General features: G+C 40.3%; 1 protein-coding gene across 1 annotated transcript; it reads left to right on the forward strand.

Moving 5' to 3' along the window:
- Positions 1-24,411: 24,411 nt before the first annotated feature.
- Positions 24,412-86,802, forward strand: LOC309387369 (uncharacterized protein; the record flags this gene model as incomplete). Its single annotated transcript, XM_081943842.1, has 6 exons — positions 24,412-24,475; positions 24,690-24,818; positions 25,101-25,196; positions 25,318-25,386; positions 25,747-25,878; positions 86,765-86,802. The coding sequence occupies exons 2-6, from the start codon at positions 24,815-24,817 to the stop codon at positions 86,800-86,802; spliced, it is 339 nt and encodes a 112-aa protein (XP_081799968.1). The 5' UTR covers positions 24,412-24,475; positions 24,690-24,814.
- Positions 86,803-144,179: the final 57,377 nt, after the last annotated feature.

Below are 144,179 nucleotides of genomic sequence, written 5' to 3' on the forward strand. Positions count from 1 at the left end.
AATTCAGTCACCCCGACACCACCCTAAAGCAAGGTATTTGCAGGGTCATTAAAAGAAAAGAAAAACCCATATCAATTAATGGATCAATGCCATACCTCCATTCAAAGGTCTGTATAATAATTTCAGGTTCATCAACTTCCTCTAACTTCCTAAAAAAGGAATTGCCTTTGGGGCCATAAGTAATTCCTTCAATATTTCATCATGATCAATAATGAATGGTAGCAGCTGTAATTCATTAACAACTGGAGGGCCATAGTTTTCACACCCCTGCTATCCATAAAACATTGAAAATAAAAATGTTTTTTCCATTTTTTAATTAAGCAAGGATTGTGGTAACCCTTCAATGAACTATGATATAATTACACGGAAGTGTAAAGAAATGCAGAAAATGACATTTCAAAGACCAAATGGGAAAAGTCATTTTACATCATTGGTTTGCTTAAATTCTTTACATTGCTTATAATAGCATCCACACCAGAGTCAAATAAATGGTATACTGTGATTGTTGTTGTGAACCACAATTAACAGTTTATAGAAAATCTAAGCATTTAGCTTTAGAAACTTCCCAGTGCTTGGGTGTATATGCTCAAAATACTTGTCCAAAGAATCCATAATTTTCTCGGCTTTGCAGAATTACTTGGGGATTTTAAAATCCTTTGTTTGGTGGGTGGCTTGGGAGTGGGAGTTTAGGATAAAATACTCTATATTTTTATCATATCTCTGTCTCTATCTTCAGAGCTAGGCAACTATTTTGAATTATTAATATTGTTACGATGCATCAGCCTTAAAGGTTAGCATTAAGCAAATTTATATCTCAAATCCAGTAATTATATAGTTCAGTGACATCCACAACTCACAAGAAATGTATGCCATAGAAGAAAAATTACCTGTTGAAGGTTGAGGAATTCAACATCTAAAGATGGGGAAACTTCTCTAATTGATATTGGTATCAGTACTGAAATTCAACTGTGTTGAATTTTCAGAACAGGAAATCCTTAAGTGCTGGCTCCCCTCCCCTCCCCTCCCCAAAGACCTAGTGATAATTTCACACAATACAGGCAAAACACTTCCCTGATTTTGATTTGATGGGCTCCATTTGCATAGAACAAGCCATTACTCTGCTGAACACCTAATTCCCACAGTCTTATGTCTAGGTATATTTACCTGTTGTATGACTGCAGTATTATTATCCTTCTTCACATCTTCTCTACTATCCCCTTATTGGTATCATTATCATGATTATTATTACACTGTTGCTTTGCATGTACATTGAGAGTTTCTGCACCAGATATAAATTCCTTGTGTGTCTAATCATACTTGATCAATAGAGTATTCTATTCTATTCTACTCTATTCTACTCTATCCTACCCTACCTACCCTATTCCCGAAGGACATCTGAGGTTCCCACCCAGGAAATATCTGAGAGAGAGAAAAATAATCATATGTGGCATACTATATCATAAATCTCCACATGGATTTCACACAAGTATTACCGTAATCTGTTGGATAATAATCATTGTCTACCTCCTTGTTGCAATAGACCTTGTCTAGAGACTTTATCTGGAAATAAATGACCACAGCAAGTTGGAGGACTAGAATTACCACTAAACAGATGACTCTTGCATTAGAAAAATAATAATAATAAATCTTACAGGAAAGAAAGGAGCAAATTTCTGAAAGTTACACTAAATTCCTGCTGAAACATATGAGCAATGGTGAAAGAACTGAAGAAAAACAATTCAATAAGAAAAAAGAAAGAAAGAAATCAGAAATGATTCTATCTCAGCTTGAAAGGTCTATCTCTTAAAGAAAGCATACTGTAGATATAAGTCATGCAACAGTGCTTCACACATGACGTTCCCAATACTGATGGGGTTTTTTTAGTTTTTGATTTAGTGTACTTTGGGTTTAAACTATTGATTTATGGTTCCAAACAAGAGATAGAGAAAATATCAGCAAGTAAAATGTAAGACAGAATACCTTTTCCATGCATCACTTTGAAATATACCAGCTAAGAGCTTGGGATACATTCAGTAGCTCAGAAGATTGGCAACAAAGACAGGGCAATTCCACTTATGTCCTTATTGCTCTAAATGTGTACCCCTGGACAAGCTTCTGGAGAACTACATTTCTCTCTTTTAGTTATGAGTGTTCCTACCATTTCCAATACTTCAGTATTTTCTCCAATCATAATTATTGTCAGATTTTACATCTTTTCTATCCTGCTCTATGGAGCAGAGAGTTGGTCTCTGACAGAAAGTCACTTGAAGAGACTAGAAGCATTTGAAATGTGGATTTACAGGCTGCTATCATGTAAAAGCTGGGTTGACAAAATCAGAAATGAGGAGGTGATAAGCTGTCTGTGAAAGCCAAGGGAAATCATCAAAACCATAAAAAAGTTAAACTTAGAATATTTTGGACATGTGATGTGACACCTGGAAAATTATGGCTTACTTCACTTAATCCTCCAGGAAAGATTGAAGGCAAATAAGGTCCAGGCAGAAGAACAACATCATGGCTTCAAAATCTAAGGGACTGGTTTGGATAAAACTCAGCAGCACTTTTTTGTGCGGCTGTTGATAAAAATAGGATCGCCAACATGATCGCCAACTTCTGATGGCAGATATGGCACAAGAAGAAGACTTGACACTCTCTTCATTGAGTGTGTCACCATGTTCCCTTTCAGAACTGTTGGATTGTAACCCCAGTCACCAAGAACTGCGCTTTCCAAATGTATTGGACTTCAGTTCCTATCATTCCCAGCCACATGAACTATTAGTGATGGAAGTTCTGGTCTAATACATTTGAAGACTAGGATTGCCAACATGATTGCCAACATCCGATGATGGATATGGCACAAGAAGAAGAAGAATCATAATCATTGCAGAGAGACTCCCCCCCCCCCCATTCTTGGTAGCCAGCCTGAGTTCTGATTCTACGTTACATATAATGCTGCTTAGGAATATGCATCTCTTGCGTTGTTTTTACTCTGTGTTAGATTTTTATCTGTGTGATTCTGTTGAACGCTGTTGCTGTTGGTATTTTCAGTTGAATTATGCAATTATGTGGGGAAATCTTCAAAGAAAGCTTCAAGGAAATTTGGATTCCAAGGGATACGTTGGACAGAACCATGACTTTTCTTGACAACATAAAAATGAATCATCTGCTCTCATAGATCTTTTTCGACTTCCCAATGTTATTTGGAGCCATAGCACTTCTTGATGGATTCCCATTCAAGTTCTAACCAGACCCAACTTTACTTTGCTTCCAAGCCCTGACAATATTGGCCAGCTTCTTCCAGCTGCTGAGAATTAGAAAAATATTGGTAAGCTGCACCATACAGAGTAAACCTTATTTCAGAACAAGGTAAAACAAAGGATGGGTTGCTAAAACAAACAGGACCTATTCTAATGTTCCTTCAATATTTATGGATACAAAGATGGATCCAGATCCAGAAGCTGGTTATCATGACCTAAAGTGCAGGGTAACTATGAATAAAGTTAGAATATTAACTTCTTTCCAATTGGGTTTTTTTTTTTTTTTTTTGCTCATGGGAAGGATCTCAACTCAATTACTTTCAACCAATTAAATTTTAAAAGGTGTTTATTAGGTTACATGTATGTACCCTTCCCTTGCAAACCTATTCTAATATGCTCACATTTGAATAATTTGTCTCAAGTATTGGCATGAATAATAGTGTATCTCATAACACGTATACTTTTTAAAAGTTTTGCTGGATGTAAAAAAAGCCCTAATTGATTTTCCACTAAATCTTCATCAGTATTTAAGTTAACTGATATAGAACCATGGCCAATTTCTCTATGCAAGTTGGCTTTTTATCAAAAGTAGTTTAAGAGATTCTTCCCTTGGGCATAAAGAATACGACAAGAACAGTTCTTTCTGTTCTTTATTGTTTTATTTATCTTTGCCAGGAGGCCTGTTACTGAATTCTCTAGCGATGCCAACTCCGAAGACTGAGTCAAGTACATGGCCTGGTTCACACACTCATTTCTGAATTATCTTTTTCCCCTGCAGGCAAATAGTGGGCTACATCCAAGATCACAGTGGCAGAGTTGCATTCAAGCAATGAGAATTTCTCTTAGTTTGCTTCCTCCTGCATGTTCCCTCAAATCTCATTTCTGGATGGTTTTCCAAAGCAGACGTGAATGGGAGAGAGAAGAAGGAGAATTTGATGTACTAATAATATCCGTACTGATGCAGGTTTTTAAATTTTATTTTAAACCCTGGGTGTAAGGTCTGATTGAGCATAGGAGGCTTCAAAGGGAGATATACTGTATACATATCTTTTCTTGTGGAAAAACATTTTAAATGAAAAAGAATAAAATTGGCATACATAATTAATTTTTTTTAAGATATGAAGGGCATTGAACTGAGGATCTATTTCACCGAAGTCTAGCATCCTTGCACCAGAGATGGTAATCAGCAGCTTCTGACCAGTTCTGGAGAACCAGTAGTGGACATTTTGAGTAGTTCGGAGAACCTGTAAATACCACCTCTGACTGGCCCCACCCCATCTATTCTCTGCCTCCCGAGTCCCAGCTGATTGAGAGGGAATGGGGATTTTGCAGTAACCTTCCCTTGGAGTGGGAATGGAGATTTTATCATATCCTTCCCCTGCCACACGCACCAAGCCATTTCCACCAAGCCATGCCATGCCCACCAAATCATAGCCACAGAACCGGTAGTACAAAAAAATAATCCCACCACTACCTTGCACTAATTCCAAGCCATCAATTCAAACATCTGCAAAAAGATTGTTTGAATTGCAATACTGTGTCTACCACCTTGCCTGTTTCAATCCACACATTCTCAGCCACCTCACAGACACTGCAGCAGGTACAGTATGAGATCTCCGCTTATTTTGGATATGGTTTTCATTTATTTAATTTGAAGTGATAGAACAATTCACTTCACAATCCTAATTTTGTAATATACTTGTGTTTGTGTGTGTTGAAACAGGCAAGGTAGCATATGCACACACACTTACACACACAGGCTAGAAAGCAGGAGTTCATGCCTTCTCTTAGCTATGAAAGCCAGCTGAGTGACTTTGGGCCACTCATTCTGTCAGGCCAATCCATCTCACAGAGTTGTTGTTGTGGAGAAAAAAGGAAAAGGAAGGTGTGTTGGAAATCTTCACCATCTTGAATCATTTGTAAAAATAATAAAGGCTGGATTCAAGTTAAATAAATAAATATATCCCACAAATACATTGTCTCTATGTTCTAATATCCGCTACAGTTCTGTAGTAATACCTGAAAAAGAAACATTCTGCAAGATCCATAACTGAAGATGAAACTTCTGGAAAATGTCCTGCAACAATTGCTAATCACACAATAATACTTCTGTTCATTTGCAAACTCTGGACCACAGCCCACTAGAGAAGGTTCATCCTCGTTATCAACGTATCAGTCTGTGAATATGCTGAGGAAACTGTGAATCTGAAGAATAATTGTAAATACTTTCGAGAGATACCTAAATACCTCAGATAGACACCAATTTACAAAAAAAAACAAAAAAAAAAACTGTTGAATTTGCTCCCTACCACTCATTCCCTGCCAGCCCTTTTCCCACATATAGAAACAGACATAAGAAGCCTCCTTCCTTTCAACTTTTATTCTGGGAAGATAGGCAAACTTCCAAAAAAAAAAAAGTTCATGGTGCAATCATCCATCCTATCTTTTTGCTAAGAACAATTATGTGTTATCTAGTGTTATTCTTATAGGTAAAAACAGTGTTAGAACTTGACTCTGCATTTTCAGCAAACCAGCCTTGCAATTATTATTAATTAAAACAAACAAACACAGTACTAAGATCATACCAAATGGGACAATAATCGTAGTAGACACCAAATAAGATGTTCATAGGCTCACCATCCATTTTACTTTACTTTACAAACTTTACAATCAAGATAGGTGATGGATGGATGGATGGATGGATGGATGGATAGATGATAGATAGATAGATAGATAGATAGATAGATAGATAGATAGATAGATAGATAGATAGATGCAGGTAGGTAGGTAGAGATCAGAAACCATTTGTGATCGAGCTTCCGGTTCCGGTGGCTGATGGCGACGGGCAAGCTTTGCTCGCCCCGCGCTTCCCCAGTGGGCTCCCCACTCCTTGGGGGGCACAGGACGCCCCATAGAGGCTCCTGCCGGAGGGGCGGCACCGCGGGGGATCCCTGGGATTGGCAGCGGCCGGTGGGGGCCCCCCGCCTCGCTCCAGGCACTGGGGAGCATGATGGGGAGACGCTCCGACGTCTTCGCTGTGAGGCTGTGCGGAGAATGAGCAAGTAGAAGGACGCGGCTGCGGTGCGGTGAGGCGTAGTCTCCTTTTCATTCCTTTTACCAATGTGGAGAAACTGTCAGCAGCTTAAATCTTTTCCTTTCGGCGGATTTGGAGAGGCGTGGCTGGAGGGAGGGGGATTTCCCCCCCCTCAGACAGGCGGCTTGGAACAATTCTGCTCTCAGCCCCAGGGGAAGGAGGAGGGGGGAGAGCCAACCAATGATGTCACGCCCCTACTAAAAGTGAATTTTGGGACTTAACCCCATAATAGATTGATGATCTGGGAACTTTTGGAACTTTGAACTTTGAAAACTTTGTTATGCCTCTAAACCCAAAGCTGACAGGGCAAGAAGGCATACTTCCGTTGTCTTTATGAACTGTGAAACCTGACTCCACCTTTAAAACTTCAGGCTTCCGGTCTTTGTCTTCGTGCTACTCAGATAAATCTATTGTTGATTGCTACCTTTTGAACTCCCTGGCGTGAAAAACTTTGCTCTATTGCCAGGGTGATTAGAAAAACTCTCCTCTGCCTGGACCCTCTGTCCCCCGGGCTCTTCTGGCTGTTCTGCCGCTCTGACTGACCATTCCCTACACTGACTGAACTCTTTAATCCATAAACAATGTCTCCTAAAAGACCACCTCCTGGAAAGCCTGGCTTTGCTACCTCTGCCCCGACATCTGCAACCTCCAGTCCCAGTACACAATCAACGATAACAGCTTTGATGCAATCTAAAAGTACAGAGACAAAGTTTCAACAAATGTTCCAGCAACTTTTACAGGGACAAGAGGAAATAAAGAAACAACTAAAGGAGATGAAAGAAGAAATTAAAGAGAATCAGGCTCAAATTAATAAGAACTCACAGAGACTGGATCTTTTGGAGGGTGGGACAGCTGAGATGAGGGAAGGGGTGGAAGGGGTGCAGAAGGGAAACAAAGAACTTGATACCCAACAGATGAAAATAGAGTTTGAGAGAATGTCCTTTTACCTTAGATTCCAAAATGTGATGGAGGCAGATGATGAAAACATAAGGGACATCATGACAAGTATTTTGGCTGAATACATCCAGAAAGAAAAACAACAGATGGGGTGGGAGATAGACCTGGTTTATAGAGTAAATTCAGCCTATGCTAGAACACACAACGTACCCAGGGAGGTACACATTAAATTTCTCAGAAAAAGTACAAGAGATGAAATTCTGAGTGCACAAAGGGGGCAAGCCTTGACATACCAAGATAGGGAAATAACCATTCTGAAGCAGATCCCCAAGAAAGTGAGGGAAAAAAGAAAAAGTTATTCACAATTAGCGAATAAATTATACCAGAAGGGGGTGTGGTTCAGATGGTTGATGCCTGAAGGTATGCCGATATTCTGGGAAGAGACAAGAGTTAGAATCAACACACCCATAGAGGCGCAGGCCTTTATGGAAAAAAACAAAGCACACCTAGAAAAATCAGATGACCCTACAACAGACACACAGGACACGGGAGGGGCCGGAGCTCGGTTGGCGGGGGGAGATGGGGCAATACCAAGAAAGCTCAGATCACAAAAATGAACAAGAAAATCCTTTTGACATAAACTGATCGAAATTACCAATTGAATTAATATGCTGACTATATACTACTATGTACCAATGATTTTTGTTTAGATGTATATTATGAGTATGGAGGGAGGGGGCACCTACCGCACTTTGCAACTGCCAAAATTTGTATTCTTTTTCCACTACCTTTTTCCCTGTAAATTTCTAAAAAAAACCAATAAAACTTTGTTCAAAAAAAAAAAAAAGAAACCACTTGTGACCAAGAATAAGTCCATTTCAGCAATGATTGCCACTGCACAAACATTTTCAGCTTTTCATAGAAATTATACTTAACTAACATCTTAATAATAAGCACAAAAACTCTAATTGAGAATATCCTAATCATTTGCTGTTAAGGGTGGAGATTAATTCTAAGCATCAGATATGATAGAAATGTCATTCTATAGTACAAAATATTCACTCTTTTAACCTATGTTTCAGCACATATATTCTCGAAATGGGTTATGTGATATTGTTGAATTTCTTATACAAATTTGATGAGAAGGTGTCACTTCTTGCAATTAATGTTGTATGAAGACAAGCACAAGTTCCAATTGGAGAAATGAACTTGCTTCTGACTGAACAACATGGAGTATAATTGTCTAGACTGGACCACATTTAGGGCAGTTGTATCTTTTAAAGTCCAAAGCTGGGCAACCTATAGCAAAAGGCTTCATTGCTGCAGGAGTGTATACTCATTGGTTTTATAAATGGCAAATGTGATTACTATGTTGGTAGACTCTGGTGCATGTTTAAAGATTTCCAATTTCATGTTTCCAAATACATGGATATTAAAAGGTCTTAGTTGCTGAATTTTGTCAAACATTGGTTTTTACAATAGTGGAAATAATTGATATGGCAGTTATGACAACTCTGTGCTTTTGAGCGGTTTTAGCTTTATGTTATAGGAATATCATTCAAAGTGCATCATTTGTCTACCATAGATTAAGAATTTAGAATGGAATAACAGAGCTGGAGGGGACCTTGGAGGTCTTCTAGTCCAACCTCCTGCTCAGGCAGTAAACCCTATACCATTTCAGTCAAGCGGATGTCCAATCTCTTTATAAAAACTCCCAGTTTTTTTAAGAGCATTTACAACTTCTGGAGGCAAGTCGTTCCACTGATCAATTATTCTAACTATGAGGAAATTTCTTCTTAATTCTCAGTTTTGGGAGCAATTTGGGAGCAAATCTTGTAGAATCTCAAACAAAGCTAAAAAGGAATCACAGATGTGTTTTTAAAAACATATTTTGTGGGTAAAAGGACAAACTGTTCAAGGTGTGTGCATGTTCACTAGCAATTTTATCTTTATATTTAATGAAGAATAAAGAAATGTTTTGAACTTCCTGGGAGCAAAAGATTAAAGAGCTCTAATTATGAATAAAATGAGAATGTTCTAACTTTAACACACAGTTGTTTTATTGCATAGATGTCTGACATGCAAACTCCCCCCCCCGAAATAAACCCAAACAGACATACATACAACGGCTTTGCTTTGGGGGATTTTCCCCAATATAATATATATTTCAGTTAACATCTATTTGCCAATCAACCCAGTATGCCAAATAAATTACAGAATGGGACCTCTATCAACTATGAACCTGATATGGAATATTTTTCCTCTGGGTAAAGGTAGAATGTAAAAAAAAAATATGGTGTTTGTTTTTAAGTAGGAAAAGCCTCAAGGGAGGGGAGCAAAAGCTTTAAAATATGTGAGTTGTGGCTGTGATCCAGCAGCCCCAAGAATAACGCAAGAACCTTTCAATTGCCTCCTATAAATATTCCATGCACACAAATGGGAACGTTTAATACATTTAGGCACATATAAGTTCCACTGCAAATATAAATGCAATGCTTGCACATCCCATTGCACATAGTTTGCATATTTCCTTGCATGTATTTTGTATATTATCAAATTGAGTAGAATTTGGGTGGGAATCTGGAACTGGGGGTCCCACAGATTTGGAGACCACACATTTGTCTCTCTTTCAGAGACTTCCCAGAGATCACACTAAGACTGTATTTTGAAGGTTTTGACATTTTGGTCTACAATTGCCTCACACATGTTCTGTCCCTTCTTTGTACTTTGTACTGATGGCCATATCCGAAGCTATGGAGAGCTATCGATACAGATCTTCCTCTATATGACAGAACTTAGGCAGATCTATAGGCAGATCTATAGATAAACAGAGAAGTCTTAGACCACAGTGTGTGTGTGTGTGTGTGTGTGTGTGTGTGTGTGTGTGTGTGTAATACTTGAGTATTTGAGAGACGCCTGTGTTGCTCAAAGAGTGCTGATTATCATACACACAGAGAGACACATATATAGAGAGAGGGAGGGCACGCAGTGGCTCAGTGGCTAAGATGCTGAGCTTGTCGATCAGAAAGGGTGGCGATTCAGCGGTTCGAATCCCTTGTGTCGCGTAACGGAGTGAGCTCCCATTACTTTCCCAGCTTCTGCCAACCCCTAGCAGTTCAAAAGCATGTAAAAATGCTAGTAGAAAAATAGGAAGGTAACAGCATTCCGTGTGCCTTTGGCATTTAGTCATATTGGCCACATGACCACGGAGACGTCTTCAGACAGGGCTGGCTCTTCGGCTTTGAAACGGAGATGAGCACCACCCCCTAGTGTCAGGAATGACTGGCACATGTGTGCGAGGGGAATATTTACCTTTACATACATACAAACATACACACACACACACACACACACACACATTTTCATGTCTTCTATTTTGCTTCTGTTGCTTGTGGAGTTATATCATGCACAGTTGTATCACTAGATGTCACTGTTTCCAGGTTAGGAAGTAGTAAACATTCTGGCAGAACTTGTACTTTTATAGTAATTTAAGGAGAATTAAAAGAACGTGAATTTTCCTGAAAATAGATAAATGTGAAAGGTTTGCCTATTCGGACGCCCAAATATCTTTCTTTCAAAACAAACTTTTTAAATCCCCAACTTACTTTCAAAACCAGTAATTGGAACAGATACCAGCATTTAAACCTCTCTGCAATTTACATTAAAACAATAAGCCTGTGTGTGCATGTGTGGCTAATGAGAGAAGGTGAATGGGAATTCATAGAAACTTTTAGTTATTAAGACTAACTAGAGCACTATAATTACAGCCTTGCTCCAAACGTAAACCTGATTTACAGCCTGCTAGAGTTCCATATGAGATATTCCACATAATTCATTGTGCGCTGCTCCAGTAACATATGCACTGAACAAAGGTTACAAAGAATTCTTGTCTGGTTCCTTTGGGAATTGATTTTTAAAAGGTAGGGTTGACGTGGAGTAGAACCAGGCTGTTGGCAAAGTAGAAAAGTCAAATGGGTAGGGAGTCCAGGAAATGCTGGGGAAAAGTCATATCATACAGTCAAACAGGCTCTGTTTGACCTTGGGAGGGCCAGGGTGGGTGTGGCCAGGATGGGCGTGGCCAGCTCATCATCATAGTGTTGGGGGTGCCTGTGATGGCCTAAGCGCTTTGCCAGTGAAAATGGGCTCCTGGCCTGTTTTCCCTAGCAGAGGCACTGAGGGGCGGTCCTTTGCTGTTGCCATGGCGGCCCTACGGGCCAAATCTAAGCACCCTGTGGGCCAGATCCAGCCCCTGGGCCTTGAGTTTGACACCCTCTGGTTTAGAAAGTAGATGAAACCTTTGACCATCCACCAAATGAGGTCAACGTATGATTTTCATAACACCAAACTTTTCCCTTCTCTTTCACCTTCCTTTTTTTTTTTTTTTTTGGTTTTGAAATGTTTGTTTGGACTTTTAATCTGAAAAAAAAGTCATTGATCTCTAGAAGTGCATCAGATTAATTATTTTCATAGATAAAATAATTGGAACAATGGCCTGTTACTTGATACAGGGTCTTAAAAGGTGTTAGCCATATCTGGCTTCCTAAACTAAACCAGTTTATATCCAGTTAGAAATAATGGGATGGAAAGGTCTCCATAAAGGTTCAAGAGCCATGAGCCATCCTGAACAGCCAGAAAATCATAATTAAAAAGGCACTTCCAAATTGTTGCTTTTCCAAAAAAAAAAAAAAAGCAAGAAAAGGGGGGGGCACTCCACATGAATTTATCCATCAAATCGCCAGGAATTAGAGGATTTAGTACAGCATCTATTCATACAATTTAATAGCAAAAGTCAGGTTGTTATTAAATAATCACTCTACCATTAGCCAAGTTAATAGCACACTTCAAATTAATAAGAACTGATCAGAATTTATGTCATATCTCCATTTCATATTATGAAGGCTTTTATGTGGATCCTGTGTCTTACCAGATTTTTACACTGTAATATAACATTTTGTATTATCTGAAATACTTCAAGCAGAAATATATTTCTTGTGTCTCATCTACTGCTCTTCTTTTCTTAAGTTCCTGCTCCTATTTCTCCATTTGCTAGATGCCCAAATAACCTGAAATACTATACCACGTAAGACTTTTCTGACTGACATTATCTGACATTGACTAAGAATAATGATGTATAATATTGAAATAAAAAACAGTTGCATTTGACCCACTCCCCCCATATATTATGAACCAGATATATACTTTTAATATCAAGTACAGGAAAACATGTTATATCTGCATGTGAGCTGACTTTCTAAAGTTTTTTTTGATAAACTGATCACATTGAGAACTGAGATTCTCTGTAGCTGCTTTTTTAAACAATGGCGGCAGCAGCAACAAAGTCAATCACATCCAGCATCTGTGCAGTTTGTGAATTATGCATAATGCTTTGATTTTGGGGGGTTTATGACTATGATTTATTGAATTGCTTTCCCACTCTGAGATTATGCATGCATGCATGAACATTTCATTGCTCTATGAAACCATAATAGGTTTGGCTGAACCCCGGAAGTTCTGAGTTTTAATTCATTTAATTAACTTAACAAAGATTAATTAATTCAATAAGGCTCCCTCATTTGCAGCTGTGAATAAGTCAAACAAAATCAAGTCTTATACCTCCAGCTTTATTTCCTTCCTCATATAAACAAAGACCGAGTCATAGCTGACAAAACAGAGAAAACCAAGAAAGCAACAAAAGAACTGGTTTAATAAGCAACTAATAAATATAAACATAATTAATAACATTAGTTCTCCTTTACTTCAAAGTCAAAGCATTTGTTTTAGGAAACAGCTCAGGCAATACAATCTGCAAACACTTCTTAAAATGAGAGTAATATTTATAGTTCTTTAGTATTATCATGTGCTCTATATAAAGCAACCCACAAAGAAAATCCAGACCTTTGAAAATGGTTGAAATCCAACAGCTGGATGGGTCACTGGTACAAGAAATGGAAGCTGCATGAACCTTTGCCCTGGTTGTTAGTTGATTACTGGACACAATTTAAGATTAAGGGGATGAAAGAGGAGGAAAGGGACAAAATATATGTCATGGTGCCATGAAGGAAACACCATAATGTTCATGTTTGCCAGAGGTTAGGTTACACGTTAATAAGGATAGGATTTGCATCATTGCTCTACACTAGTTGTGTTTGTCTTCATGTCAATGCTGTTTGTGATGTTAGAATAGGCATTTATATCCTTTGATGATTTAGGACTTTGCTATTGGAAGGATTATCATTTTCACTATGAACTTGTCCAGTCATCAAGTTCTGAGGAAGAATTCCAGCAAAAGTGGCTCTTCCTATCAAAACTTCCTTTAATTAGTATTTAGCAGAGGGTTTTCCACTATTGTAATGGTATGTATATTTGAGGAATGGGGTGGCTCAGTGGCTAAGATGCTGAACTTGTCAATCAGAAAGGTCGGCAATTCAAATCCCTAGCACTGCGTAACAGAGTGAGCTCCCATTACTTGTCCCAGCTTGTGCCAACCTAGCAGTTCGAAAGCTAGGTTCAATGCGCCTTCAGCGTTTAGTCATGCTGGCCATATGACCTTGGAGACATCTTTGGGCAGCGCTGGCTCTTTGGCTTTGAAATGGAGATGAGCACCTCCCCCTAGAGTCGAGAACAACTAACACATATGTGCGAGGAGAATCTTTACCTTTATCTAACGGTATGTAGGACTAGCCCTCAGAGACAGGAGGAAGAGCCACATACTAATCAACCATCCTTTAAATCGGGGATCTCCAACATTTGGCAATTTTAAGAATTGTGGACTTCAAGTCCCAGAATTCACCAGCCAGCATGGAGGATTAGGAATTCTGGGAGTTGAAGTCCACAAGTCTTAAAATTGCCACAGTTTGGAGACCTTTGCTGTAAATGACAGCTCAGTCCACAGAAGCAGAGGAAGCATCTCAAAAGGGCCCTGCCTAGTTTTCTGGAGAGTAAAGGGAAAGGAAGGGAGGAATACTTTCAGACTTGTAAGATTCTATTAATGTAATCTTATAATAAAGATAGACATAATATTCGTTGATTGGCTACTTCAGAGTGCTGACACCTATCCTATTTCAGGGCTATGGAATATAGACTCAACTCCAGCAGCTGTTAGAAAATCTGTAAAGGCTGGTTTGCCTTCTCCCCCCCACCCCCCTTTCCTGGCTTGTTCATCCGTAAATTTTAGCATTAATTTTGTGTTTTCAGTTTGGGTCAGGAACTTATTTTCTTTTATTAGTCAAGCTAGAAGAACCACTTGAGTAAAAAGGCTGGATATAAATCAAATCAATAAATGCTTAAACAATCCATCAGTCATCATATCTGATGTGACCATTAAAAAAAAAATCTGGAGTTGCAATTTTATTTTTACTGTGAAGCCCTTTATACCCCTGAGAGTAAGGTTTTTGGAGTTATTTATAACTAGTATTTCCCCACCAGGAAGAATAGTGAAAGGTCAAAATGACCCTGTTAAATCATTCTGTATTTGCACAGAGAAGATGATTATTTGCTGTTTGGTACAGTAATTCAGTTTTATCTCCTGATCTGCGCAAGCAAATTAAAATGGGATTAAATAGATCCCAAGCTACCCCTTAAAAGGAAACAAGAGAAAGAAAGAAAAACTGGCTATTCCTGAAGGAGAATCAAAGTGGGAAAAGATCCAGCAAGGAATGTTGTCGAGTTTGTTGCTGTGGCAATTACTGACTTAGTTCATAATGAACTAAGCAGAACTGATGTTTCAATAGGTTTGCACAGTATTGTGCTGCTACGATACCAAAATAAATAAATTGCCCCATACTTAAATTTGTCATTCAACGTCTTCCCCTCTGAGATGCAGTTCTGGTTTTTTAATCTCATTCTTGGGGCATTTTAACTGCCCTCTCTTTTGGAAAAAAAAATGGCAGTTTGTTTGTTTGTTTGTTATGATTTTCCTCCATTTACATTTCTTTTGTTCCAAACAAATGAAATGCAATACTGGACAGTCCGAATATTTCCTAAGAACAGCACACTGAATCTCTCCTGGGGGACAGGAGGGGAATGTGTGTTTGTGACTGACCATCCTGTTCCAAAAATCTATGCAAAGAATATTTTTATTGGAATATTCTTTATTGGCCAAGTATTTATTGGACACATAGGGAAGTCTCTGGTACATAAGCTCTCAGTGTATATACAAACAGCAAAGTGGTAAGTCAGAGATCATAAATCATAAGATACAATCATAGATCATAAGAGACAAACAACAGTGATAAATCATAAGATAACAATAGGAAAAGGTAGTAGGAAAGATGAGGGGATGAGAAGGATAATACTACTACTACATGGTTAGATATCCTTAGGCATAAGACAGTGCTGTGAGAATTAAATGTTTAGCAGAGGGATGGCATGGGGAAAAAAAAAACATGTCTTCGTGTTAAGTTGTTTTGGTATGCAATGCCCTATAGCCACATCCTGAAGGGAGAAATTGAAACGGTTTATGCCCAGGATGTGAAGACTCTCTAGACATTTTCTCAGCCCATTTTCTGGCTCGTGCAGTATGCAGGTCCTCAATGGAACAACTACATCTTTATTCTAAGGAAGGAATAAAGATGCAATCAACAAGCAAACACGCAAAAGAATCACACAACGATAGGTTTCCCCCAACTAGGAAGTTGCAGGAAAAGCCACCAAATCACAACAGAAACGTACACACTTCCCAGATTTGTGCCCCACTGCTCCTCAACATGAACTTTTTGGATTTCAAAGGCAAAAAAAGCTTTTCTCTATCCACTGCCTAGGGAAGATTTGATATTTGACAACTTTACAGTAGTAGCAGTCAACACTGGACAGCTCACACGCAGCGGCAGCCAACATTTTGAAAGTATCTGGCATACAGCAGCTTGTATTTAACTATACTTGACAGCTGACATGGCAGCAGCTGTCGGAAGCAACTGAGCGCTCACAGACAAAAAGGAAAGGAGAAAAGTAAGCAAATTTTCTACACAGGGATGAGGTGGTGTCAGGAAAAAAAAGAACGCTGGCTTAGCTATCTTCTTGATCGGTTAGGGTTTGTTTTGTTTTTTTAAATCAGAAGAGAACAGTTTTGGGAAGAGATTATCAAAATAAGGGATTATCCTCCTGAATTTGGTGTGATGCTGGGGCCTGGGTTTTTTTTGTTTGTTTGTTTGTTTGCTTGTTTTTAAAAAGCTAAAGCATATTGAGTCAGATATTAGGCTGCTGTCTGTCTTAGGCTGTGAATTTAATTCTGACCATCAAACTTGATGAATGTGAAAGCCAACACCAGCTAAAGAATTGCCAGCTGTGAAACCACCACAACTCCAGATATAAGCATAGAAGAGAAGGCATGCTTTGTTCCCAGCCCTTCCCGACAAACCTAATAGAGCCTCAAAAACTGCTCATTGAACCGAAAGAAAACCTAGAGCCTCTATCCAAAAAGACTCCATAGGGAATTTTGATCTAGACTAGCATTTTCAGAAAAGATGTTAAAGAGTTATCTTTCTTCCAGACCTACCAACCTGATTTCATTTAGGGATAGTCAATAGTACTAGTTTATAATCAATAGTTGTATAGAGTAACACGACTGCTTTCTCAAAGATGTCTGAGCACATGAAACAACAGGCCTGCTCAAGTATAACTCCTGGTATTTTCCAAAAAAATGTCCTGTAGGCCAATGCACAAAGCTATTATATTGATTGAAAGAAGTAATGGTTAGGTTTCCCGAAACACCTTCTGCTGTGCCACATCTCTGACTGCTGCTTATCAGCCAAGTTAGGCTTGGAGAAGAATTCCATGCAAAGAAAGTGTTGTAGGTTCCAAGTCAGATCCCAGAAGGAATGGGGCGTGATATGATAGAAGTGTTCCAATATTTAAGTGGTTATCACAAAGAAGAGGGAGTCAACCTATTCTGCAAAGCACCTGAAGGCAGGACAAAAACCAAGGAATGGAAATCAATCAAGGAGAGAAACAACCTAGAACTAAGGTGAAATTTCCTGACAGAACAATCAAACAGTGGAACAACTTCCCTCCAGAAGTTGTGAGTGATCCAACACTGGAGGTTTTAAAAAAGAGATTGGGCAATCATTTGTTTGAAATGGTATAGGGTCTTCTGCTTGAGTAGGGGGTTGGACTAGAAGATCTCCACAGTCCAGTGGTGGGTATCAACATTTTTTAGAACCTATTCTGTAAGTGTGGCCTGTTTGTGGGAGTGACTTGGCGGTCATGTGACCGGGTGGGCGTTGCTTGGCAGTTGTGTGACCAGGTGGGTGTGGCAAACTTGGAAAATGTGGTGAAACTCACTTAACAACGCTCTTGCTTTGAAACCAAGGGCCTCCAGAAGAACAGATGCCGGGGAGGCACGCTAAATTTCACAAAGGGGTATGGGCGTACCAATGCGTACCTGCTGAAACCCACCCCTGTGTTTTACCATACTATCTTGCAAAACAGAGAAAGACACAATAAAAAGGAAAGTCTACGAGGTTATTTAATATAATAAGATACCGGTAATTAAATGAAGTGCTAATGTCTTTAGCTCTTTCTCGCCTTCATTAAGCTGTTCTTTTAGTAGAGTGTATTGAGAGCAGACTAAAAACATAGCAAAATTATACTGCAGTGATGGCGAACCTATGGCACGTGTGCCACAGCTGGCACGCGGAGCCATTTGACAGGGCATGTGAGGCGCTGCCCTGTCAGCTGGCCAGCGCGCATGCCATTTAAAGCCATTTTTTCGCCCTCCCCAGGCTCCAGAGGCTTTATAGGAGCCTGGGGAGGGCGAAAAGAGCTTTCCCCCCCCCCCGGAGGCCCTCCGGAGGTTTCAGGGACCGTCCGGAGGCTTTCCTAAAGCCTTTGGAACGCTTAAAACAACCCTCCGAACAAACCGGAAGTGACTTCCGGTTTGCTCGGAGGGTCATTTTAAGCGCTCCAAATGCGTCAGGGAAGCCTCCGGACGGTCCCTGAAGCCTTCGGAACTCTTAAAACAACCCTCCGAGCAATCTGGAAGTGACTTCTGGTTTGCTCGGAGGATCATTTTAAGCATTCCGAAGGCTTTAGGGAAGCCTCCGGACAGTCCCTAAAGCCTCCGGAGGGCCTCCAGGGGGGCGTGGGAGGCTCTTTTTGCCCTCCCCAGGCTCCTATAAAGCCTCTGGAGCCTGGGGAGGGCGAAAAAAGCATATAAAAATGAGGGGGATCGCACCTGTTGTGCGCGCATGCACATTGGGGGGGTCGTGCATTGCATTATGGGTGCGGCACGCCCGCACACAACCCCCCTGCGCTCCACCCACTTGTGGCACGCGAGCCAAAAAAGGTTCGCCATCGCTGTTATACTGTGTGTTATCCAGCGTCAGTACAATTGGTAGACCACTTAGCACTCTCTCTGTCTCTGTCTCTCTCTGTGTATTGATATAGATATGTAGATGTAGATTTATAGAGTTAGATATAAATTTCTGCATTAGAACTGCCAGTTCTCAAGCATCCTCTGTACCAAGATAGTTTGCAAAAGATGAGATGGGATGCAGAGGGGGGGGGGTGAAGGGAACTGCAGTGCAGCTTGGAGAAACTGCTATTTCCTCTTATCATCAAAACCTGCCTTTTCTATCACTTGACAGAGGAAACTGTGCTAAGAAGCGAGACCAGCAACGTCAACAGGATCAATAAAAACAGGCACCAGAATAAAAGTATCTTAAAAGCATATTTCCATGTCTACCAGGGATGAAGGCACTCTGCTGTTCCACAGGTCTTCTCTAAGAACACATGCAATACTTGAAAAAGTTATGAAGTTGGTGTTACATTAAGCAACCCAATTAATGACCACAGTGACTTACAACTGCATTATGATTATAAATGAAGGAAAACCTACAGTTAAGAATAGGACAAATGCAATTTTAGTCTATCTGGAATGCAACAGGTAGGGTAGAAGATGCTTAGTGCTCAGGCAAAAAAGCTTCAGAGCTGCTCATCTTGTCAGAGGTTATTTCTTAATTACTATTCTTTATAATCTACTGCTAGCGAACAATTTTTTTTTTTTGAATAACCAGTTGTTTGGAAGTCAGAAATATTTGAACGTTTTCCCGCATTTAGAAGCACATACTGCTCTAGCTCAATCCTGATTTAACTTTAAGCAGTAAATGTCTGCCTATCAAGATGGGGTGGAACAGTAGCTTTCGTGGTGTGGAGATATTAACTTCACCCTTAACACAAATAAGACCAAGGAGCTTATAGTGGACTATAGAAGGAATAGATGAGAAACCCAGCCCTTGCTTATCAATGGAGACCAAGTGGAGCAGGTGGCCAGTTTTAACTTTCTGGGTGTTATCTTAAAAGAGGACCTGACCAGGGTTGCTCACATTGTAGACCAAGCAGAGTATATACTACCTGAGACTTCTCAGGACTGCCTTCCCCTTTTAATCAATTAAAAAAAATAGATGTTGATGTTTCTTATTTTGTACATAAATGACTGATCCAGATTGTGGGGCTGTCATGGACTCTTTTACAAATCAACTGGAAAATAGTAATAAACGCTATATTTAACTTTCATCATAAGAGCTGGGTAGAAAGGAGCTTAGCAAAACACTTGCATTAATACTCTGTTTATTAATTTCCTAGTTTGCAGCATGCTCAGAATGCTAAACTTGATGGCCTTTTAGGGCAACTGAACAAGATATTACCAATAATGTCTGTTTGGTTTTTCTCGTTACTCTAAAGCCAATGGTTTGATCTCAATGGTCTGAGATGATATAAATGGGGAGTCAGACCAATTTCCTCAATGTAGCAACTTAAATATGGAAGCCTGCAATTTATAGTATCTGCATCGTTGAAATACAGTAGGAGTTTTGTAGCCATATAGAGATCCCGAAAGGACTGAATCCCGAACCATCCTGGGTTTTTTAGTTAGGAACAACACCTTGAATTGTACCTGGATACCTACTACTAAGCAATGAAATTCCCACAACCAAAATATATGTCAATGCATTCTGTACCAACTGAATTTTAGGTAATAACACCATGTAGAGTAGGACGCATTAATCTGATCTAGAGATGAAAAGCAGAAGCTGGGCATAATATCTCCCTGAGTGCCAGAACAGAACAGAGATTAAATTAAACAGCCTTTAAAAATAGACTATTGAACAAAATGTAAATTGTTTCATTGGTATTACCAGTTGGGGTGTCCTAATCCATTTTCAGAGTGTACTTTATTTGAAACATAACTTCATGGGCATAAAAAAACAAAATGGCGGCACCTAGCAGCAGCGAGGGAATCGGTTCGGGTGTGTGGCAGGCCTAGGTCACTGCTGGTTCTGTGACCGAGGCCTGAATTCCACTACCGGTTCAGCCAAACTGGGCCAAACCGGCAGCAATCCACCTCTGGAATGGGGATTTCTCCAACTCCAGAGATGCATCCAGCAACAGACAGATTGTTGTGGTCCAACATCCCCAATCAATAGGCCCTCTTTTAGGAATCCTGAATCTCTTTTGCCCTGATAGATTCAAGAGTTTCCTTGGCCAACTATTTTGCTGAAGGCCAAAGGCTCCTCCAACTCCTTGGGATTCTCCTGGCCTTTGTCAGTATGGGGACTTTCCAAAGGGCCATAGCCTCAGGTTGAGTTTTCACATCTAGCAGAAATTTCCCATCCCTGCCTTGCACCAAAGACACTCCTCTCCCATCTAATAGTGAGACTGCTGAAATGAAGAACTTGGAGGTAGTCAGGAAGAGGTTTTTTAATTTTGGAGGGGCTTTGATAGAATGTACAGTAGATGGGAGTTTCCTTTGACTTCCAATGTAGCAATAGATAAAAAATATTAATTCATAAAAATGCAATGTGAAACTGTAGGAAGAGGAAAAACATCATATGGTTCAATATTAAAATTAATTAGGAATTTGATAAAAATGACTAATGTGTAACCAGGTGGGGACGGAATCTTCATTTAATGAATTGAAAATGGAGCTGACTTTCAATATAGCAATATACATTATACATATGTGTATGGATGGATGGATGGATGGATGGATGGATGGATAGGTGTGATGATGGTGTGTGTGCATGTGTGTGTGTGTATGTGTGCGTGTAGCTCATCAGAGAGAGATCCAACCCTGGAAATAAGGAAGAATTTCCTCACTGTGAGAATCGTTAAGCAATGGAACAGTTTGTTTCCAAGACTTGTTTGTGTTCCATTCTTGAGATTTTCAGGAAAAGATTGGCCAATCGTTTGCCTGAGATGGTAGGAGGAGCCCTTCCTTGGGCAGGGAGTTGGGCTAAAAGTCGCTTCAGCCCTAGGATGCCATGATTCCCTCTGTGCTTTGTGCCACAATGATGGTGCTTCTCTGTTGTTCATGAACTGACAACTTCCCACATGAAACACACAGGCTAAAAGGCCATCGGTCACCCCTAGACCCAGGTGAGCTGCCCTCCTTGGGTGGGTATAGAATATGGCCATTGTTTACTTGGTTGCCAAGGGAACGAGATTGTCAGTTTCCCTGAAAAGCCACTAGCCAATGCCCAGCTGCCCATTCTCCCTTCATGCAGTGACAGGACGTGCATCTAGTTGGTCATGGCTCTCAGAAGGCTCTTCAGAGTAAGTGTGGCCATCTCAGCTGTCAAGAAACTGGCAGCAGGGGAGAAAGTCCTGCTTCTCAACTCTTCTGACTGACTCATGACTATTTGTCTTCTCTTCACAGAACGTCTGGAAAAGGTGTTCGCACCATTTCTGTTGTCTGAAGAGCAATGTTGAAGACCTTCCTGTGCCTCCTGTGAGGTACCACCCCCTTTTCCTTAAACCCTGGGCATGGTGGGGCACCATTGATGGACTGTGGAGTCTGTAAGAGCCTCTCCCCAAATGGCTTTCTGTCCAGAAGGGGCTTCAGGGCTAAAAAGATGGGCAGGCTGACTGGCTGGCCTGAGAAAGGAGAGGTTGAGCTAGATGGATGTTTTTTGACATGTTACCTTCTTCTTTTGCTCAGGACGGCACAGGAACTGGAAGACCAGCGGGGAGAATGGGAGACACATCATGTGTCTGATGGAGGCACATCTTCCTCTCCTGGGGTAAGGACGCTTCTTCAAGAAGCCCAGTTCATACTTCAAAACCGGGTGGGGTAAGGGAGGAATTCCCACTTGGGGGGAACCTGGCCAGCCTAGAAAGCGGAAGAAGATCTCCTTGTATTAATGGGATGATCTTGATGGCTCAGAAGGGAAGATCCTGGGAAATACTAAAGAGGAGCCATTTTGAGGCTCTTCTTATTAGCCAAATTTCCCATGATCTTCTGTCTCTTTGCCCTCTGTAATGTAGCCCTTCCTTCCCGGGGAAGCTAAACATGCAGAGGACTTTAAATTTATGACAATGAACAATTGTTTCTTGCAGGTTGTGATGGGTGCTCCTGCCAGCACCCGGAGTCCCAGGAATAATAATAATAATAATAATAATAATAATAATAATAATAATAATAATAATAATAATAATAATAATAATAATAATAATAATAAAAATTTTATTTGTTAGCCGCACCCTCTCCCGAAGGACTCGGGGCGGCGTACAATAAAAACACATAAGTACAAATATGGACAATACATACACAAAATGTAGACATATACGTGGAGGAGGTAGACAGATGAATAAAAACAATTAAAATCACAATTTAAAGTCCCCTAAATAAATTACAAAATTAAAACCCGTCAGGAGCGATATGATCAAACTATGGTTGAGCCAGGCCAGCTACTTGGAATAGGTGGGTCTTGAGCTTTACATGGAAGGAGCGGAGGTCAGAGGTAGTCCTAATATCCGGGGGGAGGTCATTCCACAGGGCTGGGCCCGCCACAGAGAAGGCTCTGCTCCTAGGCGCCGCCCCTCGGCACTTTCTGGTGGACGGCACCTGGAGAAGTCCCTCTCTGTGCGAGCGAATTGGTCGCAGGGATGTATGGGGCAGGATACGATCCCGCAAGTAGCTAGGTCCTGAGCCATGGAGCGCTTTAAAGATCGTTATCAGAACCTTGAAATGCACCCGATAGACCACAGGAAGCCAGTGCAGCTCACGCAGGAAAGGTGTCACATGGGAGTACCTTGTACTCCCCATAATTACCCGCGCGGCCGCATTCTGGACCAACTGTAATCTCCGAGTGCATTTCAAGGGAAGCCCCATGTAGAGAGCGTTACAGTAGTCCAGGCGAGACGTCACCAGCGCATGAGTGACTGTGCGTAAGGCGTCCCGGTCCAGTAGGGGGCGCAATTGGCGCACCAGGCGAACCTGGTGGAACGCCCCCCTTGCCACGGCTGTCACATGGTCATCCATGGACAGCCGGGCATCCAGGAGGACGCCCAAATTGCGCGCCCACTCCACGGGGGCAAGTTGTACGCCACCGATGGCCAGAGATGGAATTAATTGGCTAAACCGGGGGGCCGGAACCCACAGCCACTCCGTCTTGGAGGGGTTGAGCTTGAGTCGGTTGTCATCCATCCTTCCAGGAAGGAAGATGTCAGGCCAGCTCTCATTTCTTTGAGGTTAGTGTTCTTAGCTGAGGGATTCTGAAGCCCCCAAGAGAAGGGCTAGAAGAAAGGATGGCAGAGGGCAGGAATTTCTACCCTCTGCCTCTTACTCTGCTAACAGAAGAATAACTCGGGCCCTTCATTCTCTCCCCAGAAATGAGAGCTCGTTGAGGTGGACACCACGGCTTGCTACAATTTGGGAGTCCTGCACTGAGTCGGTAAGGCCAGACCAGCTCCTCTCCTTTTAGTGGCAGAATCCCTGACTCTGTGCCTTGGTTAAAATGCCAAGAGACAGAACATTTGCATTCTTATTGCAGGATCCTCTGAGCCCAGGGGTTCTGCAGGAGGGAAGCGGTGACTGCCTTTCAGGGTAAGTATCACTTTGGAGGGTGAAACACTTGCAGAGGGGAGGCATCTCAGGGGAATCCCACTGGAAGGCCAAGCCCCTTGGCAGGGCAGCCAGAAGGGTTCCTAGAGCTTCAACATGACCATTCTTACAAAAGGGCCCATGGCTTCTTTTGATCTTTGACCCTTTTGTTTTCTACCCCCAGAGAGGAAAGGCAGGAGCCCTGCAGGCCGTGGCTGTCCACCGTTTTGGAGACCTCCACTGAGTTGGTAAGGACTGGAGAATTCCTCCACATGCGAAAAGAAGAAGCTTTGTCTCTGGGTATTTCTTAATATACCCACAGACAAAATCTTGTTTTTTTTATTCCAGGAACCACAGGACCAACCAGTGGAGGTGGATACCTCTCCCAGGCAGGACTTGTCTTCCCCAGAGGTAAGAAAGTTTTGGCAATGGGGCCGATGGCTAGGGTTAGGGTTAGGGCTATGCCACGACTCCCGATGGGAGAGGGAGAAATTGTGGCATATATTTTTCTACGCTTAAGGCTTACAAAGGCTCTCTTGCTGTTGGCCCATAGGGCCTGAATGCACCCTATCTACCAGCAATCCAATGGGGATGCAGAAAGCTTAGGATTTATTGTCATTTGCAGGATTCGCTGACTGTCCTGATGGGCTCCAGGACCAGCAGCCTCTGGGATGAAGACTCCCTTGCTGACCTTCTGGAAGAGGAATCTGAGGATACCTGGGACCAGGATGCAGAGGCTTCTTCCAGTCCATGGGTAAGAAGGACACATTGTTTTCAGTTGGGCAGGGATAGAGTCCCTCTAACCTGAGGGAATTGTGCTGGAGCGCTCTGGGCAGTGGAGCAAGGGGACACCCGGCCCATGGGACAAGATATTTAGTGTAACTATATGCACCCAAGCTCTGGTGCGACTGGCTCCTTTGCTGGAACACATCAGGTGTTCTAAATGGGAAATGTGATCCCCATTCAGTAGACCCTCTTTTAGAAATTCTGAGTTTCCTTTCCCTGATTGCTAAAGAGGAATCATTGTTGTTCACAGGATTCTCCAGAGGAAGGAGAAGACACTCTGGAGGATCTCAACAGCCTGGAACAGAACATCCTGGACTCCCTGGACCGTCTTCTTCGGTGAGAAGAGGTATGAATGCCACAGATAGGAAGGTGTCCAATATGCTTACCTGGGAAGAGCGGAGGGCAAGTACATGTAGCTCCAGAAAGAGCAACATGGTACTAATAATAGTCTTTGATTCCTTCCCCAGATGCTTCCTCAGATTCCCCTCCAGAGGTCAGCTTGGAGGAGGAGGAACCAGCCCCAGGCACCTTGGGAGGTGAGTTGATCAATGGTCCCAAGCTGCCTGTCAAGAGTGATTTGGCTGAAACAACATGGCAGCCCTGAGACTTCAGGTGGGGAAAGCAGGCAGCTGCCAGCTTGTTAGTGATGAGGAGGAGGAATTGCCTTCTGCACCTCAACCAAGAACTTTTAGGGGAGAGAAAAGCCAGGAGTAGTGAAGGTCAGCTGCATTACTTGCGAGGAGCCAGTCTCCCCCTTCTTGATGGGCTGCACCAGAAGCTGTCTCTTTAGCCCAGCAGGCAGACAGATGTGATGCTGGGAATGTCTTCATGAGGAGCGGGTTGGACTAGAAGACCTCTTAGATCCCTTCTAATTCTGTTATTCTGTCTGCCTACAGGACGCCTTCAGCAATGGAGGATATTCAGCTGGAGGACAGAATCCCCCCACCTACAAAGCCCTGCTTGGGACAACAATGTTGTTGTAATTGTTATTGTTGTTGTTGTGGTGGTGGTGGTTATTGTTATTGTTTGTAATTTAATTTATATTAAGTGTAAAAAAAATAATAAAAGCAATTGTTACATAAAGTTTAAAGGACTCAAATTTCTGTACACCAATGCACAGAGTATGAGGAATAAACAGGGTGAATTAGAAATTCAAGTAAATGAGGGCAGATATGATATTGTTGCCATTATAGAAACTTGGTGGGGATGAAACCCACAAATGGAACATACAGCTAGAAGGATTTAAATTATTTAAAAGAAATAGACTAAATAAAAGAGGAGGCAGAGTTGCACTATGTATAGAATATATATACAGAAATATATACAGAAATAACTACATCGCTACAGAAATAGAGCACAACAATGATGAGAACTATCTTGAATGCATTTGGGTCAATATTAAATGTTGGGGGGAAATTACATTGCCATAGGTCTATACTACAGGCCACCCAACCAAGCAGAGGAAGTAGATGAACTTTTTGCTAGTCAGCTAACTAAGGTATGTAGGAATCACATCACAATAGTAATGGGGGATTTTAACTACCCTGACATTAACTGGGAAACAAACTCTGCACCAAGTGGAAGATCCAACAGGTTCTTAACAAACCTAGCAGACAACTTTGTTTCCCAAAAAGTAGATAAGGGAACAAGGGGATCAGCCATATTGGACTTAATTCTCACTAACAGAGAGGAAATGATAGAAGGTGTTGAAGCCACAGGAACCCTGGGGGCAAGTGACCATGCAATATTGGAATTCAACATTATGCAAACACAAGTAGTAGAACAAAGCGAAACTAGAGTCTTGGACTTTAAGAGAGCTAATTTCACTAAACTCAGAGAGCTTGGGAAGAATTCCATGGATGAAAATCCTCAAGGGGAAAACAACTCAAGAAGCTTGGGAAATTTGAAAAATGAGATTGCAAAAGCCAATATAGCACAATAGCAATGAAGAAGAAGAATAACAGCTCTCAGAAGAAACCAGCATGGCTGCATGAAGAACTCTCTGACAAATTGAAAGACAAAAAAGATAATTATAAAAAGTGGAAAGAGGGGGACATAAGTATGGCAGAATATCAGCAAATAGCCCGAGCCTATAAAGATGAAGTGAGGAAAGCTAAGGCTCACGATGAAGAAAGGCTTGCCACAAAAGTAAAAAGCAACAAAAAAAGCTTGCAGCATGTTAAAAACAATAAAAAAACTGGTCCATTGCTGGGAGAAAGTGGTAAGAAGGCAGGGGTGGGTTCCTGCCAGTTCTAACCTCTTCTATAGAATAGGTTCCACAAATCTACAGTGCCGTTTAGAACCAGTTCGAGCTCCCTCCCCCCGCCCATCCGCACATCATCAAGATGACGAGCGAGAGGAGGAGTTCTGGGAGTTGAAGTCCACAAGTCTTAAATCTGTCAAGTTTGAACACCCCTGGGTTTTTTTTCTAAAGGGTTAGGGTGCAAGGGTCTTGTAACTTGACAGCTTTAAGATTTGCACACTTCAATGCCAGAGTTTCTGAGCCAACATTTTGGTTGCTAAGCAAGAGCTTTGTTAAGTGAATTTCACCACATTTTACAAGTTGGCCATGCCCACCCAGTCATATGACTGACAAGCCACTCCCACCTGGTCACATGGCCAGCAAGCCACTCCCACCTGGTCACATGGCTGGCAAGCCACCCCCACAAAGCAGACCACACCTACAGAAGAGGTTCTAAAAAAATTTGAAACCCACCACTGCAAGAAGATGACAAGCAACAGGGAAAATAGAGTTAAACTATTTAACTCATTTTTTGCATCTGTCTTTACACAAAGAGTCCAACCTATCAAAGCAGCACCACAAAAATCAGATTAGGAACACAAGTTGAAATAGGGAAGCAAATGGTAAGTGAGCACCTGTCTACCCTAGACGAGCTCAAATCACCAGGACCAGATGAATTACATCCTAGGGTTCTGAAGGAACTGGCAGACGAGATCTCAGAACCACTGAACTATATCTTTCAGAGATCCTGGAGCACCAGGGAACTACCAGAGGACTGGAAAAGAGCTAATGTGGTTCCCATCTTCAAAAAAGGAAAAAATATAGATCCGGGAACCAACAGATCTATCAGCCTGACCTCAATACCAGGAAAGAGTCTGGAAAAGATAATCAAGCAACGAATTAATGAACACCTAGAAGTAAACAAAGTAATAGCCAAAAGCCAACATGGGTTTGTCACAAAAAGGTCATGCCAGACTAATCTTATTGCATTTTTTGACAAAGTGACAAAATTAATGGACCAGAGGAATGCCGTCGATATAGTTTACTTGACCTTCGGTAAGGCATTTAATAAGGTAGACCATAACCTACTACTAGATAAAGTAGAAGAATGTGGGTTAGACAGCATCACCATCAGATGGATTCATAACTGGCTGACCAACCTAACTCAATATGTAGTCCTCAATGGAACTGCATCTACATGGAGGGAAGTATACACTGGAGCACCCCAAGGCTCTGTTTTAGGCCCAGTACTCTTCAACATCTTCATCAAAGATTTGGATGAGGGAATAAATGGGGAACCCCATTAAATTTGCAGATAACACCAAGCTGGCAGGAATAGGCAACACTCCAGAAGATAGGCTTAAGATACAGAAGGATCTTGACAAACTTGAACATTGGGCGCTATCTAATAAAATGAAATTCAATGGTGAAAAGAGTAAGGTTGTACATTTAGGCAAGAAAAATGAAATTCACAGGTACAGTATAGGTGGTACCTTGCTCAACAGTAGTAACTGTGAAAGGGATCTTGGAGTCCTAGTGGACAACCATTTAAATATGAGCCAGTAGTGTGCAGCAGCTGCCAAAAAAGCCAACACAGTTCTTGGCTACATAAACAGGGATAGAATCAAGATCATGTGAAGTGTTAATACCACTTTATAATGCCTTGGTAAGGCCACACTTGGAATACTGCATTCAATTTTGGTCGCCACAATGTAGAAAAGACATGGAGACTCTCGAAAGAGTGCAGAGAAGAGCAACAAAGATGATTAGGGGACTGGAGGCTAAAACATATGAGGAACGGTTGCAGGAACAGGGTATGGCTAGTTTAGAAAAGAAGGAATAGGGGAGACATGATTTCAGTGTTCCAAGATCTCAGGGGTTGCGACAAAGGAGATGGAGTCAAACTATTCTCCAAGGCATCTGAGGGTAGAACAAGAAGCAGTGGGTGGAAACTAATCAAGGAGAGAAGCAACTTAGAACTGAGGAGAAATTGCCTGACAGTTAGAACAATTAATCAGTGGAACAGCTTGCCTCCAGAAGTTGTGAATGCCCCAACACTGGAAGTCTTTAAGAAGATGTTGGATAGCCATTTGTCTGAAACGGTATAGGATTTCCTGCCTAGGCAGGGGGTTGGACTAGAAGACCTCCAAGGTCCCTTCCAACTCTGCTTTTGTATTGTATTGTATTGTAAGTTGTTATGTCTAGGGAAATTTTTTTTCGCTGCTGTATGGGAGACAATTTATTCTATAGTAAGGATGTGTTGTCAAAACCAAATACAATAATGCAAAAATGAATCCTTTTTCTGGAGGCTGAACAGACTTCTTCTTGTGCCATATCTGTCATCGGACGTTGGCGATCATAATGGTGATTCCATTTTTATCAACAGCCACACGGAAAAGTGCTGTTGAGTTTTGTCCAAACCAGATCCTCAGATTTTGAAGCCATTATGTTCTTTTCTGCCTGGACCTCGTTTCCCTTCAATCTTTTCTTGGAGGATTAAGTGAAGTATGACATATTTTTCTCGGTGTCACATCACATGTCCAAATTTTTCTAATTTTCGCTTTTTTTATGGTTTTGATGAATTTTATAGTAATTACATGAGGTAGGTGTGGCGAGGGATTCAACAAATTACCAACCAACAACTGACCAATGTCATTCCTGCTGAGGGGGATGCTTCATTGGCCGAAGAGCTGAATCATTTCTTTTCCCACTTTAAAGTGGAGATATCAGAGACAGCTATAATACAGCCACCAGCCCATTGTTACCCCCACTCCATTGTGGAGGAAGAGGAGGTGAGGAGCATTCTGAGGGCTCTGGACCCTAGAAAGTCTGCCGGTCCTGATGGTATCTCTCGCCAAGTACTTAAAGACTGTGCTGATCAGTTGGCTGGAGTCTTTACCAAAATCTTCAACCGGTCTGTATTCCAGTCCAATATTCCATCTTGTTTGAAGACTTCCACCATTAAAATAGATCTACAGAAGATGCTATAGCCATGACTCTTCACACTGATCTGATTCATTTGGAACAGCGGGGCGGCTACATGAGGATGCTTTTTTTTTTTTTTTGTAGATTTTAGCTCTGCATTTAACACAATAATTCCAAATAGACTAGTGTCTAAACTTATGAATCTTGGGCTTTCTTATTCAATCTGTCTTTGGATTATGGATTTCCTGTAAGGCTCTCTCAGAGAGTCAGATTAGGTAATCAAATCTCTTCAGCCCTTATTCTTAACACTGATACACTACAGGGTTGCGTGTTGAGTCCCTTACTCTATAGTCTTTATGTGCATGACTGCATTTCCACTCACGCGAATAGTACTATTACTAAACTTGCAGATGATATAATCGTGGTGGGACTAATCTCCGGGTGGGATGAATCTGCCTATTGAGATGAGGTGGAATGGTTGCTTTCATGGTGTGGAGATATTAACTTGATCCTTAACACCAGTAAGACCAAGGAACGTATAGTGGACTATAGAAGGAATAGATCAGAAACTCAGCTCTTGCTTATCAATGGAGACTGAGTGGAGCAATTAGTCTGTTTTAACTTTCTGGGTGTTAACTTAAAAGAGAACCTGACCAGGGGTGCTCACATTGCAACACTGGTCAAAAGGACCCAGCAGAGAATATACTACCTGAGACTTCTCAGGGAACAAGAACTGAATGAAAAACTGCTGGTGACCTTCCACCGCTGTACCATAGAGAGTATTTTAACTTACTGCATCCGTGTATGGTTTGCCAATTGCACAGTGGCAGATAGAACAGCACTTCAGAGGGTCAACATCATTGCCCAGAGGATCATTGGTTTCCCTCTCCCCACTTTGGAAGAGCTTTATAGCTCTCGCTGCCTTAAGAAAGTTCAAAACATTCTCAAAGATCCATCTCATCCTGGGCACCTTTTTAAAAAAACTATTACCATCTGGCAGACGGTACAGGATAATAAAAACAAGGACAAACAGGCTGAAAAACAGCTTCTATCCCAGGGAAATAACCATATTGAATTCTACAATACAGTGCAATATTGGGTTTTCAATTTCAATTATATAGAATGTAAAGGAAGTATGTTTGTGCTTTCCTTTTTATAATGGTAATTTACACTGAAGACGACATTTAATTTTGTTGTACCATGTGCAATGACAATAAACTAAACTAAACTAATCTTCCCTTGGCTTTCCCAGGCAGCTGAACAGAAAAGAAAATGCATAACTACAGAAGAGATGTTAGATTTTTAACAGACACCAGTCCTATTATTTTAATCAGCATAATCTGCTGTTGCTATTGCCATATGATCAGAACAAGAAGAGCAAGAGTTCAATAGGTCTCTCACTAACCAATTATGGAAAACATGCTACTTGTCATTTCCATGATTCTTCTCAAAAAGTCCAGTTATTATGTAAGTCCGCCGCATCTGAAGACTGAGCTGCAACTTTTACCAAAATATCTTGCAAAACAGAGAGAGACACAACAAAAAGGAAAGTCTGTTATTTAACATAATAAGATAACTAAATGAAGTGCTAATGTCTTTAGCTCTTTCCCGCCTTCATTAAGCTGTTCTTTTAGTAGAGTGTATTGAGAACAGACTAAAAACATAGCAAAATTATACTGTGTGTTATCCAGCGTCAGTACAATTGGTATACTACTTAGCACTCTCTCTGTCTCTGTCTCTCTGTGTATTGATATAGATATGTAGATGTAGATTTATAGAGTTAGATATAAGTTTCTGCATTAGAACTGCTAGTTCTCAAGCATTCTCTCATTCTCTGGCCTCTGTACCAAGATAGTTTGCAAAAGATAAGATGGGATGCAGGGGGGGGGGGGGCAGCTTGGAGAAACTGCTATTTCCTCTTATCATCAAAACCTGCCTTCTCTATCACTTGACAGAGGAAACTGTGCTGAGAAGCAGGATCAGCAACGTCAACAGGATCAATAAAAACAGGCACCAGAATAAAAGTATCTTAAAAGCATATTTCCATGTCTACCAGGGATGAAGGCACTCTGCTGTTCCACAGGTCTTCCCTAAGAACACATGCAATACTTGAAAAAGTATGAAGTTGGTGTTATATTAAGCAACCCAATTAATGACCACAGTGACTTACAACTGCATTATGATTATAAATGAAGGAAAACCTACAGTTAATAATAGGAGAAATGCAATTTTAGTCTATCTGGAATGCAATAGGTAGGGTAGAACATGCTTAGTGCTCAGGCAAAAAAGCTTCAGGGCTGCTCATCTTGTCAGAGGTTATTTCTTAATTACTATTCTTTATAATCTACTGCTAGTGAACAATGTTTTTTTCTAATAACCAGTGGTTTGGAAGTGAGAAATAGTTGAATGTTTCCCGCATTTAGAAGCACATACTCTAGCTCTAGCTCAATGCTCTAGCTCAATCCTGATTTAACTTTAAGCAGTAAATGTAAATGGTTGACCTGTCAGCGGAACAAAATATAATGCTATTACTCAGCAGCAAAGCAGAAAAGAAAGGGAAACTAAACAGGATGAGGAAAAATTCTGTGCCAGGGCAATTTAGGCAGGGATTAGCATTAGAATTTAAGAACAGAGAATAGGATGTGTTTCTGGAGCTACGATCCCAAGTACAGAACGATCGGCAGGAAAAGGGGGTGGATATTCCTGCAGCATGTCCTTTCTCCTTTCTCTTTGACAGCCACCTAGTTTCTAATTGGGGGGGGGAGGAATCCATGAGTTTTTCCTCCCTCTCTAATGCATGGATTCCTTCCCCCCACCCCCATTGGAAACTCGGCGGCTGTCAAAGAGAAGGGAGCACACGCCACGTGGGCTTTTCCAACAGCCAAATCCTCGCCTCCTGTTCCTTCTTCGGCTGTTGGAAAAGCCCATGTGGTGTGCACTCCCTTGTCTTTGACAGCCGCTGAGTTTCCAATTGGGGGGGGGGAATCTATGCGTGGGGAGGAAAAATATGGATTCCTTCCCCCCACCCACATTGGAAACCAGGCGGATGTCAAAGAGAAGGGAGTGCATGCCATGTGGGCTTTTCCAACAGCCGAAGAAGGAATAGGAGGCGAAGATTCAGCTGTTGGAAAAGCCCACGTGGGCGCGCACTCCCTTCTCTTTGACAGCCGCCTTGTTTCCAATTAGGGGGGGGGAATCTATGCAGGAGGAGGAAAAACATGGATTTCTCCCCCCCCATTGAAAACCAGGCGGCTGTCAAAGAGAAGGAAGCGCGCGCCATGTGAGCTTCTCCCAATCCTCCGCTCCAGCAAAGGAAGTGGGTGGGCGGGGCAAGCCTGATGCGGACAGGCAGGGCAAGCAGGTGAGCGAGCAGTGACTGTGCGGGCAGGGGGGAGTGAGGGGCAGACCAGGGGAGGGAGCGTTCTGGTACGGGTCCTCTGTAAGAACAGGTACAGGGACTAAATTTCACAAAGACGTACGGGTGTACCGGTGCGTACCTGCTGAAAACCACCCCGCCATAGTCCCTTCCAATTCTTGTCATTTTTTAAAATTCTGTTATGTGGTAGCCAAGTCTGATTCGTTCAAGCAAAGAAGAATACTTTGTGTCTAGCCATTCACTTCCTCAGATATGTCTAGTCTCCCAAAGATCTGTCATTATGAAGTGAACAACAAAACCTGAATAACATTCTAGCTTGCCTCATGGAATAAAATAGGTTCCTCTAACTCCTAAAAGGGACAGATTGGCAGTATATATTAAGATATATCCAGTGTCCTCCTATATTGAATTGACTCAGATAAATGTGAATAATAGTAGTAGCTGCCCATAAAAAAGTTAAAAACATGTTCCTTTGCCAATTCCTGCACTGTCTTATCTTTCTCCCTTTTCTCCCCTTTCACCCTTTTAACATGTGCCAGCTTAACAAGCAGTTTATAATCTTTTATCTAAGAAGAAGATACTTCATATCTTTATTAATGCCCATGGCACTTGCCAACAACAAAAACAGCACAATGAATAACTTCAGTGTAACCATAACAATTCCAAGACATATATTTTTAAAAAGGAAAATAATTAATCGACATTCCTATCCAGCCTTGAATCATCTGGATTAATTATAGTGACAATTTTGATTCACCTTTAATGTAGGCACAACGGTTTCAAAGAAACCAGTTTTCTTGTTTTGCAGCTTTCTTCCACTTAAGCTCACCATGCTTTAAAATATTGCATTGATTCATTCTCTGGGCAGTTACACACACACACCAACAACAAGCACATGTTTAATGAAAGGGTTAAGCACAGAAATGGATTGGAATAGAAGCCCTAAAGCGTAGCCCAAACTTCTAGCCCAGAATGCAAAACAGCAGACAGAAGCTTCAAAGAGAAAATGCCTTCCCTTAAGGGTTAAGGTAAAATTGGAGTTGGGCAAACCTCAAAGGAATTTCCCAACTTCCAAACATTGCTTATGTTTGGATTTGGAATTGAATTTGGCTCTCTTGATAGGCATTCGTGCCACATGGTGTGAATTGCATTAGCCACAAAAGGGGTTCAAAAAGGGGGGAATAGAGAGACCAAAGGGAGCTAAAGTACATAAAATATATAAATGTATGTGATTAGACTCTTATTTCCTATTCGTTTACTATAAGCATTCTTTTTTCTAATAATTACCGCTGCTGCTAAAAATCCATCATTCTATTGTTTTACTCTATGTAAAAGTAAAGGGTTTTGTTTTTCTTTTATGATGAGATTTCAGTCCCAATGGGAATGCTGCTGGCTGTAGCAGAAGGTAAGCAGCAACAGAAGGAGAGAGATAGTTAAGCAGTCATGAAAATTGCACAGAAAACTCAAAATGTCTTCACAAGGCCCATTTAGGTTTCCTCAGTGGCCTTGAGCAAGCCAACTAATCTCTGAGGATGATTTCTGCAAGGAGATAAAATCTAAGTTTGTTAGCTGTAATTTTGTTTATTGGATGTTTTTTATCCCATCTTTATTATTTTCATAGATAACTCAAGGCAGTGAACTTATCTAAAAACTCAAAAGTGTTCTAGATATTTAATGCCAGTGTTTCCAGTGGAACATTTTTTCAGTCAAAAGCCGAGAGTTATTTTATTGTATTAGCTAAATAAGATAACAGTAGAACCTGTTTAAAGTTTCAGTCTTTTTCTCCGTCTGCAAAGAAGCATTTCTTGGTAACATTATTTCAGTTTGCATATTTTGTCTGTTCAACAACTTTAAGTCTTTCTGTTTGCTTCTCTATTTACATTGTTTAATTCCACATGCATTCATGTGTCTTTAAAAAAAAAATAACTTGACCAAATAAGTTTCCTGAAAAAATTATAATTAATCTATAAAAATTAAAAGTTCCTTATAAATGCCCTGAATGTAAGGAAATTGGTTGTTACACCAGTTGGCAGGCTGAGTTTTGTTTGGTCCTGTCCTGGTGCTGTTTGGCTTGGTAACCACTTGGTAACTAGTGGTTAATATTATCTATATTGATTATCAATGGAGGGTCGGAGACCTCTGAAGAATGTGGATCTACCACAGAAGCATCCCTGGTAAACCCTAGAGATACGTAATCTGTCTCAATAGTTTGGGTTTGGATACTCCAATATCTGTGTTTCTTCTTCAGAACCTGTCCCTCTGGATTTATCATTTCACATGGTCATTTGTCATCCAAGTTCTTCTGTCTTCTACTATTTGTTTAAGTTTCTTTTTGGACTGAATATTCATTGACTTTCTTGCTTGTGGGTGTAGAAGAGTTTTAACTAACCTATTGATTTGCTCATAGTTTGTCATGAATGTGTTATTCAGGCTGTAAACGATTATGGGCAGACCTCTCTGCCCTCACTCATCAGCCCATGAACTGGACTCTGATTCAGTCTCTATGAGAGGTGTTCTGATGAACTAAGATGCAGTCAAATTCAGCTTTTGGGATCCTCTGCTAGACTGGAAGTTCCACCTTTCCCTTATTCTGGAGATAAGAAGTTGAAGATGTCTGATGCTGAAGCTTCCATTGCTTTTGGGAAGCTACACGTTCTTCTACAGTAGTATGAATTGTGATCCATTATTCAAGAATGTTATCATATATTCAGTAGCATGCCAAATCATTATTAAATTTCCTTGTAACTGTTTCAGATTTGTGTCTGGCAATGAGTGTGTCTCCCCAACATTAGAATAATTATGTGTCTCCCCAACATTAGAATAATTATGTGTCTCTTCAAAATTAGAATAATTATAAGATACACTTTCTCCTTGCCATTTAAACAAATCTACTTCTACCTTTTCCCAAGATGGACATGGTACTTCATGAGAATGCAAGATCTCCTTTTAAAGCTTGTCTTGTAATCAGTTATAAGTATCAGAATGTATTATGCATGACTTCAGGTGCCCATTTATACTAAACCAATGCACACTTTCAAGTATTTCCTGTAGAAATCTGTCAATTCCACATGGGAAGAATGTACTTGTTTCATCAAATCCTGCTACAATGCCTTAATTAAATTATTCATGTGGTCCCTGAATACTAAGCTCTTTTCTCATTGAGTTATAGGATACAGTCTCCCCTGATTCTCTCAGGTCAATCTTCAATGATATTATTCCTAAACATCTATGAGGCTTTTGAGCAATGGCTTCTTGCATTAACCATATGTGAATATAATTGTAGACATTGTACTCTGCCTGTGTGAAATGCTTACCTGGATGATGTTCAGTGCGTATACCATAATATTATAACCTCATTTACATCATCTAAAGTCTCTTTGGGACACTTAAAAATCATCACATTCTCCAGAAGCTTATGGTGCAAATGAGCCTGTACTGTCTGGCCAAATATAAGCTGATGGAAATGTTCCAGGTATATGCAATTACCCTAAACGCTCTTAACACAAGTTGTTTCCCACAAGCATCACACAGAAATATTGAGTATTATGACCTTAGTCTTGCCAAATGTCTGTTGATGGCTTTCTGAGAGCTTCCTAGAATTGCCTTTTGTGTCATCTATTGTAGTAGTTCAATAGCAATAGCACTTAGACTTGTATACCGCTTCACAGTGCTTTACAGCCCTCTCTAAGCGGTTTACAGAGTCAGCATTTTGCCCCCAATAATCTAGGTTTTCATTTTACCCACCTCAGAAGGATGGAAGGCTGAGTCGACCTTGAGCTAATGTGTGGCAGTCAGCAGAGTTAGCCTGCAATACAGCATTCCAAACCATGCACCACGGCTCATTTTGAAATTTCAAAAGTATCAAGCCACTTGAAAATTATGCCAGATAATTATTCCGAGAATCTTTGTGGAGATTTTTTCACATCTACAAGCCATAGCCCTGCTATATTGAGTTGACTGAGATAAATGTGAATACTATTCGTTGTTAATTAAAAATATGCTCCTTTGCCAGTTCCTGCACAATCTTATCTTTCTGCTTTTTCTCCCCTTTACCCCTTTTAACACGTGCCAGTTCAAAGAGCAGTTCATAATCTTTCATCTAAGAAGAAGAAGAGATTTCAAATTTTTTTTTTGAATAATTTTTTATTGTTTTTGTCTTTTTATCACATATTACACTCTTTATATCAACAGTTTGTACAATGTTACATCGTCGTATCTATGTATGTTTTCCTCTCTTTACCATATATTACAATCCTTATGTCATTTTATCTATACATTTTTATGATATTTAACATATTTACCTATTTTTATATACAGTTCTATGTTTATTTATGTATATTGTTTTCGGCTTAAATGTTTTTCTTATTATCCAACCATTCATACCACTTATTCCAAATTTCGTAGTATTCCGATTCTTCTTTGTCCTGTAATTTTTGAGTTAGTTTGTCCATCTCTGCGCACTCCAAAGTTTTTTTTATCACTAATTCGTCTGGCGGTGTATTGTTTTGCTTCCAGCATTGGGCGAAGGCAATTCTAGCTATAGTTAATATATGTGTTAGTAAATATTTAATTTTTTTTGTATAGTTCCCTTTAATTATTCCTAATAAAAAGGTTTCAGGTTTATACTTTACTTGTTCCCCCGTAATTTCTTGTGCCCACTTCCAGATTCTTTTCCAGTATTTTTGCGATTCCGGGCATGTCCACCACATGTGGTAGTAGGTCCCTTCTTCTTTTTTACATTTCCAGCATATCGATTTCAGTGTTGGGTACATTTTTGCTAATCTTGTTGGTGGTAGGTGCCAATGATAAAACATTTTATATATATTATCTTTCAGTGTCGCTGATCTCGTTAATTTATAATTTATATTCCAAATTTTTTCCCAATCCGCTAGATCTATGTTATAACCAAAATTTTTGGCCCATGCTATCATACATCCTTTAACTATTTCTTCTTCTAAGTTTATTTCTAACAAATATTTATACATTTTCGTTATAAATTTGTTTTCTGGGCCAGTTAAGATTTTGTCTATTTGTTGCAATTCCGTATATATTCCATATTCTTTTATATCTTTTTTATATCTTGATTGTATTTGGAGGTATGGCCACCAATCTATATTGATATTATTCTCTTTTAGTTCTTGGTTCGTTTTCAAATTCCCCTGGTTATCTAATATTTCGCTATATCTAACCATTTTTGATAAATCTAGCGTATTGGGGTGTATCATGGCTTCCATGGTGGAAAGCCATGCCGGTATTTTCATATAGTGTTTTGCTTTAATTTTATTCCAGACTTGAATTAATGCTTCTCTAATGTAATGTCTATGGAAATATTTTTGCTTCTTTTTACTCTCTTCCCATAAGAAAAAATGCCATCCTGTTTGTAGGTCGTGGCCTTCTATTGCTAATATTCTTTTGTTTTTTAGATTTATCCAATCTTTAATCCAAATTAGTGCTGCTGCATTGTAGTAGAGTTCCCAGTCAGGTAGTCCCATACCACCTCTGCTTCTATCGTCCTGTAATGCTTTCAGTTTTATCCTAGCTTTTTTCCCTTGCCAGATGAATTTTAGTATTATTTTATTCAATTCAGTAAAAAAAGTTTTCTCTAGTTTTATGGGAATCGTTTGAAATAGATATAGGACTCTTGGTAGTATGTTCATTTTTATAGTTGCTATTTTCCCTAATAGCGATAGTTGTAGTTTCCCCCATAATTCTAGGTCTTTTTTTATTTGTTGCACTAATTTTGTGTAATTATTTTCTTTTATGGTTGAGCACTTTGCAGTTAGCCATATTCCTAAATATTTGACTTTCTTTACTACCTGGAGTCCTATTGTTTTTTCTAATTCTTTGTTCTGTTTTTCCTTCAAATTTTTGGTTATTATTTTAGTCTTTTCTCTATTAATTTTTAGTCCTGCCACATCTCCATATTTTTCTAGTTCTTGCATTAACCTGTTCCTGTTTCTAATGGATCTTCTATGATAAATACTAGGTCATCCGCAAAGGCCTGTATTTTGTATTCTTCCTTTTTAGTTTTGGTTCCTCTTATTTCCTGGTTTTTTCTAATTAGTATCAGAAGGCTTTCTAGCGTCAGAATAAAAAGCAGAGGTGATAGTGGGCAGCCTTGTCTCACTCCTTTCGTTATTTCAAAAGACTCTGTCTTCTCCCCATTCAATAGTATGCTTGCCTTTTGGGTGGAGTATATTGTTTCTATTAATTTTTCAAATTTATTTCCTAGATTCATATTTTTAATTTGTTGTTTCATGTATTGCCAATTTAAATTATCGAATGCCTTCTGTGCATCCAGGAATACAAGTGCCACTTGTTTCTCTGTATGCACCTCATAGTACTCCAAGATATTAGCAATTATTCTGGTATTATTTCTAATTTGTCTTGTTGGGAGAAATCCATTTTGATCTGGGTGTATGTAATCATTTAGTAATCTTTTTAGTCTCTCCGCTATTATTGTTGCAATTTTGTAGTCCACATTCAGCAACGAGATTGGCCTGTAATTTTGAATTTGGTTGTGGTCTGTACCTTCTTTATATATTAACGTAATGTATGCTTCCCTCCATGCGTTTGGTATTTTTGCTTTCGTCAATGTTTCGTTGTACATCTCCAACATTAGGGGTTCTATTGATTCATTCAGATCGTTTATCGTTTTGTACCATTCTGCTGGGAATCCATCTGGACCTGGTGTTTTATTATTTTTCTGTTTTTGAATTGCCTGTTTCAGTTCAATATTTGTTATTTGTTTCGTTAGCATTTCTTTCATCTCTTCCGGTATTACTGGGGGTTCTTCTTTGTTCAAATATTCTTGTATTTGTTTGTCATCTACTTGTTCCCCCTTGTATAACTTCTCGAAATATTTATGTACAATCTTTTTTTTCCCTTCCATTGTGTGTTGTAATTCACCCATTTCCTCTTGGAGTTGATATATTAGTCTTTTTTCTCTTTCTTTTCTCAATCTATAAGATAACCACCTTCCTGGTTTATTTGCTTGTTCAAAAAAAAAATTGTTTCGTTAGTTTTAAGTGTTTTACTATTTCTTCCTGGACTAGTATGTTTAATTTGTGTTTCGCTAGCATCCAATCTTTTCTAATTTTGTCACTTTGTGGTTTGTTTTGGAGTTCTTTTTCTAGGTTCTCAATTTCCTTCTCTAATGCTTTCTGTTGTGCCCATTTTTCTTTATTTCTTTTTGCTGCATAAGCTATAATGATTCCTCGTATGTAGGCTTTCATGGTATCCCATAGATTTTGTATTGATGTCTGTTCTTTTGTGTTTTCTTTGAGAAATAGTCCCAACTCACTCTTACACTTTTGGATAAATTCTTTTTCTTTTAATATTTGCAGGTTTAATGTCCATCTTCGTCTAGTTTTTTTTCCCCCTTTCCAGATTATTTTAATGGGGTTATGGTCTGCCCAGGTGTTTGGTAGTATTTCAATTTTATATATTTCTGCCCCGATTTCCTTATTCATCCATGCCATGTCGATCCGTGACCAAGATTGGTGTGGATTTGAGTAAAAGGTAAATTGTTTTTTATTTGGTTCCATTTTTCTCCAGATGTCTATTAGATTTAGCTCTTCCATCATCTCCATACATGTTGTTGGTAATACTTTTTTTTTGTTTTTGTTTTTTTTGTCACTTACATAGTCTATTTTGCTATCTACTATGGCATTATAGTCTCCTATTATACAGATGTTTTCCCCTCCAATTTCTCTTATTTTCTCATGTAGTTTTTTATAGAAATTTTTCTGGTCTTCGTTTGGGGCATAAATTGCTACCAGCAATATTGGTTTTTGGTTTATCCATATCTCTAAAATTAATATTCTTCCCCTTGGATCTGCATAGATTAAGCTTGTCTTTATTCTCTCTTTAACATAAATTGCTAATCCTTTTCTTTTTTCTTCTGCCGATGCTGTATATAATTTCCCCAATTTCGGACATTCTAAGTATTTTATGTCTTGTTGTTTGATATGTGTTCCCTGTAGACATATTATGTCTGCTTTTTGTTTTATTAATTTTGCCCAGATGTGTTTTCTTTTTGTTAGTGAATTTAAACCATTGACATTTACAGATAGTAGTTGGATTTCTTCCTCCATTTTCCTAGATCTCTACTTGTCCTTATTTTTATTTGTCTCTAGTTTCTTTTTGACTTCTTGTTTTTGGTCTTACTTCTTCTTCTTTCTGTTGTTCTTCCTCTTCCCTGCTACGTCCTCCCTGTCTTCCCTCCCTTGCCTTTTGTTGTCTTTCTTCCCTTCTTCTATATTCTATTTCCTCTTCTGTGTTTTGTTTCTCTTCTGGATACATTAATTGCTCGTATAATTCCTGTGCTTTTTCAAGGTTGTCAATTTTAATTCTCTTCTCCTGCCATGTTACTAACATCCCTTCTGGTATTAACCATCTAAATAGTATCTCCCTCTTAATTAATTGCGTGGCCAAAAATTGGTAGTCTCTTCTCTGTTCCCTCACTCTTCGAGGGATTTGTTTTAATATTAGTATCTCCTTCCCCTCGTACATCATCGGTTCTTCTCTTGTTATTTTATATAGTATGTCTCTTACTTTTTTCCTCGCGAACCTGATGTGCACTTCTCTGGGTAGTCGATGTTTCCTCGCATAATTGGTGGTAACTCTATAAATGTCGTCGAGTTCATTTATGATCTCTTGCTTGTCTGTGTTTAAAGTTTTTGCAATTAAGCCAGACATTATCGTAGTTAGGTCTTCACCTTTTACCTCTGTCACATTCTGAAAGCAGAGGTAGAAAGCTGCACGGTCCATCTCCATGTGAATAAGTGATTCCTCTAGATTTTTATTTGATGCTTTCATTTGTTGTTCAACCTGGTTTATTTTTGTTTCTGTCTGTTCTGTTCTTTTTTCTACTTCTTTTATTAATTGTTCATTCTTTCCCAGAGCTTGTTGTATAGTTTCCATTTTATCATCTAATTTCTGTATATCTTTCTTGACTTCATTTTTCATTTCACACATCTCTGCTTTCATTTCATTCATATCTATTTTCATTTCATTCATATCTTTTTTCATTTCATCATGGTTTTTTGTTGCTGTTTCTTGGAATTTTAGCATAGTTTCTTGAATGGTTTGCAGCACTGTCTGTATATTTTCAGTATTCGACCCCACATTTGTTTTTTCTGTTTCATTCATTTCTTCTGTTGGCCCTTTGGATGTTGGGGGGGCCGGCGAACCCCTTGTTGTTGGGTTTATTGCAGGGTTGATGTTCATCTTTTTTCCACTTCTAAGTGCTGTTGATGTTATATTTGCCATTTCTCTTATAGTTTTATCTTGTTCTGAAAGTATCTTGTATATATTGTCCCAAACTGGCATTCAATCTTTCCCCCCACCTTCTTCTTTTTTTTTTTGTCTTAGTATATCCGCATTAATCTTAGTATACTATATAAATTTTAAGTAATACAGTATAATAATAATAATAATAATAATAATAATAATAATAATAATAATAATAATAATAATAATAATAATAATACAATAATATCTAGAGGTGTTGGGAGAAGGGGTTATATAGGCAGGGAGGGAGGACTGGGGAGAGTCTCAATGTTTGTTCATTTTAACATTTACAGTGCTATATTTAAGTACTTAAATGCTTAGATTGTTTCTTAATAATGTCAAATTTAAACTTATTTAAATGGTTGTGGCATATATAGCTAGTAATTGCCACCAGGATTCACACTTACTTATTTATGGTTATAGCAATGTAGCAATAAATATATATATAAATAACGCTATTTGTCTTAAATATTGATTAATTTAAATATTTGATTATAAAGATTATAACAATTGTATAAAGTTAATATAGACAGTTCATTCACCACTTTTTCCTCTGTGTTTCTTTAAGTTTAGAGCTTCTTTAAATTCTTTTAAGTTCTTTTCAAGTCCTTTCTTTCAACTTTGCTCAGATACTCCGGCACTTCTAAGTTGTTACAATGTTGCGATTTCGTCGGCTTTCTCTTCCGCCTTGATACTTTGTTGCTCTATAATTAATGGCTGTCTGCTGCTGTTCCCCAGTCTAGCACGATCTTTCAAAGTCTCCTTCTGTCTCCTTTCTCCTGCTACCCGAGTCCACAGTAGCCTCAGCCAGATCGTATTTCTTTCCCCCTCGTTTCTGTTCGGGCTCCTTTTAAACTTTAAAGTGTCGCTCTCACCTCTTTCAATGGCCTTTTTGATGGGGTTTTCACGCCAGATCTCTGGAGTCTCCCTGTTTGCCCGTTCTCCTCTATAGTTTAGGTATGTCTTTTCCCAGCCTGTAACTCTCCGCTGTGTTCACTTGTATCAGGCGTTGCAACAATGTAGCAAAAGTTGATTCAATTCTCTTCCTTCCTTCTTCTATTTGGTGGTTTGCCGAGGCTTCAGGTCCACCATTCAGTGCAGCAAGCGGCGAACGTTTACACACTGGGTTAAAAAGGGTATCCCCAGTTGTAACGGGCGATCGCCTTCCGCCTCGTTCGTTCTGGGGTATCCCTACTTCTCCGCTTCACCCTACAGGCTCAGCGTATCCCCCTGGGGGATCCTCCAGGCGTGTATATCGGGGTTCGAAGAGCAGAGCCCTGCTTTCTTCCCCCCACTCGCCTCCATGTTACCACCGGAAGTCCGAGATTTCAAATTTTATTAATGCCCATGGCATTTGCAATCTTAACTGGCACTTGAGTTCTCTCTTCTCATTTGGTGGCCAAAGTTTATACACTATAGGGTAAATAATATTTAAAAATTGAGCAGTCTAGCATCCCCCCCCCAATAATGGCTAATGATTTCTGGAAAGCTCATAGACAAAGTAATACATCACCCCTTCATCCACTGCTAGACAATTCATATTGGAGCCTAATAAAAACCATATTTATCTGTATTTCCTGATACGCCAATCCTTCTTTAAACCTTCTAAATCAGTGGTCAGCAACCTTTTGGACATCAGGGACCAGTTCCATGGAGACAGATTTTTCCACAGACCAGAGAGAGGCTGGTTACGTGTGCTGTTTGCCTCCCGCAGATGGGGCTTCGTTTGTTTACGGGGCTTGCTTTCTGGAATGCTGCGGCCTGGTGCCAGGCCATAGCCTGGGAGTTGGGAACCCCTGTTCTAAATTGTTCTTGGTCATGACAATACAATAGTCAGCTTCATTGGTGGGACTGCCACTTTCTAAGGGTCCTCCTGTAATTGTCCAAATTAGGCAACTCCCGTGCTGGAGCCAGTATTAAAAATAAATATTACAATAAGGGTATCTTTAAATTACTGTGATTAGCAGTGACAAAGTAAGCCTCAAAAGAAAGTGATGCTATAAAGGACAAACTGAGATTACCAAGGTCTATTAAAGGGAACACAAGCCATAGTGGGTTAGCGAATTCTTCCTAACAGGTGTGTGTGTGGGGGGGGGGGAGAGTGAAGTTTGAGGCTGGAGGGAATTTTTTGTTTTAATCAAAAAGGAACTTCCAGACTGTTTGGAAGTTGAGTCCAGCTGGCTGAGTTAATGAGAGCTCAATTCAACAACCTGTGGAGAACCGCAGCCTGATTTATAGAAAGAAAATTTATTCATCAGCAGTTTCAGTAGCAATCCAGAGCTGTTCTTCTTAACGTTGTGTCAAAGCCTGTCTTTCAATTTTTGGAAAGCTTTCTTCACTTACAAAAAAAGGCATTTGTTTTTCTACTGATTCTCACAATACTTTAGGATTCCTTTGAAGTTTTGGAGGTAGCTTCTCTTCCCCTCCCCTCCCCCGCAATGTACTGGAAGAAATACACAAATGGGCACTTATAGAGTATAGCATTACTTCTTTTTATAGTAACAGAACTAGGAAAGTTGTTTTGCTTTCTAGGGGCCAAGTTATAGCAGTATCCTATGTAATATATGATGTACAGTATATAAATTAAGTATAGTGTATGAAGTACCCAGCATATAAATTCGATAAATGCTGTCCACCCATCCTTAAAATGGGATGAAATGTGCTAACCACCATCTTGCCTCCATAACCTAACTTCCCAATCACTGACAGATACCCATCTTCCCTGCAAGATAATAGGCAATAAAATCTAACAGATTATATGCATTTTGGGATTATCCATTGATTGAAATAAGAACACTATTTCAGCGTCAATACCGCTGTTAAGCCCCTCTTATTTATATACTGGAAATAACATGAAGGCAATTTAATAGGAACATTGTAGGAAATGGGGTGGGCGGGCGAAGGGGATGTTGCCAGTTCATGTTCGTGCTACAATGAAATATAAGTAGGAACTTGGTCTACATCTGGCATTTTCTGGGATATCACACACAGACATCAGAACGACTGACCTTGCAACCAAGATGACTGTGGGCATGGCAAAAGGGGACAATTGTACCGCCACGGCCCAGCTGTTCCAACTGTGACATTGTTTGTGCCATGAAGAGATGCTGCTGCTTACCTGATGTGGTTGAAAGCCTCCAATCCTATGTACCTATGTCTTGTACAACTACATCACGTAGAGCACTTTGATGTTTAATCGCTACATAGTATTCTGAAAGTAGATAGTCAGTTAGATAAGCTGAAAACAACAATCCCCAAGCAAGGTTCCAAGACAACCTCAAGCACAAGCTTATGAATAATATTAAAGGAAAAGGGGAGGGGGGAAGAGAAACAGGTCTAATAAATACAAGGTAAAATTCCAAGCACTTAGAAATACCCTATTTTTAATTAGCTCTCTAACAGAAGTAGCTTCTGGCAAAGCTCAGCACTGCTGGTATTATTTGTCCCAACCATATTGGCAGGTGCAGTCAGATCACCTACGTTCCAATTTTACTTAAAAGATCACTGCATATCCCCAATCAAGCAACTTTCAACACAGGGAGAATTATTTTCTTTAACGTGTGGGCTTGGTGAAATAAAAGATAATCAGTGTTCATAAGCATGAATTCAGAGCAGGCACACTCTCAAATATGATTAAAAGCCAGTGCATGTTATGGCAGCATTCCTCAAGCAAAGTTATATATATATATATATATATATATATATATATATATATATATATATATATATATATATATATATATATATATATATATATATATATATATATATATATATATATATATATATATATATATATATATATATATATATATATATATATATATATATATATATATATATATATATATATATATATATATATATATATATATACAGTGATGCTTTCAGTTACTTCCCATCTTTCAAGAGACATTGGTTTTTTCATGTTCCTCAAACAGAGTTGAGCCTGCTTTTATGAGGATGTCCACCACCTGCCTGTTTTAATTCACTGGGACTATCTCCATACATCTGAAGTATTCTTGCAAGTGAACAAAATTAAGTGAATTATTCTGGGAAGTGAACAAAAAGGTTATTATGAACAGCAGAGAAGATGAATTTTGTGACTTCACCTAAAAAGTCTTAAATCTGAATCTTTGCAATAAGTTGCTGTCTTGTGGAGTGTAGTGGGAAATGCAGGTAGTCCTCAATTTACAACAGTTCATTCAGTAACCAAAGTTACAATGGCACTGAAAAAAGTGACTTATGACCAATTTTCACACATAATCATTGCAGCATTCCTATGGTCGCATGATCAAAATTCAGATATTGGGCAACTGACTCATATCTATGACAGTTGCAATGTCCTGGCCATCATGTGATCACCTTTTGGGACCTTCTGACAATCAAAGTCAATGGGGAATCCAGATTTGCTTAGCAAACCTGTTACTAACTTAACATCTGTGGGGATTCACTTAGGAACTGTGGCAAGCAAAGTTGTAAAATGGGGCACACTTTAACAAATGTCTTCCTTACCAACAGAAATTTTGGGCCCATTTATGATCGTAAGTCAAGGACTGTCAATAAAGTATATTGGATTTTGTGTCACCAGCCAGCTTTGAAAAACTTTTGTTAAAATACTTAGAATATTTTATATGTAAGGAAAAACAAAAGAAAACCGAACAAACATTAGGCTTGTAATGTTTGATTGCTTCTTCTATAAAAAGGGATTTATTTGTAGTAGTACCCCCGTGTAGTATATATAAAAGGAGTTTTAAAGCTAAATATGCTGGAAGTGAGGATTCCTTTTCTTTAATCAGTAGAACAATTAGCTAAGCAGATTTTTGGACTTATAACTCTTCTATTATTGGAGCTTTTATTGGGTAGGCATTTGACTCAGTGGTGAAATTCAAATTTCTTTACTATTGGTTCTCTGGGCGTGGCTTGGTGGGCGTGGTGTGGCTTGGTGGGTGTGGCAGGGGAAGTATACTGTAAAATCTCCATTCCCTTCCCACTCCAAGGGAAGGTTAGTGCAAAATCCCCATTCACTCCCGATCAGCTGGGACTCGGGAGGCAGATAATTTATGGGGGCGGGCCAGTCAGAGGTGGTATTTACCGGTTCTCTGAACTACTCAAAATTTCCACTACTGGTTCTCCAGAACTGGTCAGAACCTGTTGAATACCACCACTGATTTGATTGGTGTGTTATGAAGATTCCTGAGGTGAATAGTTGGTCTAGGATTTCTCAACCTTAAAACCTTTATGAGATGTGTGTACTTCAACTCATCAATCATAATTACTGGTCTTAACATTGCTATGATTGAGACATCCTGGACTAGATGTCCCTTCCAACTCTATCTAGAAGTTAGCTTCTAGAAGCAATCCAGAAGCTAACTTCAGAATTGTAATTCATCAGAAATTTGAATCACTAAAGTCTGAATAATTACTTTGCCCCAATGTGTTCATCCAGTTTTCAGAAAGCTGATTCCTGTTGCAAAAACTATGACCTACTTCTACATCAGTTGCTTCAATATAGGAAATAAAAAAGAATGTTTTCAACTACAAACTGAATAATGTTTTGAAATGGCCTTTGTTAATTCCCAAGCTCATCTCCCTGTGCCTTTAAAACAAACTAAATATTGTTGCAATTATATCCCACAAGATATTCTATTCCCAGACCAGTCTACATCTAGAAACTGAATTTTACAGATAAGCATCATTTTGTGGGGATAAAAGTGTTTCCTGTTTTTTAAATAGTTGTTTAGCTTGTTTTAACAAAAATATTTACTTATTTATTAAATTTTAATCTTCATGTCTGTTTTTTCCCCTTTTTTTCACACAAGAGCCTCGTGAGGAGCAGACGGATGTAATATGACTACCTCAAGGACAACCAGAGAAATATCATGGAGTTATCAATCAAAGAAAGAGATATAAACCTGGAAGAGAAAGCCTTGTTTAACCCTTAGGGGGAGTTACCATATTTTTCGGAGAATAAGAGACACCGGAGTATAAGACACACCAAGATTTTGAAGTTTTTGCACTCTGCAGACCTCCCTAAAATGGCCCAATTTTTGTCAAAAAAAGGGCATGCATAGCCTTTAGGAGGCCTTCTAAAAGGCCTGTTTTTCGCTCAATTTTGCCCTCCCCAGCCCCCAGGAGCACTCTGGAAGCCTCCTAAAGGCTATGCATGGCCATTTTTGCAAAGGGGGCGGGGTTTCAGGAGGCAAAAAATATTGTATTCAGTATATAAGACGCACCCAGATTTACCCTCTTTTTTGAGGGAAAAAGGTGTGTCTTATACTCTGAAAAATACGGTAAGTTGTTTCTTGGAATCAAGATCAAAGTCATTTGTCACTTTCTTCCACAATGTTTTCCCTTTATGGTCCCTAGAATTTCCTCGTCAACATTATCTACATTTTTCTTCCCTTCCTTCCTTCCTAAATTGCTGCTACCTCTTGAGTAGATATAAACTATTCAGTAACATATCTCCAATAGGACTAAGAAAAAGAACTCTTATTTGTTTCCCTTTTATCAGAAATGGGTTTGGGTTTTTTTTTTCACTTCTCAAATGAAGTTGCTCCCTTTGTTCTTGGTTTTAAAGACCATTTATATTATTATCATTCAGCTAAGCACACTGCAGAGATGTCTTCTGCCCAAAAATGAAATATACTTTCTACCTTTTATTCCTTCCCTCTGTAGATATATCCAAACCAAAGAAGTATCCTGTATAACTCAAAAATTCTCATAGCACATAACAAAGGATGTTTTCATTTTTTAAAACTAATTGGGGAAAAATATCTAAAGTTTGTCCCATTGCTATGCTAGTGTCTGCCTGTAACGCTATTCCTTGGTCACATTTTATGCCCAGTTTTTGACAAAAGGAATAAAGAATTCAAACATTAGTTACAAAAGGGCACAAATTGGAACAATTTAGCCCTAAAAAAACACGCAATATATAGAAAAACTACCCGCAGAATTTTAATCACAATCTTTTCATTAGTGACTGGAACAATACAATTTGACCAATAAACCACGAATAGAGAAAGTTTTAGAGCTTTTCTTCATGTTTAGCCACCATCCAAAAACACTGATATTCACACGTTCTTCTATGTGGGCAACATGTTCCACCACTGAAAAAGAAAAAAACTAGGACAGCAACTTGTCTGGAATGGTGTAGGATTTTCTGCTTGAGTAAGGTGTTGGACTAAAACATTTCCAAGTTCCTTTGCAACTTTGTTATTCTGTTATTAAGATCTGAATCCAGTGCCTAAATTTCTGCTGCAAACCACAGAATCAAAGTGACACAATTGAAAGAGGAGAATGGGGAGGAGGTAGCAGGATGAAATTATGATTTTGATCCTTCCAGTGTATCATCGTCACACCTCCGCTCACCTCATGTCCCTAGGAGAGGATCAGAAAGGAAGCTAAACACATATTATCCCAGTCTCTTGAAAAACATTCACATAATTGGGGAATTAATCTTTCCAAATCCCTGCCTGCATAATAGTTGGCCATTAGAATATAAGCAATACAAAGAGCAGAAGGAAATCTTTTTAAAGAATTCCAAGTGAAACTTTTCTTTAATTAATCAGATCCATATTTGCTATGATGTAAAAGGAGGACTTCCTAAAATTAGCCTTCTTGGAAGAAGAAAAGTCTTCAAGCATCAGTTTGTCAAGTGAAGAAAAACTGGAAATATGGAAGGATGCCCAAATGGAGTGGGGTGAGGATTGCATAGAAGACATTTAGATGGGAGAGTGTTTACACTAAGTAGGTTCACATTAAAACCTTGATCGTTGCAGTTAAAGACAAAGCTAGTTAGGCAAATACTCTGATTTGGAATAAGCATCTTTGTTTCTGTAACATGTAACGGACACTTTGCTGTTTGGCTTGAGCACATTCACAACCATTTTCATTTCTATCTATTGTATCTGTCTATCTACCCATCTCTAAAGCTATGGTGATTATATGTTGCTTAGGCAACACTATGCTTTTACTACTTTTCCTCTTTTTTTAGATATGTGACTAAAATAGATGTCCTGGGTAGATAATTCTTGTTCTTGCACCCAAACCTTTACTGAACAGACAGATGTTGTGAATCATCCTTTCTTTGGGTTGGATACATTCTATTCTGAACTCTTTTACTATATCCTTTTCTCATTTCCAAGCAAATAAGAATGTCCCAACCAAATGACTGAATCATACCAATGTGGTTGGAGATGACTCAAAGGATTCTGCGGGTGGTACTGAGAGCTAGAAGAATCCAGTGGGAACACAACATCTGCAGTCAAGGGGAATAGCAAGCTCACTGCCTGCCTGCAAATGGGCATTCATGGCTGCAGAGGTTGAAGTGGAAACAGTGGCTCTGGAAGATCAGGATTTTGTCTATTGGGTCCATGACCATTTTAAACAGACTGCATTACATGCTGAAGTAAGTGAAGTCAAATAGATGGCTATGAAAAGAAGTATTATAGAGTCCAAAATCTTGCCACATGATTGGATGAAAGATATCAAGAGAATAAGAACAGCAAGACAAGAGTGTTTCAGGGGAAAAGCTGCTGAGATTTTTCCACACAGACTTGAGACGTTGGCTGAAGAAGGTGTAGATGAGAGAAAAATCAACACTTGTAGCCTATATCATTGTGCTGTCACAACTACTGGAACTATTCTCTCCTCCCCCACAACATTAAAGTGATTGATAGGTGGTGATCAGGAGGTAGATTTTCAGGAGGGAGGGGTGCATTCCAAAGGAGTAAGCATTGGTTACTACCTGTAAAGATCTGCATGGCATGGGTCCAGGAAGTTTACTTGAGAAACTTCTCATCTCTATGGGACAGGCTGCCCATCCATGCCAGCAGAGGAGGAATCCCCATCAGTGGATTCCATCAGTCAAGGAATTTCAGCAGATGGGGTCCCGAAGAAGAGCCTTCTTTGCTGTGGTTCTGATGGCTTGGAACATCTTGTCTTGTTCTGTCTTGTTTACAGAACTAGACTGTGATGTTTCTCTGTGTAGTATGTGTGTGTATGGGGAGGGGGGATGCATCAGTGATGGGATTCAATTTTTTTTACTACCAGTTCTGTGGATGTGGCTTGGTGGGCATGGCAGGGGAAGGATACTGTAAAATATCCATTCCCATCCCATTCCAGGGAAAGGTTACTGCAAAATCCCCATTCCCTCCCGATCAACTGGGACTCAGGAAGCAGAGGATAGACGATGGTGGGGCCAGTCAGAGGTGGTATTTACCTGTTCTCTGAACTACTCAGAATTTCCACTACCGGTTCTCCAGAACTGGTCATAACCTGCTGAATACCATTTCTGGTATGCATAATGGTTATCTCTTGAGAGTTGAATGCAACAAAATTTCATTTTAATGTATGCTGATTACTGTACATTTAAAGTGACAATAAAGTCCTATTCTATTCTATTCTATTCTATTCCATCCCATCCCACTTCCTTGAGATGAGATTGGCTCACACCCTCCTGACCTTCCATAAGAGCCTGAAGACTGCCAGTTGGCTTGAAGGCCTGATGGGGGAATTGGAGGTGGTTGATCAACTAACAGCAGTTTCCACCTCCCCTTCTGTATATTCTCTTCCCCTTTCTCCATCTTTATTTATTGCTTTTATTTTATTGTCATTTGTTAATGTGATTTAATATATTTATTTATTCATGTATTTATGGTTTTATTTTAATATTGTAAGCTACCCAGAGTCTCTTTGTGGCAAAAAGAGTAGTGAGCAAATGTAATAAATAATAAGATGTCACTAAGTTCAGATATCATGTGTGAGAGAAAGTGAAGACAGTTCACAGAGTAATATTGTTGATGTAGATAGCAGGCTTCTTAGTCTGGCAAGATTGATGGTCCCAAACCAAGAATGGCAACCTCACTATGGCAATTTTCTTTTTTCAAATTGAGCTCTTTATTGTTTCACATCTATAGAAAAAATGTCTCTTACTCCTCTAGAATGCACTCCCTTCCTCCTGGGGATCCACCTCCTCACTACATTCCATCACAAGATAAGAGACAATGTACAGAGATGATAAAATGGCCATGAGGTACAGGAGGAAAAGTAACTACCAAAACAACGGAGAGATGAAAGAGGACTGAGCCCAGGGCAGGAATATAATGTGAGGTTTAGATTTGTTCCTCCTTTATTCTAATGAAGATAAAGCAAGAAATGAAGAAAGCATAAGCTGATCTCTATGGCTTTACAATAGAGGTATAGAGACCTAAATGGCATTGGATTCCTAGTCTGATCCACCTTGAAAGGCTGACAAAGAGCAGCCAAAACCAATTATAAGTTTGTAGCATTGGAAGCAGAAAAGTCAGCATGCATGTCTTTATGACAGCAGCAAACAAAATAAATAATTATCTATTAGCAGACCTGTTGTAACCTGAAGACCATGTACCAATTCTCTCTCAGAATTTCAGAAAAAGGTTTGGACATAGATCTTTACCTATTTAAATGTAGCTGCATGTGGATGTGCTATTGCGGCATATCTGTATGTGTTGGTGTCTGTATAAATTCACAACCCAAGGCCCAAGGATCTCAAGCAGCCCTGGACAGCTAGTAACCTGGCCTCACAAGATAATGAAAAATGCAGTAAAAAAGGAAGCTTGTTTATTTACATACATTAAGTATATTATATATTTTATTTGCAGTCGAAGACAATTCCTCTACACTCAAGGTGGCCCAGGTGAACCAAAAAAGTTGGACAATCATGATCTGGATCTTCAAACTGACATAGAAAGCCCAAATGCTGAGTTTGTGGCATGAAGATAGTTTTTGCTCTTCTGAATCACTTTTTTTTTATTCCCTGGCTTCCTGTGATAATAAATTAGATGCCTTGAGGAATTGTTTCTACGCTGTACCTTCTGAATCCCTGAAGGCTCATCCCTGTGTGTACTGCAATTGCATTATAGGACACCAGTTGTGTTGTTGCCTCCTGTGTAAACTTTACATCCTCTAAGATGCAGAAGTGGAAACAGAATGATTGGGACCTTCCGGTGACTTTCTTCTTATGGTCACACAATATACTCTACAACACTTTTACAACAACAACTCTCTTTTTAGGTATTTAGGTAAACCTTATTCATGAGACATCTGCCCTGGCCCCATTTTCTCAACCCTTCGCTATCATTGTGATAGCGGAAAAATCAGATATTTATTTTATTTTATTTATGTATCAAGTTTATATGGCTGCCCAACTCACAGAATGCAATTCTCCATCAAACTGCAACTGTAATACGTGTAGATAGCTGTAGGATTTTGAGGGATTAGAAACAATGCACAGGCAGGATTCTCAATTAAAGCTGCAGTATATTTACATTTTCACTGCAGATTTTTTTTCCAATGGCCCAAAGGTAGAAGGGTGTGTGTTCCCTCAGATGGTAGGATTTTAGAACAAGCAGACATTTAAAACATGGGAGCCAAAGTGATTACCACCCAGCAGCCAATGGAATTTGCAGAGGCATTGTGTTTTTCTATAGCTAGTCGTGGAATTGAAATGAAAGTTCCACAGACATTTTAATCCATAATTAACTGGCAAAGCCCTCCCCTATGGCCAAGTTCATGCTACAGTTATTTACTCATCTGTAAGTCCTGGTGATCAAAATAATCTTTCATGGATATAATGACAAACTTCCTGTTTGCCGGCTTTACCTGTTGGCCATCTAGTTATTGTCTTTCTTGTTTGCTTTCTAGATCAGTGACAGTTTTTGTTCTCATGGGTTTTAAATTGGGCTTCAGTGCATTTTCAAATCTTTTACTTAAAGTGGCAGAGAGAGGAAATTAATAATGATATCCTACCTTTCAGCAAACCAAAATGAGTATTTCATAATAACAGACTCATCATGAGGTTGTTCTTTTTTATCTCCATCTATTGTCACAAAGTTGGGACCCGGTGGCTCAGTGGCTAAGATGCTGAGCTTGTCGATCAGAAAGGTTGGCAGTTTAGCGGTTTGAATCCCTAGCGCCATGTAACAGAGTGAGCTCCCATCAGTGGTGAAATTATTATTTTTTTACTACCGGTTCTGTGGGCCTGGCATGGTGGGTATGACAGGGGAAGGATACTGTAAAATCCCCATTCCCACCCCATTCTGGGGCCAGCCAGAGGTGGTATTTGCCGGTTCTCTGAACTACTCAAAATTTCCTCTACCGGTTCTCCAGAACCTGTCAGAACCTGCTGAATTTCACCCCTGGATCCCGTTACTTGTCCCAGCTTCTGCCAACCTAGCAGTTCAAAAGTATGTAAAAATGCAAGTAGAAAAATAGGGACCACCTTTGATGGGAAGATGACAGTGTTCCATGCGCTTTCGGCATTTAGTCATGCTGACCATATGACCATGGAGACATCTTCAGACAGCGCTAGCTGTTCGGCTTTGAAACCGAGATGAGCACCGCCTCTTAGAGTTGGGAACGACTAGCACATATGTGTGAGGGGAACCTTTACCTTTATTGTCATAAAGTAGGGATGTATTTACCTCTTACAGGTAAAGAAAGTCCCCCTGTGACATCTGGGCTGCACCCTGTGAAGTACAATGTTTTTTATTATTACCCCAGATCAAATCCTAAATAATAAGGGAGGGAAGAATGGGACACTGGATTGCAGTGTTATGATTGGGTTATCATGAAAACTGGATTCTCTATTTCAAAAAAAATGAGCAAGAATAAACCACTTCTGGGCAAGGGACAGGATTGGGAGCAACTGTGCTCATCTAGTTTAAAATGAAGTGCCTCTTGAAGTTGCTCTTCTAGATGAAAGTGAGCAGCAAAAAGAGTTAGGGTATGAAATCTGTTGAGCTTTCAGACACTAAAGCAAGAATACAGGACAAAGGGAGTCAAAACAAGTAGGAATTCAGAGGAACTGCTGTGCTAGGTTTACTCAATCTGATGTGTTGCTGCTTTAGAAAAGATGTTAAGCTGAACATTTGTAGAACTGTTGCTTTCAGTCTGGATCACCTTTCTTTTCTCTACAGAAACTTCTTCAACTGCAATTTTGGTTTCCCCACTAAGCCCTAGGCCTCCGAAGACTGAAGCCAATCCTCTCATCACAGTGGTATAATCTGCTTCAAGTTAATTCTGAGCTGAAATCTGCCTCACAATACCTCAAAAGCATTTTTTTGTTTCCTCTCTGACAAAAAAGACTTCTATTTTCAAACATGCTTAAGGCATGTGGAAAGGTCTGAGGAACTTCTCTTGATGGGGTTTTGGAGCTTGGAGGTGACAGAAGATGCTGCTGATATTGCTGCATATTTTTCCATGAGTTGGAAACCTCCCTGTCTATCTGAATTTCCTTGTCTGAGATAAAAGAAACACCAGAGAAATGGCCTCAAGATGTTTTCCTTTGAGATAGAATAACATGGAAAGCTAGAGAGACTGCCCACTGAAAACAATATACGATACTTTCATACATTTACCTTTTCGCCTGCTCTGTAAACAAATTAGTACAAAAATACATTCCTCCCCCCCCCCCCAAATTTCCCTTAATTTCTGTGATGTTCTGTAAGATGTTTCCGCTCCTTCTGTAAGAAGCTTAAAACCCACCTGTTCAATTTAGCCGGCTTGGCCTAATCCCAGCTCTCCCACCTCAGTCGGTATTTTTAAATTTTACGGGTTGGTTTTAGGCCGAGTTTTAATTTTTATAATTTGTACAGGGGTTGAGGTTTAATTTGATTTTAATGGTATTTATTCTTATGTGTATGGTTTTTTAATTTGGTGCCTGTACACCGCCCCGAGTCCCTTTGGGGAGAGGGGGCGGTCTAGAAATCAAATAAATTGAATTGAATTGAATTGAATGTTCATGCTGGAAGAAGTAGGGGAGAGTAACAGACATAATGGTAGATATAGCATCTTCCATGTTATCTGTTTTGACAAAGATAGTAATTTAATTTCTCTCATTATACTGAATTAGAAGTAGCAAAAAAAGGAGGATTTTTCTGCCTGTTACTAATGGCAAAAAATGAAGGCAATATGCAAATTCTCCCGCACACATCCCTACGACCAATCCGCTCTCACAGGGAGGGACTACTACTGGTGCCGTCCACTAGGCAGTGCCAGCGGGCGACGCCTAGGGGTAGGACCTTCTCTGTGATGGGCCCAACCCTCTGGAATGACCTCCCCCCCGACATTAGAACTACCACTGACTTCCGTTCCTTCCGTCAAAAATTAAAGACTCACCTGTTTCGATTAGCTGGCCTGGAACATTCTTAGTTTTTACCTCCCGGTGGATATATTTTAATGGGTAATTCTGGGTAATATTTTAACTCCTGGGTTATTAGAGCTTTTAATGTACTATATTTATTATTCTATATACAGTCTTGCAACCTCCTCCACCTACGTATTTAATTATTTAACTGTTTTATGTATGTATTTTATAACGCATTTTAGTGACTGTACACCGCCCCGAGTCCCTTTCGGGAGAGGGGGCGGTCTATAAATACGAATAATAAATAAATAAATAAATAAATTCAATTCAAAAACTTTTAGCAATATGCTGCTAAAAGTCCCCATACATCCTTTATTATAAAGAACAGTCTATTTCAATTTTCAAAAGCTGGCTTTAAATTGGTATGTTTGTTCTATTATAAAAAGAGTTTTTTATCCACTGTTTTTTTTTTAAAAAGTAAGAAAAAATAAGGAAAAGGTAATAAAAACAAATCAAAGAGGAAACTAAAAGTGCAAGAAGGGGAAAAAATGAGGGAAAAGCAGGGAAAAAGAAACGAAGAAGTAGTTTCCAATCTTCTTTACAGCAGTTATAAATATAAATTTACCTCTTACTGTACGATTATAACATACTCTCTTCTTTCTTTAATCTATCCTATTTAATCCTCAAAACCATAAATCATAACTTCATTTTTTTCTGTTTTACACAAATAGTCCATAAGAGGTTTCCAGTCAGCAATAAATGTAGATACTGTCTTTTCTCTCAACAAAAAAAGTAATTTAGCTATCTTAGCACATTCTATCATTTTCACCAACCATTCCTCTATTGTGGGTAGTGCCCAATGTTTCCATCTTTAGGCATATAATAATCATCAAACCCAAAAGAAAAGTATTTGGCCACAATTATATATGAATCTTTAAAATCCTCTGAATCAGTGTATTTTTGAATCAAGAATTTTCTAGCTTCTAGTTATTCCACCAGATGTAATAAAATGTCCCTTCTTGTTAACATTTCCATCATACATTTGAAATGTCTTTATGCATTCTAGACAATTTCTCTGGTAACATAGAACAATGGAGCACCATTTTATAAAACTTCTCTTTCAGATGATAACTTTGTATAAGTGTCAATCCTTTCAATCCATATTTCCTCATTCTTCCATCTTTATATTATAAGCACAATGTTTAGCTCCCATAATTATATATTGCTTCACTTGTTCTTCTTCTGTTTCAAATTTCAATAAACACTTATAAAATTAGGCAATTACATGTTTAACATTTTACACTATTTCACATTCAGTCTTACAATGTTCAAAACCATATTTTGTTTACTTTAAATCTTTCTAATAATTGTAAATAAGAGAATCATTGACAGCTATATAGATATCCCTCTGCCACTAATTCGCTTTATTTTTTTATATATTCACCATTAGCTATTTGTGTTTGCCATTATTTCTCATTTATAGCATGCTTCTTGTGCTAAGATCTACAAAGGTGTTTTTATGTACGAATAAATTTATGTTTGTATCTATTCCATATTCTCAATGCAGCATGCCTAACTGAATGATTTTTAAAATCCACATTAAACTTAAATAGGGACTATCTTTGGTGGGAACGTAACAGTGTTCTGTGCACCTTCTGCATTTAGTCATGACCATGGAGACGTTTTCGGACAGTGCTGGCTCTTCGGCTTTCAAACAGAGATGAACATTGCCCCCTAGAGTCAGGAATGACTAGCACATATGTGAGAGGGGAACCTTTACCTCTACCTTTTAAATGTCCATGCCACCCAAATCTCAGGTCATGCTCTTCAAAATCCAAAAGTCCTGTTTCTCAGCAACACCTATTCTTTCATCCACACCAAACAGCAATCTGCAAAATCCAATTAATTAATACAAATACAAATAATTACATACAATTACTACAAAAAATACAAATAATTAAACCCAATCCTCCTCTTTCCTTTGCACCTTGAAACACCTTATATTTAACTGGTGCTTTTTGCCTTGCCACACAAATTTACATATTTCTTCAGCCACTATTGAAATGGTGCATCAGTTGTTAAAGCAAGTATTGTCTGAAACAAAATACCATTGTATACAAGACATTGTAAACAAGACATTCATTTTTATCTCAGAAATTCTCCCCATCAATGACAATTGAAGTTTTTTCCATCATATCTTTTTTTAACCTCATTTGATGTCTTTACCTTCTCAATCTTTTAACTTGATTTTATTCATCAGTTATGATTGGTTTTTTTAAATTTCATCTTCAGTTTTTGAATCATGTGATTCATTAAATGACTATGGCCTAGCGACTTCTGCAAAATATGTTTTTTAAAAATGGGTCCAGTCATGTGGATGCCCCAATTTATGACTGGAATGACTTATGACTGGAGTTACAATCCTAATTGTAGTCATAACTCAAGGAGTACCTATAGACGGATTTCACTGGAGCTACACTTGAAAGCTTCCTTGAGAATAGGCACCTATGAGTTATAGCACCAGGTGCTTTATGAATGTTTTGAACTTATTCAAGTCCAGCAAGTCAGACAGGAGAATAAACTGAGTAATATAGAGACAGACTAGCTTCCAGGAATTGGAATATGCTAAGAATTAGGGAACAACCTATGGTTTTTTAAGGATTTATGGGGAAGATCAGAATATGAAGGCAAATTGTTTTGTATGAAAATATATTTCAAATTTTCAGCAAGATGATTTGCTAGAGGAAGAATAAGTGTTGCAGCTGTTGTTACCAGTTAATACATCCCAATTTTTGTCTTTTTTATGTGTCAACGTTGCTTCATTTAGGATTATCTACATTAGATAGAATCTACCCATCCCATATTTGCCAATTAAGATGAGTTGTGGTGGTATTAATAGAGCAGGAACCTGAAATCAGGCTTTCCCTATCTTGATTCCTTTCCTCTGGAATAGCCTTCCTCTACCTCAAAATTAGAACAGCCCCTTTCTTATTAATACACAGGAAAGGTGTGTCTTCAACACGGAGAGTTCAAGATAATTAGTGGCAATTATTTGGATGGGGTGATTTGGAAGGTGATATGATTTTGTGTATAGATATTGTATTCTGGTTTTAATTTATAAACCACAGTTATTTATGCAGTTAAGCTTTAGGAGTTGTAAACTAACAAGGCTGTTGGATGAGGTGGTATACAAATAGCTGAATAAAGCAACTAGCAAAATATACCACATAGTCCTAATTCAGCAGCACAAATCAAGTGTAGAACTGACAGAGGGTCTCAGTATTTTGAATAGCAGTGTACTGTATAAACTATAATTGTGGTGCAATGGTAAAGCTGTTGGGTTCAAGCAGAGGTGGTATTCAGCAGGTTTTCACCAGTTCTGGACAACCAGTAGCGGAAATTTTGAGTAGTTCAGAGAACCAGTAAATACTACCTCTGACTCGCCCCGCCCCCATCTATTCTCTGACTCCTGAGTCTCAGCTGTCGGGGAGGGAATGGGGATTTTGCAGGAACCTTCCCTTGCCATGCCCACCAAGCCAAGCCACACCCACCAAGCCATGCCCACATAACATTTGAATCCCACCATTGGTTCAAAGTAGGGAGATCCATATTTTAATCTTCTCAAACTGGATAATTTTGGGTCAGTCAATCTTAACCTATATCACATTGTTGTGGGGGAGACAACTCTAAATATTGTATTCTACCCTGAGCTTCTGAGGGGAAGGAAAGGGATATCTATCCTTGAGATAGATAAAATACAAATTGTGAATCTGTCCTAATAGAACCAAAATGGAGATGGGGCGATATTTTTTTTAAGTGGGGAGAAAACCAGATGTGCTTTAGCTTTACTGTAATACATTTATTTGCATACATCAAATGACTATCAATGTTTCCAGGACACCCATAAACATATTTAATTGAACAGAAATGAATGTTTTTTTTTCCCACACAGAAACCTGAAAGTTTGAAGACAATTCATAATAACATTGTATGAGGAAAACCCTACATTCCCCTATACCTGGTGCTTACCATTTGGCTATAGAAAACCACCAAAACCAAAGGGATTTTCTCTGGTGGTATAGCAATTCTGAACTGGACTATGAAGTGGATATATGCGGTAAATAAACATATACCTGCACAACTGAGAACTGAGGAGAAATTTCCTGACAGTTAGAACAATTGATCAGTGGAACAGCTTGCCTCCAGAAGTTATGAATGCCCCAACACTGGAAGTCTTTAAGAAGATGTTGGATAGCCATTTGTCTGAAACGGTATAAGATTTCCTGCCTAGGCAGGGGGACTAGAAGACCTCCAAGGTCCCTTCCAACTCTGCTATTGTATTGTATTGTAATTATAAAGAAAGAGGGATTTGGAAAGTATGAAGATACATACTGCAGCTTTATGCCCATGTGAACAGTTACAAAATTCTGGGCATTAACTGAACTTTCTTAGAGAATTAGTTCCATAATTGGAGTTTTGCCCTAGAGAAGGCACATTCCCCTCCCCCCGCCAATAGTCAATCACCGCATCTCCTATGGTGGAGCATGTCCAGAGAAAAGACTCTGCTGAAAACCCACATAGACAGACACATGGGGAGAGAAGCAATAAATGACTATTCTCAACACAGTTCTGTGGCCTCCTTTCAGCTAGAGGAATCTCTCATTAAAACTGAATTAAATTAAACTTCAACATTCCCCAACTTTCCAAACCTGATTCACATAGAAGGAAAACGTGGCAGATTGCAAAAATATTTCACATACCTCTTAGTGCCACAGACACTGTTAATTTTCCAAATGCCATCCATGGAGAGTTTAATCATTTTTACAAGTAGTGACACGATTGGTCTCTCTTTATGCCCTGTCAGATAGACCATCAGAAGAGTATCTCCTTGGTATAAGATTACACATTACACAATGATAGTTCAAAAGAGGGAAGCTTGATGGCTGGAAAGGACTCTGTGTGCTTTATAATTTTGTATAAAACAAGTTCCTTAAAGCTAAATTTGTTTTTTTTTCTTGAAAGTACCACCACCAGATCATTCACCATTTTGGAAAATAATTTGCATGTTTTGGTTGATGATCCTGATTTTTTTTTCATTTTTACATAATTTGAATTAGTAAGATACCAAAGAATTGAACATCTAAGAATATAATTCAATGTCAGCAAACAATGTAGTCCATTCCTGTGGCAATTAGATTGTACCTTTTTTTTTGTTTAGCATTGTATCTATTGGCAAAGGAGTTCAGTCCATGACTTCTGATCTGCAAGATTTTGGCATGCTCTGTGAGCTATCAAAAGTTCATGTTCCTTTACTAAAATCACAGGAGGAAGGTGCTTCTTTGTACAGGAACAGTTTGAACTCTTGTTTGAAGGAGAGATGCTGACCAAAACCACTTTGTGTTTCATGAAGACACGGTTGCAACTGTACAACTCAAAGAGCAAATCACAGTCAGTTCCAGTTCATAATATTTGACTTAACAAGTGACTGTTAACTTAGAGGAAATTGAACTGGCCTGTAATTTTCCAAAGCAGCAGAAGACAAGACAAGAAGCTATGGATTGAAACTAATCAAGGAGAGAAGCAATCTAGAACCAAGGAGAAGTTTCCTGACAGGGAAAACAATTAACCAGTGGAACAGCCAGCCTTCAAAACATGTGGATGCTCCATCACTGGAGGCTTTTTTAAAAAAAAGATGGGATAGTCATTTGTCTGAAATGGTATAGAGTCTCCTGCTCAGAAGGGGGTTGAATTAGAAGACCTGCAAGGTTCCTTCCAACACCTGTTATTCAGTTATCAGTGGATTAGCAATAAGGTAGTAAGAACAACAACAACAACAACAACAACAACAACAACAACAACAACAGGAAAGTGCTAGGTTTTGTAGCTAGTTTGCAGCACAGCTCCTGTACCAATGCTTGAGCCACAAGGGCATAGAGAAACCCTCAAGTGGCCTAAATGGCTCTCAGAGAGAGTGCTAATGACCAGATGACTGCAAAGAAATATAATCCTTCCATTTCCCCTTTCCTCCTCCATCCTGTCAGAACCTATCCTTCCATCCAGTCCAGTAGTGGGATTCAAAAAAATTTTTACTACCAGTTCCGTGGGCATGGCTTGGTGGGTGTGGCAGGGGAAGGATACTTTAAAATCTCCATTCCCTCCTCACTCCAGGGCAAGGTTACTACAAAATCACCATTTCCTCCCGATCAGCTGAGACTCGGGAGCCAGAGAATAGATGGGGGCAGGGGCAGTCAGAGGTGGTATTTACCAGCTCTCTGAACTACTCAAAATTTCCGCTACCGGTTCTCCAGAACTAGTCAGAACCTGCTGAATATCACCTCTGATCCAGTCACAACTGATGAAGCTTCTTGGATGAGAAACGAAATGTATTTTTCCTCAAGGAAAAAAGAAATCACATCAGTTGCCTTTGGAAAAAAGCGCCTTTGAGATCTGAATCCCATCTTCCTCTGCCAACTAGAGAGACATGGAGTCCTTAGAACCATGTCCAGACGTGGGCAACAATCATGGAGAACCTGGATGGACCCGTGATTGAACACCCTTTTCTCCAGTGCCTAATGTGGAAGGGCTCAATTCAAACCCTGTAGACTGTTTGTGTGGGTGTTCTAGAATGCTTCAGTTATGGTTCATTCAGTACATAAACGCCCACATAACTCCTTATAAAAAGTTACAGACATTTTTTTTGAGGTTGACATGGAAATCGTCTCTGGTTTGATTTAATGTTAAGCCAAAACATTTCCTGATATTTTTTTTAAAGTTGCCTAATATAGTCCTTGTCTCAAGTATTTCCCTTCTTATAAGAATCTCACACTGCTGGTATCTGTAAATCATCCTTAACCAAAAAGCAGGTTTGTTAATATGAAGAAAGGGAATTATACCAGTTTAAAGTCTTACAATTGCATCATTTTGGAATAATTTCCATTGTTTTGCACAAATAACCTTGTATATTTCCTTGCCAGAGCTAATTATAATCTGACCTTGATTTATACTCATAGTTTTATTTTAGATGGTAAATGAAAGTAATCTATTTTTTTCCCTACCAGTTCTGTGGGTGTGGCTAGGTGGGGGCATGTGACTGGGTGGGTGTGGCTATGTAATCATGAGACTGGGGGGGGGGGTGTCAAAAGACAGAAACTCACTTTAACAATGTCATGCTGGAGCAGGGGGTTGGACTAGATGACCTCCAGGTCCCTTTCAGCCTTTGATTGCTGTGCTCTTTCAAGGTATCCTCTGAAGCTGCATCTAGTGCCATGCTTGTGCTCCTTTCTCCCTCTCCTTTTTCCCTCCCTCCCTCCCTCTCTCGCAGCACTCCCTCACCTCTTCAGGGAACCTTTCATTAACTTTCTCTTCTGAATCCAATTGTAATTTCAGGTTCAGGTGGCTTGTGCTATGCCAGTGTAGGTTTCTTGATTACTTAGACAGTCAGAACCAGGTGTGAAATCCTCCCGGTTCGGCCCAGTTCAGCCGAACCGGTAGGGACGATTGTCCTTGGTAGGGAAAAAAAATGCTTTAAAAAGCGGGGGGGGGGGGGGGAGCTCCTAACGATCGCAAGGCTCACAGCTAAGCCACACGATCCTCGGAAGCTTTTTTTTTTAAACTACCGGTTTGCAGAACCAAGGACAACAATCCTTACAGGTTCGGCTGAACTGGGACAAACTGGGAGGATTTCACCCCTGGTACTGACTGTCTAAGTAGTCAAGAAGCTTCCACTGGCATAGCACAAGCAACCTGCTCAGCCATGTGAATGTCTTCAAGCCAAAAGAGTCTTCAGACATTCAACTCTCTTAGCTAAATCAAGAGAACGCAATGCTGTGTATTGGAGCTGACAGCTAAATTAAGGATTAACCTTAATTACGCATACCAACAACATGCCATTTTAAGAGCGCATTAAGTACATTTTCTCTTGGGAGTTTGTAATAACTGTAAGACTTTTTTTCTCAGAGGGCTCCACTTGCATTGCCAGTTTATTTCTCCTCCAGCACTCTGAAATCTGAAGATAAGCAAGCCAAGTAATTGGCACAACTGTTTGCATTTGCTATTCATCTGCAGCAAGTGGCTTTCATGAAACAATCACAAAAGCAATTCACTCCCACTGATACAATAACTGAAATGAGCCTTGGCAACTTAGCCTTCCTTGCAGAAAATTACAATTGGATTCAGAAGAGAAAGTTAATGAAAGGTTCCCTGAAGACGTTCTTTCAAGCAATTTTCAAACTTTATTAACATAAGAGGCAAGACAATGTAACCTTTACGTATTACTCCTAGGTAAATAGCTTATTGTTGTTTCAGTTCAGATTAGGCATTGGTTTTTGTGATCATCCATGTTCTATGTATCTTTGCCTTTTTTATTGTAAACATAATCCCAAAATCATTGAGGATCTTGAAGACATAGATGAGATACAGGAATAGGCAGAAAACCAGTCTGGCATAGTACTTAAGGCATCAGGTTAGAAACTGGGAGACTGGAAGTTGTCTTCTGACAGTAGGCATGAAACCAGAGTGGTGACCTTGGCCCAGCCATTCTCAATCAGTCCTGAAGTCTTGCCAAGAAAAGTGGTCGAGGTCAATGTTCCCTCTAATTTTTTTTCAGTGTAAGCAGAAAAGTATAGTGTTTGAGTGGCACATTTTCATGCCTGAGCACCTGAATTTTTTTCACAGATGTCACCTAAGAGAACAACGAAATCAGTATTATTTGAAACTCCAAGTTATGTTTATTCAAGGTACCCGCTTAATTAAAGGTGTTATATAATATCAGTATCACTTAACAACGCTCCTGCTTAGCAACCAAAATGTTGGTTCAGAAACTCTCCTATTTGAAGTGCGCAAGTCTTAAAGCTATCAAGTTACAAGACCTTTGCACCCCTAACCCTTTAGAAAAAAAACCCCAGGGGTGTTCAAACTTGACAGCTTTTAAGACTTGTGGACTTCAACTCTCAGAATTCCTCAAGTCATGTTGCTCTTTCGCCTCGGCGCCGCTCTGGCTACCTCCATCCAGACCTGGCAGCTGCGGCGACATCATCAGCCTGGATCTGCTCCATCTTCGGTTTTTTCACCGGGGGCAGGGCCGCTGCTGAAGATGCCGACGAGCCCCCACCACCACCAGAATAACTGCTGCCTCCTCCTCCTCCAACAGCACCACTGCATTTGCTGCCCGGCGCTGCGTTGGTGCTGAGGTGAAGCCGCCAAAGCTCCTGCCGGTGCCCCTGCCTGTGGTAGCAGTGGCAGTGCCTCCCCCTCCGCTCGGAGCACCTAAGCTGGGCCCCATGTTATCCCTGCCGCCTCCTCCTCTGCCGCCATGCTTTTGAGGAGCCATGAAGCCTTATATTTCCTGCTCCTGCCCCCTTCCTACTGGCTCCCGCGATGGCGCTGCCGTCAGGGTCCTCCTCACCACCTCACCTTTGCCAGGGCTCCGGCGCCCTTTTCCCCTCCCATGGTCGGTTCGCACCTGCCATACAGCTCCTGCCCCGCAGGGAAAAAAAAGGCCTCATGGCTCCTCAAAAGCACAGCGGCAGAGGAGGAGGTGGCAGGGATAATGTGGGGCCCAGCTCAGGGGCTCCAAGCGGAGGGGGAGGCATGTCCACCACTGCCATGGGTGGGGGCACCAGCGGGAGCTTTGGCGGCTTCACCTCAGCCACAGCGCTGGGCGGCAAATCCAGCAGTGCTGTTGGAGGAGGAGGAGAAGGTGGCAGCAGTTATTCCGGTGGCGGCGGGGGCTTTGGCGACTTCCCCGCGCTTGCTTTGCTGAATACGGAGCGACTGTCAGTAGTTTGAGTGGCGCAGCCGGCCCCTAGGAGGTCCTAGGAGACTGGCTGTGCCGCATAAGCTCCTGCCACGTCCCCACCCCCGCGCCCGTGCTAACCATAACCAGGACAGAAAATCTGAGGCCCCTCAGCTACCAGAGCCTGTGACATTAGAAATCACTGCGTGGCAGTTGGAAACTGCTGTGCGGTGCTTTCTTGCCACGTGTGCGGCCGCGCAGCTGCGCACCAGTGGTCGAGGTAACCAGCAGGAGTCAAGACTGACTCAAATGCATACACACATATAGAGATGGAGATGGAGATAGAGAGAGGTATGGCATTCTCCAAGGACACATATATATGAGCTGGCCACTGGTGATTTAGAGGATAGTATTTCAGCTGTGTGAATATGGGATATTATTTTCCTGGGCTCCAAGATCACTGCAGATGGAAACTGCATCCAAGAAACTTAAAGACACTTGCTCCTGGGGAGGAAGGCTATGGCAAATCTAGACAGCATACTAAAAAGCAGAGACATCACCCTGTCAACAAAAGTGTGTATAGTCAAGGCTATGGTTTTCCCAGTTGCAATATATGGCTGTGAAGGTTGGACCATAAGGAAGGCTGAGTGCCAAAGAATTGAGGCCTTTGGACTATGATGCTGGAGAAGACTCCTGTGAGTCCTGCAAGGCAATCAAACTGGTCAGTCTTAGATGAGATAAATCCTGGCTGCCCTTTAGAAGGCCAGATCCTGAAGATGAAACTCAAGTATTTTGGCCACCTAATGAGAAGGAAGGACTCACTGGAGAAGAGCCTAATGCTGGGAAAGATTGAGGGCAAAAGACAAAGGGGACGACAGAGAATGAGGTGGCTGGATGGAGTCACTGAAGCAGTAGGCGTGAGCTTAAATGGACTCCAGAGGATGATAGAGGACAGGAAGGCCTGGAGGAACATTGTCCATGGGGTCACGATGGGTCGCACATGACTTCACAACTAACAACAACAAAATTTCAGCCTTATGAATATGGGATATTTTAGAAGAAAGTTAAAGTCATTACACTCCCTGGCGCCTCACACAAAGTCATTTGTAACTTAACAGATTTGTAAAATCAGAGATTTGAACACTAGCCTGAATTGTATTATCACTGCAGTGGACATCCTGGAATGCACATAGTCCAATTTTTATTCTCATCAAGTTTGGTGGAAGAATGTGTCCTCATCTTTAGCTGGTGCCCGCTAACATCTCACATGAGGAGTTTTAGGAGAATTTTAAGAGGTTTTTAGAGGTTGGAAGAGACTCATTTTTGTTATTGTTTCTCAGCAGCAGTGTTGCTTTTAATGGCCGTTTTATTTTTCCCATAATGTGTCTTCCCATAATTATATTGTGTTTTTTTTAGCAGCCATCGTGAAACAACAACAAAAAATTGATATTCTTGTTAAAATGAAATAAAACCATCAACTGGAGAAGTGCAGGTTTTTTTTTTTTTGTCTGTCATGCCTTTCAGAACAAAAAGCTGCGCTGATATGAAAACAATATGTCCTGGCCCACAACAGTTCTTAGCTAAGTTATTAATGGTTTAAAGTGGTAAATTGGCAGAGGCACTCACTGCTGAAATTTTTAAAAAGCGTATTTTGAGTTTGTGGCCAGCAAAAGTTCCTTATGCACAAGTAAGAGTCAGAGAACAAATGAAGTAGACTTTTGTCTTGTTCAAGGGAGAAATTAAGGTTCAAAACCCACCAAATTGGATTGACATAGATCTCATGTTCCAGTACAATACTCAACTCAGGGGCTTATATGCAGAAACCTCCCAAGCACCATCTGAGTATAACTGGGATCAGCCAGATTAGAAAAATCATGAGCTCACAGTTAACCCTTTGTCCCTGGTGCCTCCCAAGGTGAGCTAGATCCTTAGATAGCTGTCTGAATTTCCAGAAATAGATCAGAAGCAGCAATACTCTAATGGTCTGTGGAAATTACCACAGTCTGGACAACAGTTTGATGAACAAAATCAGAGATGCATGGGGACGAAGAGAGCAGCTCAGAAGGGATCCTCCCTAGTTTTGGGGAGGGAAAAATAAGTGAGGGGAGAAGTACTCTCAGACTTACGAGATACTGCAATCAATACAATAAAATACAATAGCAAAGTTGGAAGGGACCTTGGAGGTCTTCTAGTACAACCCCCTGCCTAGGCAGGAAACCCTATACCATTTCAGACAAATGGCTATCCAACATCTTCTTAAAGACTTCCAGTGTTGGGGCATTCACAACTTCTGGAGGCAACTTGTTCCACTGATTAATTGTTCTAACTGTCAGGAAGTTTCTCCTCGGTTCTAAGTTGCTTCTCTCCTTGATTAGTTTCCAACCATTGCTTCTTGTTCTACCCTCGGGTGCCTTGGAGAATAGTTTGACTCCCTCTTCTTTGTGGCAACCCCTGAGATATTGGAACACTGCTATCATGTCTCCCCTAGTCCTTTTTTTCATTAAAGTAGACATACCCAGTTCCTGCAACCGTTCTTCATATGTTTTAGCCTCCAGTCCCCTAATCATTTTTGTTGCTCTTCTCTGCACTCTTTCTAGAGTCTCCACATCTTTTTTTACATCGTGGCGACCAAAACTGAATGCAGTATTCCAAGTGTGGCCTTACCAAGGCATTATAAAGTGGTATTAACACTTCATGTGATCTTGATTCTATCCCTCTGTTTATGTAGAACTGTGTTGGCTTTTTTGGCAGCTGCTACACACTACTGGCTCATATTTAAATGGTTGTCCACTAGGATTCCAAGATCCCTCTCACAGTTACTATTATTGAGCAAGGTACCACCTATACTGTACCTGTGCATTTCGTTTTTGTTGCCTAAATGTAGAACCTTACTCTTTTCACCATTTAATTTCATTTTATTAGATAGTGCCCAATGTTCAAGTTTGTCAAGATCCTTCAGTTCTCCGATGCTCCAGGATCTCTGAAAGATATAGTTCAGCTGTTCTGAGATCTCGTCTGCCAGTTCCTTCAGAACCCTGGGGTGTAATCCATCCGGTCCTGGTGATTTGAACTCAGCTAAGGTAGGCAGGTGCTCACTTACCATTTTCTTTCCTATATCAACTTGTGTTCCTAATCTGATTTTTTTGGTGCTGTTTTTGATAGGTTGGACTGTTTTATCCCTTTGTGTAAAGACAGATGTAAAAAAGAGTTAAATAGTTCTGCTTTCTCCTTCTTGCTTGTCACTTTCTTGCCATTTTCTCCCAGCAATGGGCCAATTGTTTCCTTAACTTTTTTCTTGTTTATAACATGTTGGAAGAAGCTTTTTTTTTGGTTGTTATTTTTTACTTTTGTGGCAAGCCTTTCTTCATTGTGAGCCTTAGCTTTCATCACTTCATCTTTACAGGCTTGGTCTATTTGCTGATATTCTGCCTTAGTTATATCCCCCTCTTTCCACTTTTTATACTTAACTGTTTTGTCTTTCAATTTGTCAGAGAGTTCTTTATGCAGCCATGCTGGTTTCTTTTGGGAGCTGTTATTTTTCTTCTTAATTTGTATTGTGCTAGACTAGGCTTTTGTAATCTCATTTTTCAAAATTTCCCAAGCTTCTTGAGTTGTTTTCCCCTTGAGGATTCACATCCATGGAATTCTTCCCAAGCTCTCTCTAAGTTTATTGAAATTAACTCTCTTAAAGTCCAAGACTCTAGTTTCGCTTTGTTCTACTACTTGTGTTTGCATAATGTTGAATTCCAATATTGCATGGTCACTTGCCCCCAGGGTTCCTGTGGCTTCAACACCTTCTATCATTTCCTCTCTGTTAGTGAGAATTAAGTCCAATATGGCTGATCCCCTTGTTCCCTTATCTACTTTTTGGGAAACAAAGTTGTCTGCTAGGTTTGTTAGGAACCTGTTGGATCTTCCACTTGGTGCAGAGTTTGTTTCCCAGTTAATGTCAGGGTAGTTAAAATCCCCCATTACTATTGTGATGTGATTCCTACATACCTTAGTTAGCTGACTAGCAAAAAGTTCATCTACTTCCTCTGCTTGGTTGGATGGCCTGTAGTGTAGACCTATGGCAATGTCATTCCCCCCCAACCTTTAATATTGACCCAAATGCATTCAAGATAGTTCTCATCATTGTTGTGCTCTATTTCTGTACAGATGTAGTTATTTCTTATATATAGTTCAACTCCGCCTCCTCTTTTATTTGGTCTATTTCTTTTAAATAATTTAAATCCTTCTAGCTGTATGTTCCATTTGTGGGTTTTATCCCACCAAGTTTCTGTAAAGGCAACGATATCTTATCTGCCCTCATTTACTTGAATTTCTAATTCACCCTGTTTATTCCTCATACTCTGTGCATTGTTGTATAGACATTTGAGTCCATTTTGATTGACCCTGTGTTTTCTGTCTACATAACCTCTGTTATGCCTGACTGCCCCTATTTTCTTGCCACTTGTATGATTCATGCACATGGTATGACACTCACTATTAAATACTTGGTTTTGCTTGATAGTAGAAGTGATAATCTTATCCGCACAAACATCTATGTTACATGCACTGATTATCCTATGAATTTTAGATTGCTGGGGACAGAAATGTTCTGTATCAATTAATTCTAATAACCCTACAGCCTATACTACTACATTCATAACCCAAGCTCTGGAAATCATTCTGCACAGAAAATACATCTTTTTGGGACAGATCATTTGTGCCAAGATGTATAATAGCATCAACGTCACAGTCCTTACTTGATTTCTTGACTATCTTAAGAATATCCTTCTTGTCTCTGATGGCAGTAGCACCTGGCAGACACCTGACCTCTTTTAAAACCTCCATTCCTTTTCTAAATTTACATCCCTTATGATTGAATCACCAACCAGAAGGTGACTTCTCTTTTTGCATTCCTTGCTCTTCTTGTGCAACTGATGTGTGATACCTGGTTCCCCATTTCGCCTTTCCAAGTAAGCTCTTCATTTTGCACCATGATTCCCTGCTCATTTGAGTCATCATTATCACAACTACCTTGACAACTACCATTAAGGTCAGCAAGGGCGCTATATCTGTTATGCTGGGTCACAGCAAAAGCTTTGTGTTTATGGTTCACAGTTCTCACCCTGTCAGATCCCACGGTTGTCCAGACTGCTCTTCTCCTACAAGATCTTTGCAGTAGAGGTGGCTGATAGCGTGGCATCTCCATAGAGTGAAATGGCCAAATTGGACACCTAATTGCTGTTTGGAGAGCACAGATTAGAGATTCTAGATAGGTAATCTGTCTATGTAGACTAGTAATTTGTTTACAAAGGGGACAGTATCCAAATTTGAAAAGAGTACTGCGAAAGACAGGTGCAAAACAGCTATTACATTGTTAGTTCATTGTTAATTCCTGTCATTTTGAAATAAAATAAAATTACAATCTCAAGCATCCTAACCCAGAATGTATTATTGTTATTTTGTTTTATATGATAAGGGCCACTACCTTAGTCCTCTTTGTCTCTCTGACTCCCCCCACGTAGCCAGCAGCTCCAATCACCAGCCTCAGAAAAGTTCAAATGAAATGTAGGTAAATGTATTCTACCTTAGTCCTCTTTGTCTCTCTGACTCCCACCTCATAGCCACTAGCTCCAATCACCAGCCTCAGGAAAGTTCAAATGAAATGGAGGCCCTACAATAAAGATCTAATCTTACAATAAAGATCATGTTAGTACTCATTGTTGGTGCTTTTTGTCTGGATTGCCTTGAAGGCTGACAGAACTAATACTGATGATGTTACCTAGTTTGGTAATGAAACATTTCAAAGACAACAATCAAGCTCAGAGAGCATGAAGGCTTTTCCATGTCAGATTTAGAAGGTGCATCATCTTGTTTTCCATTCTCATCTTAAAAATCAAGGGCATGACAGGATAAATATTAGCCTACTTCCAACGGACTCAGGAAGCTCCCCAAAATGACTGGCAAACTTTTTTTGTTTTGAATAAGGGCTGTCTCCCACTTCATTTCTCAGTCTTTATACTAAAGGTGATAATTGCAGAATAATGCTTCCAGAAGATGTACTGTAATTGCTCTCATCTAGATGAAATACACCATACTTTTAGGCAGTGTGTGGAGATGCAATGCTGGCTATAGGAGGATTTTCTGAAGAACAAATTGTTTCTGTTTTCTGACCATTTCTTCTCTTCTGTCATATATTGTCTGGGTGACATGTGTGGCTTGCAGTAAGTGAACAAGAACTAATGAGTCACCAGAAACTCCAGGACAGCACAGCTGAGTTTTCTCTTTTTGAAGAATTACGTAATTGTACTCATGTGGTTATGGACACAACCACATGATTATCTTGGTAATGAGAGCCACACGCCTGGGCTGATCATGAGGAAGCCAATCTTGTAATGTATGAAGGTTTTCAATGACAATCCAACCAACGTTAATAACATAATGAGAAAGATTCATGAGCATGGTCAGTTTAGCACAGCTTTGAAATCTGAGGCAGCATCAGACTTTGTATAGATGTCAATGGTCCCACTTCAAGTGGGCAAGAGCAGCAGCGGCCATTTTAGGATGGGGGTTCAAGAGGTTTAAATGATAACATGGATTCAGAATTTACAAGTCACACAAAATCCAGTCTCAGCAATGCCCCCCCCCCCAAAAAAAAGATAAATGAAAAGTTAACAAAAGTGAACAAGAATCAGCAAATATTGTGGGAGAAAATATTGGCTTTGGGATCCTTCCAAAGAGCAGACCAATAGAGTCTTCTTGACAGAGAATTTAACTGAACAGTAGAAGCCACTGCTATATCTCTAATATTTATGCTCTAAGATAGGCTTCCCCCTGATTGGGGTGAAAAACAAGATAAAGGTCAAGTGATTAATCTCAAGGAATGGGAGGTCATATGTAATGGTATTGATGTTGTTTATATTGGCTTATATGCATTTCATTGGTGCTTACACATATTTTTAACATTATAGCTCTTGCAAACTGCCAAGAGTCTTGAATGGAGAAGTATGAAATGCTTGAGCAAATGTATATGTATGTGTGTATGTATGTATTACATTTTGCTCATAAATAAATGAAGGGAGACTACTATAGATCTAGTTCAAGCTATTTAGCGCTCATCATCTAGCCATACCCTTGCTGGGATTTGAACTTGGGCTGTTTTTACATATTAGGCAGTTGCATTAACCTCTAAGCTGTATGTATGTATGTATGTATGTATGCATGTATGTATGTATGTATGTAAGTATGTATATATGTATGTATACTGTATACACTGGTTTTTCAATTAAGCAGCTGAATGAAATTGGCAAGCTTTTCAATGTTTCCCATACTGAGACTCAATCCAAAAGACAGTGATATTGAAAATGGGAATGGGACTTTGAGACTGAAAATCAAAACCTTGCTGAGGTTCTACTAGATATAAGATATGAACCAGATAATCTGTGGTTCACAGGAACTCTAGCGCATGCGGGCACACACACACACACACACACACACACACACACACACACACACACACATTTATATTTCTTGGTTGGAAGTAAATAAATTAGAAGTTACATATAATAGTAGGTGAGTAATAAAGAAAGCTAATTAATCCTGCAATTTAAAACCTTGTGATGTAGCATATAACTGTTCAGTTGTGTCATACATTCTGGATAGTGAATACCATTTCTGCATCTCCCCCTGTTTTCCATTGGTTTGTTCAACAGTCAACATTTATATCATCAAGAACAACCAGTTCCACTTCTGTTGTTGCTATCTGCAAAGACTTTCAATTTTTACTTCTTATTAAACTTTGGTGTTTTGAATTGTGATGTTGGAGAAGACTCTGGATTATCCCTTGGACTGCAAGGAGATGAAAGCAGTCAATCCTAAAGGAAATCAACCTTGACTGTTCTTTGGAAGGACAGAAAGTGAAGCTGAAACTCAAATACTTTGATCACCTGATGAGAAAAGAGGATGCATTGGAAACTACGATGATGCTGAGCAAGACTGAAGGCAAAAGAAGAAGGGGGTGGCAGAGGATGAGATGATTAGATAGTGTCATCAATACAGTGGGCATGAGTCTGGGCAAAATCCAGGAGACAGTGGAGTGGGGTGTGGTATGCTATATGGTCCATGGGGTTGTGAAGAGTTGAACATGACTTAGCAACTGAACAACAACAACAAAAACAAAACAACAAATTTTGATGCTCTGAAATGAATCTAATATACCTTACACTTGTTTATGCCTCTTCCTTTAGTATAATAAGGATTTTGATTTGATTTAAACCTCCTACTTGGGCGCATGTGGTGGTACAGTGGTTAGAATGCAGTATTGCAGGCTAATTCTGCTGACTGCCAGCAATTCGATTCTCACTGGCTCAAGGTTCACTCAGCCTTCTATGGTCAGTAAAATGAGGAGCCAGATTGTTGGGGGCAATATGCTGATTCTGTAAACCATTTAAAGAGGAGTGTAAAGAGAAATGGTATATAAATCTAAGTGCTATTGCTGTTGCTATTATTACTTTTATGTTAACACTGCTATTTCAATTATGTGAAGATTCACATGTAAACTTTCATACCACTGTTAGTACTCATGTTAATTCCCAACCAAAATCTTTATAGAGTTTCCTACCTCTGAAAATAGTCACATTAAGTTAAAATTACTGTACCATTTCAGGAGAAAACTTCCAGATTCTACCTTATAATTTTGGTAGAAGGAGCCAGGTCTTTTTTTGCTTGTAAATGCTTCTCAACAGGCACATTTCACTTGGCACATCAGGAGGCATGTCAGAACAAATGAAATAAAACTATTGTCAAATGTTATTGTAGTAGGTACATTGCTCCTCCACTGCTTTAATACACTATTTCAGTCTATCAGTTTGTTCAGTACTCACTGGCAGCACAAATCCCTCCCCCCCCCTCTCTCACACACACACAAGAGAAAGAGAGCGCAAGACAAATTTACATTACCCCATCTAAAATATATTTTGGCGCTGAGGGAGAAAAAAAGGGTCAGCTAACTTGTGGTTTTCAGTTCAAAGTTTACATACCTGAAGAGCACTAAAAATTAGCATTTCAACTAAAGCAACAAGCATACCAAGCACTATTACAGGACTGTCAGATGGAAGAAAGCAGATTTCCATTTTATGTGCCCACAATCTCCTATTGATTCTTTTTCCATTGACGGTCCATGGATTGTAATAACATGCTGCACCAGCCAGATTTAGAGTTTCTATTTTACAGGTAGTCCTCGAGTTACCACAGTTTATTTAGTGACCGCATCAAGTTACAGCGGCACTTGAAATAGTGAGTTATGACCATTTTTCAAACTTACAACTGTACAGCATCTCCATGATCAAAAATTAAGATGCTTGGCAACTGACTCATATTTATGACGGTTGCAGGGTCCCAGGGTCATGTAATCACCTTTTGCGACTTTCTGACAAGCAGAGTCACTGGAGAAGCCAGATTCACTTAACAACCATGTCACTAATTTAACAATTGTAATGATTCACTCAACAACTGAGGCAGGAAAGGTCGTAAAATGGGACAAAATTCATTTAACAAATGTCTCACTTAGCAACAAAAAATTTGGGTTCTGTTGGAGTCATAAGTTGAGGACTATCTGTATACTTGATTTTTGCTGAAAAATAAAATAAACTGTTCCACCAGTATCTGAGAGGGTGTGGAGCTTCTATAAGGAATTTTCCTTGTAGAGAAGCGTTTTAGAGGTATTGATAAGATTTCAATAAAGACCATCCAGATAAGACGTGTTTCTTACTGAATATATTTTGTATCTTGCTAGTCATTGTTCCTTCAACGGGGTAGAAATATTGAGAAATGTGGACGTATTGGCCCTGCAAAGGTTTGCTTATAGATAGATGCCTCCGTGATTTATTCTCCATCAAATTATAATTAGTAGCAACAGATTGTAAATTGACATTCTGCCTACCTAGTAATTATCTCCTGGGTTTCGTTAGGTGAGGCCTTCTAGCTTAAACTGAAATTGGGTGGTTCACAGCAGGTTCCGCTTCCATGTTAATCATCTTTTGTTCTTAAAGATCTAAATAAAGCTGTGTATCATTATGGAGAAAGCAATATTTCTACTTTCTGCCCTCTGGCTAGAAAGGCAGGATATAAATCAAACAAATAAACCAATAAAATTCAGGAAGAATTGCCGAGGTCACGATAATGCGCTAATGAAGGTGAAGTCAAGATTAAGATAAATAACTAAGCATTAGGCTAAATGTAATTTTGTGCAATCCTTGCAAAAATTACACAGTCATTACTAATGAACCGGCAGTTCCTGAACTAATTTTATAGCTGTGGTTTTACAGAATTGGATTTGTAGAGTGGTTGTAAGTGAGGTCATATCCACTGCCCCCCCTCTCTGATTCCTTTGTGATGATAGGAAGAAGCTTCCTCAAAACAAAACTTCAAAAAAGAATAAAAGTGGTTTGGGACACATTCTCAGTAAAACAGTAATCTGAGAGAAAAGTGGGGGGAAACTGAGAAGAAATAATAAAAGGAAGCCAGAAAGAAGGGGGGGGGAAGTCTCTACACTTTTTGTCATTGGTCCTATCTAGCAGTCCTATCTCATGTATGTGGCCTCTGAAACAAAGAAGTTTTCATTTGTAAATGAAAAATGTTTGGCCTCCTCAGCCTTAATGATTCATTTTTATTATCAGATGTTAATTCTGATTCCCCAAGACCGCTTCTGAAAACATGCTTACAAACATCTCCTTTGGGATTCTCCATGTTTGGTATTCTACCTTTCTTTTTTCATTTTACAACACTATAATCCCTTACTTCAGAGAGGAGTTGGGGTAACTGAATGGAGGTGAGCATTTATTGGCTGGGTACCCTTCCTGATGCCTTTGCGGAGTTCACAGCAGATTTCTCTTTTCTTTTTGCATGATAGGGAAACATCTGTCACTTCCTAGGATTGAACTCTCAACCCGTCTGAGTGTGAGGTGAGCATTTTTACTTCTAGGCCACTGCATCTCTCATTTGGCATTCCACCTTATTTTCTCTAAGTTAAAAGAAAATAAATGCATGAAACAAATGAGTTATGCAAAGCAAATACCAGACTTCCGAATCACTATTTTTTCCTAGATTGCGTTAGTTTTCTGAGACCACAAAAATAATTGGTGGCAATAACAGGAACAACTGCCCAGTCTTTCATTTGTCTGCTTGCCTAGAAAAAGGATAAGACCATCAGAGCATGCTTGAAACTAAGTATGCTTTAGCTTTAGACGGTAAATAGTACTAAAAAAGAATTTAGTTTGATGAAGCTTCTTCCTATTATCCTAAGGGAATCAGAGAGAAGAGGACAGTGGGTATGACCTCACTCACAACCACTCTACAGAAGGAATGATGGATGGTATCCTGATAAATTGGTGCTTTATAACTTTTTGGCATCTGTGTTATCTGTTCTGTGAAGTAGCAACTCCAATCCATCAACCATTTAGGGTGCATCAAATAAAAACTTGACCTTATAAAGCTGCCTACCTTTTATTTAACAACTGCAGTGAGCAACCTCTTTCTATTTTCATGTGTAATAAACTCTCCCATTGGACTTATGAATCTATCACTTAGGAAATATTTACACCCTACAATTACATTCACCTCATAAGACATTAAGTCATACCTAGGAATGGATTACGTCTATTTCAGGACCCTTAAATTTCTACCAGTTTTCAGCTGAAATTCTATAGTACATCAAGTGATATTTAAAATAATTCAGTTCAAAATACCTGAAAATATCTCTTAAAAGAAGAAATTCTCCTTTGTTCAGCCCTGTGGGACTTGTGCAGACAGAATCTTAGATGACTCAATGGCCTTCATGTCACATTGCTCCGTGTTTCAGAATGCTGTTCAGATCTGCACACTGAGGTAAAATAAGTTAGTATACCAATTGATGAAATCAAATCCTGCAGCCTTTCTAGTCCTATAGTATCTGTCAAAAAGCTTCTCTTAGTAGTCTCTCTCTGTCCCCAAATATATATGTTTTCTTTGAAGTTTCATTCTGGCTGAGAACAGGACTAGGATTTGAAGGAATTAAGAGGACTGTGGTAGTGCAGTAGTTAGAATGCGGTATTGCAGGCTAATTCTGCTGGCTGCCAGCAATTTGATTCTCACCGGCTCAAGGTTGACTCAGCCTTCCATCCTTCTGAGGTCAGTAAAATGAGGACCCAGATTGTTGAGGGCAATAGGCTGACTAAACCGCTTAGAGAGGGCTGTATAGCTCAATGAAGCAGTATATAAGTCCAAGTGCTATTGCTATCAATAATTTCGCTATTGCTATTCCATCGACCAAGAAGTTCACCAAAAATTCCATAGATGCCCAACAATTAGAGATTTGGAATCTCCATATTATTCAACTCTCACATGAAATTTACTATATATTCAGACTGCTCTTACAACATTGCTTTGACAACTTTTGCCGAATGGACTTCTGAAATTACACCGATGCTTTTTCTTGCAAACCTAGTAGTAGTATTTCAGGTTTCGGAAAGATCAGGTATAAATCAAATCATCAGTTTAATTATCGCCAATGCAAATCAGATGGTTGCTCATGCACAGTTTATCTATGAACCTCAAAGACATGTTAATTTAGTTTTAAATCAATGATTTAGGCTTGAGCAACTGTTTTAAGGGGGGAGGGAAGCAAGCAGGTGTTAGTATCCAATGTGCTTTGCAACGTTTTTCCAGGCTTTGTTTTCACAAGAGAATCTTTGACAATACGGCATTCAAATTCCCACATTTCCACTAATACAGAATTAAGGCTTAGTGCCATCTAGTGACTTTCTGTGCACCATTTGTGCTCAGTGAAACTTGAATGGGAATGCACTATATACTTCAGAAACAACAAGTTGAATTTTCATTCTTCAAATGCTCGACCTTGACTTTCTAGAACCTCTGGAAAATAAAGAGAAACTGAAAGAGAAGATGGCTTATAAAATAAGGACATCCAGAACTTTTGTTTTTAAAGAAACAGAGACACAGCACGCTTCAATAGAGCTCAAAAAATTTCTTTCATGTTTTATTTCTCTGCATTTCCCATGTTTATAGTATATTTATGACGGTGACATCATAATCCAACCATTCAGCAGCTGTCAGGGCCCCCAAAGCAGAATAAACACTCCTTTTACAGTCTTTACTAGTACAGGTTAGTTTACTAAAGAGATCAATATTTGGTTTGTATAGACAGAAGGATTAGGAGATGGAAATGCCTATTGAAAAGCTTCCTGATCGTGCCAGGGTCTCAGAGCACCTGAGAATGTTCCAAAGAAAAGCCATTTCATAAATAATAAAAGAGGACATATAAAAACTACTCAAGGCTCTCACAAACAGGTTTACAAGAGAAAGCCTGCTCTAAAAAGCAGACGTTTTATTCTGGAATCAGTAACATATTTAAACATTTATGGCTTTCACACAAAAAACTCCTTTTGTTTGAAGGCTTTTCACCAAGGGCATCCCTCTTTCCCTTTTTATTTAATCTGACTAAATGGATTTATGCCCGCAAGGTAAAAAAGGTGGAGGAGGAGGGGGTCTGAGTATGTATCTATGTATGTGTGTGTATGTGTGTGTGTGAGAGAGAATTAATTCAGCCCTGTTTTTCCAATAGTTGTGAAGAAAGCTGAGTCTTGTTGTATTGTGAAGGTTTTCCCTTTTTCTTTCTTTCTTTCTTTCTTTCTTTCTTTCTTTCTTTCTTTCTTTCTTTCTTTCTTTCTTTCTTTCTCTTTCTTTCTTTCTTTCTTCCTTTCTTTCTTTCTTTCTTCTTTCTGTCTGTCTGTCTGTCTGTCTGTCTGTAATAAATATATTCCACTCTTTTTGATGAGGAAATTATTACAGCTATTAATGTGGAGCATGAAAATGGAGTTTCACCTTCCCGTGGAAATTATTGGAACATCATGGGAGTTTTAATATTAAATTGTTTGCCAACTGTTTGCCAATTGTTTCAGTGTCTTCCCTCAGAGACATGGATACACACTGCTGCATGTATACATCTCCCCTGCCTGTAAAGGATCAGCCATGTGCCTCTTTTCTATGGATCTGATGGGATAGGGTTGCCTCTTGCTTAATGACTGATAGTTCTCATGGGAACATATATTTTTTAAAAATCTGATTGGCTCTCTTGCTGCACACAAGATTACTGTCAATTTGTGGGAGAAGGAGTGGAAGGACCCAGGGATGGAATTGAAAGAAGGATCAGCCTAGAACTCCTATGTAGTCACAGGAGGACTATGTCAACCCCTTCTTATCTAACTCTAAGCAGGTGATAATTATTTGTTGAAAAAATTCCAGTGTATAGGCATGAGTAGCAATACATCACTTTAATTGGTGGACCTGGTCTTTCACACATGTCATTCATGTGTGGCTTTGGTCCAGTGGTGGGATTCAATTTTTTTACTACCGGCTCTGTGGGCGTTGCTTGGTAGGTGTGGCATGGTTTGGTGGGCATGGTTTGGTGGGCATGGCAAGGGAAGGATAATTTTGGGTAATATTTTAACTCCTGGGTTATTAGAGCTCTTAAGGTACTATATTTATTATTCTATATACAGTCTTGCAACCTCCTCCACCTACGTATTTAATTATTTAACTGTTTTATGTATGTATTTTATAACGCATTTTAGTGACTGTACACCGCCCCGAGTCCCTTTCGGGAGAGGGGGCGGTCTATAAATACGAATAATAAATAAATAAATAAAATAAATAAAATCTCCATTCCCTCCCCATTCCAGGGGAAGGTTACTCCATTCCCTTCCGATCAGGTGGGACTGGGGAGGCACAGAATAGATGGGGGTGAGGACAGTCAGAGGTAGTATTTGCCGTTTCTCCGAACTACTCAAAATTTCTGTTACCAGTTCTCCAGAACTGGTAAGAACCTGCTGAATGCCACCTCTGATCTGGTCTTTCACACATGGCACAATTCAAATTTATAAACCAGTCACCAGATAAAGAAAGTGTTTTTATAAAAGGGATACAGTGGGGTAACAGGTGATTTAGTGAAAAATTTGTTGTGGCCAACCAGAAATGAAGGATTCTTCCCTGGATTTTGGAGACAAAATCAGGACCAAACTCTAAACCCCAGAGACAAAATCAGGGTTTTTGTAAATTGCTCAAACTGGTGACCATAGCAAATATTCCTTCCTCCTCCTATTTTCCTCACAACAATAGTCCTGTGAGGTGAGTTGGGATGTGAGCGAATGAGTGGCCCAAAGTCATCCAGCCAGCTTTCATGCCTAAAATGAGACTAGAACTCACAGTTTCCGGGTTTCTAGCCTGGCACCTTAATCACTAGACCAAACTGTCTTTCAGGTCAAAACCAACAAAAGACAATGAAGACTCAGCCTTTGTAATTACCCTAAATAGCAGCCCACTAAAAAAATTACAAGGGTGGAAAATCACAGACTTTTAAGTTCTAAACTGTCTGTGTCAATGTGTAGGTTGCATGAATTGCATCAAGTAATGCACTAAACAATAGTATACATAAATTATAATTACAATTAAACTGTTGAACATTTAGCCATTTATTTCATATTCATTCATTTAGTGTACAATATTTGAATTCTGTTTATTTTTAATGATAAGGAAGCTTAAGGGATTTCTTGTTTAGATGTTTTTCATTGCAAGTCCTTATATTTAGTCTTATGGCTACTCAGGTTAGCATTATGCTGAGACACTCATGCAGATATGATCACATCCTGTACTATGACAGCATAAATTGTTCACAGTTCTAATCCCTTTAAACATATAAAAAGTCACATTATTTTAATAAAACAAAGCTTTAGATTCCTTACCAAGCCCAAACTCTCTAAATGCAGCAAGAATTGTTGAAAGCATCACATTTCTTTAGCAACAACATCTATTCACTCACAATGATCTATGTTATGATAACTCATGAGTTCTTAAAGGATTATTTCCCCATAGAATGCAGAGAAAAGCCAGGCTCTTTTAATTAGTCCTAACCCATAGAGATAAATGACATCAAGTACTGAAATGTTCTTGTAGGTAAAGAGACATTTCTCCCCTTGGTGACAGCTCTAAGATATATAGTCAGTTGTTTGATTAGTGACCTTCTCTCTGGCTAATCTATTTCCGATTGAGTCTCCATAGGAGTGTAAAAAAAATCAAAGTGATTTGTAATGGTGAGTAGGAATAGTACATGAATGGTGCAAACAAATATCATGGCTTGTTTAAAGTCAGTGTTAGCTCCCCATTGTCTATTTGGGATACTTAAATAGTCTATTCTAAATAGGAGAATTTGACTGGTGGCTCAGCGGCCTACAAAAAGCAGATGTTCTAAAAACAATGTAATTAATTTAGCCTCCTTTATAGGCTTATTAGCTGTAAAATCTAGAGCAACCTGAAGCTCAGCCTGGATAAATTCATGAAACCGAATTGAATGCCCTGATCCTCAAAGAGGGGTGGGATTTTATCTCATTGGTTTTCAAATAGGCCTAAGACAGTTCACTTCTTTTCATTGGCTCTATAACCACCTTAATTCCTAAACAACCGAAAGCTGAGCAATTGCAAGAATCCACTGCATCCACATAGCTGTGCATAATGTTCACAGAGAAGACAGGCAAGTGCTTCAATAGATGATTTTGGTCTAAAGGCAAAGATCAAAAGAAACACATCATTTTTGTAAGAATAAGATGTTGTTTTGTAAGAGATTTTATGTATGTGTGGATATTTGTGTACATACATATATGTGTATGTGTATGCATACACACACAGATTAAGAACTCAAAATGTATGTATGTATGTATGTAAGTATGTATGTATGTATGTTATAGTTGTTATAGTTGTTATAGTTATAACTCTAGGCAATTGCTTGGATTAGTCCCGGCAGTTTTCTTGGCAACATTTTCAAAAGTTGTTTCCCATTGCTTCACTGCTAGCTGTCTCCTGATTTCTACCCTGATAACTTAACTCAGCAACCCTCAACATTTTGGGACCAGGGACCAGTTCCCTGGGGAGAGGTGTTTCCATGGACTAGAGGGGGCGTGATTTCGCATGCTGCCTGCATCCCATGGATGGGGCTTTGCTGGTTTCCATGGCCCAGTTTCTGGCATGCCACGGACCGGTGTCAGTCCATAGACTGGGGGTTGGGGACCCCTGTTTTAACTGTGCTCAAGTGATTATTGAACACCAAACTGGCTCTTGAGTGACTATTAAGAACTGTTAGCTAAACAGCCATAGACTAAAGAGATATCTAAAACTGGTGGAAACTATACAATAATAGAGAGGAAAAAAGACATCCAAGCATATGGGTTTTATAGTTGATACATATATCAGAGACTAAATTTGGTACATGTAATCAGTCTACTTATTAATAAGTTTTCTCATATACAGTATCACAATGAATGATCACAGATCAACAATTCCAAGCCCAATTGAAATATTTTGGTAGCAGTGGCTATCAGAAGCTGATGTTGACTCTGATTAGCAATAGCAAAAGCACTTAAGACTTATATACCGCTTCATAGTGCTTTACAGCCCTCTCTAAGCGGTTTACAGAATCAGCCTATTGGCCTCAACAATCCTGGGTCCTCATTTTACCCTCCCCGGAAGGATGGAAGGCTAAGTCAGCCTTGAGCCTAGTGAAATTTGAACTGCCAAATTGCAGTCAGTCAGCAGTTAGTAGAGGTAGCCTGCAGTACTGTATTCTAACCACTATGCCACCAGAGCTCATTAACTGAGTGTTTTTTCTACTTTTTGATATATTCCTTGCTGTACTTATATTTAATAGATAGCATTTTAATTTGATGGTAATATTTAATGGATTTTTTTAAAAACGCAAGCATTTATTTTCATTTTCCCCTAATTTACATAACTATTAAGTAAATTCCCCAAGAAACTTTTTAAAACATGCAAATAATTCTGGTTTTGTTGTTTGATATGTAAATTTCCCCAGTACAATTCTTTTCAAGATGTTTTTTTTCTCATATAAGCACTTTTAAATAAACATCACACTTTATACATAATGCACTTCCACTAATGCATTTTTTTCAGTTACAAAGTTAAATGTGAAATTAGAATTTGTCTGGTCAGAGCAGAATGCCTGAACCTACTCCTAAATCATCATCATACCTTGCTATTCTTTTAAAAATCTCAAATGCCATCCTTTCTCATTCCTTTTTACAGACTAATTATGTTTAAAGATGGGGAAGCTGCTTCCAAAAGAACACAAATAAAACTAAGCCAGTCATTGAAAGATAAAAGAAAAGTTGAATCAGATAATACTGTGGGAATGGGAATGATGAGAATCCTGCTCAGACATTCCCCTCTTTACAAAAGCCAGTTTGGTGTATTAAGGAAACTGTCACGATGTTAAAAAGTTTGCTAGGCCTGAACTGAATGAATTGACACTCAAGAGTTAAACTAAGAAAGAGTTATTGCGCAGGTCATAAAAGTTCTTATCTGAAAGTGATTTATTGCGCATGCGTTACACATTCCAAAAATTCCTTTCTTCTTTGTTCGGCTGCCAACTTGGCAACCGGAGCTTTCATTATCAAAATGTAACAATTAGTTATTTTCTGTTTCATTTACTTTTATTATTTTCGTATTAAAGTTTGTTTATTCATTAGAATATACTTGTCAAAGACTTTTATTTTATTTTTCTTAATATCTCAAAAGATATGCGGAAGGGAATCAGCCCGATCCATTGATCTCAGATCTCAGGTTTTTTTTCCCTGACAGAAACAAACAAACAAAAAAAAAACCTTGAGTTCTAGTCCTGCCTTAGGCATGAAAGCTAACTGTGTGACTTTGGGTCAGTCCCTCTCTCAACAAAACTCACCTCATAGGGATGTTGTTGGGAAAACAGGAGGCGGGCTGTATTAGGTATGTTCGCTGCATTGAATTACCGGTACTTATAAAGTAATAAAGATGGGATAAGGCTCTAATAACCTAATTAATAAACAAAATAATATTGAATTATAAAAACCCAGGCTGTTCCTATAGTTTCTATCCATGCCGCTGCATTTTCTGCTGATTCCAAACTCCGTTGTCCATTAAAGGTCTAAAGAGAAATGTTGATTTTGAACCAGCCTGAAGTTTATTTATTTTATTTAGTTAGTTAGTTTGTCACTCATGTACAAGATAACAGGAATAAGAATAAACATGAATAAGAACACAGGAGATGGGGACAAATAAATGGTGACAGTAGGATAGGAACATTAGGCACGCTGGTGCGCTTATGCATGTCCCTACTGACCTCTTAGGAATGGGATGAGGTCAACAGTAGGCAGTTTAAGGTTAAAGTTATGGGGGCTTGAGGATGTAACAACAGAGTCAGGTAGTGCATTCCAGGCATTGACCACTCTGTTGCTGAAGTTGATTGAGCTCAGCTCTTGCTTGAGAGGTGGTTGGACTAGAAGACCTCCAATGTCCCATCCAGCTCCATTTTGATTGATTGATTGAAACTTAAAAGTTTCAAGACTTTCAAGAGTTCAAGCTTGAGAGTTTCAAGCTTGAAACTCTCAAGCTTCACAAATACATGGGCATTGGACAACAATACCAGCCTCTTGCAAATTCAGATACCAGTCCCAAAAGATCATTGAAGGAATGTGCTTGGACAGAAAGAACGTTGGTCTTACCTGAATGTTTTTTTCTGGAGAGTGGAGGGAGGGGTCACTGAAGGGTTATCACAGCCTGATTGGTCCATTTGACTGAGAGAAAACTTCTTAGCCTTCGGCTTCTCCCGTTGGCTCCCAGTTTCCGCGATGTCACGGTCAGTGTCTGCATGATGTAAGAAACAAGGGAAAGCCGCCCAGGGCCACCCGATCCTACCCCTCCCGGACCCTGTCTATCTAACTAGGGCGGGAAAGTGACCCCTCCCTCCACTCTCCAGAAAAAAACGTTCAGGTAAGACCAACGTTCTTTTTCCAGTAGAGTGGAGGGAGGTGTCACTGAAGGGACATACCCACGCTACGTCCCAGGGAGGGAAGACTGGGTCCCAGGGGGAGGATCGGCCGCCACCCTCTGGAGAACCCTCCGCCCAAAGGACGCCTCGGCCGAGGCGTAAGTATCCAGGCGGTAGTGTCTTATGAAGGGAGTAGGAGAGGCCCAGGTGGCCGCACGACAAATGTCCTCGAAGGGCGCCCTTGTGGCCCAGGCCGCGGAGGAGGCTGCACTACGAGTGGAGTGAGCTGTAATCCCCGACGGGGGGGATTTTCCCGAGGCTCCGTAAGCCTCAACTATGGCCAACCTGATCCACCTCCCAATAGTCGAAGACGAGACCTTTTTACCTAGTGAACCCGGATGAAACGAGACAAACAGCGCCTCGGTCCTACGAATGCCCTCCGTCCGTTTCAGATAAATACGGAGGGCCCTGCGCACATCCAACCGATGCCACGCCTGTTCTCTCTCCCGTGTTGGATTGGGGCAAAAATTTGGTAGGACAATTTCCTGGGCCCTATGGAACAGAGTGTTAACCTTCGGGATGAACGAAGGATCCAAACGCAAGACCACCCTGTCCTGGTGAATCATACAAAGGTCGCTTCGAACTGAAAGGGCCCCCAACTCAGAGATACGTCTGGCCGATGTAATGGCCACTAGGAACACTACCTTAAGCGAGAGGAGACGCATGTGGACCGACCTGAGCGGCTCGAAAGGGGAACCCGTCAGTGCCTTCAGGACGAGGGTAAGATCCCAGGTAGGGAACCTATGAACTGGGGGTGGACGGATGTTAGCTGCCCCCTTGAGGAACCTCTTCACCAATGGGGAGCGCGAGAGGGTAGAGGAGCCCTCCCCTCCTAAAATGGTGGATAGGGCCGCTACCTGTCGCCGGAGTGTATTATGGGACAACCCGTCCTCCAGCCCTTTTTGGAGGAACTCTAAAACGTCCGGAACCGTGGCCCTAGCGGAATTCACCCCCCTAGGGCTACACCACTTAGCAAAGGCCGCCCAGGTGGCGTTATAGATTCTAATTGTGGACAGTCTTCTAGCTGCCTCCAAGGTAGCTATGACCCCTGATGACAACTTCCTCCCCTTCAGCAATCCCCTTTCAAGAGCCACGCGGTCAGATGCAGCCACTGCGGCTCTGGGTGAAATAAGACCCCTTGACACAGTACGAACTCCTCCGGTGGAATCCTCCAGGGGTCCGTGACCGAGAGCTGGACCAGGTCTGCGAACCATGGTCTCCTCGGCCAGTATGGGGCTAATAGAATGACGCGAGCCCTCTCTGTGACTACCTTCCGAATGGTTCTGGGAATGAGGGGAAGGGGAGGGAAGGCATAGAGAAGACCCGGAGGTCACCGGGTTCTGAGGGCATCCGCTCCTTCTGCCGCTGGAGTCTTGAATCGGGCGAAAAATCTCGGCAGTTGTGCGTTGCTGGGAGAGGCAAACAGGTCTACAAGGGGGGTGCCGAATCTGAGGCAAATCTTCCGAAACAACTCTGAGTCCAGCTGCCACTCGCCGTTGTCCAGAGTCGCCCGACTCAACCAGTCTGCCTGGTGGTTGGACACCCCCCATATATGCTCCGCCGAAATCGAGGCCAAGTGTCTCTCTGCCCATAGGCCCAATGTCTGTGCCTCCCACCACAGGGCACGGGAGTGAGTCCCCCCTTGACGGTTGACATGAGCCTTCGTCGCTACATTGTCCGTGAGCAGGAGGACGTGTCGCCCCTGCAGATGACGATGAAAGGTCCGGGGGGCCAGTCTCGCAGCCTTGAGCTCGAGCCAATTGATATTGTGGCTGAGGTCTGAGGCAGTCCAGCGTCCTTGGGCCATGTCGGACCCCATCACGGCCCCCCAGCCGAATAAGCTCGCGTCCGTCGTGACTGTTACTCTCTCCGGCTCCCAAATTGAGGCCCCCTGTCGCAATGCCGGGGACATCCACCACCTGAGCGAGAGTCTCACCTCTGGCGTGAGGCGAAGCGGTCGCAGAGAGTTGCTCAACATCCTCTTCTGGGCTGGTATCAAGGCCCACTGGAGGGGACGCAGATGTAGGCGAGCCCAGGGAACTATCCCTATACACCATCTTCCCCAGGAGTCGGGATAAGGTCAGGGTGGAAACAGACCTTTTTGTCCTGATGGATGTGATCAACTGTCTCAGACTGGTCAGATGGTCTGGGGATAGGCGAACCCTCCCTGACTCGGAATCGATTACTGTCCCTAGATGCAGAATCTGTCTGGAGGGGGACAGGTGGCTCTTGGGAAAATTTACTGAGAAACCTAGTGTCTGGAGCCATTGGATGGTCAGCTGGAGGTCTGCCCTGGCTCTGGGAAGGGACCCTGCCTGCACCAGGACGTCGTCCAAGTAGCACTGGAGCCTCACCGGAATGGATCTCAGGTAAGCCGCCAGTGCCGCCAGGACCTTGGTGAACGTCCGAGGGGCCGAGGCCAGGCCGAATGGAAGGTGTCGGCCTTTGTGGGAGAATCGCAGGAATTGACGGTGAGCCCGGAGAATGGGGATGTGAAGATAGGCCTCCGTCAGATCTACCGAGGCCATGTAATCCCCCTTCCGAATGCCCTGCAAGATTGACTTCAGGGAGGCCATCTTGAAGCGCCTGTAGACTAGGTACTGATTCAGGCGCTTCAGGTCGAGGATCACTCTCCAACGCCCCGAGGTCTTCGGGACTACAAAGAGATTTGAATAGTAGCCCCGTCCCCTCTCCGGCTCCGGAACGACCTCCACCGCTCTGATTTCCAGAAGATGGGAGACGGCGAGGTCCATGAGACTACGGCGTTCCGGATCCCGGGATGGGGGAAACACCTTGAAGCGTCTCGGGGGATAGGAGAGGAACTCTAACCTTAGGCCGTGGCGAATGGTCGCTCGGACCCACCCGTCTGATGTGATCTGGTCCCACTTGTCCGCGTACAGCGCCAGGCGGCCGCCTATGGGATGACTCGGATTTGAGTCATTTCCCTCTGCGGAAAGGTCGGCCGCCCCCCCCCCGCGAAAGGGCCGCTTGGATTGGGGCTGGTACCTGGAGCGTTCCTGAAAGTTCTGCCTGTTGTATTGCCTATCCTGTCTGTACTGCTGGAAACGGGGCTCCTGGTCCCTGTCATAACTCCTGAAGGAAGGCCTGCGATACGGGTGACTGTGTGTTTCGGACTTCTTGGTGGAGGTAGGCATCACCTTTTTCTTGTCTTTATTCTCCACCAAAATTGGGTCTAGAGCAGACCCAAACAGATTGGGACCCGTAAAGGGAACAGCTATTAAATCCCATTTGGCTTTATTATCGATCTGCCAATTTCTAAGCCAAAGGAGCCGGCACGAGGCCACAGAGGTAGCTAAGGCGCTGGAGCCAAATCGCATGGCATCCAGGGTCGCATCGGCCGAATACTGGCAGGCCGCCATAATCTTAGTCAAATCCTGATGGATGCGATCATCCTGGATCGGGATACGATCCTGGAGTTGGCGGAGCCACATCACTGTCGTGCGATTAAAATACGAGGCGGTGGCCGCCGCCCGCATTGCCCAAGCGGAAGCCTTGTAATTTTTCCGCAAGGTGAGCTCCACCCTCTTATCTTCCGGCTTAAGCTTGTCTGCCGCATCCCCCGAGACCACCGGGGAAGATGAGACCAGGGCAGCTATGGGTTGATCTATGGCCGGTAGTTGGATGGCCTGTAAAAAGGCCTTCTCCATGTTATAAGCCCGCCTGTCATTGCTGCCCGGAGGGGAAAAATTTGAAGGCCGGGCCCACTGACTGGTGGCCACCTCCAAGAACAGAGGGGGAGCAGGGATCTCCTCTTTATTGGTGGCCGTGTTTGAGAACATCACCATATCCGGATCTCTGGGTGGGGGCACCGTGGGGTCCCCCGTGCCCACCTTGGTGGTTCTCCTAGCTTTTTTTAGTAGGGGCTTGAACATGGCCTGGATGAATAGGTTGGAGGAGGTGGGCTGTTCAGTGGCCGCATCCTCTTCCTCAGAAAAACCCCAGTCGTCTTGGCGACGAGCTTCCTCCCTAGAGGAGACCTCGCTCATGAGAGAGGGTGAGGAGGCCCTAGATCTGGCTCTGCTGAATGGAGTAATCCTACAATGATGGGAGGGCCTATCCCTTTGAGCTATTCCCCTGGAAATGGCTGCAGAAATTAAACGCTTTAGGTTTTCAGGAAGGTGTTCTAGATCTTCCTCATCATACTCAGGGTCATAGTCACATGAGACTGAGTCCCTGTGAGACCTCCTACCCTTGGAGGGGCCAGAAGAGGGGCCCTCTAATGGATCATTCCTGTCCAATTCCCTTGTCCCAGGGGAAGTTGGTGGAGGAGGTGAAGCCCCCCGCACCTCACTCCTAACTGATCTAGAGGAAGAGGAAGAGGGAGAGGAAGGGCTGAATCCCCTGTTAACAGAAGGGGAATGACAAGAGGCTTCAGGTCTGGGTGATCTAGATCTAGGCCTGGGATCCCTGGCCTTTTTCTTCTCCGCCCTCTCAATGGCTTTTTCAATTGCTCTGGAACGTCTAAGCTCGTCCCTTTGTAGAGCTCTAGAGGGTCGATCCTCTGCAGAAGGCCTAGAAACTCGAGGCCTGGCTGGGGCTGTAGGGTCTGACTTGTCCTCTTGGGCCTGGGCTGTCGCAGTTTGAGCGCCCTCAGATCGCGCTGCCATCGCCCCACTCACGTGTCAGATGATAAGACGAGATGAAAACTGATCTTGAATGTTTTGCAGCTGCTAGGCCCCGTGCTGGTAAGAGACGCTCAGCTTGGGCCTTTGAGTGCCGGTGGCTGTTCAGTAAGGCCCCTGAGTGTGGGCTCGGCCACGTGTCCAAAATGGCCACCGGCTTAATTTAGTGGCTGCTTCTCTTCAGCCGGCCGCTAAAATGGTGCGCGTGCCGCCGCTTGTCTCCCCCCACCGTTCCGATTGCTTGCCGACCCAGAAATAGCGATCGCAACTCGAGGGCGATCTTTGGCCGGTCTTCACGCCCGGCAAGAGCCGCTGGCGCTCCGGTCTTGCGCTCACGCCGCCGCCGAGAGCACCGCCGACCCGGGAGAGGCGGCGCGGCCGATTTAAGGAGATTGCCAGTCTTCACGCACGGCAAAAAGGCCGCCGGCGCTGCGGCTTGATGAAAGGGTCGTCGGGGGAGAAGCTGAGAGCTGCGATCCACCCGGCACGCCCGAGGCCCCAGGAATCAGCCGGGGGAAGAGAAGGCCCAGCACGGAGGAATATTAAGGAAAAGAGGTCGCTCCTCGTTGCTCTCCCTGCCTTTCTGGGACAGCAAAAGGTTGTCCTGTTGGGCACAGCTCTAATTCTCTTATATTAATTTCTTATAATTTCAAAATGTCCAATTAGATCAATTTTATTACTCACAGTCGCACTGGGAACCAAATAATAAGTCTTTGGACCTTCTTGAATGAGAGGAAACTGGGAGCCAACGGGAGAAGCCGAAGGCTAAGAAGTTTTCTCTCAGTCAAATGGACCAATCAGGCTGTGATAACCCTTCAGTGACACCTCCCTCCACTCTACTAGAAAACTGATCCTTTGACAGCTGAGGTCCCCTACATACACTGTTTTCTCTGTTTTCTTTAGTAGTGTAGAAGATAGTCTCCTTGGACATCTATATTTCAATATGAAATATTAGTCAGCCTCCCAAATTTGTAAGGTCCATATTTTACATTACTCTCAATACTTAATATTTCAAAGCTGCCAAGATCCACCCAAACTAATTCAAAACTGCAGATTCCACACATTTTTCATGTGAAAATATTAATTAACGCAGGTGTGTTTGGAAAGTTCATGAACTTTTTTTTTTTTTGCTTTGCAAATCAACACTTCATATCAGGAAGAGCCAGTTTCTAAACCAAGCAACACTCAGGGTTATTTTGTGTTGCCAGCTTGGACAGCTGACACAGTTGTAATTCTGAGATATTTTTTTAAATAAAATTAAATTAAAAAGTCCCTTGATTCCATCCATGCTTCCTGAAAGTCCAGAACATAAATTCACATACAGGCTTCACTCAATATATTTAGTCAAGCCAAGCTAGAGATATGATATTCATATGTTTAGGTTGTATGTAGATGTCTATGTGTGTTTGTTTGTGTGTATTTGTGAAAATAAAGAGCAGGGAAAGACAGTGCACAGAATATGGGGAAGAGGAAGTTTTACTACAGGTCCACTCCTATTTTCTAGTTTGGCTGTTGTGCTATAGGTTTAAGAAGGTTAGTAAGGATTATGGCACAAAGAGGGAGATCCAGATTTCATGCAATTAGAGAGGTTTGTTGAGTATGACGAAGTTCAGGTTAATTTGTATTAAAAATCATGATAACACACATACTATATTGAGAATGTGGGATAGATACAAATCCAGGCTGTGCCTTAAAACACTTTTTTGAGACAACTATGAATGTTATGCAATTTAACGTGATTTCACTTGTCCCCATACACAACCTCCCCCCCAGCAACTTTTGAGTTTCAATGTCAATTCCACAATGGGAAGAAGTTGTGTTTAATAGATTGAAGATCATTTATCTGAGCTTCATCGAAGCAAAGCATTTCTTCTAAGGTCTGCACGGCCCTCTAAGTTGGAAGTCATACTTCCTAGGCTACCACCTGTCTCATCCTTTGTGAATAGAATAGAATAGAATAGAATAGAATAGATCCTGGAGGTCTTCTAGTCCAACCCCCTGCTCAGGCAGGAAACCCTATACCATTTCAGAAAAATGGTTGTCCAATCTCTTCTTAAAAACTTCTAGTGTTGGAGCATTCACAACTTCTGGAGGCAGGTTGTTCCACTGAGTAATTGTTAATTAATTGTTCTCACTTGATATTTCTCTTTTGTTCTAGGTTGCTTCTCTCCTTGAAATTGTTATTTGGAAGTGTTATTTGGAGTTGTTATTTGGAAGACACTTCATCATATAGGTGGGAGTAATGGATGGGAAGCAACATGTCTTTGGCTTCTATTAAGTTTGGTTACAATTACCGCATAGATTAAATCTGAGACATTTATACAGAGAGCATATCTCCAAGTTTGAACGATGGTGTCGCCCTGAAAAGTATGCCATGATAAATTCTCTGTCATTTAATTTTCCGACATTGAACTTGACCTCATGTGTTGGAAATTCTCAGCAGCATCCTTTGAATCACGAAACCTGATGATGGCAATCACTTAATGCTGATGCTGCTGGTAGCATCACATACTTAGTCAGTAGGAAATGTTGTGTAAAGACAAGCTGTACCTTCTCATTAAAGGAGGGATGATGAGAAGAACCTGTATAGGTGGTGGAATGCAAAGTTACCTGTAACGATGTGTGGAACCAAACTAAACAATTATAATGATATTGAAGGATACATGTCAGAAGACTCAAAGATTTATATTGTACCAATGTGTTTCTTCACATTTCAGGTTGCTATGCTTTATTGACTTTGTTGTATTTTGTAGAAAAAAATGATTTTTATCTTCTTCTCTAATTTGTGAGCTGGGTGGGGAAGGAAGGCAGCAACAAAAGCTTCACAGCATTTACCATATTTTTCGGAGTATAAGAAGCACCGGAGTATAAGACGCACCAAGGTTTTGAAGAGGCAATTTTTTAAAAAAAATTGCACTCTGCAGACCTCCCCAAAATGGCCCATTTTTCACAAAAACGGGCCCATTTTTTTCAAAAAAGGGCATTAATAGCCTTTAGGAGGCTTATAGAGTGTTCCAGGGGGGGCAAAAATGACCCCCCAAAAGGTCTGCTTTTTGCAAAAACGAGCCCGTTTTTTGTCAAAGAAAGGGCATGCATAGCCTTTAGGAGGCTTATAGAGTGCTCCTGGGAGCTGATGGGGAGCAAAATTGAGCAAAAAACAGCCCGTTTTTTGTTCATTTCTGCCCTCCCCAGACCCCAGGAGTACTCTGCAAGCCTAAAGGCTATGCATGGCCATTTTGGTGAAGAGGACGGGGTTTCAGGAGGCAGAGAATGCTGTATTCAGTGTAAAAGGTGCTTCTTATACTCCGAAAAATATGGTACTTCTTTAAACAAACAGCTTAAAACTAGTTACTATCAGTTACAGTTACATGGAAATGATATCTGAAAAAAGAGTATGTCACGCACATAAATAGTGTGTTTTTAGGGCTGAGAAAGTAGACCTTTGTCCATGCTAATCTTCTCTGTAGCGTTCCAATTTTAGTATATGTGCTGCCGAAGTGAGCACACGTATTTTAATACAGAAAATTCTGAAAATGGAGATAAAAATGAAACCAGAACTTTTCCCCTTAGGTTTAATGGAAAAAGAACTGGAGAAAAATTTGGAACTTTTTTACTATAGATGTTGATAGCAGCAAGACTATTTTATGCCCTAAACTGGAAGGCCACTTCAATTCCTATCATGGAAGAATGGTTGCAGACGTTGATGGAGTTGGCAGAAATGGCAAAACTGACTACCTTGATTAAAGAAAAGAACATACGTTCTTTTGTTTCCACATGGAAACCGCTTCTGAACTCCATGCTTGATGTGGAAAAGAATGTAACTCTGACTTTGGGTTTTACAGATTAGACTGATAGATCTTTATAGAAATGACTTGTTCATACAATTATGGAAAAGCAAAAAGTTGTGATTTGATGTTAATGCCTTATTTTACTGTAATAGAGTCAGAAGTCAATGATTCTTTTTCTTTCTTTCTCCTATCTTTCCTCACTTCACTTTCCCCTTTCTCCTCCCCCCCCCCCATTGTTCTTCTATTTTATTTGGTATTTTATAATATTCTATAAACTAATAAACAAAAATGAAGAGAGAAAATAGACCATTGTCTGAGATGAAACACACATTTTATCCAGAACTATAACATGAACATATAGTCCCACCAGCAAGGCAGAAAGGAGAATCAACTAAGGAACTTGCTTAAGAAGAGGAATATTTTGTCTCTTAAGTAGAATGCCTCTGCTCTACATTCTTTCTATGTTTCTTATCTAGGAAGATTTGGGGTCATTTGGAAATCTTCTGACTTTGTTCAGGGCTAGACTGAACCTTTTCTGCATCTTGGTAATTCATCAACTACACCAGGCCTAGACAGATCTGAAGTCTCAGTTTGAGCCCTGGTGGCATAGTGGTTAGGAGGCTGATTGGCTCAAGGTTGACTCAGCTTCCATCCTTCTGAGGTTGGTAAAATGAGGACTCAGATTATTGGGGGCAATATGATCACTTAGTAAATTGTTTAGAGAGGACTGTAAAGTACTATGAAGCAACAAATAAGTCTAAGAACTATTGCTATTGCTATTAAGTCCAGTTATATTCCTGCTAGAGGTCTTACCATATTTATTTATATTAGGTAAAGATTGGCAGTCTGCAGTCAATCTTTGAGTCTTCTTCTATGTCTGGCTTCCAAGCAGCTGACTATCTAAATAGAAGGCCATTCCATAGCACTGCTTACAAATCTTTGTTTTTTTTAAATTTTCAGGGTTTATATATGAAATTATTTGTAATTTGGGCATTTACAACCCTATAACTGATCCCCTTTAGGGAGCATCATGAGTTCATTTTCTCAGTATTTCTCACCATGCCAATCAATTTACGACAATACTGGAAAAATGTTCTATACTTGTTTATCACAAACAAAAAGCTTTTTATGAGGCACATCATAGTGAACCGGAGACTCTTTTGTGAATCATTTCACAATGGTTGTCTTTGAATCTTTGTAGCAGGCCTGCTTTTAATAATTGAGCACAAAGAATAATTACCATAGCCCAATTAACCACATGCTATATCCTATGAATCATAATATAGGGAAATTTTGATAATGTGGCATGCTTATATAAGCATTCTTCATGTTTTAAAGGGGATAACTGAAAATTAGACTGAGCAAATCTTAGCAGGTAAACGTGGTAAATTCATTTGATCATGTTCATGCATCTATGTCTGTCTGTCTGTCTGTCTGTCTGTCTGTCTGTCTGTCTATCACTTACCTACCTAGCTACTTACCTACCTACCTATCTTTATTTCCATCTCTGTCTCTCACGGTTGTTGCCATCAGAAAACATTTTTGCTGTGTCAGAAAAGGCAGTATTTTTGTAATAATGTAGGTCTTTTAAGGTCAGCCTATCTGGATATGCAGATGTACAAACTTCCTTGAACTTTGTTTGCTACACTGAAACAAGATTAGCAATCAGCAATCCTCCTTAGCAATAGAGGGCTTGTTCTATGATTGAGCCAGGCTGGTTGGGGAAAACATTTTAGACCTGAAGACTCCTTTAGGTCTCTGGGAACCAATTAGTAAATGACTCTGCGAGTTGAGAAGATGGATACCTAAATTCAGAGTGTCATAACTTAAAAGACTACTGCTGATCTTCTCACATTGCCCGGTCCTCTCTCTATCTCACATATAGAAACAGGGAGAAGTTTAAATACACAGTCTCTCTTCTCCCAAATAAAATTCAAAACCCTAGTAATTTAGAAGGGAGTTATATTTTATTGGATTTTTTTTATTTAGAAAGTGGGGTTCCTACGCTCAAGAGATGAAGAATTATTAATGTAGGGTTGTAAAAGAATGCTAAAAGAATGGACAGGTACATGCTAGCATGAATAAAGTAAAACCTCCAGTGTTGGAGCATTCACAACTTCTGGAGGCAAATAGTTCCACCAATTATTTTTTGTAACTGTCAGAAAATTTCGCATTAGTTCTAGGTTGGTTCTCTCCTTGATTAGTTTCCATCCATTGTTTCTTGACCTGCCCTCAGGTACTTTGGAGAATAGGTTGACTTCCTTGTCTTTGTGGCAGCCCCTGAGATATTGGAACACTGCTATCATTCACACCAGCCCTTCTTTTCATTAAACTAGACATACCTGAATCCTGCAACTGTTCTTATGATTTAGCCCCCAGTCCCCTAATCCTCTTTGTTGCTCTTCTCTGCACTCTTTCTAGAGTCTCCACATCTTTTTATATCACGTCCACCAAAACTGGATGCAATATCCCAAGTGTGGTTTTACCAGGGCATTATCAAGGGGGACTGACACTTCACATGATCTTGATTCTAGTCTTCTATTAATACAGTCTAGGACTGGGGAAGTTTCTTCGCTGGTCTAGAAAAAAAATCCAATTGCTGGAAATACACTGGGATTTTTAAAAGTTTAATAATGATGACTGCATCTTATAGAAAATTATGGAAACCCAGATGTTGGAAAATTCTTCCATATTATTATTATGAACCACAGTGGCACAGTGGTTAGAAAGCAGGCTACTTCTGCTGACTGCCGACTGCCTGCAATTTGGCAGTTCAAATCCCACCAGGCTCAAGGTTGACTCAGCATTCCATCCTTTCATTGTGGGTAAAATAAGGACCCATTGTAGGGGGCAATAGGCTGACTCTGTAAATTGTCAAGAGAGGGCTGTAAAGCACTGTAAAGCACTATTGTTATTATTCATATTGGCACCCTAAAGCCTATCCTTCAAGTATGGCATAACTCTCTCTATATATTCTTAAGATGCCCAATTGTTGTCCTCTCTATATATTCTTAAGATGCCCAATTGTTGTCCTTCAAGGTTAAAGCCAGAACTGATTAAAAACATGTCAGATCACTTTGAGTCTCTTGCATTTTTACTCTTCAAAGGACACAGAGTAGTTGAAGAAAAGAAACAGAATGGAGGAGTAGGGATAACTAAGAGTAACTTTTAACTAAGATACCACTCTTGCAGGATCTTCCATCTCTATGAGCGTGGGATAATGAGAAAATATATTGCCAAAGCATCTGTTAATCTCTAGTCTTGCAACATCAACTTTGCAGAGTGACAACTGCTTAATATTTTGCATAGCTGGGGAATCTGAGCTTGGTAGTAATGACTCCCATTTAAGTAGTCATCAATTACTTTGATAATTATAATTCATAGGCAGCTTTGGGGATTTCCCTAAGCTGGGCTCAGGAGCAGCACACTTTTTTCTCATTAATACCTGGCATAATTATGCTGGCAAATCCCCATCCTTGGAAGATCCATTATTTCCATTACAAAGTCAGAGGCGTGAATATATGTTACTCCAGTTTTGGAGATGTGGGCCTAATAAATTCTTTGAGACTAAATCTTTCATTGATACCCTTCTTCAATTGCTATCCTACAATCTCATGGAGAAGCCAAGTTATTGAGTGAATAAAAAATAAGTCTTTTTTCTACTTTCCTCGAATCCATCTGGATCTATCCACTCTGCTCACTGTATAGATATATTCCCCGTGTATTATAGTACAGCTATTTCATCAAGTTCCATCTCATCATTTCTTTCATCTCTTGCCATTCCTTTCATCTCTTCATTTGGCTGGGAAAGATTGAGGGCAAAAGAAGGGGACGAGTGAGAATGAGGTGGCTGAATGGAGTCACCGAAGCAGTAGGCATGAGCTTAAGTGGACTCCAGAGAATGGTAGAGGACAGGAAGGCCTGGAAGAACATTGTCCATGGCGTTGTGATGGGCCGGACACAGCTTCGCAACCAACCTTGTATTTGTACCTTGCCTTTCTCAGTCTTTTAAAAATACTGCTAGACAATTGTTTCAGAGCCAGGAGGCAATACTTTTATTTTTCAGTATGGAAAAAGGGCCAGGTAAGCCCTTTGAGGCAGGTCAGGCCAGAAAAGAAGACACTATAAAAACTGCAAAGCTCTACATTATTATTATAGAGGATAACAGAATTGTGAAAGTTGCCAGAGTTTCTTTCTCTCCCCTCTAATAGCAAACAGACTCAAGGCAGAGCATCTTGAGTTTCTTCCTCATCTTCTCCTGTCTTTCCCAGATAAGCTAACGTTTTCACCATGTCTGTTGATTTCCTTTTCACTGGTATTTCTGTATTCATCTAAGACCATGTGGGATGATGCAATAATCAAAGAAAAGATGAGGCTAAACTTTAGGAGCCTTATCTAAATTTTGGAAGCCTGGGGGCTGGTGGTAGTTGTGGGGGGAGATAGATGGAAAATTGAGGGTGGCAATAAAAGCTCTATCTCAATCCTTTAGAAGGGAAGGGATTCCCTTTGTTCCTACAAGTTTGTGACATGCATGCACATGGCAACATTATAGTTAGTATTTCATTGTAGCTACAAAATTGAATACTATATAGGCATACATCACCATGACCAATGACCTAGATTGGGGAATCAATTTGACAGATCTCTTATGGCTATCACTGGCATTTGATTCAATTTGTCCTACTTGGATGGAATTTCTGGAGCTAGATCAAGGTTGACTCAGCCTTCCATCCTTCCAAGGTCAGTAAAATGAGAACCCAGACTGTTGGAGGCAATATATAAGCTGCTTAGAGAGGGCTCTAAAGCATTGTAAAGTGGTACATAAGTCTAAATGCTATTGCTAGCTAAAATGGCAGAGATCTGTTCAGGCCTTACAGTTCTAGGATTCAGCAGGGCTCCAAGTGGCTTCTTATGATAGCAATAGCATTTAGCAATAACATTTTAAACTTATATTCCGTCCAATGTAGTTTATGGATGGTTTAGAATGTAAGCTTTATTTGCTCACATTGCTCCCAGCAATCTGGGTCCTTATTTTACCAACCTTGAAAAGATGGAAGACTGACTCAACTTTGAGCCCCCTCAGAGTTGAACTCTAGGCTGTGGGCAGAGTTTATATGCTGCATTTTAAGCACTGAACCACCAGGGCTCTTTATGATTTTTCAAAGTTAATATAAAATTATTGACAGAATTGGAATGGAGTGTTGGGATCGTGTATGATCACAAGGAGGTGGTGGAGGACCATAAACAATGATTAAATCAATGGGGGCAAATTGAAATGAGAAAGCCAACCATAGAACTAATAAAATAATGATTAATCAAATATGGAAAAAGAAAGTAATAAGGGATGCCATTTGTGATTCGCAGGCTTGCTGTCCTGTCCAAAGATCTGAAAAGGAACTTGGACACAATAGGAATAGAAATCTCAACTCATTAATTACAAAAACCTGCTTTACTTGGAACAGCATAGATACTGTATAACAATGGTGTCTTTGGCTATCATGGACTTTTGGAAAAGATCCAATAGTCAAAAGTGCCATATCCTCTCAGAATTATCTAATAGAGAATGTGTAAACCACAAGCAACAAAATCAACACCGATACAAACTATGGAAGAGATAAAACAATATCTGTTTACTTCTAAACCTCTAATCTCTCCTTGTGGCTTCTTAAACTATATTTGTCACAGAACATACAGTATTTAACACAGAGAGAATAGTTTATGGCCGAGACCTCACATGTCTATTGAGATGACATTCTTGACTTCAGTCCATTTAGTACAATGATCACAACCTATGACATAGTACAGCTTTGTTATATGGACTTTTAATTAAATTGGCTCTTCATTCCTCAGTAGAAAAATGAACTGAAGCATGGAATTAAAAGCATGTGATTCAGCCATTGTTCTACCATAGTTCCTTTCCATGTGAGGCACTTCAGGCCGAGTCTTGCCCAGTTTTTATGTTTTCTATTTCCTAGAATGGTTTGTCAAGATGTTTAGTCCTAATGATCTGAAAGAAAACTTTGATCATATTCAAAGGAATGAAATACCAACAGGAAATCAGGTCAGAATATTACCAATGCCATTTTAAACTTAATGATTTTTCAGACTATGATGCTTTACCATTCTTCAACAGGTTGAGTCACAATCAGCTATATGAAATAGTGGGCTAGTTTGTTAAAGAACTTTTGTTAATGGATGACTAAGCAACAATGAATTTAAATGGTCCATTTGTCTGAACTGGTAGTCTCACAATTGGCTAACTGAAGTTCGGCAATTCGAGTCTCACCTCTCAAGGTTGACTCAACCTTCCATCCTTTTAAGGTAGGTCAAATGAGGACTCAGCTTCTTGGGGGCAATATGCTGATTCTGTAAAATGCTTAGAGAGAGCTGCAAAACACTGTGAAGGGTATATAAGTCTAAGTCCTATGGCTATTGCTACATATTTATATATTCTGTGTATAATTTGAATGCCCTCTGTGTTAAATTAATTTTACTGTCAACTGATAAAATTGAAATGATTCTTCTTTTCAAAGACTAAGGGTATTTTTATGAGAAAATTTGATGACTCAGAAGGACATGCCTAAATCTGAATCTGCTTTTCCCAAATTTGCCAATTTCAGAGTTGGAAAATAGGGTTACAACTTCATGGACAATGAAAAGGGAATCTGTTGATCTACTTTAGGAAGGATGGTGGGAATAACGACTGCACTTGATTGAGTAAATCCTCAAAAGGACCATCCCTCAAACATCTCTGCTGAGCAGAATTTAGGCTCAGCTCTTTCTGTATTACCTTTTTACCAACCTAAATTACTTCAGTATATTTATTTATTTATTTATTTATTTATTTATTTTATTTGATTTCTAGACCGCCCCCTCTCCCCGAAGGGACTCGGGGCAGTGTACAGGTACCAAATTAAAAACCTTACAAATAATCATAAATATAGTTAAAATCGAATTAAACTTTAAACCCCTGTACAAATTTATAAAAATTAAAAACTTAGCCTAAGACCAAAATTTAAAAATACAGACTGAGGTGGGAGCGCTGGAATTAGGCCAAGCCGGCTAGATTAAACAGGTGGGTTTTGAGCTTCTTACGGAGGGAGCGGAGGTCCGTGGTTGTTCTAATATCAGGGGGAAGGTCATCCCAGAGGGTCGGGCCCATCACAGAGAAGGCCCTTCCCCTGGGCGTCGCCCTCTGGCACAGCCTAGTGGACGGCACCCGGAGGAGTCCCTCTCTGTGTGAGCGAATCGGCCGAAGGGATGTGTGGGGCAGGATACGATCCCGCAAATAACTAGGCCCTGTGCCATGGAGCGCTTTAAAGATGATAATCAGCACCTTGAAACGCACCCGAAAAGCTACAGGTAGCCAGTGCAGCCCGCACAGGAGAGGTGTTACGTGGGAGTATCTAGCGACTCCCGAGACTGCCCGCGCGGCCGCATTCTGAACCAACTGCAGTCTTTGGGTGCATCTCAAGGGGAGCCCCATGTAGAGAGCGTTACAGTAATCTAGCCGGGACGTCACAAGCGCATGGGTGACTGTGCGAAGGGCGTTCCGGTCCAATAGGGGACGCAATTGGTGCACAAGGCAAACCTGGTGAAATGCCCCCCTTGCCATGGCTGTCACATGGTCGTCCATTGACAGCCGGGCATCTAGGAGGATGCCCAAATTGTGTACCCGATCCACGGGGGCCAGATGTTCACCCCCAATGGCCAGTGATCAAATCAGCTGGTTGAACCAGGGTGCCGGTAGCCACAGCCACTCCGTCTTGGACAGGTTGAGCTTGAGTCTGTTACTTCCCATCCAGATCCGTACGGCTTCCAGACACCAGGACATCACTTTGACGGCATCGTTGGGGTAGTTCGGGATAGAGATGTACAGCTGGGTATCATCTGCGTACAGATGGTAATCTACCCCGAACCCACGAATGATCTCGCCCAGCGGCTTCATATATGCATTGAACAGGAGAGGCGAGAGGACCGACCCCTGTGGCACCCCACAAGTGAGCGGCCTCGAGGTCGACCTCTGCCCCCCTGCCAATACAAATTGCACTCGGCCAGAGAGGTAGGAGGAGAACCACCGCAGAACGGTGCCCCTCACCCCCAGCCCCTCCAGTCGATGCAATAGGATACCATGGTCGATGGTATCAAAAGCCGCCAAGAGGTCTAGTAGGACCAGGATGGAGGAGCAACCCCCATCTCTGGCCCTCCAGAGATCATCCACCAACGCGACCAATGTCGTCTCCATGCTGTGGCCGGGCAGAAACCGGACTGGCGCAGGTCCAGATAATCAGTTTCCTCCAGATGGCATGGAAACTGTTGTGCCACCACACTCTCTACAACCTTCGCCAGAAAGCAAAGGTTGGAGACGGGACGGTAGTTGGCTAACACAGCTGGGACCAGGGAAGGCTTCTTGAGGAGGGGCCTCACCACCGCCTCTTTCAGGCCGGCCGGCAAGAACCCCTCACTCAAAGAAGCGTTGACTAACTCCTGGAGCCAGCCTCGTGTGACCTCCCAGGATGCCAGTACAAGCCAGGAGGGACACGGGTCCAGTAAACATGTGGTGGCTCGCAGTCGCCTACGCAGCCTGTCCATATCGTTGGAAGTAACAGAGTCAAACTCCTCCCAGAGTGGAGCCTCAAGACTCACCTCCGACGTCCCCTCTAGACCACTAGTAGAGACCAACTCGCTTCGAATCTGAGCGATTTTGTCCTGCAGATATTCCCCAAATTCCTCTGCTCTACCCTGCAAAGGGGCTTCCCGCGGCCTCTGTTGAAGGAGGGAGCGGGTTACCCCAAACAGGGCAGCAGGGTGGTTATCTGCGGACGCAATAAGGGTGGCACAATACTGACGCTTGGCCACTCTTAACGCCACAAGGTAAGTCCATAAATGGGCTCTCACCTGTGATCGGTCAGATTCAGAGCGTGACGATGTCCATCTGCTCTCTAGGCATCTCTTGCGGTGCTTCATCACCCTCAGCTCCTCGGTAAACCAAGGGGCCTGGGTGGATCGCTGCCGCAAGAGAGGCCGCAAAGGCGCAACCCGGTCCAAGGCCCCGGTGGCCGCACTGTTCCATGCAGCCACTAGGTCCTCCATCCGGGTGAGGGTCAGGGCTACAGGAAATGGCCCAAGCTCCGTCTGGAACCTATCAGGTTCCATCAGGCGTCTGGGGCGGAACCATCTTGGACATTCCGGTTCCGCCTCCCCGCAATGGGGAGTAGCGGCTGGGAAGTCGAGCTGGAGAAGTGAGTGGTCTGACCATGACAGGGGTGTAATAACTAAATCCCCTACTCCCAGGTCACTCCTCCACCGGCCAGAGACAAAGATAAGATCCAGTGTGTGACCTCCCTCGTGTGTGGGGCCCTGAATTACTTGGGTCAGGTCCATGGCTGTCATGGAAGACATGAACTCCCGAGCTACCTCGGATGTCTCCCCTACCGATGGCAAGTTAAAGTCCCCCATGACCAACAGCCTGGGGGTCTCAACTGCCATCTCGGCAATCACCTCGAGGAGCTCGGGCAGGGCTGCTGATGCATAGCGAGGAACCAGGTATACAATCAGCAAGCCCAACTGTCCCCCTGGGCCCCATTTCACGCATAGGGACTCACAACCGGTTATCTGTGGCACAGTGGTCTCTCTCGGCTCGAGACCTTCCCTCACAATGACCGCTACCCCACCAACCCTGCCTAGTGCCCGTGACTGATGAAATGCGCGGTAACCTGGCGGGCACATTTCCACGAGAGGGAGACCTCCCTCGTGGCCCAGCCAGGTCTCCGTGATTCCTGCCAGGTCCGGCTTCCCCTCCGACTCCAAGTCGTTAATGAGGGGGGCTTTGTTGACAACGGACCTGGCATTGCATAGCATCAGTCTCAGGCCCTGGCTCTGTAGGACCTGACCACCTAGATTGTGGGGGTTGGGACATATGACCGGCCGTACCCAACGACCACGGCCCCGGTCTCCCAACCGGCGATAAGATCTCTGGCTACCCTCGCACCTGCCCCTCCCCACGACCGTTGGAATAAAAAGACCCTCTTCTGGAATATCACTACTCCCCCCCCCTTAATGGCTCCGCTCACTTCCTTATTAACTCCACCCACCGGCTTGGCATTGGTCCCTCACTCAGTCTGACTACCCCCTCCCCCCACCCTGGAACTCCCTAAAAACGAATAAAACATTTAACTAAAAAAACCCTAAGATTGCGCCTCGCCCACCTCGCTGGATTAATGTATCCCTCATCAAGGTGGCCCTCTTAAGGGAGGGCCAAACCTGTGAGAGGGGGGACTCCCGCAGTAAAATCAGGTCTGCCCTAGAATATAGACAGTTCTCCGTCCCTGCAGCAGCCGGTCGTTCTCCAGCTCCATCGTGCGCACCCGCTCGGTGTAGAGGGCCAGGCGGTCGCTGAGATGCCGCAGCTCTCTCCTCTCCTGTAGGCGCGAGAGCCGCGCGGGTGGGAGGGGCATCGCTGGGGCGGCGGCGGCAGTGGACATGGTGTGAGCGGGGGGCCCCCAGGCGGGCGCCCGGTGGGCGCCGGTCATTCAATCCCACAAAATGGGGTACCTCAGAAAACGGCGCATGTCCATTCGGAGGGGGACTTTTACATGCTGGGTTTTTTATTATTTTTATGGTTGACTCTCCCAAGAACTTTTATTGGGCCTCCAACACCGTCTTAGCTCAACCCTTCTTCACCCACTGCAAACAGCAGCCAGAGCAGGGTGGGGAGGAAAAAATAATATATCACAATCCTTCCGTTGGAGAGAGAAAAAGGAGAAAGGACTTCACGGGAGAAGCAAAGCAGGAGCAAAGCAGGAAGGCCCTTCGATTAATTTCTTCTTTTCTAACCCAACTAGAGGGACCTCAGCAGGATGTTGGCTTGTGGTGCGGATGGCTGGCTGTTTTTTTTTTTTTTTCCCCTCTCTCCTTCTGTCCCTTATTCTTCCAGCATGCAAAAATCCACCGGTCTGTTGTTCGCTGAGCCACCAGGCCGAAGAAGAATCTGGAAAACCGAGGAGCCGCGGGTGGTGGTGGTGGAGCCGCGGGTGGTGGAGCCGCGGGTGGTGGTGCTGGTGGTGGTGGTGTGTTGGTTTTGCCACTGATTTAAGTTTGGAGCTGGTATTTGAGTTAATCCATGATGATAGTTGAAGAACAATGAATCGTACACAGATTTGGTTCAACTATGAAGCCCTGTTACTCACTGTAGTTGCTAACAATCTTGTCACTAATTTTCTCCGAATGAATTTCCCCAGTGCATTGCAAGATATTTGAATGGAAGCCAAGCTAGCCCTCAACCTGACTCCAAAATAGTGATCAAAACTTTTCAGAAAATTTCCAAGCCCCATCCGGTCATTGAGAGCTCGGGATTTTGGAAACGTAAGTTCATTGGCAGTACCAGACCTGAATGTTTATTGGCAGGTAAGTTATACCTAACACTACAAGTTGCCAGCATATGTTCTTCATGGTTACATTTACAGACATTTTGGAAACCAGATCTTCCCCAGTACTCTAATTCCAAAATATGGAAGGTGAGGTGAAGAAAGTCTGCCAATAAGCATTCAAAAAGCTAACGAAAGGGGAAAATCTGGCAAACCATAATACTACTAGGGCATAGAATGTGAGCATGCAGACCAATGAACCAAACAAAGCAATTTCATTGTTCACTTTCTCCAAACTATTATTCTTTGCTAATTGAAATTTGAATGTTGCTATTTTAATGCAAATCCAAACATATTTCTATGAGGTTATATAGTCAGTTGTAGCTAATAGCTTCTATAACATTCAGGCAGAAAGATGAGAAATGGGACCAAACCCAAGTTTCTCATCACTACACCCTTAAATTTAAGAACATAAGAACAACTCTGCAGGATCACACCAAATAACTTTCCAGTCTAACACGTTCTTTTTTTTAATGAGATGAAAAAAAGAATAGTAGTAAAAATGGCAACATAGAAAAGACGGAAAAATCTCTAGCAAATCTCTTTGATGCTAAAAGTAATACTGAGCAATCATAATTAAATGTCCTTTATAATTCCAACCTTTTCCTAATCCATTAATTAATTAGGTTGTAAGAGACATAGCTTCTCCCAGGCCATTTAGAATGCCTGCAGTTGGTATCCTGATCTCCTTTCGTGCCATCTCAATTTAGCAAAAGGAATATCAAGATGAAATTAAATTCTAAGGAAATTGTCTTGGGTGATTTCAACATTAGGTTATGTGGAATGGGACAAGTTGAGATTTCATGACCCAAATGGCTATAAGGTTGCCTTGATTAGTTTGACCAATAGAGCAAAACATAACTTTGATTTGGTATTGATTGATTGATTGGGGGATGAGAGAGATTGTGCCTGGACATATATGATCAGAACAATTTTTTAAAATCAGTTTTGGTTTCATGGGACTTATATTACTCAACCACAAAGATAAAAGAAATTCTTTGGAGATTTATGGGATCTACAGGAGTTTGATCTGAAATGTTTTAAACTACAGATATTTTCTTTGGCGATAGACCGGAATGATGGGACTACGTTATCTATACTTGAACTTTCATCAAATTCCAATTATCCTCTGTAGAGGTTTTTCTCTTTATATTTCCAGTGGGATATGCTATCATGCACTCTATGCCGAGAAGATGACAAGGATTAGATCCTCTCCCCTAGCTGATTTGCTGTGGGATGCCCCATTGTCACCAATGATGTTTCATATTTATAAGAAACAACTAAATTTGTATAGATTACATTTATGATTGCCATTCTACACATATCTTACACCTATGCTAAAGGTCTGCTACTGAATCAGATTAAAGATGTTGGTACAGGCAGTCCTCACAACTAACTGCAATAGGGACTAGCAAGGCAGGCATTAAGCATGTCCGATGACCGTACTAAGTTACAACATCAATTCTCTTCCAGCTGCAGTCATTAAGCAAATCACTGCAGATCATTAAGCATGATATCTGCAGTCCTCAACTTCCTGCCAGTTTCCTCATTGATTTTGCTTATCCGAAACTAACTGTGATGATCGCAAATGGTGATCATGATACTATGGAATGTGTGGCCATTGCAAATGTGAGACAGGTGCTAAGTGTACGAAATGTGGTCATGTGACAAAAGGCCAAGTGTGATAGCTACAACTTTGGGGAACAGTTGTCTCATTTTTGAAAGCCATCATAAATTTGAATACACTAGGACTGCCTGTATTAGTAAATAAAAGCCTCAGAACCGTTACTTTATAGAATATTTTCCTCCTAATTACCTATGATGGAGAGGGGAAGGATCTTGTTATGGTGTCACAACTTATCCTATGGAAGGGCCTCCCCTCAGTGGTATGCCAGGGCCCTATAGTGACATGTTTAAGACATTACTTAAAGCCATTTTTAATGATAGCTCTTAATATTATTTTTCTTTAGTGTTTTAATGTTTTGTTTTTATCCTTTTTTTTTTAAATCTGAATTTCTTTTCACTATTTAAATCACTGTTTCTCAAACTTGACAACATTAAGAAGATTCTACTCCCAGAATTCCCCAGCCATGCTGAGAAAACTGATTTAAGTTAATTCAATATTTTTAATACCAAAAAGAAATACAGAAATACTTGAAGCAAGTTGTTAATTAGTGCATTTTTATAGTTCAGAACTGGCATCTTTTAGCAATAATGGAGGAAAGCTGCAAATTTGGATGTAATCCACACTGTAATACTTTCTTTGGAATACCCAGAATGATCCAATTCTTTTCCTTCAGACTAGTATGTGTATGGGGAAAAAAATTACAATCAATTAATTGCCTGTGAAATGCAATTAATCAGTTGAATCAGCTATGATTTAGCAATAGATGTAATCATCAACATTTCTTTTAATACAAATTTAACTGGGGCTGAAAGAGGCTTGGTTAGTGTTACAACTATTACTGTTCCAAAGTAAAATTCCAAATCTTTATATTACCATTCCAAGAGTACGGGAGGTGTGGGGAACCCAACCTCTTCTCCACTTCCCCTTTCTGAAATAATTACCAGAAATTGTGGCTGCAAACTCAAATAGCAATCTACCCCGTGGCAATTTTGCAAGCCACGGTTTTGATAGTTTTGCTCGTTTTGGAAGTACGATAATGATAGAAAATGGCCTCTTGATGAAGTCAAGTTAAAGATTCAGAGGCAAAAAGAAAAAAGCCACAAGCACAGAAAAATGATAGATGAATCTGTCTGTCAGTTAAGCACTGTTTCAGTATGAAAGCATCTCTGTTTCAGTGGCAGACTGGTTCATGAATTGCAAATGAGTAAAAGGAAGTAGTAGCTTAATTCTTCTGCCTGGGGCTCTGTCAGCTCCTCTTGTGGTGATCCTGTGGTGATCCTGCAGGGAGATCTTTCCCCAGTAGTCAAGGTTTTTTGTCAGCCAAACGTGTGTCCCATTAAAAGCTGTGAACAAACTTTTTCCTCATGATGCTAATAAAAAACAGGCTCCTGACTTCCCTCTGTTGCTTCAGAAATCAAATTGTCTCACTGAGTCATTTCCAGTTTACGGTTTAAACTGCACGGATGTCCAAAGATATATTAACAGATCCATCCTACATTTGACTCTGACCGTAGTTTGGGAAATCCCTCTGGTGGAAATCTTCGAGCACTTTTCATCAATTTCCCTTTCTCCCATAGGTCATTTCATTAACCTACAGAAAGAGTCCCAATGCCATCACCTCATCAATTTTTTTGACAGCTAAGGAAACACTGTTTTTCTTCTTCTTCTGGATAAGTGTATACTTCAAGTTACAATCTAAAATGATTACTTACAGAGTATCCAAGATCCCCAAATATCTTCAATTGTAACTAGATTTTTAATGATAATCTCTCTATATTGTAATTGTAATTTCAGAATTCCTACTTACCACATGGTTGCTGGTAGCAACGGTTACATCCCAGAGTTCTAAAGGAGCTGGCAGATGTCACCTCAGAACCACTGTGCCACATCTTTCAAAAATCCTGGAGCTCCGGGAAACTACCAGAGGACTGCAAAAGAGCTGATGTGGTTCCCATCTTCAAAAAAGGGGAAAAAACAGACCCAGGAAACTACAGACCAATCAGCTAGATTATAGATTGCTGTCGGTTCACACCGGTTCAGGCAAACCGGTAGTGGTGGCAGCGTGAGGCTCCACCCGCCCACCCACCCAGACATCATCAAGGACCTTCTGCACATGCACAGAAGGTCCTGCACATGCCCAGACATGCACGCCACTCCCGCTACCAAAACGGTAGTGAAGAAAATAGAATACCATTACTGCAATCAGCCTAACATCAATATCTGGGAAGATTCTAGAAGAAATAATTTTAAAAAACAGATCTGCCAACACGTAGAAATGAGTAAAGTAATAACTAGCAGTCAGCATGGGTTTGTTAAAAGCAGATCATTCCAAACCAATCTTATTTCATTCTTTAACATAGTGACTAAATTAGTAGACCAGCGAAATGTTGTGGACATAATATAGCTAGACTACAGCAAGGCATTTGACAAACTGGACCGTATTTTTCAGAGTATAAGATGCACCGGAATATAAGATGCAGCAAGGTTGTGAAGAAGAAAATTTAAAAAAGTTTTTGCACTCTGCAAACCTCCCAAAAACGGCCTGTTTTTCGCAAAAACGGGCCTGTCCCCCCCCCCCCCGAAAAGGCATGAATAGCCTTTAGGAAGCTTGAAGAATGCTCCTGAGGAGGGGAGGATTTTTTTGCCAAAACAGCCTGTTTTTCGTTAAGCAAAGGGCATGGATAGCCTTTATGGAGCTTATAGAGTGTTCCTGGGGCTGGTGTGGGAGTAAAATTGAGCAAAAAACGGGCTGTTTTCCCCTCATTTCTGCCCTCCCCAGCCCCCAGGAGCTCTCTAAAAGCTTCCTAGAGGCTCTGCACGGCCATTTTGGTGAAGGGGGCGGGGTTTTGGGAGGCAAAAAATGCTGTATTCAGTGTATAAGACACATCCAGATTTTCAGCCTCTTTTTTGAGGGAAAAGGGTGCATCTTATACTCCGAAAAATACAGTACTTCTTGGTAAGCTAGAAAAAAGTGTGATAGATAACATCACCACAAGATGGATTTGTAACTGGCTGACAAACCGTAATAAATGAGTAGTCCTTAAGGGTCTACATCTACATGGAGGGAAGTAAGCAGTGGGGTACCACAAGGTTCCGTCTTAGGCCCAATACTCTTCAGTATCTTCATAAATGACTTAGATGAGGGAATAGAATTTGCAGATGATATTAAGCTGGCAGGAATAGCTAATACCTTAGAAGAAGGCTAAAGATCCAGATGGATCTTGACAGACTTGCACTCTGGCCCTATCCAGTGGTGGGATTCAAATAATTTAACAACCAGTTCTCTGCCTTTCTGATTTCTTCCAAAAACAATTCACTACACTGCTCAGAAAGTTAACAACTGGTCCTCCCAAAGTGGTGCGAACTGGCTGAATCCCACCACTGGCCCTATCTAACAAAATGAAATTCAATGTAGAGAAAAGTAAAGTCTTACATTTAGGCAAGAAAAACCAAAAGTACACATATAGACTGTGTGAAACCAGGCTTAATAGCAGTAACTGTGAGAGGAATCTTGTACTCTTAGTGGACAAACAGTTAATATGAGCCAGCAGGGTGTGGCAATAGCCAAAAAAGCCAACACAATACTAAGTTGATTTAACAGAGGGATACAATCAAAATCAAGTGAGATACTAATACCACTCTATAAAGCCTTAGTAAGATCACATCTAAAAATAATGCATCCAGTTTTGGTCACCATACTATAAAAAAGATGTTAAGACTCTAGAAAAAATGCAGAGAAGATCAACCAGGATGATTAGGGAACTGGAGATTAAAACATATGAAGAATGGTTACAGGAACTGGCATGGGCCCTGGACAGAAGGACCAGGGGAGACATGATAGCAGTGTTCCAATATTTGAGGGGCTGCCACAGAGAGGAAGGGGTCAAGCTATTTTCCAAGGCACCTGAAGGCCAGACAAGGAATAATGGACAGAAACTGATTAAGGAGAGATTCAACCTAGAAATAAGGAGAAATTTTCTGATAGTGAGAACAATCAACCAATGGAACAGCTTGCCTTCGGAGGTTGTGGGAGCTTCATTACTGGAGGCTTTCAAGAAGAGATTGGACTGCCATTTGTCAGAAAGGGTGTAGGGTGAGGGGTTGGACTAGATGACCTACAAGGTACCTTCCAACTCTGTTAATCTAAATCTAAATCTGATTTATTGTTGTCTCAAAAATACTTGGCTTTGTTATCTTTCATATCAACAACTATACTGAAGACTCTATAGATACATTCACATATTCAATAGTGTAAAGATCTTTACGACATGGGATCAGGTTAGCTGAGGGGCTACCTCTCCTCAGTTATATTGTATCTGCCTGTCACACCAGATCTTGCAGAAAAGACATGCTGTGATTCCCAGATACTAGGGAACTACATTTCGCAGGTCCCAGGAGCAGGGGTGGGTTGCGGCCAGTCTTACTATCGGTTTGCAATGCACATGCTGCATGTGTGTGTGCTGTTCAGTGTAAATTGTTCTTTGCGCATGTGCAGAACAATTTACAATGAACTGCACATGTGCAATCACTAAAAAAACAAAATGGTGGTGCCCAGCAGTGGCAAGGGAACCAATTTGGGGCCGTGACAGGCTTGGGTCGCTGCCGGTTCTGCGACCCAGGCCTGAATTCCACTACTGGTTCAGCTGAACTGGGACGAACTGGCAGCAACCCACCTCTGCCCAGGAGGTGGACCTTCGCTGTAATGCCTGTTTTATGGATTATTCTCTCCCCCCTAAAGTGAAATCAGCTGCATCCCTAGTTTGGAGATCTCTCAGGAACTGGTAATGACCAGTGACGCCCTAAAATGGTCCCATTATTGCATTGCATTGCATTATTACAGTTAACATTCATTCTCTCTTATGCCCGTGGTTTTTATATTTGCATTTTTCCAAAGATGATTTTTTTAAAAAAAATATTTATTAATGAATATAAACATATATTTATTGTTTTAATTAATTGTTAACATATAATTAATTTTGATTAAAAAGTGATGCAGTATCATGTCTTGTGAGATGGACGGCTATATATATTTTATTAGATAAATAAATAAACCACACTGAATAAATTTTCCGTATAAGGAAACATTTTGGACTGCGCTGACTTAACAAAACAGGCAAAACAGAAAATTTCACAGAATGTTGGTCTCTTTCAAAATTCTGAAAGGTTTTGGCAATGTTTCCTTTACTTTTGCATTTGTGTATGTCAATAACTAAAATTATTATGGTGACTGATATATTTCTTTACACAAATTCTTTCCCATCCTAGATTTCATTATGATCCCTTAGGTATGTTTGATTTGACTCACCACAAAAACCACACTTTCTATTCTGTTCTTTTCACATTAGATTTCAGGTTTGTTGTATAATTAAACACATTAATCATAGATCATTAAGAGTATGAAGCAGCTAGCAGTTTTTAGAATTTGCTTTAATAGGACCATGGCATGTTCTTCCTCATAAATTTGGAGCACTTTTTTTTTACTTTTCTGGAGAAGTAAATTAATTTCAAGAACAGATGTTAACTTTTCTTTTGAAAGACATAACCTTGGAATCCAAAGGTAGAGAGCTTTGTCAACATAAGTTATGTTCCCAGGAATTCAATTACAACAATCTGAGTTTAAACTAAAATTATCCAAATGTTTCTTAAGCCACTCCTTCTTCTCTAGGTTGCCAATTTCAGTGTTCAGTGGTGACTGTAGAGTTAATGTCCAAAAATTTCTATAAAGCATCCAATTTAGAGTTAGATTGATCCTCTGATGACGCAGTTCTTCCTTTCAAAAACCGATTTCCCATTGGGAAAGCATTGTGAGGATTCTCCATTTCCATTTTATATGAATTGCCAGTGCTGTTCACAACACAAGGCTCTTTCTTCTTTCTATGTAAAGCATGGGTCCTCAAACTACAGCCAGCGGGCCACATGCAGCCAGCTGAAGCCATTAATCTGGCCTACACAGGACCACAAGCCTGCCCCGCCCACATCACCCTGCCCACCCTTCAGCCGAGCGCAGGACTTACCTTTGCGAGCCCTGCAGGCTGGAACTGAAAGGTAAGGCCAACGATTTTGGTCAGCAGACGTTCTGGAGGTGGGGTGTGTGAAAAATGGGGTGCACAGATGCCCCAGGAAGAAAAAAACGCGCAGAAAAGGCCAATTTTTGGTCATTTTCACTTGTTTTTTTTGACTGCAGAATGATTCTGGAGACGAGGGAGGTGAAAAATGGTGGTGCACAAATGCCCCAAGAGGCCAAAAACGTTTTTCACCTCACCACCTCCAGCAGGTAGATAGATAGATAGATAAATAGATGATAGATAGATAGATAGATAGATAGATAGATAGATAGATAGATAGATAGATAGATAGATAGATAGATAGATAGATAATGGGGGGGGGACAGAGACAGAAAGAGAGAGACAGTGAGAGACTTGTCAATTGTAAGCTCCTTGGGGCTTAGAAGAATTGCTGCAAAACTGAGTTTCCTGAAGTGGACCACTAGACTCCTAAAAAACTGAAAAAAATGGTCTAGTTAAAAGAAAAGTCAACCAAAAGAGCAACATGCAAACAAAAGCAAATAAAACCCCCAAGAGCAAAACGAATTAAAGTTTAATTTGAGTGCATTGTCTAATGGACTGTTAAATTGGCCACACCCACCTAGTCACATGATCTAGCCACATCTACCCAGTCACATACTGACATGCCCACCCAGCTAGTCCGGCCCCCCCAACAGTCTGAGGGGCCGTGAATTGGCTCCCTGTTTTAAATGTTTGAGGAGCACTGAATCATAAGATACTTTTATATATGAGACTTACCTTTTGATAAATAAAATATCCCTTCTAGTGCATTAGGGACAAAGGTTAGAGAAGAATCTAACCAAATCCTGAAATTTTACTAGGCATGCTATTTCTACTTTAATTCCTCAAAAAAAAAAAAAAACAACAAGGATTTACTCTGTAGCATTTAAAATTTAAAATGTTGCAATAGTGCCAGTTTAGCTTGAGGTATAAGACTGTTCCCCCCCCCCCATTAATTTCAACATTAATTTCTCAGGCTGCGGTAGGGTGGGGTCAGATAAGGTGGGATGGGGCAGGGCAGGGCAGGGTTGGAGAACAATATGTTAACACTACAACTGCAGTTTCCGTTTACTTTTATGAGTAGTAAAAAATGCTAATATTAGCACAGTAGTTAGAATAGAGTATTGCAGACAATACAATACAATAGCAGAGTTTGAAGGGACCTTGGAGGTCTTCTAGTCCAACCCCCTGCCTAGGCAGGAAACCCTATACCATTTCAGACAAATGGCTATCCAACATCTTCTTAAAGACTTCCAGTGTTTGGGCATTCACAACTTCTGGAGGAAAGCTGTTCCACTGATTAATTGTTCTAACTGTCAGGAAATTTCCCCTCAGTTCTAAGTTGCTTCTCTCCTTGATTAGTTCCCACCCATTGCTTCTTGTTCTACCCTCAGGTGCCTTGGAAAATAGTTTGACTCCCTCTTCTTTGTGGCAACCCCTGAGATATTGGAACACTGCTATCATGTCTGACAAACTGTACCCACAGCCAGGAGTTCAATCTTGATGGGTTTAAAGTTGATTCAGCCTTCCATTTTTCCGAGGTCAGTAAAACAAGGACCCAGATTGTTGGGCGCAATATGCTGACTCTGTAAACGATTTAGAGAGGGCTGTAAAGCACTATGGGCAGTGCTATTGTTATTGCTAATATTTCAGACTAAGTAAATCCTATGGTTCATGATTGACTGTGTTATTGATGTGGTTCAAGTTTGATAAAATATGGCTTACCAGCCTACCAGCAACATGTAGATTCCAGAAGAACTTGGTGTTGATTTTGATTGCCATGGAATTCTCAGAAGAAAAGAGCGGGAGGGGGGGGGACGACAAAGTTATTGGATTGTTAGCTGTCCTGGGAGAGGAGCTAAATTCTTATCCAAGTATGGAAATGCTTCTACTAATGAACAGAATCCTGTATCTCTCTCTAGTTCAGGGATCCTCAAACTAAAGCCCGCAGGACAGATATGGCCCGCCAACACAAAATATCTGGCCCGCAGTGTGATGGGATTCAGCCCCGCCTCTCACCCCACCCCTTGCCGTCGGCCTTATCTTCCAGCGAGCATCCACTCCAGCCGACATCAATCAATTTTCATCATTCCCAGGTGAGTAAAATTCAAAAAGAGACACAAAAGTCATTGTGCTATTATCCAAATCAGGATGCTGCAGGTTGGATTGCAAATTGAGTGCCTGCGATCTGTTCAGTAATGAGTTTTTGATGTCGTGTGTGAAATCTTTGTGATACATCCAGGAAGAAGAAAAATGTCATCTCATCTCTATCTGCTGTCTGGGAATTAGGGGAATTAAACATGAAGCACATGAATATTTCTTGGGAAATGTATTTGAATATTTGTAGCTTGGATGGTAGTTGGTACCATGACTCAGTAGTATCCGAACAAGCAACACTACTTTACATCACACAGGCAGTACTTAGAACCAAAGACCATGCCTGGGTAACAACAGCCAATCAACAATCAAACCATGACTCAGAAGTAACAAACAACATCCACAAGTTTGGAGCTCAAACCAACAGCCCATTACTTGGGAAGTTTTATCTTTGGTCCAAATAGGAAATAAATCAATCAATACACTGGAATATAAAATCAAATAAGTCATATACAGAAATTTGCAGAATTAATATTGCCATGCATGTTTCAACACTTCCATAGAATGCATAGTACTTCTTGAATGGTAATGTTTTTATATTTTAAACAATTGAATTATTTATATTTTCCCTGCAAATTGGCCTTATACCTTACAGGTAGTCCTTGACTTACAACAGTGAGAAGGAATGGAAAGTTTCCCTTCCACCTTCGATTGAGGTGCCGACCGTCGCCCCTCCTTGTTAGCATATCTCCAGATAAGAAATAAAACCCGAGAACATGTTCTAATTAAAACAAACTTTAATATGAAAATAAAATAAATGAACAAAACCTTACTATCTAAATTAATTACATCTCTGCAGAGCTATGTGCCTGCCTTGGCAGGCGAACAGAAGATCAGAAGTCTCTGGAATGTGTGATGTATTAAGAGACGTGTTAAGAAGCATGCTCAGTAAATCATTGTCAGATAAGGCCTATGACCTGCGCAGTACATCTTCAGCACAGCTAGCAAACAATTAACGCAATGACAAACAGTTCATTTAGTGACCATTTGAAGTTACAATGGCACTGAAAAAAGTTACTCATGACCATTTTTCACACTTGTGACCGTGGCAGCATCCCCATGGCTACACGATTAAAATTCAGATGTTTGACAACTGACTCATATTTATGACGGTTGCAGGGTTCATGTGATCAGCTTTTGTGACCTTCTGATAAGCAAAGTCATTGGGGAAGCCAGATTCACTTAACAATCATGTTACTAATTTAACAACTGCAGTGATTCACTTAATAAGTGTGAAAAAAGGTCATAAAATGGGGCAAAATTCACTTAACAAGTGTCTCACTTAGCAACAGAAATTTTGTGCTCAATTGTGGTTGTAAGTTGAGGGCTACCTGTAGTATATTATTTTAAATGGCAGGCATTCTCTTGAACATTAATTCGCCTTTATTTATTTTTTAATTATAGAGGTTATTGTGTTATGAAATCTATAGGTTCTCATCCTAAACTTCAAATATATTTTAAAATATGGTTTGATTTGGAGAAAAGTGTTTCCCTAAACATGTACTGTAACTTTCTTGATTTTGCTTGCTGAGAATAAAGCAAACTAATTCATTCAAGCTAATCAGCATCACATTTACACTTAACTTTGATTTACTTTCTAACGGTGACTTCTACTTAGTGATTTTATACCAAATCAAGTATTCCAAACATGATTTAAATAATGTTACATTGGTTTATAACTTGGCATAAGGTTCCAGTTTTTTATTTAAAACATGCATGCGTACACACCCACATGCACACACGCTCTCTCACACACAGAGAACTCTTCCATCTGAATGTCTATTTTTCTGCAATATTTGTATTTTAAATGATAAATGGAAGATATTCGACTTAAGACTTAGAAGAAAAAAAATATTTGAAACAATGTGTATGTCAGAGGTGGGTTCCTGCCAGTTGGCCGAATTGGTAGTGGTATGCTGGCCTGGGTCGCAGAACCAGCAACAACCCAGGCTGGCCACGCCCTCAAACTGGTTCCCCGGTTGTTGCCGCTGTTGCCATCTTTTTCCATTGTACTGAGCATGGACACAAGTGTTACATAATGAACTGGCAGTAACATCAGCCAGAACCCACCCCTGGTGTACGCGTGTAACACTTGAACATATATACATTTATCTCTGTCTCTGACTATATGGAGATGGAGTTAAAGACAGAAACAATCTCCTGATTTAAAAACACAAAAGAGATTGTTTTTTTCCCTCATGGTGTCAAATTGAACTAAGGACTTTTAGATGTAAATATTTAAAATGTACAAGTATTTTGGTATCTCTGCTGGTGGTAAAGGATGATCTAAGGTTTCTAAGAATTCAAAGCAATTTGCTTTGCAATTTGTTGTTGGAAGAGCCAGGCTTGGTTCTGTGTGTAGTTATAAGGAATTAATGTAATTATTGTAGGAAACTATTTATCTGAGCAAGGATACTTAGAAATGCTTCTTTAGATTTGAAAGCTCTCCAATCTTCATTATTGGCTTTCAGGTTTTGTTTTTGTCTAAAAGAAGGAAAATACAGCTGTCACTGATTTGGCTTGTACAACATATAATAATGCTTGGTATTTGATACTTTGTAGAACTCTGGCATACATTGCCTATAAAAACACCTTTTGAATAAAGCTTTAGTTTAGAGGTGCAGTTAGAATCATTGTACCCTTGATAATGGCGAAACATTTTTTATGGTTGAGGGGGAGAATCCATTTTAGCTGCCCACACACAAACATACACAAAGATTGCATCATGCAGAAACTCTAGAGAAAAGAAGAACAGCATTTTTCATGCCCTGAGTAAAATGTTTTGCAAGAATGTGATTTTACTTACACATGATGAAAAACCACATTTATAATAGGGGAGAACAGCTCTGTCATTTTCAATTTTTTCCCCCTCCTTAATTTCTCATTTTTCCAACTTCAGATTAGTGATGTCCCAGTGGTAGGTTTCCATTTTTTTTTTTTACTACCAGTTTGCTCATGCACATGCATCTGGGGGTGGGTGGAGCCTCCCGCTGCTGTTACTACGGGTTCGCCCGATCCGGGCCAAAGTGGGAGCACCCCACCTCTGTGATGTCCCCGGTCCATATCCTGTCACACATTTTAATTATAAAAATAAAATTGGTTTCTGTAATTTTTGTTAGTTGCTGAGATGATCCTAATAAGGAGCTCTCCCTTTGGAAGTAGATTTTACATACCTGCTGCTCATTGAATCAGGAATCAGATGCTGATCTGAATATAAATCTCTGGTAAATTAAATGCAGCATTTACCAGGATGGCCATTTTGTACAATTACCCATAATAAGCTCTCAACATTCTAAATATGTCCATTGGTTGCATATTCCTACTAAGGTCTGAACTGGTCTCTCCACACGTCACCTTTAGTGAAGCATGCAAACCAGCATCTGTATTTCCTGTATCGTATGAGGAGAGCACATCTTTCTCTGTCTATCCTGGCCATTTTTACAGAGGCACAATTGTGAGTATCTTAACAAACTGCATCACTGTTTGGTTTGGTGACAGCAGTGCCTCAGATAGAAAGTCCATTCAGAGAGTGCTAAGGACAGCTGAGAAGATTATAGGAAGGTCACTTCCTGTCATTCAGGATATTGTTTACAAGCACTATGTGCTTAGAGCTCAAAATATTGTTAGAGCCCCCACACACTCACTTCACGGTTCTGTTTCTGTTGCTCCCCTGTGGGAAGAGGCTTCAAAGTATTTCTAGCAGGACTATGAGATTCTGCCCCAGCTTTGCTCCAGCTATGCCATCTGTCTTGTAAACTCGCAAGATTCGTTTCTCTCACCATATACATGTATACATCCAAACTAGACTTTGTTGTTTCTCCAATTCATAAGATATATGTGGGTATATGCATAATTTTGTATTTATTTATTTATTTAGTCAGTCATATTTACGTGGTGTATATTGGAGGTTGTGACCCTTTGAGAGCTGTATGCAATGAAATTTCATTTTAATGTATGCCGATTAGTGTACATTCAAAGTGATAATAAAGTCTAAGTCTCGTCTAAGTCTTCTAAGGTGATTTTTTGTCTTTTCCATTCATTGATGGGCTAATTTCTAGAAGCAGAAGTATCAACCCCATTTGGTGGATCTGACCACAAAGTGAACTTCACAGGAAAATTATAGCTACAATATTTTAACATTGATTACAATAAAATAATTGTACCTCTTCCTCCTCCTTATAGTTCAGCGAATCAAGAATGTGTTTGTCTGAGCCACTTCCAAATATTATCTTGTTTCCTTGACCTTAAAGAAGATTTCAGCCCTCTTTGCTTAGGTAGCAGCTCTCACATTTTACTTGTAGACATTGTGAATGGGAAAATAAACATTGTCAGAAATATGAATGGGATCTGGATCTGTATTAAGACAGATTAGATAGAAAAGAGGAGGAAAACGCCCAGGAAAAAAAAATGGATATGGCTTTTGTGGATGGTTGGAGACTAAACCATATAGAAACAAGACACTAAATGTTTGGGGGGGGTTTGCCAGAAAGACACCAAACATATTCAAGAATTGAAAAATATTGGGACTCTAAGTCTTTCGCATAATCTATTTTTAAGCAAATTGAGACTTTCTCAATGACATACTCAGATAACAGCTCACTTTTAATACCATTGCCTTTTAAGTGGAGGATGAATGACAGACAGGCTTTTATTTCAAGAACATGTATTACAAAAATTCAAAGAATATATTTTTTTTCAAAATAAATCCAGTATCGGGGATAACACAGACAACTGTGTGAGAGATAAGTAAAGCTTATCTTGAAGGAATTATAAGGCTTGCAACAAATAAGAAAAGAAATGTAATAGGTGGACTTACAATTGGGAAAAAAAATAAGAAATAAACGAGGAATGAATCTAAAACAATAGACAATAGGAGAACAAAGTTAAACAACAATTATGTTTATTATAAATAGATGAATCTGAAAGAAGATAAAATAAGTGAATGTAAGTGATGTGCCTATTGTCTCTGTCACATTTTTTATTTTCTTGTTTGTTCAAATTTGTAATTTTTATTTGACAAATAGAATTTTAAAATGTCAGAATTAGAATGCACGTATAGCAAGAAACATAATGGTGCACCACATCTGGAAAAAAAAAAGAAAAGGGCAATGTTAATAGCAGTAAAGAAAGGAATCAATTTGTTATGTAGGAGACCAAAATCTACAAAACTCCCCAAATGTTTTAAGGAACTATATTCCAAGAACAAAATTAACAAATAATATCTGAAAACATACAATGGAGACTCAGAGGTCACAGAGTTCGTGGAACACAGTCAAATATTAAGCAAATCTGTTACAATTCAAAATATTAAAGCAGCAATAAAAATAGCTAAAAATGAAAAGGCACTGGGTCCAGATGTGCTGAAAGTTTGATAGTACAAAACGTCAGAGGAAGAAATGTTAGAACCATTACTAGGGATGGTGAATGGTGCCCAAGTGAGAAACAATTCTCAATTCTCACAACTCTTCTCACATTTTGCTGGAAAAAAAATAAAAGGAATGTGGAAAGTCAGTTGGCAGGGGCAGAACAATCTATTCAGAGAGCCAGTTCAGTCCAGTGATTAAAGCACCAGGCTAGAAACCAGGAGATGTAAGTTCTAGTCTTAGGCATGAAAGCTAGCTGGGTGAATTTGGGCCAGTCACTCTCTTTTAGCCAAACACACCTCACAGGGTTGTTCTTGTGGGGAAAATAGGAGGAGAAAGAGGTATTAGCAGGGGTGGGATTCAGCTGGTTCAGACCGGTTCAGGTGAACTGGTTGTTATGATTTTGCGCAGTTCGGAGAACCAGTAAAATCGACCACCTGCTAGCCCCGCCCACACCGCCCTGCCCAGCCCTATATATTATCTTCCCTTTACCACATGGTCCAGACCATCCAGCCAATCTCTGTGCCTTGCCTGCTCTGCTCACCAAAGGTAAGCATGCCGCCCGCTTGCCCTTGGCCTTGGGGGGGCCTAGGGACATGCCATTCCCCATTTCCGGCCTTGCCCTGAGCTGCTGCCTGCTCACCGCCTGCCTTGGGCGGGTTGGGGAATGCGCCATTCCATGGCTCCAGCCTTGCCCCAGGCCTCCACCCGCATGCCTCCCCCCTCTGGCCTCAAACTATCAGTGGTAGCCATGCATGCATGGAAGCTATGCGCATGTGTGGAAGCAATGAACATGTGGATGCACACACACTCACATTTTCAGTGAACTGGTTGTTAAGTGGGTTGAATCCCATGACTGAATATTAGGCATTTCACCACCTTGAGTTATTTATACAAATAATAAAATTGGGATAAAATTAATTTGTTATAACTTTAGGAGTGACTTAGTGTTTTAGTTGTTATCAACATTTTGCTTTGTTAAGGAAAAGTTAGAGATCATTTCTCTCTCCGATCTCTAGCATTTCCCTTTTAGAATTAGTTCCAAATTATCTTCCCATGACTAGCTAAACCAATGGAATTATTAGCAGACGTATATCCACCCTCCTCTTCATCCCTCAGTCAACAGGTTGTTGTGAATATAAACATATGAACTACAAAACATTTTGAACACATAAAAGCAATAAAAGAATAATGGGGGGAAACAGTGCTGATTTAGCAGAAATAAATCCTTCCTTGCAAATATTTTAACATTTGCCTTATTAAACAGCCTTCTAAGAATGATGGACCTATGCTCTGACTTTTTAACACCAGAGCCAAAATCAATGTTTTCTGCAGATATAATGTTTTTCTCCTTGTGTTGATTGGATTCATTTCCCTCCTAATGTATTTTACCTGTAATCCTCCAGAAAATAATTACATACATAGCATGAGATTTAGTATGCTTTAAGAATTGATAGGATTTTTTTTTAAAAAAAATCTATATCAATGTTTGTACATTCCACAAAAATCCCGACATCTTGTAAGCCAAGTGACTGTTCCTGATATAAACCTACGTCAAGAAAACAGAGACAATAATAGCATCCAGGATTTCTTCAATTTCTCAGATGCATTTTTTAAAATCATGCAACATCCCCACATGCATACACTACAATGCACATATTTTTATTTAAAAAGCCAATAGATGGCTACAGTGCCATCACATTAAGTTCCTAGATTACAGAGACAAATTGCATAGTTTGTTTCCATAACAACCCATCCCCTGTAATAACATAGCTTTTCCACGGACAATCCAGTTGTTTTAATCCACTGGTGGGATTCCATTTTTATTTACTACCGGTTCACTCGTGTGCACATGCGCATGTGTACAACGCTTCCGTGCATGCGCAGAAGCATCCGGGCAGGTGGGCGGAGATTCCCACCACTGCCACTACCAGTTCCCCCGATCAAGGCTGAACCCGCAGAGACCAACCTCTGTTTTAATCCCATTTTAATAGTTCTATTGCCTTCTATTCAACCCTCTATTGCCTTCCACTCAATCCTATTTCTCTCAATCCTACAAAGTATGATAACTTTCTAGTCATCTATTTATATAATATTCCTTCTTGCTAATCATTGCCACAAAATATCATTCAGTCTATATACTGTCCAGAACAGATTTACCGTTACTTGCAGTCAATAGTACGCAGAGTACTGTAGCTGTCTAAAACCCCATCTTTTCTTCATTCTCTTCCTTGTGTTTAGCATTCACAGCTTTACCATGATCTTTGGGGCCATTGCTTTGATCTATGGGGGGGGGGGGTGACGATGTGGCTATGGGGGCAAAAAATACATTTGAGCTTCTAGCAGAGTCTGCTTCTCGTGTTACTATAATTGTCCTGGTTTTGTTTTGTTTTTCTTATTAGTTGTGAGAAGCTGCTTTTAGGTTCTTAAAAGGGGCTACCTGACTCTTTCTGATTTTTTATTTTTAGCATGAATTCAGATTTTTCATTTTTTAGTTTACTTTCATTATAAATTCTTCTATGACTACCTTACTTAAAACCAGCATGATGGTATCTTCCAGACAGTATGTCAAATTGTTAGTATTTCAGTCTCTTGTTTTAATTCCAGCTGTCATCGCTTCCACTTCACTTATTCTCATAACCCATTCCCTGCATAATTTAAAGAAGTATATGAATCCATGTCTCACTCTCTACTCTCTTCCAACTATTGTTTCCCTAAATTCAGTTCTTACAGTAGGTTATATATCTTTCAGTAGTATATATGTGAGTGTGTGAAAGTGTGGGTTTGTAGCTGGTGAGTGTCAAAGGCCACTGTCCTTAACAAACCCCAGAGCATCCAGGAGTATTTCAGTAAGATGGCACCCAAAGATGAGCTGTTGAGAGAGTGCCCGAGGCAGCAGCAGACATGGGAGGAAGATCAAGTAGAACAAGTGCCTTGGAAAGACAAGAGTCTGCAAAGGATATATCAACAGCAGATATTTATTTATTTTATTTATTTATTCACATTTCTAAACCGCCCCCTCTCCCAAAAAGGGACTCGGGGCGGTGTACAGTCCACAATAAATCACAGATAAAATACAAATATAAATAGGGCTATAAATATATGTATGTATGTGGAGGAGGTTAAAATTAAGAGTCCTGTACAGAAGAATAAATAAATATGAGGCTAAAAGCCCTAAAAACAATTAAAACTAAAACATTACCCTTAAAATAACCAGATGAGAATATACTACCAGGAGTTCATAGATGTAACATTTATAATCATGCCAGGCCAGCTAGTCGGAACAGGTGAGTCTTCAATTTTTGACGGAAGGAGCGGAAGTCCGAGGTGGTTCTAATGTCGGGGGGGAGGTCATTCCAGAGGGTTGGGCCCATCACAGAGAAGGCTCTACTCCTCGGCGCCGCCCACTGGCATTGCCTAGTGGACGGCACTTGGAGAAGGCCCTCTCTGTGAGAGCGGATTGGCTGCAGGGATGTATGTGGGAGGATGCGATCCCGCAAGTAACTAGGTCCTGAGATAGTTCTGTTGTTGATATATCCCATGCTCCTAGGCCTTTGCTAGAGAACCCAAGATTGAGAAATACACATAGAGTGGGAAGGGATTTATTTTTCCCTCCTTCATTTTAAATCATGTGTTTTAATTTTTCTCACAGCTTGTGTATGTGTGTGAGAGAGAGAGCACACACACTGAAAATTCAGTGCACTGAATAGCAATAGCACTTAGACTTGTATACCGCTTCACAGTGCTTTACAGACCTCTCTAAGTAGTTTGCAGAGTCAGCCTATTGCCCCCAACAATCTGGGTCCTCATTTTACTGACCTCTGAAGAATGGAAGGCTGAGTCAACCTTGAGCTGCTCTTGATAGAAGGAATCGAACTCCTGGTAGTATGAGCAGGGTGAGCCTGCAATACTGCATTCTAACCACTGAGCCACAAGGGCTCTTTTCTACTGAATCCAGCTCTGTTCTTTACATTTGACTGTATGTTCACATCTGACTTTATGTTGTTATGATATACTTTACATCTGACTGTATGTTCCTCACATAATTTCCTGCCATCAAATTTACTCTTTATTTTCTAAATTGAACCCCACAATAGTTTATGGCCAGTCTTGTAATCTGCATCTGTAAAGGTCCTGGCTGACATAACATTTCTCCATCTTCTGCCTCTGATTATATGTGTACTCTATTTGGGTCTGTTGTTGGTGTTTGCATATATTTAATCTGAATCAGTTTGTATTCCAGGTTTCTCCAAAATTGTAACACAGAAACACAGACGCAAACACTCACAAACTGTATCTTCTACAAAAAGCTTTTAAAAATGGAGAGAGAGAAAAAGAGAGGGAGGGAGGATGACAGAAGGGCTCAAAAGAAATATTCATAATAAAAGTGCAGTGCAATTTGAGTGTAAGAAAGAGAATTCCCATCTGAACTAAGTATGATATACTCCCAGGCAACTATGGTATTTCTAAAAACACAGTCCTGTTATAACTTAGGTCTTGTATCACTAAGTGCTACATAAACATTGAAAATTAAACAAGGCTCCACATACTTATAATCTAAGATTTAAGCCAAGCACATGATGATGAAAGGAAATTCCCAGTGGTGAACAATATGTATTAAAAAGTTCTTAGGTGTCGCTGCTCACCATACAATCATGCAGAAGGGCATTCTAAGGGTTAAGAGCGAGATGGGAAGAATGCCTATTAGGAAATAGACATTCTTCGCTTTCATTACATCAGCATATATTCAGATGAGATTCCAGTTGCCTTCAGTACTATCTACCACATGTTTCCATGATGGCAGAGTAAATACAACAGACTTTGCTATGTCAGGTGGGAGCAGAAAGGCTAACATGTCCTACAGAGTCCAAGCTGTGAGGTTAAGAAGGTTACAGCTGTAAATCTAAAGCCCTACTTTTTTCATGGTCTTCTCTAGTTACTGATATTTGTACAATATATGAGCACCATGATCCATTAAAAAGCCAGCAGGTACTCATCTGGTTTATTCAGTCCTCCTCCGAGAATGGAGGAGAGGTGGGAGAGAGAAGGAATGATGCTGGATGGGGATTGACAAAGCAGATGATGTGTGAGAGAAGTTGCTGGAAAGGAGGACAATATCAGTTCCTGGCAACTAGAAGACGCCATACGTTTTTGCATGATTTAGAAATCAAGTCATTACTGGCTTTTTTCTTTTCTTTTTCTTTTTTTTTGTCCCTTCCCCTTTTACAGATATCTTGATCAATGAGGAAGAGGCTGGTTTTCTTATAAGGTTTTCTCCTAGCCCGAGGGGTCATGGAAGACCAGACAGTTCCTAGCTAAAGTGGCAGGTACTGTGCAAAGGATGCTTTGAGGAAAGCACTCCTTCAAATTTGCTTTCCAAAGCCAAGAGACCATCAGTTCTAAACAATTTCCTCTGAGATATCCTATTGGAAGGTTTGGAGAAAGTCTCATAAGCAATGCAAAGCATCTAGATGCAAAGAATTTATGTGGCTCCTGGAGCATAAAACACCATATCATGATGAAACCTGGTTTACCTTCTGTTCCTCAAATAGTGACCTCTGACTCCATTGTAAGGAGATTCATTTGCATCTGTGGCTGAGTGGGTTTCATTGTACTTGGTGAAGTGGCCAATGTGTGGTTGGAGAAAGCAGGGACACAATCCTGTTTTGGTTTTGTTCCTCACAATTTTAGCAAAGAAATGGAGAGGAGACAACAATCTAATGATAATAGCAACACCATCAGGATCAACAAAATTCCCAGTTCCATCAGTCAGTTGCAAAAGGCAGCTTTACTTGGGACAGGTTACATCCTGCAACTATACCTTTAAATACCATCAAAAACATCTGCCTATCCCAGGCCCTTTAGGAGAATTCAATAGGTAGATAAAAATGTCAATTCAGTCTAAACATCATCTGACTGTACAACCAACCATGATAATAATTCATGCTTATGAAGGCCAATACCAGCCAAAGAACTGGCAGCTGTGGTTTCACATTGTTGTGAACAATCAGAACTGCAGAAAAAAACAATTACTGTCAACCTACCTTCCATTGAGGACCTGTGCACGAGTCAAAAAGAGGGCCATGAAAATATTTACAGACCCCTCGCATCCTGGACATAAATTATTTCAACTCTTACCCTCAAAACAACACTATAGGGCACTGCACACCAAGACAACTAGACACAAGAACAGCTTTTTCCTGAACGCCATCACTCTGCTAAACAAATAATTCCCTCACCACTGTCAAACTATTCATTAAGACTGCATTACTATTACTATTACCTGTAGTTTTCTCATCATTCCTATCACCCATCTCCTCCCACTTATGACTGCAGGACTGTAACTTTGTTGCTTGTATCCTTACTATTTATATTTATATTGATTGTTTCCTGATTGCTTATTTCTACTCTATGACTATCATTAAGTGTTGTACCTTATGATTCTTGACAAATGTATCTTGTCTTTTTATGTACACTGAGAGCATATACACCAAAGACAAATTCCTTGTATGTCCAATCACACTTGGCCAATAAAGAATTCTATTCTATTCTGAACAAATTATAATAATTTATGAAACCTATGTGCTTCCTGTTAGCTCCAAGTGAATTTATCCACATAACCAGACAACCTTATGTTCCTGATCATGTATATATGCAAGGAGGGGTAGGGAGGAATATGCAAGTATCTTATCACACTTTTGAAGAATATACAGATGTCAAAAGGCTGGAAGAGGCCAGCAACATTAACAACATGTTTGTAGTCAAAAGGTGTATTTTGTACATTGACAAAACGAAGAGAATAATTGAATCTACAACTGTGCATAGAATGCTCAACTATCATAAAGGGTAAAATTGATGGCCTCTGTAAATCCTACAGAATATATGACTACCCTTCCTTTTTATAATCTCCATTTGAAAATAGGATTAAGGCAAATTTGTGGAAGGTAGAAGTGTCTACTGGCCATGCTGTTAACATAGGCATTATATCTATCCAGCACTATCACCCAGAAGGCTTAGGCACAAACCCAAAATTAGGAAGAAGGATTTTGCTGAGGTCAAAATTCTAAGCTAGGCAGATCTTTTTGGCATGGCAATTCTGTTCTTCTGGTAATGCACTACCAAAATATTTTTTGTTGTTGTGCAATAGAAGCTCATGATTCATATTCAGCTTCTCAGACACAAACAAGATCAATCAGTTTTCCCTTTCAGATGCATTAGACTACTCCCATAGTCCGCAAGAACAGGTGCCTATAAACTTTCTAAGGTAGCAAATTGTGGACAGTATACTTATGATTCCAAATATATTCAACAAAATCTTCAAAAATCAGAGTTCTGCTAACTTATAAAACAATGAGTTAACCATCTGCTTTTCACTATATTGATTATACATAGCTTTGCATATTATTATAATCTTTAAAAAGTGCCCTTTTAAGATATGAAAATGTGATGTCTGAGGATTTAACATTAGCACATTGGCTGAGTTACTACTTACATCCTGCAGAAAAGGGATCCTGGAACCATTACTTTCCACTTACAGTGGACAAAAGATGGTTTAAGATGTTGTGAACCCAGTAATTGTCTGAAGATCATAGCTTTCCAGTTGGGAGAGCAGAAGTCATTTCAAGTGGCTCCAAAGTTATTGAATAATCTAGATAAGTTGTCTGTTCTAGTTATCTATCTATCCATCATCTATCCATCTATCTATCCATCTATCTACCTATCCATCCATCCATCCATCTATCCATCTATCCATCTATCCATCTATCCATCTATCCATCTATCTATCCATCTATCTATCCATCTATCTATCCATCTATCTATCCATCTACCTATGATCTATCTATTATCTATGACATTTATATAGCAATCCATCTGACAGAGTGGCTCCAGGTGGAATACATAATAAAGCAATCCAAATATATGAAAATTAAAATACAACCAAAGTAAATTTTAAAAAGGTAAAAACAAGCTAGTGAAAAAACATACAAAAGAGTGCAGTCAACTATGACATAACCACTTATCAGGCCAATTGACCAAACTGTGTTTCAAGGGCTTCTGGAAGGCCAACAGGATTGGAGCTATCCATATTTTCATTACCTCATCTTGACTGGTCCTGTTACTTTTCTTCTGTGAGGTTATGTTTTGAGGCCACTTGTACTGTGATTTTTTCAATTTCCATGCAATGGAAAGACTTTAACTTTTTTAAAAATTGAATGTTTTACATTTGTTTAAAATACAATCCATATGGATTTGCTTGAGTTTTTATTATATATCCTGGGAAGAAAAAGGGATTAGGAATGTTTGCTTGTAGAAAAGTTACCATAACCACTCCTTATGTCTGCACAGGTAATTACTGAGGGCACTGATGTTCACTGCATCAATTTTTGTACAAAGCTACAACAGGTAATCCTCAGTGAGCAAGAACTGTTCCGATGAATAACTGCTTCAAATGTAACAAAACACTATTTTCTAGAGCTAGAATAATCATGGGCAGCTGAATGAATGAGGGAGGAGGAGAGGAAGGAGGAGAAGGACAACCAAAGGATGAGAAGGGGAAGGAAGGGGAGGAGGAGAAGGAAGAAGAAAAAGAGTGAAGGAGAAAGAAAAGGAGAACAAAAGGAGAAGGAATAAGGAGGGTGAATGAGAAGGAAAAGGAGGGTGAAGGAGGAGGAAAAGAAGAAGGAGAGCAAAGGGAGAAGAAGAAAGAAGGAGGGTGGAAAAAAGGAAGAAGGAAAAGAAGGGTGAAGGAGGAGAAGGAAAAGAAGAAGGAGAGCAAAAGGAGGAGAAGGAGAGTGAAGAAGAAGGAAAAGGAGAGCAAAAGGAGAAGGAAGAGGGAGGGTGAAGGAGGAGGAAAAGAAGAAGGAGAGCAGAGGGAGTATAAGAAAAAAGGAGGGTGGAGAAAAAGGAAAAAGGAGAGGAAGGGTGAAGGAGGAGAAGGAAAAGAAGAAGGAGAACAAAAGGAAGAGAAGGAAGAAGGAGAAAAAGGGTGAAGGAAGAAGGAGAAGGAAAAGGAGAGCCAAAAGAGGAGAAGGAAAAAGAAGCATATTGAAAGCCTTAACTGCAGTCCCTGCTCCATGTCTCTGTGAAACAAGAATGAAGTTTCAGGGGTGGAGCTGGAATGCTGGCTTGACAGCATTTCTGGCAAGCTCTTGAGGTTTTAGCACTTTTGCAAAGGCATCTGGTAAACAAACAAAAAGCCATCCGTCGGCTGCAAGATGTAAAACATGACTGCAAAGGAGGCAGAATGCCACTTTGAGCAATGCCGCGAATGAACGTCCAAATATAACTCTTCCCAGTTTCAGCCTAATGTAAGCAAGAGCATTAGAAGAACATGTGCTTTCCTTGTTGGGGGTCGGCTCTTGGAGTCAACGCTGCGCTATCGCTCGGCTGTTTTGGATTATGACAAAATGGAGTGTGACACCCCCCCATGCCAGGCCTAGCTAACAGGTGGGCCCTGTTTATTATTCATTCCTGAAGGAAGAGTTCCTACTTGGAATGGGGAACGCAAACATCACTCAAGCTCTCACCCGCAGGGCCTTGGATAGTTTGATTTGGAAATCAGCCCTTCAAAGGGGCTTTCTTTGAAAGGCAGAGTCCGTCATTGGGAATCATCCATTAGGTAGGGCTGCTGGGTTTAATGGATTAATCATTGGATTCACTAGCTGACATGCTTGGGATAAATAAAAAAGATGTTTCCAATTTAAGTAGAAGAGCAGGATTTCAAAACTGATATTTCTAAAAACTTTCCCCAGCTTCCTTTTGCCAAAATATGGCATTTAAAGTATTATTTGTCTTTAGAAATATGTCCAGAGGTATCAACTCTACTTAACAACGGTTCATGCTACAATGTCTTGGTTATATTTTCAATTGCCACAAGACTTTCTGGTTTTATTTCCAAAGTGTCCATTAACTGATTAAAAGATTTTTTTGTGAGAGTTTCTTTTAGAAAGGAATAACTTAAAAGCTAATTTTCTGCTCTTTTGCAGAAACTGTTTCCATTAGGTTACACTCAGTAAGAAGGTAAAGAATTGACGCTCTAGGCAGTTATGGAGCTAGTCTTAATACTTCCACATTGTAGTTTAAATGGATTATTTTATGTTTCATGATCACTAGATTAAATTAACAGTGCTCAAGCTGAATATTCCTATTAATGGACCATATACTTGGACATCCTTTATCTTTATCAGATACTAAATTTCTCCCACTTTAAAAAAAACTCTGAAGATATTCCAATTGCTTGTATATCCGTTGCACTTTGCACTGTGGGAACCTGTTTATAGTCACTCATACCCATGCTCTGTTCTCAAAGAGTATTTAGAAGCTTCAGCTGACACAGAATATCATAGGGCAAACAATTATCAGTCCTGATTACTCAGCACCAGGGGGGGGCACTGCTGGGGGTTCACAGGGGTTCGGGAGAACCTCTAGCTAAGATTCTGGGCAGTTCGGAGAACCCCCACATCCCACTCCTGGCTGGCCCCACACCGCCCCTCCCAGGAGTCCCCATGCAGCCTGTTTTGGATATATATAATTTTCTTTATATTATGCATCTATTTAGTTGTGAGCTACATGAAATCATGTAAAGGTCAGTTGGGCACTTTTTGATTTATGCAAATCAAACGAATGAATGCATTCACACAAAGAACTGAAAAATTGGTTACAGGCTAATATCAAACACCACAGACCTAACAACTGACATATGCAGAAGTGTTGAAAATTATGGATATTGAATTTAGAGGGGAGGAATCTGCAGAAGGTTTAGGGAGGCAACTTTGTTTGAGCAATCCCCTGGAACAGCCCAGTTCCATCCAAGAATCTAACCTTTCTCCAACTACATTTGCAATTCAATACTGGCACAAAATGAGAATAATAGACCTAAACCAGTTTTGGGGCTTTTTGCAATTTTGGGTTATGGGAGAAAGAAAATATGCTTATTTATTTAGATGAAAAGTAAATTAGATCATTTGATAAAAAGCATATCTGTACCTGGTAATAATTCCAGGGCTTACTAATTTCAGCCTCAATAGATCAAACCTGTCAATCTTCTGCATTTGCTCCTTGGCTGAAGGAATCCTTCCAACCATAATGTCATTAAGAATTATGTTAGGAATGTTGTTAAGCCATCTGAGCTTTCAATTGGAGCAATATCATCAAAATTCAAAAAAAAAATAATGAAGTTCCTCCAGGGTTATCTCCCCAGTTGTTTCAGTAAGGCATCCCCCCCCCCCCACTCTGAATTCCCATTTGGAAATGTGTATGTAATGAATCTATTTGCACCATGAAAGATAGGCTAAGGAATTAAAATTCTCAAAACCCAATGCGGTACAAAGACTGTGAAAGCATACAGGTAATTTCAAAGTTTTAAACTACGATTAAGGCTTAGCAATGAAATCCTTTTGAATGCAAGATGCCAAGAAAATACCTATTTTGCCAGTTAAACCAAGTCTATTAGAGTTTTGGCAAATGCTCATGTTTTCAGCTTCTGCCAACCTGGTAGTTCGAAAGCATGTAAAAATGCAAGTAGAAAATTGGAACCACCTTTGGTGAGAAGGTAACAGCATTCCGTGTGCCTTTGGCGTTTAGTCATGCCAGCCACATGACCATGGAGACATCTTCAGACAGGGCTGGCTCTTTGGCTTTGAAATGGAGATGAGCACTGCCCCCTAGAGTCAGGAACAACTAGCGTGCGAATGCAATCTTTACCTTTGCCATGTTTTGCGATGTAGCATTTGTAGTTGCATGATCAGTTAAAAAAATATCATTGTCTTAGGAGCTAAAACTTAATGTTTATGTTTTCAATCAGCAAAAATATAGACACATACCTGAAAATAAGCCTTAGTAACCTGTACCATACCAGAAGTTAAGGAGAAAATGGTAACAGCTCATGATACAAAAGCCCCAAAATGACGACCTACTACACATTACATTCTGAAAAAAGCATTCTGATAAATGCAGTTTATCTGATGTAATGCTGAATATTGTTTTAGCAGGTTGTGACTTGGGTGGCCTTTCTTTTATTTTATTTTATTTTATTTTATTTTCATTGTCCATTTCAAAGTTGAAATAGGACAGAAATCTCCCTACAGTCTGAAGAAATGTGCAGTATTTGGGAACAGGAAGGACAAATCCCAAACAGGAAGCAGTTTGATTCATTATTATTTATCTAAAAATCTTTTTTTATTTCTGAGATTTGAAATAAACTAATTTAATGCCTATAGCAAGAAGCAAGCATCCATCTGCCATATATTATCAAAAATGTACAGTTATTAAGGAATGAGCAAAGAATGGTTAGAATAGAAATCCAAGTGATCTGGACCACATGGCTATTCAGAAGAGGAGGAGGACTGATATATGTGACTCTTGGCAGTATGCAGGATTAATCATATATTTCAATGTTTATATTTTTCTCAGTGAAGTCATACTGGAGAGACAAGATCCAACATATGTTCACATTTGGCCATAAAAAAGGGATAGCTTCTATGAAACTGACCACTGAAGTTTACTTCATGAGATGCCTCCTAACATTTCACTTCCTTGGGCTATTTCATGCCTCAGAATTGTTTCCTGAACCAAATTCATTCCATAGTTAAAGGTTGTTCCCTTGCTGTGCTGTACATTTACTATTTTTGAAACAGTCTGCCTTGCATTGTCTTCCATTGTCACCGTCCCGTTGTGCAGACTTTTAACACACGTTCCTCGTAGACAATCTTTCCAGAAAGCAATCCATGCCAGAAAGATGAGCTTCTGGCAATAAGGACATCATAAGTCCTCTGTAGCAGATATTAATAGTTGGACAGATTCATCAAATTTTCTAATTTGTATCTACAGGTAGTCCTCAACTTACAATAGTTCATTTAGTGACTGCCAACCTTACGATGATACTGAAAAAAATGACTTTATTTGTTTTTATTTTATTTATTTATTTAGTTTGTCGAACATGTACAAGATAACAGGTATAAGTATAAACATGGACATGAACAAGGACATGAGTACAAATAAATGGGGACAGTAGGACAGGGACGGTAGGCATGCTGGTGCGCTTATGCATGCCCCCTTTACAGATCTCTTAGGAATGGGGTAAGGTCCATGGTAGACAATTTAAGGTTGAATCTGTGGGGGGTTAGAGGATGTAACAATGGAGTCAGGTAGAGCATTCCAGGCATTGATCACTCTGTTGCTGAAGTCGTATTTTCCTCAATCAAGTTTGGAGCGGTTCACCTTGAATTTGCATCTATTGTTTGCTGTTGCATTATTGAGGTTGAAGTTGAAGTAGTCATTGACAGGTAGGACGTTATTGCAGACAATTTTACGTACTATGCTTAGGTCAGGCTGTAGGCAGCGTAGTTCCATGTTTGTCCAAGCCCAAAATTTTGAGCCTGTTGGCATAAGGGATTCTATTGTGAGCAGAGAAGTGGAGTACTCTTCTTGTGAAGTACTTCTGGACCTGTTCAATTGTATTAATGTCCAATATATAGTCCGATATATAATGTCCAACTTATGAAAATTCTGACGCCTGGCAACATGCTCTGATTCATGATGGTTGTAGTGTCCTGGGGTCATGTGATCACCTTTTACGACCTTCTGAGAAGCAAAGTATAAGTCTAAGTATAATCTTTATTGTCATTGTACTTAAATATCACAAAATTGGTTTTAACCTCCCTAGTGCAAAATTATAACAGAAACGAAAAAAGAAAGAAAAATAAAAAAATAGCGTATGCATGGAGTGATTGTGGTTGTATTTAAAAGTCTCACAGCCCAAGGATAGAAATTATCTTTAAACCTGTTTGTTCGGCTGGCTATACTTTGATGTCTTCTGCCTGATGGTAGAAAAGCAAAGAGACAATGACCAGGGTGTGAATCATCTCTGAGTATCTTCCTTACTCTGCTAAAGCAGTGAGATCTGGCGATGTCATTCATTGGTGTCAGAGGGCAACCAATGGTTTCTTGTGCCGAATTGATCACTCTCTGTAGTGCCTTCGCAAGGCTTCGCTCTGTCATTCAGAGGATCTCTTCGTGTCCTTTCGCCAAGCCTCTTTGGATGGCAAGGCTTCACCGTTGAGTCTGGGGTGGTGGATCAGGGCCTGTATTAAACTGTCTTATGAACTTCAGTCCTTGCAGGTACCTCTGAACATTACAGCCCACTCTACACGGAGTGCTGTGACCACTGCTGCTTGGTCTACTCAAGCTACATTGGAAGAAGTTTGCAGCCACAGGGACGTCTCCCACAGTCTTCATACGTCATTACAAGTTAGATACAGTAAGTATGCGTCAGCTGACGCAGCCTTTGGGCACAGAGTGCTGCAACAAGTACTTGTGCCTTGATGGACTTTCTTTATCATTCCCACCCTAGTGGACAGCCCATTCTTTGGTACGTCCCATTCAGTGGGGAAGTCAGTGGGGAAGCCAGATTCACTCAATACCCGTTAGCATAACAACAGCAATGATTCACTTGTAATCACTGTGGCAAGAAAGGTGGTCAAATGAGATGAAACTCACTTAACAAATGTCTCACTTAGCAACAGAAATGTTGGGCTCTATTGTGGTCGTAAGTCGAGGACTACCTGTATTGTTCTTTTCTGTTCAGATGCCTAAAAACTTTATGTAAAATCTTAAATGAAGGATTTTTTTCTCCATTAGTGTTCATTCTATTCCTGAGACAGTTAGGCTATACATTTGGCCCTGGTGCGTATTATGATTTCAACCAGTTGGTCATCCACTGCCTATTTCTTAGTTTACACTATACTTTAAAATAGGCACACATGCACAGCCAGGCATTCTTAAGAAAAGACAGAGTGTCTTATAGAAAACAGTAGAAGGCTTTGTGAGGGTCTGACATACTAGTGAATTTCAAATTTTATAGCTTTCGCTTGTTTGTTTTTATAGCATTCTACTGTTTCAGAAATACCCATAAATTGCCCTATATTATTGTGCCAGCAATGAGCTTCTCTCACACACATTTCATAGACATTACTTGCCTTTTCCCCTCTGGCCTGTGGCTTATTCTGACCACAAAACAGAAAAAGACACATCTCCAAACATGCAAGCATAATCTATACTGGATGTTTTAGAAATGTTTGTTTTTATGAGATTATAGAGTGGTAGAGATATTTCAGACAGAAATGGGAGACTAGTTATCATATAGAAGTGGACTGGAAACACTGGATCTGCTGCTATAATGACTAAGCCATACTAATTTTCTCATTGATCATTTTTCTTCTGATCTTATTATCCTTTTTTATTTTCAACTCAAACTTTGCCATTCTTAAAACTGAAGTCCCAAAATTAGGCAAACCAGGCCTACTCCTAAAATCACATTTTTGTGCTCATGAACACAAACTTGTTAAAAATATTGCAAACTTAAACAATTTTCTCAGATCCAATCCAGATAAATCCTACTATATAAGAGATGCTCATTGAATTCAAATGAAGATAGTTTTCTTCCTATTTAAATTACATTTTAATTAATCATATGCTCTTTCTCTCTCTCTCTCTCTCACACACACACACACACACTCACTCACTCACTCTCACTCAAATAGAAATCCAGCTTTATTTTAGTTTTGTGAAATCTATAGTTCCGTGTTTTAGAATATCTTTTTTCTGAAGTCATTCAGGATTTTTTTTAAACTGTAGATTTAAATTCATGTAATTAACATAACTGATGTAAATTAACTAATGAGTTCTAGTCCCACCTTAGCCATAAAAGTTGGCTAAGTGACTTAGAGTCAGTCATTCTCTTTCAGCCCAACCTACCTCACAAGGTTGTTGTTGTTGTGGGGAAAATAGGATGTGTTGGATATGTTCACCACCTTGAATTATTTGTAAAAATAAACGTGGACTACAAATAAAGTTAAAATAATAAAATAAAAAGTAAAATAAAATAAGTTTTCCCCTCAGAACGAAGAAAGCAAGTTACCGATTCCATTGTTACTCATCTTCTCTTCTGACTGTTCATTCTTTCTGATCTGATCTGTATTTTTATGAGAACCTTAAAAAGGAAAAGGTAAAGGTTCCCTGTTAAGTCCTCGAGGCTACGACACCATTGACTATCATTGCGGGCTCCTGATTGGTTAAGACGCGAGCAGCCAACTGACGGGAGAATGCAGCCATTCTATTGGTTCAGTGTCTGACAGCTGTGGTATAAAAAGGGCTGTCAGCTGTCAAATGCTGCTGTTTGCCGGTTCAAGGTTTGCCTTACATTTTGCCTTGTTAAACTGTTAATAAAGGTTGTGTTAACTTCAACCTGCCTTGCCTCAGTTCCTGCCTGCCTCGTTCTCCCTACAGAACATATGTACATATGTCTTGCACATATGTCTAGGAGTTGGTGCTCATCTCCGTTACAAAGCTGAAGAGCCAGTGCTGTCCGAAGACATCTCTATGGTCATGTGGCCGGCATGACTAAACACCGAAGGCACACGGAATGCTGTTACTTTCCCATCAAAGATGGTCCCTATTTTTCTACTTGCATTTTTACGTGCTTTCGAAATGCTAGGCTGACAGAAGCTGGGACAAGTAATGGGAGCTCACTGCATTACACAGTAGTAGGGATTCGAACTGCTGAATTGCTGACCTTTCTGATTGATAAGCTCATCATCTTAGCCACTGAGCCACCGCATCCCTTTTATAAGAACCTTAGGCATTTGGAAAATCCTATAAAAGTTTGAAAAGAGCAGGTTTTAATAAAAATATTCATCATGTGGAAATTCATACATCAATCTAGGCTTTCTGTTGGACTGAATTTTCCATACATCAGTTGCAAAAGCACAGCATCATGGGAAAAAAGACACATGAGAAAGAAGAGAACAAGGAGAGCTAAGTTAGTGTTTTATAAAGGGAGAATAAATTATCTCAATTTTCTCCACGCCATGCATAATTTTATTCACATTAATTCAGTCCTATTTTCCAAGTGTAAGAATGCAAGACATCCTAGTCCCAGGGTAAGTATTATATGATATACAGTATACTACATAAAACCTTTTAAATAATAATTGCATCTGAAGGTTATTTGCAATCAAATGTTAGAATTTGAAATATGTAAGTTATTTATTTAAGCCAGGCCCTGATACAGTTGCAATTGTACACATATTTTCATAAGAATATGCCCCACTGAACATAATGTATTTTGCTTTTAAATACACAAAAGTCAGTATGAAAGATGTAACCCCATTTAAATGAAGATAGGCCAGACAAAGAAATTCAGATTCAAACTGCATGAAATAAGAAATGTAATAAGAGGTCATTGGATGAAGTCATTGTTCTTTCAAGTTTCAGTCAGATGCTGCTTTTAGTAGTACGTTCTGAAGATGATCCCATATTGTAATTCTGGATTGATTTAACCTGACTAACCTAACCATTTTACTAGTTGAACTATAATTGCTAGCATGGTCCCGTTCTGTGAAGGTCAGCAGTCCAATTCTGTATGTGTTGTTTGGTGTGTGTGTGTGTGTGGAAAATATAATAAATCAGAACATGTAAAAGGGGCCTATCTTCGTCAGAGCACAAAGTTCCACCTAGGTCAGTGGTAAGGTGACCAACTTTTTTACAATGAAAAGGAGGACAAATAAATTGGAAAAAATATATCGTAAATAAAAGAAATATTTTATTCATTGCAACAATAATACACTAAAATATGATATATGCATAATAAAAACATTTGCAACATTTTATATTGTAATTATGCTTACATGCCTGTTAATTATTATTTAAATGAGTACTTTTCCATTGAATTAATATTTTTTGTCAATGTATCATCTTCTAACAATATATTGGAAATATCTGAACAAGAAATATCCTTCATATTGAATTTTACGGCAAGTGCTGCAGCTAGAGTATCAACATTCAATCTCGATTTCTCACTTGTCGAAAAATCATTGGCAATTGAAAAAAACTCTTTCAACTGCTGCATTAGTTCCAGGGCAGCACAACGTAAATTGAACAAGTATAAATAAATGTTCACATGGAATATGTTCATTTTTGAAATGGCTGAAAATATCCACCCATCTTTTATCAATTTCAACATGTTGATTTTCCCATTGTATTAATTTTTCAGAATTTAAATATACATTCAGTCTTCTAATTTCTTCAAAGAGACAATTGTTGTCTATTTTAATGTCTAGCATTTCTTTAGATAAAAATTCTTGAGTCTTGACGAATTGTCATGTCAAATACAAATACGTCACATAACGCGCAACAGATTTGTTTTCAAATATCGAAAAGGAGGACATATAGGAGGACACTTTTCGAGGGAGGACAGAATTTACAAAAGAAGGACTGCCCTCTGTTAGGAACTGGTGCGATTAAGCACTAGCAATGAACCCCAGGTCGAGGTTATAACAGAGCAACCCTGTAAAGTATACGCAGCGTGCGATAGATAAAGCAACCACACTGAATAATGGATAGTAAAGTAACAAAATAAATCTTTACTTTTTGAAGAATATAGCAAAATCCATAAACACAGCCAAAAAGTCATACACAGAAAAAGCAGTCCAATACTACCAAGATAACTTGGATACAAGTAGCAAATAACTTACACACAGTAAGTAGTAGCAACAGTAGTAACAGTTAGGCAGCAGTTATCATACAGCAATCAAGAGAGAGAGAGAGAGAGCAACAACATCAGCTGCAATTTAAAGGCTGTAATCTACTAATTAGCAGAGCTCCTCTCTTAAAGATACATAACATGCCTTGTGCAATATATTGTCTACCCAACTTGTTGGTTACACCCTAACATTCTCCCCTTTGGGTAGATCAATATATCCACTCACAATCTAAGATGATAACCTTCACATGATGAGGTATGTTTCACTGAACTTTGTGCCTTAGTGAAGTTGTCTGCTAAATTGTCTTCAGTTGAACAATATTCCAACTTTATCAGGCCATCCTTAATGCTTTGTCGAACATTAAGATACCTCAAATCAGTATACTTCGATCTCGTCTTAATAGCTAAACTAGTCGCCATTTTTATTGCTGCCTGATTATCTTCATAAACAATAAAAGGTTCATTGATACTTAATCCCATATCTATAAGCAACTGCTTACAATATATCAGCTCAGTACATGTCAACGACAAACATGAAAACTCAGCTTCCATTGTGGATAAGCTTATGTGTTTCTGTCGTATCGACTTCCATCCAATCAGTACACCACCTAGCATAAAGGCTATGACGGAAGTTGACTTCCTATTATCTATAGCAGCTGCAAAATTCGCATCCGCATAAACAGTCAAAACTAAATCCCTATTCGGCTCTAAATACAACGCATAGTGGATAGTTTTCTTTAAATAATGCAGCACACGCTTTGCTGCTTGCCAATGCCTCTCTGAAGGATTATCATTGAATCTAGCCAGTTGGTTCACACTAAATGATATATCTGGTCTAGACCAATTACTTAGGTACATTAGGCTACCTATCAAAGATTGATAGATTCCCTTATCAAAACCAGTACCCTCAGTAACCTCAGGTTTAAACTCCAATGCCATTGGTGTCTTTGCAGTCTTACATAGCTCCATGCTATATTTCTTAAGCAAATGATTAATTTTACCAGCCTGCGACAGCTTAAAACCTTTACTGGTTCTAACCACATCTAAGCCCAGATAATGCTTAATTTCACCCAAATTCCGGATTCTAAATTTACTCTCTAATTGTGAAACAATGTCAATAGCTTCCTGCTCAGACCTAGTAATAATAGCTATATCGTCCGTGAACAAAAGCAACAACGAGATCAAACCATTTTTCACCCGTCTAAATAAACAAGGATCAGCCAAACCTGGAATAAATCCCATAGCTTTTAGTTCATTTACTATGCATCTGTTCCACTCAAAACCAGACTGTTTTAAACCATAAAGGCTCTTTTTAAGTCTCCAACAACCAGTCTGGCCATTAGAATCCACACCTGGTGGCATCTTCATATAAATGGTATGCTGCAATGGAGCATGCAGATACGCTGTTTCAACATCAATATGGGTAACATTACACCGATACTTAGCAGCCCACACCAATGCTGCCCTCAACGTAGAGGCTTTCAAGCTCGGAGCAAAAACCTCATCGTAATCCCTCTCAGTTTGGGAAAACCCTTGAGCAACTAAACGAGCCTTATAAATAGCATTGCCAGCAGCATCGTTTTTAATTTTAAACACCCATCTACATCCAATTGCACTCTCCCCTGAAGGGAGCCTAGCTTCTTCATAAACCTTCAATTCCTGTAAGGATTTCAACTCCTTCTCCATAGCTGCCTTCCACAATTTCTTTTCCTTTTCAGGATACAGCCTTAACTCTGCAAAACTAGAAGGTTCTATGCTAACTTGCAATACTGCACTGGCTTGGTATCTGTCGGGTGGATGCCTGTCCCTAGTAGACCTCCTAGGCAATACAGGACTTGCAGGATCATCCTGTTCCACCTCACGAGTAGATTCTACATCTACATCTTCCTCCCCTTTCAGAGTAATAGATGGACCACCCTGATTCTCTAACTGCTCATTTGGTGTATCATGATTAACCAAACGATCAACATCTACATCATCACAAACCTTGTTAAACTCTTGTTCTAGCTCCTCCCAACCAACATGTTCTGAAAATTTAGCACTAGCACTGTGCATAATTCTCCGAGTTCCAGGTTCCCAGAACCTAAACGATCTATGATTGGAATTGTACCCAACAAAAACCATCTTCCTAGCTCTGCTTTGATCCTTCCGTCTAGTCTGTGAGGGAATATGCACCCAAGCAGGGACACCAAATGTGTGTAAATAACTCAAATCAGGCTTCCTACCATGCCAAAGAGTATAAGGAATCTTACCAGTAGTTGAGTTAACTACTATGTTCAGGATATGGTTTGCACACATTATAGCCTCACCCCAAAGCTTTTCTGACAAACCAGAATCAACCAGCATAGTTCTGGTCATTGCCTGCAATGATTGACCACGTCTTTCAATAAATGAATTATGTTCTGGCCTGTAGGGGGCAGAACGCCTATGTTCTATACCAGCATTCTCCAACATTGATGTAAACCTATGATTAGTGAATTCAGACCCATTATCAGTGACTAGGCAAAGTACTTTTTTATCCATCTTACGTTCAACAAACTTTAACCATTTAGTAAAATGTTGGAAAGTTTCTGCCTTTGATTTCATTACATAACAGAAACCATACCTAGAATAATGGTCCATAATGCTGAGTATATAGCAGGCACCTCCTAAGCTAGGTTTCTTAGGGCCAATTAGGTCTGCAAACACTACTTCCAGTGGTTTAGATGTCTTGAATCCTTTAAACCGGTTTGCAGGGGTAACCTTACTTTTAGCCTGGTTACAGGCATTACAGTTAAGATATTTTGAACAAGGTTTCAAATTGATTCCCTTAGATAGAATAACAGTTTGACGTACCATTTTAAAATTTACATGGCCTAAACGTCTATGAAGTAGATGTATACAGTTATCATGGGACTGTTTATTCTTATAACCAGGTTCAGAACTCGCAATATTTAAAGAGTTCTCATGTAGAATAAATAAATTATTCTCCAAATTGGCAATAACACTATTACCTTCCTTTTCGATAATGCATCTATCATTCTTAAATGTTACTGTAAACCCACATTTCACAAGGTCTTTTACAGATAATAGGTTAAATTTCATTTTAGGTACATATAACATTTCCAATTTTTCATTAATACATGGACAATAAGCTGTACCTTCACCTGAAGCCTTAATTTTCCAACCATTTGCTAAGGAAATGTGCTGTTTGCTAGCCTTCATAGTAACAAACCTTTCTTTAACCTTGGTTATAGAATGGGATGCGCCACTGTCAACCACCCAGAAACTATGGTTTACAGGCTTATCTACCTTAGCTACAGTTACAGTAACATTGTTGCTTTTTCTTTTACTATTATCAACACTCCTTTTCTTGCTATTTTTACAGTTCTTAGCAATATGCCCCTTACCACCACAAGAATAACATTTCTTAACAAAATTTACAGTTGAAAACTGTGTTTCTTCTTGTGATTGATTGTCTCTGAACTGAACTCTATCCTCTCTTCGTCTGGACTCTTCAAGCAATCTCCCGGTAACCTCAGATAATGTCAGTTCATCTCGTGAATCAACTTCCAATGAGGAAACAAAAGAGTCGTAGCTTTCATCAAGCGACGATAGAATAATATACACCTGGTGAAGCTCAGAAAAAATTAACTCTTTTTCTTGCAAATCCTGCAAAGTTTTCTTCATGAAGTCTAAATGAGCCAACATATCACCACCTTTTTGCAAACGGGCTCTAAACAGTTTCCGTGTGAGATGAATATGAGCACCCACACTGTCCCGAACATAAATTCTCCGCAATGTGTTCCAACACCTAGCAGCAGACTCTTCGCCACGAATATGGACCAGTTGCTGGTCATTCAGTGTTAGTCCAATAATGCAGAGAGCTCTCTCATTGTCCCTGTTAAACTGCGCAATCTTCTTCGCATCCTCATTATCAGCAGGATCCCAATCTGTAACATCTGGTGGGTTCTGAACCACAGACCACAGTCCTTCTCTACGCAGAAGTAGGGAACACTTCAAGGACCAGGAAACATAGTTGGTTCCATCAAACCGGGTAATCATGGAGATTGCAGCAGACTGTTCTTGTGCCATATTCACAAAAATAAACTATCCAAAAAGTGGTGCTTAAA

The sequence above is a fragment of the Natrix helvetica genome, assembly GCF_964273705.1.
Source record: "Natrix helvetica genome assembly, chromosome: 2".
NCBI lineage: Eukaryota > Metazoa > Chordata > Lepidosauria > Squamata > Natricidae > Natrix > Natrix helvetica.